At 38.2% G+C, this 144,179-nt stretch overlaps 6 protein-coding genes and 2 long non-coding RNA genes across 12 annotated transcripts; 3 read left to right on the plus strand and 5 right to left on the minus strand.

Annotated features, from left to right (window-relative positions):
• Positions 1-15,657: 15,657 nt before the first annotated feature.
• On the plus strand, positions 15,658-24,413 carry LOC119083653 (SET and MYND domain-containing protein 4-like). Its single transcript, XM_037193429.1, has 6 exons — positions 15,658-15,883; positions 15,965-16,199; positions 19,792-20,072; positions 20,143-20,779; positions 20,848-21,586; positions 23,875-24,413. Exons 1-6 carry the CDS (start codon positions 15,753-15,755, stop codon positions 24,258-24,260), a joined length of 2,409 nt encoding a protein of 802 aa, XP_037049324.1. The 5' UTR covers positions 15,658-15,752; the 3' UTR covers positions 24,261-24,413.
• Positions 24,414-27,748: 3,335 nt separating this feature from the next.
• On the minus strand, positions 27,749-93,043 carry LOC119083657 (chondroitin sulfate N-acetylgalactosaminyltransferase 1). 2 transcript variants are annotated; one of them, XM_037193432.1, is made up of 8 exons: positions 92,469-93,043; positions 67,789-67,826; positions 40,321-40,510; positions 34,165-34,356; positions 31,960-32,781; positions 31,394-31,539; positions 31,174-31,325; positions 27,749-30,762 (listed from the first exon to the last, which is right to left on the minus strand). In XM_037193432.1, the coding sequence occupies exons 3-8, from the start codon at positions 40,451-40,453 to the stop codon at positions 30,336-30,338; spliced, it is 1,872 nt and encodes a 623-aa protein (XP_037049327.1). In that variant the 5' UTR covers positions 40,454-40,510; positions 67,789-67,826; positions 92,469-93,043; the 3' UTR covers positions 27,749-30,335. The 2 variants fall into 2 exon arrangements, with proteins under 2 accessions (XP_037049327.1, XP_037049328.1); XM_037193433.1 differs by lacking the exons at positions 67,789-67,826; positions 92,469-93,043 and adding an exon at positions 41,570-41,788.
• LOC119083756 lies at positions 36,040-36,525 on the plus strand. Its single transcript, XR_005088933.1, has 2 exons — positions 36,040-36,231; positions 36,494-36,525. It is a non-coding gene; the product is annotated as an uncharacterized LOC119083756 (long non-coding RNA).
• Positions 41,300-63,325, plus strand: LOC119083732 (synaptobrevin). Of its 4 annotated transcripts, none has more exons than XM_037193534.1 (4): positions 41,300-41,472; positions 47,726-47,763; positions 50,778-51,049; positions 58,638-59,045. In XM_037193534.1, exons 2-4 carry the CDS (start codon positions 47,729-47,731, stop codon positions 58,655-58,657), a joined length of 327 nt encoding a protein of 108 aa, XP_037049429.1. In that variant the 5' UTR covers positions 41,300-41,472; positions 47,726-47,728; the 3' UTR covers positions 58,658-59,045. The 4 variants fall into 4 exon arrangements, with proteins under 4 accessions (XP_037049429.1, XP_037049426.1, XP_037049428.1 ...); XM_037193531.1 differs by lacking the exon at positions 58,638-59,045 and adding an exon at positions 62,498-63,325 and having other exon boundaries at positions 41,315-41,472; positions 50,751-51,049; XM_037193533.1 differs by having other exon boundaries at positions 41,315-41,472; positions 50,751-51,049; positions 58,638-58,708.
• Positions 52,619-53,453, minus strand: LOC119083717 (neural Wiskott-Aldrich syndrome protein). The gene is made up of 2 exons (XM_037193514.1): positions 53,319-53,453; positions 52,619-53,259 (listed from the first exon to the last, which is right to left on the minus strand). Exons 1-2 carry the CDS (start codon positions 53,367-53,369, stop codon positions 52,624-52,626), a joined length of 687 nt encoding a protein of 228 aa, XP_037049409.1. The 5' UTR covers positions 53,370-53,453; the 3' UTR covers positions 52,619-52,623.
• A 6,480-nt stretch (positions 93,044-99,523) lies between the features above and the next one.
• Positions 99,524-103,214, minus strand: LOC119083674 (delta(24)-sterol reductase-like). The gene is made up of 5 exons (XM_037193457.1): positions 102,943-103,214; positions 101,599-102,249; positions 100,411-100,554; positions 99,903-100,296; positions 99,524-99,723 (listed from the first exon to the last, which is right to left on the minus strand). Exons 1-5 carry the CDS (start codon positions 103,129-103,131, stop codon positions 99,590-99,592), a joined length of 1,512 nt encoding a protein of 503 aa, XP_037049352.1. The 5' UTR covers positions 103,132-103,214; the 3' UTR covers positions 99,524-99,589.
• Positions 103,215-132,977: 29,763 nt separating this feature from the next.
• On the minus strand, positions 132,978-139,751 carry LOC119083704 (syntenin-1-like). Its single transcript, XM_037193492.1, has 5 exons — positions 139,549-139,751; positions 134,097-134,381; positions 133,810-134,037; positions 133,377-133,747; positions 132,978-133,303 (listed from the first exon to the last, which is right to left on the minus strand). Exons 2-5 carry the CDS (start codon positions 134,367-134,369, stop codon positions 133,249-133,251), a joined length of 927 nt encoding a protein of 308 aa, XP_037049387.1. The 5' UTR covers positions 134,370-134,381; positions 139,549-139,751; the 3' UTR covers positions 132,978-133,248.
• Positions 139,752-142,062: 2,311 nt separating this feature from the next.
• Positions 142,063-143,713, minus strand: LOC119083750. The gene is made up of 4 exons (XR_005088928.1): positions 143,627-143,713; positions 143,415-143,561; positions 142,935-143,115; positions 142,063-142,354 (listed from the first exon to the last, which is right to left on the minus strand). It is a non-coding gene; the product is annotated as an uncharacterized LOC119083750 (long non-coding RNA).
• Between the last annotated feature and the right edge of the window lie 466 nt (positions 143,714-144,179).

Raw genomic sequence — 144,179 nt, forward strand, 5'->3', positions numbered from 1 at the left:
AGCAGAGTGACCATAAGGAATCCGTTGTAGGTCAATTTGTGTTTCAATTAGAAGAGGTGGTTTTATTTCTCTCAAATCATGTCCGGAGTGATAGCGGAGGACTTGACGCAGTCTAACTTCCAAAAAAAGAACGAAGAAATTTTTTTGAGACGCGGCAACTATATATAGGCGAGAATTTAAGTTTCTTTCCTTTGGCCTGTATCACCACAAATCCTATTCTATCTTATTCGCGCTTCAAATACGAGCAAAACGAGCTATCACTCGACTATGTAACTTTAAAATTGCCGGAGAAACATCGTTTTGAAATTGGTCACTTTTCATAGAAAATACACCAAATTGACTTTTCCCAAACAATCAAAATCTTTCAACTTACTCTGTATGTTTCTATCTGTCTATCTGCCTATCTATCTATCGACGGTCGATCTCGGAAACTAGTCAGCCAATCTCCATGAAATTTTGCAGGAACCTCAGGGTGGGCATAAAAATGAAAATGTGATACGCCATTACCCCAGGAAAAACCAGAATTTTGTTTTATTGGCCTCGAAGTGGTTTCTGAGTGTGGTTTTCGAGGGTCGGGAACGCGTTTTCGGCTGTAGCTTAGCTGTATTGATACCTACAGAGGCGTGCGACCCATCAAATGAAAGGTATTCGTAACACGATTCGAACAAAAAAATAATTAAAAAAATCGGGGCAGATTCGTTTGAGCTAGAGTGATTAGAGTGACCAAATTTTGAGCTACTCGAGCGTAGGTTGAAAGGACTAATATTTTTTTGGGTTATGAGAGATAGAGAATTACTTTCTTCGGCAAAGTCTCAGAGTTTTACGAGTAGAACAGAGGGGCATATGTGAAAAATGTCGAAAGTTGGAAATGGGTGGGTCAATTGGGGCTTTAGAGATATTTCTTGAATGGTAACAGATAGAGAATTACTTTCTTCGTCTTTCGAATTTCGTCAAATTTTCGAATTTCGTCAAATTTTCGATTTTCGTCAAATTTTCGATTTTCGTCAAATTTTCGAATTTAGTCAAATTTTCGAATTTCGTCAAATTTTCGATTTTCGTGAAATTTTCGAATTTCGTCAAATTTCGTCAAATTTTCGAATTTCGTCAAATTTCGTCAAATTTTCGAATTTCGTCAAATTTCGTCAAATTTTCGAATTTTGTCAAATTTTCGAATTTCGTCAAATTTTCGAATTTCGTTAAATTTTCGAATTACGTCAAATTTTCAAATTTCGTCAAATTTTCGAATTTCGTCAAATTTTCGAACTTCGTCAAATTTCGTCAAATTTTCGAATTTCGTTAAATTTCGTCGCAGACTTTTTTGGTAAAATTTTGGTTGTTTCCAGTCAAAAAATTTTTTTGTAAAAATTATTTGGCAGATGATGAGAAAACCTAAGCCAGCTTGTTTGAACTAATTGGGTGTAAAATTTAATTTTTGCGTAACGAAGCTGAAAGCGTCAACTCTAGCGATATCATTCATTTTAGAAATTGTATTTCAAAGACTGCGTCACACTTTTCTCGAAGAGATTTTTGTTGGGATCAATCTTTGGAGGTTTCTTAAGAAACCCAGCTCAACGATCCTTTCTTCCATACTACTTTCTGATCTTACGCATTACAACAAAAATGGTGCTTTTTGATGGAAATTTGTCATAGGCGAAGTACATGATTAGATGATTATGATTTAATAAAAAAATTGACATTCTTACAAGTAAAATATTTCGTTTAAATTTTTAGACGGCGGAAGCGTACCCAAGATTGATGCAACGTTTCCTCGTTGAAGGTAGCTCGTTGCCCGTTTCTCTTTCGTTCTTCTGTGATTTTGCTACCGATTTGCTTCAATAATTTATGTCCAATTTTTCCGTAAACTCCAGTCATTTCGGATGGCGCCGGTACAAAAATGAACTGATCTCTTAAATGGTCGTATTTTTCCAGTTTTTTTATCCTCTGCTTGTTTTGCGACATAACCAATTTCGCGTGACGATCTATTAACATATGATTGGGCGAAAGTGTCTGAACAGGTGTAATCCCAGAGCAGAGATTTGCCCCTCGTCCAAGGAACACGACTGAGACCATCAGGTTTCTTGCTATCGGGTGCAGAACAACCAGGTGGCTCACGTGTGGATGGTACTTCGGCCGATTTAAGCCCACGTTGCATTATATTGTTAAACGTTTCGTAAAATAAGCAGTTACAGTTGTTGGTCCATACAAATGTGAGATAAAGTCTTTCAACCACGATGCAATTCATTCTTTACTTCAACTTTGTTAGGAAATATCTATACGAGTGGACACAAATTTGTTGCTCTCAGTAGGGGTAGACCATTATGGTTCGTAAAGTTCGTAAGTTTAACAATTTTTTAAACATTTCCCCCATACATTAAATGTCAAAAGTTTACGAAAATTACTTTCAAACTTTACGAACCAGCAGATTCTTATCATAGGTTCGTTGCAGTAACAGTAGCTTTTATGACTGAAACTCATGACATTCGCAAATGTTAGCGATTCTTCATATCAAGGCTACACATGTGCACCAACATACTCATACCTTTCTCAAACGAGGTTGGGAAGACGTTGTGTTCAATAATATACCAGCATACGAATCGTGTTTTGCATAAAAAGTTTTTAAATCATAGAAATCTCGAAGATAATTGTGTCACTAAAATGTGGCTTTTATCACACTAGTGCAATAAAATACGTTCATACGACATTTCACACTGGCAGCGTAAGTTATAAGTTTCATCATTATTAAAATAGTTATTTGCATCACTTGGATTGAAACCACGAAATTACAGTATACGTGTGAATCGTTAACCGAGACTTCGTCTCGACGAAACATACATACTTATGCAAAAATTATTCTCGTGGCATACGTATTGCACACAATTTTACACTCGTCACACCATGAAATACACAAACAACAAAACCAAATATATTGCACATCGTTCAAGGTTGAACTTGAATGTATAGAAGAAGAATGAGAATAAAAACGAAACCGAAAATCCGCGATATAAAGCCGAACGAGTTGATCGTTCGATGTGCATCACACTACTCGTTGATACGGAGAGTAAGCTCCACCTTCGTATCAAATTTCTCTCTTTGACGAATAACCTAAACAAACTCCACCATTAAGGAAAACATCGCCTGGATCCCTAGACCTGTTTGCAAGGTCTGCTGAGATAGAACTAAAAAAGTGTGGTTTCCGATAACTTTTGACGCGTTCAGTGTTTTCGTGGTTTGGCGAGTGTAAAAATATTTACCAGAAAGTAGGGTTCCGCTGGTTTTTGCTGATTTACATTGCCTTAAGTTGTTTACTTTGTGGACCAAACTGTAAAGGTTCAGGAAGCGGTTTCATAATTGAATCTCGACCTGTCACATAGTTTATTACGGATTTCGTAATTTTCGTAATTTTGGAATCGTAATCAAAATTTAGTTACGACTTCATTTTCGTAGTGCTTCAGTTCCACTCACCGAAAAATTTCTCCGTGTGAGTGACAAAATTGAAATTTTGCTTTGTTTACTTGACAGGTCGATCTCTCAGGTAGTAGGTTTTGTTGAATGGAAACCATACTTAGCCCAGATTTTCACTTACGAAAAAAACAATCAGTTTTCTCTCCGTTTACTCTTTAAATAGTAGAAAAGAAGCGCGGTTTAACTAAACGGAGTGGTTTTTGTAAGTGGAAACCATTCTTTAAGTATGGTTTCCACTCAACAAAAAGTACTTCGTGAGAGGATCGCGAGAAACAAAGCAAAAATTGAAAAAAAATCAATTTTATCTCTCACACTGAGTACTCTTTTAGTAAGTGGAAAACAATCATTAAGCGAAATTACGAAATTCGTAATAAACTATGTGACAGTGAATGGAGATTCAACTGTGAAATCTCTCTCTCTCTCTCTCTCTTTTTTCTCGCTCCGTGCTTCCTATATACCTCGAATACTTTTGCCTACAATCCTCTCTGAAAGCTTTATGGTAGCGTGACTCTGAAGCGGAAGAAATCTTTTATCTTAAAGTTACACAACAAAAGAAAATTGCAAATTATTTTAAGCGAAACTGATACGAGAGCCATTGACCTTTTTTGAGACATGTAAAAAATTTGCAATTTACGTTCAGGTTCAGTGCAAACATAAACTGAACACCTCGATGAGTTTAAGAAAAAATTCCTTTTGTTCTTCGCAAAATATGACACGCTATCCAACTTAAAGCAAACTACACTCCGTTCGCTGTTGTTGTTGTTGTTATTATTGTTAATGTCAGCATAATTAAGGAAAATTGTTTTATTCGATGTCACCAAATGTTTCGGTTCGGCATCACGTTGGAACATATTATACACATTTTAATCAAATTAACATCACAACAAGCATATCATGCCATTCTACATTAAGACAATAATATGTTCTTTGGCAATTATATCACTGCCGCTCCGGGGGGAATATTATAACATACGAAAACATGCTTGACGTATCCACACCATACATTAGGACGTGTGTGCTAGCGTTATCAACATAGGTGTGTTTATGCTTTAATGTATAGGTAACGAATGAACCATAACTCTCGTTGCATACATATTTCATCATTCCACACAAAACTTAAACATTTACTTCGAATGGGGAAAATTTATACACTTAACACCTCTACCAAGTACATTTTATAGTCAAGAGAATTATGATCCCAAATCACGTTCAATTTTATGTGGTTCATATAAACATAAAACCGCGCGCCATACATAACATCAGCTTAAATACATTTTGAAACATTGGAAAATTTCTAGCCAAAAGATAAACTTTATCCGTGTAACCCTATTTGAGCAGAGCAGAGCAGAAAGGAGGAAGAAAAAAAAGGAACTATATTTATGCAGAATAATGTTATTAGCATAACATAAATAGTCGGAGAGTGTATCCATTGAATAAGACTAGCAAAATGTTGTTATGCTGGATAAATTTCATAAGCTTGCTGGATGGGGGTGTGTCGGTGTCACTATTTTTTTTTCCACTCAGCAAAACTAAATCTCTGTTGAAGTCTTAGACTAATCATTTTCGACCAATGATTTTGTCGTTTGCTGCTGTGCTTCACTCGCTGTTGATCGCTTTAGCAGTCATCATAGTTTTGCTTATACTGTTACTTCACTCGCAATTGTAATTTCGTAGATTCAGTTACGGTTTATGACTTCAAAGACTGGATTTAGTCTCTTTTCTGATGTTTCCATTGTAAAGCCGACTAAAGTCGATCTTTGCAGATCGAGTGCTATAGCGAGTCATTCCCTGCAAATTGAGTTTCAACGTTTGTGTTTTGAAGGCGAATGGTTGATCTTTACAGATTGAGTGCTGGCGAGTCATTCTCTGTAAATAGAGTTTCGTCATCCGGAATTTTGGGCCAATTAGTGTAGCTTGAGGCCATACTTCACTCACTACGAGATTTTCTTCTACTGATTTTGTTCAGTATTGTTGCTGCACAGAAGGCTAAGAAGGCATTTTCAGTCAAATTATTTCAGTCAAATTATTTCAGTCAAATTGACTTCAATCGAAGTTTTTCGCGAGATTTTCGCATTGTTTTTCCGTTTTTCCATTTCGTTGTTTCGTTGTCGTTGTTGCTGTTTTGCCGGTGATTGTGCAATTTTCGCTGGATGGATGAATGGTGAAAATGAGCGGATCAGACGGTTGGTGACGTGAGTACGGCGCATGAGAATTTTTATTTTTTGCTTTTGAAGCTCAGGCTCAGTTCTTTTGTTTGCTTTGCAGCATTTTTTGGTGATTTCTTAGCAGCTTTCCGCTATTTCCCCAAATTTTCCATCAGCAGATGGCAATTTCTCAATGCAAACTATCTTACACTTGTTCATGGAACGTTTTGCTGCTGTCTTGTGTAAGAGGCTAGCGGAAGCAACTGAAGATGGTCAGTCCACTCTGACCAGTGACCGCCGTTAGTTCTCGAGGTCGAAACAGCTTTTCTTTCTTCTTTTTTGTCACCTTACGTGATGTGTGGGCAAGGAAAGAGCTATAGCTCTGTTTGTCGTTCCGAAGGATAGTTTCTTTGTGATTTAGTGAATGTGAAAAGGAGTCCTGTTTTGGTTTGTGTGCAGATGTCCGGTTCTTGCAATTTGCGCCTCTGAGCTTTTCGTCTCAGGTTAAGCAAAATTGGTATGTGCGAAGTGGTATAATTACTCTAAGGTTGAAGTTCACAAGATCTTGCAAAATGGACGCGAATTAGCGTTGTAGCTGCACAAATTGTAGCGCAAAAAATTGTGTGAATATTTCCCGTGATGTGGCAAACACACGAGCAATGTTGTATTGAACTTCTTCGACAGTTATACTGCACTTTGCAATGTAATGCAATTTGTAACATACGTTAAGCAACGGAAAACTCAACATAATAGCACATGAAGGTGTGATATTCGTGTGACAAAAAAAAATTGTTTTGCTTAACACTGATTTTGAGTTATATGTCAAAACTGTGTGGACGATGATGCAGCTTATTGTCTCATCCAATTTTGTCATCTAACTAGTTCAAAATCAGTGTTACCAACACATAGCTCTCATTCATACGATAATAACCTAGCCGGTACCCTCTCTAGCAATTTACATGTAAAATAAGAAATTAGTCAACAGTGTATGATTCTTAGAATCATTGATTCTACCAACGAAGTAGTGAGTTGGCATTTTGACAGCGACAAAACGAAGTTTGTTTGCTAGAGAGTGTATTGGCTATGCTAATCAAATTTAACTAATGATGCCACATTAAAGGATCTCAATAGGTTTCTTACGAACAACTTTAAACAAGACTTTTCACTGGCCAAACGAACACGATTATATCCATTGTTATCAGTCTTTCAGATAAATATCTCGAAGGGTTGCTCACTTTGATTTACCAAAAATTAAGACGGTAATTTACCGTGATCCCTCGAGCTAAACGAGTATATTTCATTGAGCTATCACGATTTCTAGCTAAGCTACGACGTTTGACTTGGTTAATCAATCAATTTTTTATCACTTGTAAAGCAGGTCAATCAAAACGAGTGAACAGCCCCTCGATAAAATATTGATGAGGTTATGGCTCTATGGATGACATTTGACAGTACATATAGTGGTGACGTTACCACTATTATATTTTATCGGAAACGTGCACACATTCAAATTAAACCATTTCCTCCAAAAATAAATTCTGATTTTATGTATACAATGCCCTCTCTAGCAACCCAACGTCGTTTTAACACTGTCAAAATGCCATCTTATTACTTTGTTTGTAGTTTCTAATTTTAAGTGTGAAATTCAAAGGTTACGTTGCATTTCTTAGGTTGCTACGGAGGGTTTTGATGTGTCTCTTAACAACGAACCTGTTGAGAATATTTGTTTACTTGGAATGCTTTCTTCAAAGGAGAAATACCTCAAATATGACACAAATATGTTTAAAATTAAAAATTTACTGTGGCGATTTGACAAAACAAAATTCCGGTAAGCCGGGCGAACAATAGATCAAGTCAAAGGCTCTTCGAAATGTCAAAAATCATCCACAGAAAGCCTATTCTGAAAATATGAGCCGTAGCAATGATCACTTTGTTCACGTTTAAAAATGGAAATAATTGTTTGAATGATAACCGTTTTTGTTGCTCCGGACAAAACACAAAATTAAACGGCAGCTCAATAATTTCAATTTTTTCACAGAGTTGAGGGTAGGGTTCTCCATAGCTCTCAGTATTCGGGTTGTCGATCTCAACAACACAAAATAGTTCGTGTGTTTTCGGCTTTAGGCAGCACGGTCTTCTGGGAAAAGTATTTGAACTAATAAACGCCTTCGAAAAGATTCAATATTGTCGGAGAAATACTTTGAACGTTTTGTACTCCTCCTACTCTGTGTGCTCACTGTGGAAAAACTACAAGAGTTTCCTCTGTGTCCCAACAGCTTAAGATAAATTCTAGAAGCAAAAAGAACCAACGACAAAAAGAGATTCAACTTCGATGTTCCCTTCCATCTACCTGGTTAAAACCATCAACATTCGCATCAAATAGACAAAATAGTTGTGTACCCAAACCCACATTACATGCTCTGCAAACATACATTCGATTTTCAAACAGAAAACCAAAGTGGAGGTAAACATTTTGCTGAAATAAAATATTGGAAGACTTCCCAGTTTCGCATGGAACGGCAAAAACTAACAACTTACGACATATAGGTTGAAAGTTTTACATTTAACTTGGTGTACTTGATGAATACAAAAAGATTAAAAGCAACGGCTGAAGGGAAAACGGGATGAAATTGTGTGGCTTTGTAAGTGGATTGAAGGGAAACTACTGGATTTGAAAATATTAACTGAACGAGGTAATGTTGCAGGAGATTACGTTTTTCATATTTCCAACGGGTGTAAATATTTGCTTTTGCATTAAATTGATGTGTACGTTGGAATACGTTTTATGGATTAGTAACGGAGGCGGGGACAGCTAGACAAAATCATGTTTCGCATGATTTCATTTACTTCTATTTCTACGTGTCAAATTAGTCATCGAACGGCATACAATAGACTATGCCAATCATATTTAACCAATGATGCCATTTTAAAGGTCATCAATAGTGGTGACTTTATCACTATTTTATTTTACCGGAATCATGCACACATTCAAATAAAAGCATTTCCGCCAAAAAAATCATTTTTTAAATTAACGGACAAAAAAAATTCAGTTTTGTGGTGTCACTTACGACTATCTTCACAACAGACATGTCAAGAATTTTGTTTACCTGAATGGAAACATATTTTTGTATGTTTTCTTCACATTTTACCGACTGAATTAGCACGAAACGCATTGCAGGCAATTTCTAGGCACATAAAATTAAGGAATTGAACACTGAATGGCACAATTCACACCAAATTACTTTTAAAAATGAGATTTTCACAACACCCACAATGTTTGACCAAATTAATTTGTCTTTAAAATTATTTCGGAGAATTTGTCCTAAATTCTGTTTAAGACACTAGCATGAGCACACTCGGAACTATTTTCTGTGCGAAATTTAAACTGTATCACTTTGTTTTACGCGAAATACTACAAATTTTCGACACAAACTTGTTTGAGATTTAAAATTTACTGTCCCGATTTGACATTTCATCAAAACAAAATTCAGTGAATCAGTCAAAACTGGATGAACTGAGTGAACAATACTACTCATACTACTGTAATTGCAAAGTGGCAAACTTAAGACCTTATGTGGAATTTGGGTGGAAAATGGCGCAAATCACATATTTCAGGAATTTATAAAGTGAAAAATCTTTCCGGTTTCAAGTTTTTTCGTCAAAAGACGAGACACGGGTATCTTTATTTTCAATTTTTAGCTGCTTTATGTAAAAAAAATGAGAAAAAAAATCATTTTGGCGTAGTCTATTCGACGTTATTCACAGAAACAAACATAACCTCAACGTAAGCCAATTTCCCAAGGTTGTGTATGAGGAGGTTACGCCAGTCGACATTTTTTCGCTGAAAAAACAAAAAAAAAACGTGGCTGCTATCGGTAACTCTAACTGCATTTCAGTACGAAATTTCAACTGAACTGAAATCGCGCTACAATTTTGCATGAAAATTACAGCAAAGTTCAGTGGATTTTTGGGATAAGTGTCCAGTGATCAGAGCAATCTTCTCATGGAAAGCCTTGAAATTTCCTTCGTTTCAATTTTTCAAAGTTTTCTTGTGAGGCTTTCAATGTTCATGTTGGCTTCTGTGGATGTCTTTTGACATTTCGTATTGATCATGGAAGAGACCCATAACTTTTACTTCACTTTTACTACACACAGGTGACGGGAAAAATCTCCGAGTATATTATCGTTGCAGCGGCGATAATATCGTTTCATGGACTATCGTTGCTAGGACGATATTATTGTTTCAGAAAACGATATTATCGTCCGGAAAACGATATTATTGTCGTCAAATACGATATTATCGTCGCTCGGACGATAATATCGTTTCATGAGCGATAATATCGTTGCACGGACGATAATATTGTTACAGAAAACGATAATATCGTCACAGCGACGATATTATCGTTTCAAAAACGATATTATCGTCCCCGACGATAATACACTCGGAGATTTTTCCCTAGCCCACATTAGGACTGCTTTACCCAAGGTTGTGTGTGAGGAGCCGATCAGGCTCGTTATCGCAAAAATCCACTGAACTTTGCTGTAATTTGCACACAAAATTGTAGCGCGATTTCAGTTCAGTTGATATTTTGTACTGAAATGCAGTTAGGGTTACCGATAGCCGCCATGATCTTTTGCAATACGGCCACAGCGAACAAGGCCCATCGGCATAACCTTCTCATAAACAACCTTGGGTTCGGCGTTCCACTTGTCTCCGACCAACATTGTAAAATGCTTTAAGTGTTATTAAAACCAGAACTCTTCGCTTAAGCTTTAGTCATTGGCTATATCGATGACAGAGATGAGATAGTTGTTTACATAAGCGAATAATCAAAATTACGTCATCCGTTACCATAAACTACGACAAATTAAATGAGATGAATTTGAATGAATCCGAAATATATTTTTCTCAACGGATGATGGCAATAATGTCTTTGCGCTTTTGCTGCTGGCTCCAACACGTCTCTCAGATAGAACACATAAAATATTCATTGGTAATGTAGCTATATGACAAACAAAACGACCCAATAACAGAACTCTTAAATAAAAATTTATTCAAATTGAGACAGCATCAACCATCACTAATTTCTTGTATTTTACGATTCGGATTTGGATCTACCTTTTGTCGCATTTATGTCACCTGAATTGGAATTCATTTGAATAAATAAGAAGTGTGGCGACTTTGATGTTACTTTGCGGCAGAACAAAAAATCGAACCGTCGCTGATAAAATGTGTTTAAGAATATCTTGATTAATATTCACGCTAAAAATATTAATGTGCCACATTCAAAATCCAATCGATATATCCATATGGTGCGCAGCGTACATGATATTAGGGTGTACTTAGAAAACTAGAATTTGAAGTTTTTTAGTTTGGGATTTCAATCTCGAAATTTGGCCTAGTTGAGGTTTTACTGAACTTGAGCTGAATTCGGCTGAAGCCGGAATACACTAGTCAGGTAACGTGATTGTCAAATATGTGTAAATTTCGTTGACAAATGATATTCCATAAGCAAACCATCTGAGGATTTTCAATGATTTCCTGAGAATTTTAATGAGAATTTTCTATGCTGCTTTTGCTGTGCTTTCTTTCTGAGTTTTAGAATTCCGAGGGTTTTCAGTTTCCCGGGGATTTTTTTGAGGATTTTCTGATAAAAGAATTTTCTGGTTTTCAATCATTATCAAATGATTTTCTCTAGAATTATTTTGGTTGACAGAGGATTTTCTAGATTATCATTTCCTCGATGTAACACCTGACCTAGCAGGTTTGACTTGTCTGCTCTTCGGAAGCATGTCAATGTTATTTAAGAGCAATGAACCCTTTGCAAATTTATAGACTTTATTTAGGCGGAAAAGTATTCGTTTTTTGATGATTTCTCTGAACCAAAATCCTTTTTTTTTTAAGACCATTAAAGTACGCAAAAATGTGTTACTTTCAAAAGGAAAAATTTGTTTTGTGAGTGACAACTTATCGCACTTGGAGAAATCTGTGCAGATTTCATAAATTTACACAATCTGCACAGATTTCTCCAAGTGGGATAAGTTGTCACTCACAAACCAATTATTCCTTTTGAATGTAACACATTTCTGCGTGCTTCAATGGTCTTAAAAAAAAGGATTTTGTTTCAGAGAAATCATCAAAAAACGAATATTTTCCCGCCTAAATGTAGGCTACAAATTTGCAAAGGGTCAATTGTTCTTATAGCTAGACACATTTTAAATGAATTGTTAGGGGACTTCATTATTCCAATATTTCGAGGTCTCGTTTTCGTTTGCACAATAAAACGGGCGGCACATGTGTGATGGGAACAATGTAAGCTTGCCCAAGGTAGATAGAATGGAGAGGTAGTGTCATCTATATTTACATCGAAGTAGTATGTGACTATTTTAAAATAAGGTGTCATTAGTATCGAACTAATGTGCTAGGCCGCTCATCTGAATGGGCATTACCTCCGTAAAACAATATCTACCTTGATATGGAATTATGTGGAGACAATAAAACGAAGAACAAAGTTTCGGAAAGTCTTCGATTTCGTCATAGCTTATCATTGTGTGTTTATTCTATTGATTAGCACTTTGCGCTTTACGCTCCTAAAATTATTTGTCTTGAACTTTCATATCAAATTAACTATTCACGCCGTAAGTGTGCCTAAAATTTGAATTTTAAGTGAACGAATTAATGAAAAAGTGAACCGAAAAATACATTTCAACGGTTCCTTGTATGAAAATGACGCTACGTTAGAAAGAATTTCGCACTTTCCATTTTGAATTTCGACCGCACTTACGAAGTGAATTGACATGACTTTGACATTTGACTTCTCGTTCGACCTACAGTGGCTAACATTTCAAAAACAGCATTCAAATGGTAAGAAATTTAAAATAATCTTATACCACATACATTCCAATGATTGTGGTATGCGTGGTACCAGTGGAATGTATGTGGAATACATACATTCCAATTATGGTTGAGAATACCTAATACCAATGCGGTTCGATACAATGATAGTAGCGTCATTCGACGACAAAATTAATTTCATTCAAATTTCTCCCAATCTATGTGTGTCTGATCGAAAAATCTAGTTAAGTCCAACTCCTTCATTCGAATACATTCCAATGATTGGTACCATGTGTGGTACCAGGGGAATGTATGTGGAATAAGATTTATTCAAGTTTATTTATTCAAACATTTGCCGGTTTTTAAGTGTTCACCGAGCTTTACTCTAATCCGATTCGAATTAATCGGGAGTATTATATTTGGATCTTTGATACCGAAATTGATGGACAGCATTTGCTGATGACTTTCCTCGATAATGTATTTAGTTGCTGTTGAATTGTTGTGACCTTAGACATTAAATTTATGACGACCGAAGTTCCGACCTTGCACAATAGTTCAATTCATGTGTACACATCGCATCGTGTAGCGGCTAATAAATAAATTGGATGAACTGACCGTCTAACAGTTTGAATATTTTTCATTCTGGGCTCATTACAAATTTTTTATTTTTGTTTGCATTTTTACCCAGCGAGTCAAAACAATAATCATTAGTCACAGTCACCTTTTTACCTTTTCCAAACAGAAACCGATAAATCTCAACGAAACAAATTGAGATTTTATTTCGCTATTGTTTACAAACCTAATACCAACAACAACGAACCGAGATCCACAACCGAATATCCGATTCGCCAGAAGTAATAAGAAACCATTACAATAATGTCAAGGTCGTAGCATTAGATCAGAAAGAAATTTAACCGAAAAACTAATTAAAACACTCCATTCACACTCGAATTTTGTTATTGCCTGCATTACAAAACATTCATTAAAAAATCAAAACGAATTCAACGAAAACAAAAGTATCTTCATTTAGCGATGGTTCGTTATGTATACGGATGATGTATGTATGACACGGTGTATAATCATTCATAATCTTCAAAGGTGAGAGGATACACACAAAATTTGAATTTATGCAACGAACCGTTACACACCAGTCCGTTGTGCTGTTGTTTTATTTGGCAGTGAGATATAATGGCGTTGTGATTACTGTGTAAGATATCTGTTGGCAAAGCGAGACATTATCTACTACTGTGATTCGGATCAAGTGAGATAGGATAAGATAAGATGGGCAGTACTAAAGCTGATGATTTCTGAGCACCTAAGCTGGTGTGCATATCGATATTCTAGAGTAATTTTACTATTATCAATAGTAAATCGTATGATTGATCTATTAGAGCGTAGGTGTCGCTAGTAGTTGGTATTTCAGAATCACGATTGTGACTTATGTATATGGCGACTGGAAAACGTGTTCAAAATCTTGGTTTTTCTTAGAGACCTATTATGACTAGCGCTAATAGCAGGGACTAATCATTTACTGCAGGCGACGGCTTTGAAATAAGTGACACATTTTGTCTCAGATGCTATTCAGCTGATCCACTCACACGAACAAAATTCCTTATACTTGTTACTACGGGTGAAAGGCGTAGTGGTAAGACAGTTTAAAGACGTCAAACACATTTGTGTGTATGAGTGGATCAGCTGAAACACAGCTGAACCAAAGTGCGTCACTTATTGCAAAGTCTTGATACGGTCGAGTAAAGTGTGTCAAAGGTACCGAAGCTCCACACCATCTAAACTTCGGACAACGTAATTTGAAAAGTTCGAAAAGTATGTCAGGCTTTTCAGATTTCTTTGAAGAACACACTTCAAAAAAGAGACTGTCACCCATGCACAGATATTTACTCATACATTTAAAGGCCTTGTTCGTTTGATAGGCGAATCAAAGAAAAATCCATTCTTTTCGTTTTACTTTCGAAAGAAAAAACTCGACGGAAGCAAGATCCTTATATGAAAACCGGTTGGCAAACACTTCCTCCCAACCTTGTCATTTAAATCCATCTAATGCATATAACGACTCGTTTCCCAAGCTAACGCTGTAATCACGACCGAGTAAAGTTTATTTTACTCTGCCGTGCTGTAATGTACATCCATAGGCAAGTGAACTCTCATTATACGGTTTCTCTGTCTAACAGCGAAAAGAATAGGTTTGTGCGATAAATGAACCCACAAAAGTTTGGTCGAGGTGAGTGAGCGAATTTTTGGCGCTCTGTGTTCATGAAGCGTACCGATCAAGTTCATCGATTGCTAAGTTGAACGAATTGTTTAACGTTTCGAGATATTTGTAATGAATGAGGAGGAGATGATCCAGCAGTTGATGACGACAAAAGCAAACGTTACGTGAAAGCAAAATGTATGTTAAAACTAATGAAGTAAAAGATTCGATGATTGTATTGGTGCTATACTGACAGTCTGTAAAGGCTATAAAGCATCGGATGTAAACGATTCCTCTGCAATCATCCATAAATTATGTTCCATTGAAGAGGTAGATCTGACTCTACTTACAGAATTCTTACAAAATCTTACAAAAATGAGGAAACGCAGATCTTTCTAGAATTAGTCCAAGGAGGTGCGGGAAAACAGGAAAAGTAGGAAAATATGCAGTTTTGCTTGCTTTCTCGTCACTACATAATAAGACAAAACAAAAACACTTTTCGCACTTTTCTGGCAACTTGCCTCCAAACTTGCCGTTGAGTTGCGACAACGTTTTTTCGCTAGAAAGTTAGGTGGGCACCCAAAGCAGGGGGTAAACTACGTAAAACTCATAAATGTTATTGATAATTGGTCTCAAAACAGTCGGCGTATTTGCCTGTTTCCGAACTGGTTTGTATAACAGTGGCTATTGGCGAGAAAACAAGCAAAACTGCATATTTTCCTACATTTCATGTGTTCCCGCACCTCCCAATTGTGCGCCATATTTTGGTTTTATCTCGTTTGAGTATGGTTTCCCCTTAACAAAAAGAACTTCGTGTAGTACGTTTTTGGTAAGTGAAAATCAAGTCTAACACATACTATCCCATAATATAAGGTTGGAAAATCGTCGACAACCTACCTACCTATTAGCTCTATCAGCGAATATTCGAAATGTTCGCGCCAAATATGTTCGTGTATCATAGTGACTAGTACAAAATTGATCGTCGCTGGTCCCTTCTAACACGGCCAACAGACAGTTTCTTTAGTGGGAAATCAGTGTGTTGACAGAAAGTTTCATTTTTTCGACGTTGCCTCATACGAATTACGATAAAATCTAAAGAAAAATGTCCCACAGAGGCGATGGTCAGTGGTCCATTTTAACCAATGTGTTGGTTGATAAACATTTCGATGTAGCCGCGTGCAATTTCACCAACGAGGTGTCGGTGATAGAATTATGCCAAGATCCAACGTTATTGTGAGACTCCTTTTTTTGCCGTTATTTTCCAATATATTTATCGTCGATAATTTGCTGACTGTGTTTCTCGTTATACCTCAGGGAATACATGGACAAATGGCTGTCCAAACTGAATCAGAAGCGGCAACGAACATCGAAAGTGGCTAATGAATATATTGCCCAAGGCGATAAAGCTGCCTCTAATGAAATGCAGTACGACCTTGCGGCTGATTACTACACGAAGGCCATTTTCAGTGCTCCGAAGAACAGTGCTGAATTGGCAATAGCTCATGCAAGCCGGGCTGGCTGTTTAGTTACCAGTGAAAGATTTTATGAGGTAAGGACTTTTCAAGTTTTGTAAGCTAGCGGTGGATGGGTGGTCAGCGAAAGAAATGGATCTCGAAATTTGTTTAACCTTGAAAGCGGCGTTCGATGTTTTCATCGAAATTTTGAGCAAATGAAATCCGACATTTTAGCGATACAACCTCGTTCAGCGATGAATTTTGATTTTTTTGTTTCATTTTCTTACGGTTTCCCGCTGACTAAAGGTTACGGTCACTAAAGGGAATTCTGTCATCAAGTTGTTGTGCTGGCCAGTGAAAATTCTAAAATTCATTGCCACTGCGTAATGAAATTGTGAAGGTCCAGCTGCCGTTAGAATTTTTGAAACTAAGACTGAGTTGGAAGTGCTATTCGATCTCCTCAACGTCATGGGACAAGTTGAAACCAAATATGTTGCTGATCTTTTGACGTAAGGTTCGGAACAGGTCAGATTTGACGACTTGGCCTCTGAATTTTCAATTTCAAGTTTAACGTAAACCTGATAAGGATCTGAACCTGAATTGGCTCGACCCAAATATGTCTTGCGCCTGAAATTTCATTTCGGGTTTGAACCGAACCTAAAGACTTTAGGTCAAGCCAGGTCAGGTCAAATTTGTGCAAAACATTTCGGGTTTCTCGAACCAGACATGACTTGACCTGAAGTTTACCGGTTCAGGTCAGGTCGGGCTGAACCCAAAAACGAAATTTCAAGTTTATGTTCGTCACGCTAGAAAACAGGTTCAGATGAAATTCAGGTTAAACAACTTCGGGTACAGGTCAGTCAGAGCCTAATATTTGGGAATTAATTCCCAAAAATTCCAAAAAATTCCCTGAAATTCCCAAAAATTCACAAAAATTCCCAAAAAAATCCCTAAAATTCCCTAAAATTCCCTAAAATTCCCAAAAATTCCCTAAAAATCCCTAAAATTCCCAAAAATTCCCTAAAATTCCCAAAAATTCCCTAAAATTCCCTAAAATTACCAAAAATTCTCAAAATTCCCAAAAATTCTCAAAATTCCCAAAAATTCCCAAAAATTCTCAAAAACGATTCCCAAATATTAGGGAAAGTCAGGTTCATAGTCAAGAACGGGTTCGGGTTAATCCAAAACAAAACAGGTCAATCTGATGCTCATCGGAGACCCTAATATCTTTCCTGTGGTCATGTGTAAACTGACAGTCGAACATCACGCTTACACTATCTCAGGTGAAAATGGTTTTTTCTAGTGGTTCTGTTGTTGAGCACGAGGGGAGACCTAAAAGGTCCCAGTATCAGTCAGTTTACTTGGTAGAGAAACGAAATTGATGTCAAAATGTAGGTACCGGTGCTGCATGGAGAAAAATTCTTGAAAATTTACTGGTCAGGCACTACTGGAGTATCCAACAAACCCTTTAAAATTTCAGTATTCTCGTATCACCAACACCTTCATTTCGACGCCAACTCGTTTTCTCCACAAAGTCAGCTGATTGACACATATACAGGCGATAAGCCTCATGTCCTGCCATCAGTGCTCATTAGTCAATAGTGTCACAATAAAATGAAATTGAATAAATTCCGAATTTCGAGCGATTAATGTGTGTGCGCGCGTTCCGATTTCTAGTGAATGTTGTGGCAAAGCATAGCACTCTTCTGGAGCAGTGCTGTTGGTAAAGACATTTTTTTACCAGTGTACAGGCAATGCAAACATTTCGTTGCTACTATCCAATGAAACAGTGAAGGTCCGGCTGCCTTCATCTTCCAGAGATAACAGTTAAGAAATTTTAACCTTGAGAGGTTGAGATGGCAATCTGAACTCAGTTGTCCGTTCTGCTATCAGACTGGAACGTTCATTTTAGAGAATTTCGTGCGTTTTAGGGTATTTTGGGAGTGCCACCTGTAAAGCTAATAAGAGATGACAGATCATTGAACAAAAAAAAATCTCAACTTCGCAGCTTCAATGGACAGTAGCAATGAAATGGAACAGCAGCAGCAGCACTTTTTCATTTCCGTCGTTTGTGCTTTCTTTGATCCACGAATTTTTCAAGTTTTCAATTTTAAATTACGTCCGCAGCTAGGTCAGTTTTAGGAGAGTAAGGAAGAAAGGATTTTTGATCTGGGTTCCTGCTTCTCCATGGAGCCTACCAAAACTCTAATCCATCTAAGTCATTTAACCATTTTTATCGGCAAGTGGTAGCCTACAGGCTGATACTATGTACGTACATCTACGAGCGAAGCGACCGAGTGTGAGCGTCCTGTCACTTATTCTCTTTAACGCACTGGATCAGCGAAAAAAGAAATTTTGTTGGAAAACTTTGCTTATCTCGTCAGGTGTAACGTCGCAGTACCGTCTCAGCGCAAGAGGCTACCACATTTCTATCAGTTAAGAGAAAAATTTGTTTCCGTTGACTGGGCTTCTAACTGTGTTACAAGGAACGGACTCATTATATACAGAAGCTATGTGCGGAAGGTTTTGTTCCGTTTAGAAATTCGCCCATTCCAATACAGAAACATTCGCTTGACAGTGATCCAAATTGTGTCCGTTCCGGGATCAGAAATTCACCTGACACCAGACATGAGCGTCGCCGAAAATAAGCCGCCGATCAAGCCGCCGCCGGCCATTTTTGAGCAAGCCGCGCCGCAGCCGAGCCGGTGCCAAAAACACGGCTCAAGCCGGCTTGAAACGGCTGGAAAATGAAATAAAGATTTCGAAAGGTGGGGTGAAATAATTTTGAAAACCGAGATTCCTGTTGATCCTAAGCAGCTCAAGTACTTTTTGAATTTTCTTGAATTTTCATGAATTTTCCAGAATGGTATATTACGTCCTCGCTTCTAAGTTTGTTGTTTTGGCAAGTATGACCTTTGCGGAACGAGCCGAAGGCGCACAATCAGTTAATTCACAAATTTGAGAAAACTGTATCGATCTTTGCGAATTTTCTCGATTTTTTTTTCTTTTCAGTTTTTACTTGATTTTTGTGAGCTTTCGATTTCTTATCGAAAACCATTTTCTTAATGAGTTAAATGAGTGTACCGGAGCATGATTTTCCATTTAGTTCAAGTTTTGAGGCAATAAAACTTGACGCGTTAGTGAACCTTAGACTTAGAGACTTGCTTGTAACAAGACCAGTTCCACTTGCACTTTGAACAACCTAATCTACCTACATTTTCGCTTTCCGTACAATTTCATTTTCATGCTTACTAGTTCATTTTCCATGAATTTATCTAAACGTTTTTATTTTGAAAAAAAAAGTTAAAAGGAACCTCCAGCCGAGCCGTTTTAAGCCGGCTCAAGCCGATTTTTTCGCCGCCGCCGAGAAATTTTTTTCGGCTAGCCGCCGCCGAGGTTTCTCCGTCGGCGCTCATGCCTGCCTGACACACGTTTCGCCATCCAGACAGGAGAGGCGACATCTCTACACACGGACAATATTCTGGACGATATTATCGCTCAAGAGTTTGCATTGCAGACGATACTATCGTCCAGAATACGATACCATCGTCCACAGAACATTTTTTGAACGATAATATCGTTCCGGTCGATATTGACCGTGTAGTAATCTCGCGCCACCGTGTCATCCAGTTAAAATGCATTATGCGCGAATGTCGCTTGTGACCAACGAAACTTTGATCTTTGCAGGAAGGATATTCCGACTGCAAGGCAGCTATGCTATTATACCGGTTTCCGTTAGAAAGGCTGTCGTTACTGTTCGCGAACAAGCTTCATTTAGCATATCTAACCGAGAAGGAGGAATACATTGCCGAAACACGGGTGGAAATGAACCGATTCCACATTAAAATCGACTCATCGAAAGATGCGTTTTTCAAGCGGTACGTTGCGCAAGGGAAAAAATTTGAACGTTCCGACGACCAACGGAATGTCGAACCAAAGGCACCGATCCGAAACAAAGAGATAATCGAGTAAGTCCCAGCCGCATTGTTGTCGTAAAATGATCGCCGTGTGATTGACCGCGGTTTTTCATTGTTGCAGAGACAGAAATGCAACGGTGGGACGGTTTTTGGTAACGAAAGAAGCGATTAAACAGGACGAACCAGTCTATTTCGAAAAGGCGTTCTCGTTCGTCCCCTACTACAATTACAACGTAACCGATGAAATTGCATACACTTGCCAGCACTGTGGCAAAGTTAATTGTCTACCGTTCCCTTGCTACGATTGTGCACGAGCATCGTATTGTTCGCCGGCGTGCCGGACCCATCATGAACCGATCCACAAGTATGAGTGTGTTGGCCATCAGAAGAATTTATGGAGCAAACTGGGCATTGGCTATTTGTCATTTCGAACGTTTTTGGTTGGCTTCAAGGACATCGTCGGAATTCTCGAGAAAACCGAAGGGTTAACGGTCGACGAGGTCTGGTCGATTTTGGCGTTAGATTGGCACAACAGCTTTTCGTATGGCAACGTACTGCGATTGTTAACAGCCATTGATAAAGTGGATGTCAAACTGGTTCTGCGGTTTGCATTGACCGCACAAATGTTGACCATCTATCTGGCCGACTATACGAACTTCTTCAAAGACTTGCCGCCCATCTGCTTAGAAATAATGGCAAGTGTTGATGGCTGGAAGAGAGTGATCTCGGCACTGCTGCTGAAACACTTACTACAGATTGTAAGTTTATCGTCCTTCTTTTGCTGTCCGACTTTCTCTAACCGCCAGCCTTTGCTTTTCGTTTGCAGAATATCAACGGTAATCTGGGAACGCAACTGCAACTGATGACACCAACGGGGTATCGAAAGTCATACGGCTATGGTTCGTACAACATTCACCTGGACGATCTCCATTTGGTCGTGACACACTCGGTACTCTTTGCGGCTATTTTTCCCACCCTATGCATGGCCAACCATTCATGCGATCCAAACATCCGGTGCATCGTCAGCGGAATGCACATGACCGCATATGCAACTCGGAATATCGGTCAAAATGAAGAGCTGCTCATCAGCTACGGACCAACCTACCAGACATCATCCACCGATGAGCGACAGATGCAGTTGAAAACGGACTTTTTCTTCGAATGTAAATGCAATCGTTGCGTGTCGAACGATGAGACATGGATGCAGTACTTCGAGTATTACTGTACCGACCTGGAGTGCAATGTGTTCGTTGAATTGGATTCGATCATCGATACGCGCTGGTGGTATTACATGGATGAACCGGCATATTGTGACGAGATCGGTGACAGATTCATTTGCGCAGAATGCGGCGACTTGTTGCCCATTAATCCGGAAATGATGAAAAAATTCGAACGGGCGGCACTCGGGAATATCGAGAAGAGGGGATACTCGTTCCACAGCACCGACAACTACATTGTGACCAAAAATTTGCTGGACTTGTACTTCAAAGCAACAAAATGTCTGGGAAAGTACCACGAATTGAAGGCGAGACTGTCGCACATGGTTCTGGGATATTGCATTTTGGGTAAATATTTCATTGTTTTCGTGAGCGTATGTCGACTCTTTTCCGTTTTTTTATGCGTGGTGAGGTAACGCGCCTCAGCAAAGTTTAGAAAAATGGAGAAAAAAACGCCAGCCTTATTCAACTGACTGAACCGTGCACCAACGTCATCGTTTCGTTGAACAGTAGCAATGAAATGGAATAGACGAGGCACAGATAACGTCTTATCGTTGTAGTCTGGGCTGCTAGGTCAGAAAAAGTCGTCTCGCTCGCTGGGTTTTTTTTTAAAATTTATTTTGACGATTTGTTTGAACTAAAATTTTGGTTGGTCTCATGAACCGGTAATAGGGCGTATCGAATTTTGAGAATTTTAAGGGTCGCGATAGCCTGTGTGCGGAAAACGTAGATCATTGAAAACTAATTCCAGGCATATGGTTGATGGATCCGAAGGTGCCCGGGAAGAAGTCCCCCCGGACGACTTTAACTTTCAAATGGTCATAACTCGGAAAGTTGAGAGTATGTCTGAAAACAATGTTCTAGCGGGACAATGCCTAGTGTACTGGTAGTACTCGACCTCCTCTACAACCTCATGCCAAAAGCTAAACTTAATAATTGGTCTCTCAGGAAATAAAAGTCAAAAACGAAAATGTCGAACTTTCGATGTTAGAAAACCTCGACAGACACACCTTTTGGACCATCGGTTTCTTTAGCAGTTTTGTAGAGTTTTTAACGCTCTACATCCTGCTAGAACATCGTTTTCAAAAATACTCTCAACTTTCCGAGTTATGACCATTTGAAAGTTAAAGTCGTCCGGGGGGACATCTTCCCGGGCACCTTCGGATCCATCAACCATATGCCTGGAATTAGTTTTCAATGATCTACGTTTTCCGCACACAGGCTATCGCAGCCCTTAAAATTCTAAAAATTCGATACGCCCTAAGCGGTATTCACCGATAAAAACCGGGTTTTCTCTAAAATTTAACTCCAAAACTAGAATATCCTTTAAATTTGAATATTTTTGATGATCTCAACGGATTCTGAAAGACTGATTCAATTCCTAAAACTCATAGAACAACTTATTTTTGTGAAGGGTCTGGAACAGCGCGGGCTGTGGAGGCATCCCGAAAATGTGTCCCAAAAAACCCGCTAACTTTGAGATCGATTTCCCTGAAAATTTCTTTATTAATTGTGTTGTGTGGAGAGGCGTTTTAGAAAACAGATCTCAAACCTTATCAACAATAGCTGAGCTATGACATGTCAACGGATCGGAAGCCTCAGCTCTACGAAGCATCTGTTCTTTTCTCAAACATTGTTTAGTTGGGAAAATGTGAGAATTGACTAACGCTTCGAAGGACTTCAACTATTTTTACTCTAAAAATAACCAGAAATGATCTGCTACACATAACACTATTCCTAAGTCTTCCCACTAGCATCCCGAAGCTAGAGCTCAAGGATAACAAGTATTTCCAACAGTTTCTTTGAAGTCTCTTCTGGACTTGGAGAAGGATTGGAGTATCTAGTGGTCAGTTCCCACAATTCCATCACTCCAGAAGGTCCACCTTCTTCCTAGTTCTAGAACTCAAGGATATCAAGGATTTCCATAATTTTTCTTAAATTCTCTTCTGTACTTGGGAAGATTAGGGTGACTAAAGATCAGTTCCCAGAATTCCATCACTCCACAAGGTCTAACTTTTTTCTCGTTCTAGAACTCAGGGATGACAGGTTATCAGTTATTTTGAACTCTCTGCTGGATTTAAGAAATGTTCGAGGTCTCTAGAGGCTAGTTCCTAGAGTTCCATCATTCTTAAGGGTCCATATTCTTCCCGGCTCTAGAACTCAAGGACGACAAACATTTCCATCGGTTTTTTAACTCTTTTCTGGAGTTTTAGTCATTGAACCAACATTTCAGACAGAATCGGTTGAGATCATTAAAAAATGTTCAGATTTGACGGACTTTCAAGTTTTTGAGAAGAACCGCTTATTGCCGGTTCATGATATCTTGCTGGAGCTGTTGAAGCACGCAGATATTAAAAGTCGTGAGAACGAACATTTCGCACCTGCGAACAAATTAACACGGAAAAGCTGAAAGGGCTCCCGGCACATGACTTCTTCGTCGTTTGGTCCATGCAGTGCCGAGATTTTCGTGATGCCTTTCTAGACTGAGGTCAATTTCGATAAAACTTTTAAGTCTCACACAGAACGAAAACCAGAAGCAAACGTTTCATCGCTAGTAAAGCTCTGTCCTTTGCCACTACTTCTACCCCAACCACGAAATCCCAATTACCACCAGAACATTTCGGTTTTTCTTCCAGACTCGGATGTCAAACTCTTTCCCCGCTTGGCCTACGTTACCATGGAAAGTTTGGTGAATCGAGAGGAACGCTACGGCACCCTCTCATTGGAATTCATACTGGCGTCGACGTATGCCTTGAGCATATTGAAAATGGCATCGAGAATCGAAAAGACGAATACACTGCAGCCGATGGCACGCGACATTACCAAAATTCGACGCATACTGAACTTGTCCCAGATCGAAAAATCGATATGCATTTTACCGGAGTCGCTGCAAACAGTTTTCCGTAACATCATTCGGGATATTAGGCGCGACATGGGTCCGTCGGCCATCGGCAATCAGTTTAATGTTAGTAGCAGTTATAATGGCGGCAACGGGTGCCAGTCGGAAAAATCGGTTGGGTGAACAGGTCGAAGCAATTCGTTTTTAGGCTAAAGTTGGAACTGAATTTGAAACTATTTTTGTAGAGACACACAGCGGTCGATTAATCAATGTAATTGTTCGTCTGGATTTCTGTTTGTTTTGTGTTTGTTCTAGCAGCCAATTGATTTTAAATAAATTGAAAAAATAATTCCACAAACATTTGAGTCTGAGTCTTAGTCTGGCCTGGAGTTACTATTCGCTGAAAAGAAAACAAAACAAATGGACTTTCTGATAAGGAACCACACACGACTTTTCACCCCACTCTTTTATCATCTGCTTCTTGAAGACTCACGTAGGCGCTCATCTAGAATCTCGCTCTAATCCCTACCTCTTCGCCACCACAGGACCTATCTTGGGAAATTTTGATTCTGAAAAATTCTGACAAACGACAAATCCCAAATATTTCGGAAACAATTCCTAAAAATTCAGAATTTTTTCGGATTGTTTCAGAATCAAAATTCTTCAAAACAGGCCATGCGCATGACCAAAGCACTACAACCAAGCAAAATAGTAGAGCTTTAAAGATACATTTTTGAGAATTGACGTTTTTATTTACGTGAAAGCGCTCGACGAAAGAGACAAACCAAACATTTCTTCGAATAAGTCCGGGAGCCGATTCTCGTAAATTTAAGAATTCGTCACTTGACAGTTGTCATCTTAATGATAAGAGTGCTCCATACGATTCGTATCAGTTGTGTCAAGTTACGAATTCTTAAATTTACGAGAATTGATGTCCTCTTCGACAGTTCTCATGGGATTTTATCAGATAGATGCTAAGACGCGTCCCAGCCGTCATATTTGCATCTCTCTGGATTTTATGCACGCAACTTTCAAGTTGCGAATATTTGGAGTTACGAATGGTACAAGAATCTAAGCCCTGCGTTGTAAACAAGCTTTGAAACTCCTGATCCTGATTTAAATAGAAAAGTGAGTGTAAATTCACAGTCATCCGTTTTCATTCCGTTTCGCCTCCGTGTGTACATGACAGTTGTTATTTCGTACAATAGAGCATATTGTTTGAAATGACAACTGTCACGTACACGGAGACAAAATGGAAAGAAAACGGATGACTGTGTGGCCACCTTAAAGTATGGTTTCCACTTTATCAGAGCACTACGTTTAGCCTCCGTTTACATGACAGTTGTAAAATAGAACAAAAGAACTATCACACATACGGAGTGGAAATTGAATTTATTTCAATTTCCACTCCGTTTGCGTGACAGTTCTTTTGTTCTATTTTACAACTGTCATGTAAACGGAGGCTAAACGGAGTGCTCTGATTAAGTGGAAACTATACTTAAGAGCCAAACCACATCGAAACTTTCTGTCGTGAAGTGACAGTTTTTACATTGATATTTTCGACGTTGTCATTACAGTCCTCGACATTTCAAATGTCTCACTGTCAAATTTTTCTGAGAATTTCATTGTGTCATGGCGAATTTACAATGACATTCTTTGAAAAAATGACAGTGAGACATTTGAAATGTCGAGGACTGTATTGACATCTGAAAATTTTTTGTCATAACCTCGAATTGAAAACGTGAACTGTACACAAAACTTGTCTTTAAACAATTAATTTTGAATAATATTACAGTGTTATCGTATCCTTATTGTAGTATTTAATTAATAGTAGTAATATTATTCAAAATTAATTGTTTTAAGACAAGTTTAGTCTACAGTTCACGTTTTAAATTGAGGTTATGACGAAATTTTTCAGATGTCAAAAATGACAACGTCAAAAATGTCAATGTCAAAACTGTCACTTCACGACAGAAAATTTCGATGTGGTTTGACTCTAAAGCTAACGAAAAATGTCTATTGTTCTCTTTTCGCATTGTCATAAAATGTCAAACTTTCATTTGCTACTCTTGTTCTCTGATTGCTTCATTTGACCAACGCATTTCAAGCATGAGTGATAATGTATCATACAAACGTAAAACATTATTCAATCATTTTCGTGTAAAATAGAGTACTTTCTGCAGGTGACCATTATGATCACTCAAGCTTGAAGTGCGTTGATTTGACGCAACAATGTCGTCTTATAGGGTAAACAGGCTAGTTACCAGTAGTGCCGTCGCTAGACCTCTTTGAGTGAAATCAATACTTTCTCTAGCAAACAAACTCTCAGCTCTCTGTGTCAAATTCACACCTGATTTCTTTGTATTCTACAAAAACTATTCTACATTTTGACTGACTACGGTGTAATGTACATGTAAATTCCAAAGGCTACTTGATTCTTTCCCCACTTTAATAAAAGTAGTTTAGTTGCTAGAAAGGGTATTGGTAAAATAATATTGAATTCACGCCGTATGTGCTGTCGAAATTCAAAATCTTTCTAACGTAACGTCATTTTCATCCAAGGAAGCGTGGAAATGTACTTTTCAGTTCACTTTTTAAACCGTTCGTAACATATTTTCGTTAGAAAATTTTCGATGTTGTTTCGGGAAATTCGAACCTTGCAGCCTTGTTTAGTTATGTCAAATCTGTTACTTCTTTTGAACTTAAGTTTTTTTTCAAACGATGAAAAAGCGCTTACCTTAATTGTTTTACCCAAGGAGAGATGACAGTAAAAGCAAACTTTCGTGCCACTGCACATCTGATTCGGTTATGTATGACATTACCTCTGCCCATTTATTTACCTTGATTTTACCATCCATCTTACTTATAGATCACTTCACATTTGGTTTTATTCTAAGAAAAATCTAGCTTGACGAAGCTTTTCTGTTTTTGGCAAGTTAGATTTTCTTGTAAAAAAAAACCAAGTGTCGCAGAAGTTCAAAAATAGAAACACAAAGCGCCGATGAATAATTTTTATTCGTATTTTCCTTTATTTACTTTATCTTTGTCGTTTTGTTTGTACAAATTTCTTTCTAATTCCTTTAAATTTTACATAATTCAACCTTATTTCTCTTCAATAGAACATTGTAAATTGGAACCTTATGAAGGCTAGCAGATAATTGTTTCACTATAAATATTATACCGTTCAAAACTTCGTAATTCTACTTCTCATTTCAGTTTATTAGGAGCGACTATTTAACCCCGGGTGTGAATAGTACATCAATCCACGTCTGGGAAACGAATAGTGTCCATTGAACTCTTCGTTATCGGATAAAAACGTTACTGTTGAGATCAAAGGTCGGTTTCTTCCATCTGTCAAAGTGACGTTTAAAACGTCAAACAGTAATAAATTAGGTAATCAGTCACAAAAGCGTCCATTTTTGCTCAATCTATTGCAGAAGTATAATTAAAGAAGGATACACGGCGATGTAACCATTTCACATATTTATCACATACGCGCGGTGTTCGGATGTCAAAATTACTTACCTAGAAGTTTAATTCAAAAATTACACTTCAGGTCTATGTTGTTGTCTCGTTTTCGCTTACGTGATAAAATAGAGTACACACTTGTCACTATCAGTCTCGGCAAGCCTCGACTTCTTCGTGACAAGTGTGAAATATATATTATTTCCGTTTGACGTTTTAAACGTTACTCTGACAGATGGAAGAGACCGACCTTTGATCTCAACCGTCCCTCGCCTGTCAACGGGTCATGTATGACTAGACAGAGAGTTTAGCGATTGAACATTAAATACGTTATCTGCACCCTGCTATAACACAGTCATGTCCAATGGAAGTTTTGCCTGATCGAAGCGTTGAGAATATTCGGAAGTTTTTGGAACGTATATGTCGAATGGAAATTAGTGGGACATATTTGTGGCCAGTTGTGTCCTCTCCACACCTAGTGGTATTATTGACTTGAATTTATTTTTTCTGCGCACCAAACATCCCGAGCTATATCAATTTATCAATGACCTACGGAAAGAGTTCAGAAAGACAATATTTTCCTTTAAAAATGACGTTCCGATCTAGCTCCAAGTGCGAATAGTGATGACATCGTTCACAACCGTAGGGCGAATAGCATTCGTTCCAAAACAAAAGAATTTTTCATTTAAAAAAAATTTTTCATCCGAAATGACTCAGTCGAAATCCAGATGCAGTTGGTTGAATATACAATAAATTTCTCGTCATAAACTTAAACACTTAGCATATTAAGTAACAAAACACATTAACTTAGGACTTGAGCATTTTTAGCCTGAGCTAATGGATTCTTAAAATGTAACAAAGGAAAAATTCTACAGTTCTGAACATCATGCTCCTTCGAGCGTTGCATTCACGAAACAAATTTTTATTTTTATTTTTTAATCAAATCATCGAATCACTCAACAATTTTGCATACAAAATTAATCGCATCTTTCAACCGTAATATATGACTAAAGTATATGACGATCTTTTGGGTGAAGAGTGGTTGCATACACGTTTTCGTTAGGATTGGGTTGCGCTGCTTGTCCGCTAGTTTGATAATGTCGTAGCGCGCTAGTTTCCACACAAAATGATTAGCGCAGCTCAATCATAGTTTCCGTTCCTACTATCCTTTCCTTACAGATATCCGGTGCATTTTTAGTTACATTCCGTTTATGAGTATCCCAAGTGTCCCGTGACAACATGTGAACTTCAAAATTCATATGAATCGTTGACGAAGTGAATGTATCAACCTTCAATCTTTTTGATGGTTTAGGCCGTAAACACACTGTCAATTTCGAATTGATAAAGCCGACAATTAAGCTGCGTTTCGAAGTTTGCAGGCTTGAAAACCTCATTCAAATGGATGAATGATTCGTTAAAAGTGTTTCGTTTTTTCATTGAACGAACGAAACATTTTTAACGAAACTAAAGTAAGATTACGAAGGATGATTGTCGCTACCATCATCGCAAAATGGCTCGTGTGTTTTCGCAATCGACTTCGTTCCGACAACCCAACACCTCGCATTTATTACATTTTAAGTTTACTTGAAATCTACTACTGGCTACTTTATCGACGCTCTACTGTACCTCTACGGGAATATTATTTACATACGGTTCGGTTAAAAGTTCAATTTTTTGTCGAATCGTTTTCTGAACTCTCGTTTATCGTGTGACCGTTTTGATTCAATTAATTTCGTTTCGGTTTTAACGGTAATGGTCGCTCGTGCTACAAAATTAAAATTGGGGGCAACTTCTTTGAGAAGACATTTAACAGCTCGTTCAGAACTAAAAATTTGTTACCCAAAGTGAAGATTTTGACATATTTTATATGAAAGAAGTGTCAAAATCGTCACAAGTGAAACTTAACGAAGAGTTTCTGAACGAGCTCTAAAAAATTCAAACCAATTCACGGCGAATGCCTGATTTTCTCTTACGCCGTTTACGCTCCGTTTAGCTAAACCACGCCTCTTTTTTATTGTTTAAATAGTAAACGAAGCGTAAACGGCGTAAGACGAAATCAGGCATAAAGTGCGCCAAAAATTAAAATATTTTCGACTGCTTGTGGGGACGTATATTACGCAGTCATGTCATTAAGGTGCTCTAAGGCTGCGAGCGCACTTACGCCGTTTAGCACTCCGTTTAAGAGTGAACAATGGAAGCTCCTCCCACTTTCCATTGTTAAAACGTAAACGGAGAGCTAAACGGTGTAAGTGCGCTCGCAGCTTAAGAGTCGTCCGTTTTCGTTCCGTTTTGTCTCCGTTTTTCCTCCGTGTACGTTGATGTGACAGTTGTAATTTCAAACAATATGCTCGAATGTATGAAATGCCAACTGTCATATACACGGAGGCAAAACGGAATGAAAACGAATACAACGAACGAATGACTGTGAGTTCAGACCAATGCAACAAACAGTACGTTGAAGCCATTTAATCACACCGTTCCTAACCGTTTTGCTACATGAACGCATCCGCCGTTGTCTTGGACTGCGCATTTATCAAATGAATTCAAAAGAAACTCTTCGACTTTCTCAATTCTTAGTAGGGTAGAAGCACCAGCATCCGGCCACGCATCTCAATCCGGCCGTTATTTTGTATTCTATTCTTCAAGCAATAGATGTCCAGATTTAGATGCATAACCGGATACTGGTGCCTTTACCCTACCGCGTTAGGAAACATTGGTGTAGAGTGTTCAAACGGAAAAATCCGAATTTTAAAATTCCATTTTCCAAATGCTTTCCGCTTGAGGCACATACGATCAAGTATTCTTCTTACTTGGATCAGTCGCCTGCGTATGCCTATTGCCTTTCTCAATTTTACCCGATCGTTTCGTCACATCCGCCGAACTATTCTTTGAGCCAGCACTCTTCAAACCGCTCAAATTCACACTGTTGTCCTGATAGTGTGCGGCAATGTCGTCACGAAAAGCCAAAAATCCTAACTGCGCATGCGAAGCCTCGTTCAATGCTCGCGACCGAATGCAGGCTCGATACTGATCGGCTGTTAGTCGTTGGCCAGTTGACACGCCAGTGCACACCTTCGGATGCCAAATGTGAAAGATGCCGGGATCGGTGGCACGGATTACTTTTATGTTGGATCGAACGTATTTTCGGTAGAGCATTACGTCTTCGCCGCCCCAGCCGACAATTTCTTCGTCGAAACCGCGCACTTTGAGGAAGTCAGATCTGTTGAGTAGATTTAGAGACAGAAAAATGTCAGTTAATACCGGGCACCCTACGAATCCAATATATGTTCTACAGAGGCGGAAACTTTATTTAAACGACGGGATAATGGGACAATTGAATCAGTCGAAAAGTGGTGATATTCACGCCGTAAGTGCGGTCGAAATTCAAAATGAAGAGTGCGGAGGTCTTTTTAACGTAGCGTCACTTTCATACAGGGAAGCGTTGAAATGTACTTTTCGGTTCACTTTTTCATCGAATCGTTCACTTAAAATTTAAATTTTAGGCACACAGGCACACTTACGGCGTGAATTGTGGGAAATCTTAAGAATTTTGGTGAGTTTGTATAGGACCTTGATGTCAACTCTAACTTAAACTAAATTTCAGACAATTAAAAAAAACCTTCAAATTTACCTGTACTGACACGTCATCCCATAACCAAAGTCTCTCCAAAATCCTGTATCCCTCGATATGACCAGCTGATCGGTTTCTGGTGGAACTTCCTTCCCTTGTAACGTATATACAACATGTGGATTATAAAGACTAAAAACAACCGGATAATACACCTATGGTGGGAATAGACAGAGAGGTAAGGTAAACCGGCCGATTTCTGTGCATTTTTCGAATGTCTCACTTTTTTGCCAGGTTTAGCATTCCATCGGCATCGCTCTAAAAATTTAGCGCTAAATACTACGTCAACATCACACATAAACAGCAGGACGTCCTTTTCCTTATCACTTCTATCCCACACTCGTTCCGCACCCACACGTAAACCTTTGGCTGTGTGCGAGAAAGAAAGACGAATTCAAAGAAAAGTCATAAAGATGATAATATGGCGACTGGGCAGTGACGACCCAGTCGCCACATTATCAGTCCATAATGAAAATTCAGTGTCAATCAGAGAAATGATAAGCACGGCGCCTCACGGCTCGGATAGAACACGCCTGACGGTTTTTTTCTGAAAAAAATTGAAGACGATGCGACCAGAACGTCAATCATATAATCAAGCTATAAATGTCGTGAACGAAAACAATATATATCGTCATTAAAACCAAACTGTCAAAATTTTATATAAAATGTAAAAAAGTTTGACACTTCAACCGTTTTATGAAAAAAGCAGTCAGGCGTGTTCTATCCCAGCCGTGAGGGGCCGCGCTTATCATTTCTCCGCATGTACATTGTTACCACTGTTTGACCTACCTCGTGAAAACGTTTCGTTCAACGCTAACAATTTCAAATTCGATAAATTGCCGCCACTATTCTTAATGCCAAGCACCCGACTCATTATTGATCTGGCTTCCTGCAAACCCTCGTCGCCAAAATACACAACCGTCAAATGTACTCGCCTGTCGTTTTTCAGTGCAATTTTCACAAATTTATCCATAAAACTTTGGAATGTGGTCGTTCTGCCGCTCAGCGGCAGTATCATGTGTATCAGCTCCTTTTCCTTATTTTTCGGGAACGATTCCGTCTGTACGGTTTGCATGGGAGCAAATGGACGAATTACCAAAACTTTTGTCATGGCGTGATTTAGGTGCTCGTGGTGCTGTTGTTGTTGTTGCTGCTGTTGTGTTTTATTTCCATCTTTCGTGCGGAAATACATTTCGTATTGGGTGCCGGTGGTTGGATCATTGCGGTAAATACCTTCGCTAAAGTCGTCCAACGTATACTTTCCGCTTGCAATTGTAACATTTCTGTTCAGACTATCCAGGGCTTTGTTCAATGCGTCGAGCAAATCTTTTCGCTTGTAACCGATTGGTTTCTCAACGACTCGTTTACCCAAACCCAATTCGATGGGATAGACTCGACTGAATGTGAAATGGTTGAACGGAATCAGTTCGTATTCGTTATTCAGTGGCAAACCGTGGAATATTTCTGCGGTGCTAACTTGTTTACGAATGAAACTGCTGCAATCGGTTATCGTATGGAATTGCGGTTGATTTGTGGTGGACGAATTCGATGAGGGAATGGTTAATGAAAATGTTTCGGGAGAATTTGATTGTGGTGCGACTTGCTGAGTGTCTGTGAAATGGAGAGTTTTGCAAAATGTTATTCCCCGACACTATCATGGTGCATCTTGTGTACATTGTAGAAGTTATGGTATTTAACAAAGCACTTGTGCGCTGCCTTTAATGGTAATACAGACTGGTAAACTGATAAGCGTTTCATTGGGGGTCATTGACAACCTAAACCTGAACAGTTCGAACACTAGCATCACTTTACACCGATCGCGAACAGAGTTCTACCTACAACTTCTAACTGGAATGTAAGCGATTTATTCAATTTAGCCAACACAGGTTTTGTGCACAGTGCGTTGGACAGGTGCCCTGAGTACGAAACACACATCCACTAGTTCCAATGGTTCCGCTCCAAAGCGACAAAAAAGTTTTTAAAACATTAATGGGAACGGGACAGTTATTGGTGCAGCATGTATCAAGGGTGGAGTTAGTCGAAATAATGACCTCAAAGGTCTCCACTACATATCGTTAGTACAATATCGATGGGAAACAAAAATTACTCATATATATGACTGGCAACGATAAGTAGTGGAGACTTATCAAGTGCTCTTTTGACCTCACGACACCCTAAGCTTTTGCGACACTTGCGACACTTGCTGCACCAATAAGTGTTCCGTTCTCATTAATGTTTATGTGAAGCGGCTGCAGTGGAACCACAGACGTCATCTGGACCAACGGATGCTTGTTTCGTAGTCATGCCACTGAAAAGGCTTTTTTAGCGAATGAGAGTATGCCACACGAGCCGGAAAGGAGTTTTGATATCGAATTCGCTAAAAAAAGTCTGTTAGCATATAAGTTACGAGCAACGTGTTACCTAAGCGACGTCGAACGAACATTCGGAATACGCGTATGGTGAAGACCCAGGTGTAGGTTTTCTTTTGATCTCTTTTTTGAAAATTATTTGTTTTAGTAAGAAAGCTTTTGAAACGACAATTCGTCAGCCCAACTGCTAAGGGATCTTATTAAGGCTGACTGTAGCTACATACAGCGACGCTAAAGAGAACTAATTCAAGTTTTTCTTTTGTTCAACTGTCAAACTTGACAGAAGAACAAAGGAATAATTTGAATTAGGTCTCAAAAAGCAAAACTACGGCTGGAAGACAATTTTGTCCTAAGCTAACTTCTGTTCTCTAACTCTTAGTGTCGCTAATTTACAATACTGCCAAATGAAATCAGTTCAGAAGAAACCAAAATAAATTTCACGAATTTTACCGTTGCCATTCCCAAAATCGATTTTATAACGCGAGACTGACACAAAAAAGAAAATAATTTTCCCCATTAAACCAAAAGTATTTTCATGTCCCCCATTGTTAACAATCGGCTCAGTTCCGAAAATAACCAGCCAATGTGCAGCCAAAATTAATGATAAGTGGCGTGAGTGACATACTTCTCAATTGGATTAATTGAACTTTCAGTGCTCGTATTTCCGATGTCAATTTCGCCACTTCCTGTCGATTTTCTTCCTCACGTTGTTGCAACAGTTGCAGGTAATTGTTGTTGTTGTTGTTGTTGCGATTATGATCATCATTTGTTTGCTGGTTCGCTGATGCCGCCGGTACAATTGAAATTTTATTCGCATCTGAAATGGAATCGAAAAACATCAAAACTTCGAATGTTTTTTGGTTGCCTTTGCTCATGGTCAGGTCTACCAAAGAAGCACTACTAAGTTATGCAACCAAAGTTTCAGCAGTGCAAGAACTTTATGTGCTTTTGGGGCCCATATGCAGAGAACAACCAATCGAACTTAAATGTTTCATTGGAACGAGTTTGTGATTTGTAGAAGTTGTGGACTCTGCGATAAAATCTAATTTTTTGGTTATGAATGCGTGAGCTGCCGTTTTCATTGATCTGGACAGTAAAACGAGACATTTTGTGTCGATAAGGCTTGATTACCACTTATCAAAAAAGTACTCAGTGCTTTGTTCACTGTCTCACGGCTCTCACCACGCACTCCAAAAAAATCTGTTCTTGTGCCTGTTATTGGAGTGCGTTGCTCTCACAGGGACAACTTTTTGTTGAGTGGAACCATGCTTAACACGTAGGGGATAATGCTCGAGCTCGACCGGAAAGTGCTAAGGGAATTTGACTTTAGATTTTTAGAAATTTATTTGGAAGTAATCCTCGACTCCCTTAGCACTTTCCGGTGTGCCTAAAGTTGACAAGTCACAATAACCGGCAACGTGTTAAGATCTGTCGTCTTGTCACAGAGAACAAGTTAATTTATCTTTGATCTTTGCGGACAAAAAAAACGGGAAAGTTTTCCCGGCATCCTACCGATTAGTAATTTCTTCATACAAATTCTTCTGATGGTCCTCACTACCTTCAAAATATAATCTTTTATCGGGCTCCACATCCACACAACTTCATATAATGTTCGGACACACTTCGCTCCAATAATAACGTTATTATGTCGGCCACAAAAGCATATTTTATCGGTTTCGGAATAATAATCGAATCGCAAAATATTCAAATTCCATATTGTGTGGCACCCCAGCATACGGCTATAGAATTTTGCAACTATGCCATATATGGCTATGCAGAGAATGTGTTGCAGTGCAACATAATGAATGCATTTCAAATAAGTATTCAAATCCGTGCCATTCCTTTTACGAAGCATTTACGATAAATAAATTCCATGTTGTCACACAATGCCACATCTTTAAAATATTATGCTGCCAACTCCGCACATTCCATTGACATAATTCGCAGAAAATATAACTTTAGGAGACTTTTAAGTGAATCTCATCTGAATTTCATACGATGTTTAAAAAGTACATTAGACCTCGACCAGTAGGGATGGGAGACGTTCAAAATTATCGATAATATCAATCGAAAGAAATTATCGATAATCGATTAATCATATCGTTATCGATTATTTGATAATTATCAAAATATCAAAATTCGATAATTATCAAAATATCGATATTTATCTGAAAATTCATGATAATATACCGATATATCGGAATATATCGATAACTAGTATATTTTAGCTGCACCCAATGCCTACAATTGAATGCGAGAAGGCAGCATAGCTGCCTTAACCATCACTCTAGGTTTCATTTAGTAATTCCGTTTGTTACATTTGTTAAATTTTGTGGTCAAATTTGCCGTAGAATTTCTCGTTAAAGACATGTAGACAAAAGGGTCATTCAAGAAATGCACGCACAAAAAAGTATGATTATCAGACCCTTTCCCACTGTGTACAGCAAAATGTATGAAGTATACGCTTTTGTTAAATTCCTGCTAACCTATAGAGATTGAGCATACATTTCGTAAAAGGGAAAATCCGGTGAGGTTGAGCTATTTTAGAGTTTCCGCTACATTTTGTTAAAGGACAAATCCAATGAGCTGGAGCTATTACCGTTCCCGCTACATTTTGTAAAAGGGAAAATCCGGTGAAGTCGATCTATTTTAGCGTTCCCGCTACATTTTGTAAAAGAACAAATCCGGTAAGGTCGGTCTATTAGAGCCTTCGCTTTAATTTTGTTAAAGGACAAATCCAATGAGGTGGAGCTATATAAGCGTTCCCGCTGCATTTTTAAAGGGATCCCGTGAGGTCGAGCTATTTTAGAGATCCCACTAAATTTTGTTAAAGGATAAATCCGGTAAGGTCGATCTATTAGAGCCTTCGTTACATTTAGTTAAAGGACAAATCCAATGAGGTCGATCGATTTTTGCGTTCCCGGTACATTTCGTTTAAGGGCAAATCCAATGAGGTCGGGCTATTTTAGCATTCCCGTTACACTTTGTTAAAGAACAAATCCGGCGAGGTAGTTCTATTAGTACCTTCGCTACATTTCATAAAAGGACAAAATCTATGAGGTTGATATATTAGCGTCTTTAATACATTTTGTAAAATAGCAAATCCGGCGAGGTCGATCTATTTTAGCGATTTTGCCTCATTTCGTTAAAAGAAAAATCCTGTGAGGTCGATCTATTGGAGTCTTCACTACATTTTTTCAAAGGGCAGATCCCATGAGGTTCCATTAGCAACTTTAATTCATTTCGTTAAAAGGACATCGCTACATTTTGTAAAAGGAAAAGTCCCGTGAGGTCGTTCTATTAGAGATTTCGCTAAAAGCCAAATCTGGTGAGATCGATCTATTAGAGTTTAGAGTCTTCATTACATTTTGTAGAAGGAAAAATACGGTAATATCGATCTATAAACGCCTTCGCGATCTGTAAAACGTCAAATCCGGTGAGTTTGTTCTATGAGTGCTTCTGCTAAATTTTTTAAAAGGACAAATCTTGTCAGGTCGATCTATTACGGCCGAATTAAATTGCACAACTATTTCTTAATTATTAATTAATTTGACCAACATTTCGTTTGCACCCGACTCCACCCAACGCTGATTTCGGGTGAATCAGTGGATGAACAAATGAATTGAAAAATAAATTTCAACGCACTCTGATATGAAAATATCGTGAATCATTCATATACGACATTTGAATTGTAGTTGCCACTTAAAGTTTTGAATTTTCAGCGGACTTATGGCGTGAATAAGTTCACCTGTACATTTGCTAACTGGCGCTATTTTATATTCAATAATGTGAGACTTGTTTCTATGAGTAAGTCAAAAAAATTATAATATTGCTCGAGTTTGTGCAATCAACATAATACAAAAATTATTTAGACCCACCCGCAACGCACTTTTGCAACCGAATAGTTGATGAGTTTTAAACTGCCGACTGCTAATACATTTAATTTGCAAAGACAGACTGTAACGCACATTACTAAATTTAGAACGATCACAAGCGATAATATGTTATTATTACACCTTTCGAATATTTTCGCGCTAACAAAAATACGCTCAAAATTGAAGCACTTAGTACATTTATCTCGAGCATTGGTTTTTGTTTAAATTTTCGCGCCTACAAAAGCGTACAAACGATGACACAGTTTGATCTAGTACCTTTAGCACTGCCGTTTGACGTCTTAAAACGAAAAACATTTTGTTGTTGTTTGCAAAAATAATAATAAAATGTCGCTTTGGAATGAAAAATGAATGAATGCAACAAAAAGTGTTGTGATTTATGGCAAAATGTTGTGCAATCGATAGGCTCTATCAAATTTCAGGTAATTCAATTCATTAAAAGATGCAAAACAAATAATTTATTGTGGAAATCTTTTAGCAAAATATGACCCTAAGAGCACATAATCGCTACAGACAGAGGCTTCGGATGTTGGATGTTTTGCCCCAATCACTGCTGTGGCGCTCACACTCTAATTATTAGTGCGCCCTAAAGTGCTGGAACTTCTTACGTTGCAATATCTAAGTTTGTACAACGAAAATTTTTTTCATTTAAGAAGCAGTGCGCCATATACTGAAGAATGTCACAAAATTTTCGTTTACAAATCTTTTCATATCTCGGTCCAGTGACTTCGATTTGAATCCGTTTGTTCTGTGACCTATCTCAACTTTATATTTAGAAAAAAATTGCCGAAGTAACCTATAGCCTTAGACGCCATCTTGTGGACGTACTGAGATCAAAGTTGGGCCTCTGTTTCGACATTTAAACCTCAATTGCTCGGAAACGGCACCAAGGATTTTCTTGATATGGGGCTCATTTGAAAGGTCTTTTAGAGTACTTTTCATTAATAATAGCCGTTTTCAATAAAGTGGAAAATGTTGAATGGGATACGAAAAAAACGATTTTTTGTACCCAAAAAAACAGATTTTTTCGCATTTTGCGGCACTTCTTCCACCGTGAGGTGCCGTAAAAACTTGATTTTCAGAATCTACACCCTCGATTACCCCTTAGTAGGCACAAACCGCGCAGAAATCGATCAACCACAGCCCGTAATACGCAATTGAAAAGTGCAAAATTTTGCACTTCGGCGGCCATTTTGACAGGCAAAACGACATAATTTTTTTTTTCTCCACCACCATCGTGTTCAGCGCATTGAATACTACCAAAATCAACGAAAAAATCGTTAGGTCCGTGTCGAAGTGCCGGACCTAAGGTAGGGCCCTACTATCAAAAATCGATTCTAACGCCTATTTAGAGTCATCCTGTGAAGTTTCAGATTTTTAGAACCACGCAAACGCCTTTTACAGGGCAAAAGCTAAAAACGGCGCTTGTGTAATAAGAGGGGTTGAATATCGGAATTTTGGACCGATATATCGATATATCGAATTATCGATATCTTGATAATTATCAAAATATCAATAAATGTCGATTATCGATATTTTCTTGATAATTTTTGATAAAAAAGTCGATAATTATCGATTATCGATAATCGATAATTATCGATAATCATTATCATTATCGCCCATGCCTACTCGACCAGGCTTGAAATTAGTTGGTCGGTTGAAAGGCAAGGACTATCAAATTATCAAATTTGGCTTTGTAGTCTGGGCTGCTATGTCAGAGAAAATCGTCGCTCGCTAGTGAGTTTTAATGTATTTTGACGATAAGATGGGATTGAGGGGTCAGAGTTTCCGGCTAGTTCCTAGAACTCCATAATTTCAAAAAGTCCATCTTCTTCCCTGCTCCAGAAATCAAGGACAACAACCATTTCCATCTGTTTTTTAGCTCTTGTCTGGAAAATTTCCTGAATCCAGAGGAGAGTTTAAAAAAAACTTATGTTTGCTATCCTTGAGTTCCACAGCTGGGAAGAAGGTGGACCTTCTGGAGTGATGGAATTCTAGGAACTCAGACACCTCAATCTTTTGATACTACAGAAAGATGATGTAAATGCTTTGACTTCTAGCTTCGCGATGCGTGTGGGAAGGCTCAGTGATAGTGATATAGTTGCAGATCATTCAAAGGCATCATGGCCCCGTAATTTTTAGAGTAAAAATAGTCGAAATCATTTGAAGCGTTAGTCAATTCTGACATTTTCCTAACTAAAAAATGTTTGAGAAAAGAAGAGATGCTGTGACTCTGTGGCTTTGACATGTCATAGCTCGGCCAGATATCGTTGATAGGGTTTCAGCTTTCCAAAACGTGGTCGTCAAATTTAATTCAGATATCAGTCTCAAAGGTAACGTTTGTTTGGGACACTTTTTCTGGAATACTCCATAGCAAGGACTGTTCCGGAATTCGTTGAGACCATCAAATTCAGATTTGACAGATATACCTAAGTTTTAAGTTTTAGAGAAAAACCGCTTTTTACCGGTTTATTATACATAGCAGCCCGGACTATGGGTCCATGGAAGTTTCTTCACTTTCATGCCTCGCTCTGTCTAAAATATATCAAAATATCTGATGACAGATAGCGTTTGCGGGGGTAGGAATGCCATCTATTATCACTATAATTTCAATTCATATTTTTGCTCGAAACTGATCTGTGATTTTCGAGCACAAACGTGTCATACGTAACGGTAGTGAATAAATAGTACATTTCGTACCACGGACTAAAAGTCTTTTTTAGCGTGTGAGAAGTTTCCAGACAGAGCCGAAGGCGAGGTCTGGAATCGAATACGCTAAAAAATACTTTTAGTCCGTGGTACTAATAGTATTTTTCATATTGGACGGAGAGTCCTACAGGTATGAAAAAATGCATTCTTCAGGTTACATATCTACCATATCTACTTACCATCATCTAAAATATTGCTGTCGGCTAGTCCACCTAAGCCACATCTCGTCAATGCCAATAAAGAAATTAACGTTACCGACGAAATCAATAGCAGCAATCTGGCAAGCACTTTGGAGCCAGCCATTCGGACCATATTTCGACATTTGTGATAGGTTTAGTTTAATGTTATTGGTGACATTCGATTAGATATCTGAAAATGAAAAAAGATGAGGTAAAGCAGACGTAACACCAAACCTTAAATTTTTTTCTTTTGTCCTAATGTCAAAGAACAAAATAAATATTTCGTATCTGTCACTTTCGCGTCGTTGTGTGAAGGCACAGTTAGTCGTAAAAATAAAGCTATTTGATAGTCGACCATTACGAAAATGCTTACGTCCGATCATTTATAAAGTGATATTTTGAGGTTATGACCACAACGTTGCTCCAGAGAAAAGATAACAGAGAGCGTTGCTGCCGCCTACGCATTCTATCCTGCTGGGCCGGCGACATCTGTTATCATTTCTCTGCATTTGTCCTAACATTAACACAGAAAATATTGGGAGGCTGACAGTATCAGAATAGGCTTTGCATTTTTTTCTTCTTGGAATTATGCTTCCTTGGTGTGAGTTACAAACACTAAATACATGCAAGTAAATACATACGCTACGCATGCAAATCGGAAAGTTTTTAAAAAATAATTCTCGTAAAATACGCAAGAACGCGAGAGATACGAAGACCCATTGTGGTATTCGTACGATAAATGAGTGGACACTTGTGAAGTCTACCACCTCCATAAAATGTCTTTAACCGTGAACTAAACAAAGTCACCTTTAATAACGTGAGCGTACTACCCGAATAAGACACATCGCCTATTCTAACGCATTCTATCAATTCTAACCAACATAATGTCATGAAAAAAGACCTACACGGCTTCCAACACACAAACGGCTCTGTTTCGAACATCGCAACACCGAAAACTTTTCACAATAAAATTTGATGATGAATCAATGACGTCACCAATTCGGAACTGTCAAACTTCAACAAGCAAGAAAAATATTCCTAAATGACTGGCGGTGTCACTGTTGTTATTCATCCGTAATTTTGTTCTTTATTCGAGTTTAATTTGATTTTCATTTGCAAATTTCGTTTAAACTACCAACAACCTCATCAACTGTAAGTACTGCATTAGTTTGGTGTAATTGTTTGGTGAATTATCTGTCGAAAGTGAACAACGAAATAATGTCTTATTGTACATACGTACGGTACGTACCGACGATTTTGCGAGCAACAAGTTATTTCGCTTTCGTTCTTTAACCCACAAAACAATCGTTTTTGTTTCGATGGTTCATGGACATTTTTAAAAGACTAGGTGTACCATTCAATGAAAGCAATTAATAATCCGCATCATATAATCCACCATCGATATCGTTCAATTCGATTTGTTCAGCTGTCACCAAAGTGTAATTATTGTTCCATCCTGTTGTCTGTTAACAATAGAGGATGGAGATGTGTATTTCATTTGTTTGCAGGAGGAGTCTCTCTGCAACATTCTTCACTTGTTCCTTTCATTGATAAAAAAAAAATTGCGCATATGGTATAATGACTTTAAGAATTCACGGTCCAAATCGCTAGAGTCCTTCAGATGATGACTAATCAAATTGAGTACATAAACCATTCGGTATTATACCAATGTCGATTGAATATAACAATCAAAACGAGAATTTTATCGATTTTCTTCCCATTTCATTATTTTCTATACATATACATATACATCCAATGCGTCGACGTTGGTCTTATCAATCACACGACACTAATAAATTTCTAAAAAAAAAATTTTTTCGGTTGAATATGAAATTGGTTCATGTAAAACAGCTGCTTTCGTCATCCATCATGCTACTGCTGTACTGACTTTTGTTTTGTATAATTGCAAGCAAATTGTTGGTAAAGAAAATGCAAATTAATTGGATGTTTCAATATGTCGCGGGACAAAAGGGCACACATTTACTTTGTTTACATTATCTATTGAACAACGTTCTGGTGTGCAACATCGAGCGTTGATGTTGACTTAACAGATGGTTTTCAGAAAAAATAACCGCTTAGTACACAGGGTGTCTGTATCTGTAAGTTTTGCCGGCCTGTACCGGATCCGAATCGTTGTTTTTTCAAAAGCCCAGGTGCAAAGAAACCCCGATCTGACTTAATCGAGCCATAATGATTAGTTTTTGAGTGTTTCAAAATTTGAACCTGCTGCGCCTGGACCTCGCATTTGAATTTAAATGTGAACGGGTTTTAAGTCCGTGTAAACGTTTAGAATTTTCCATCAGCGATTCAATCGACTCACAATGTTTATCTACTTGTGCCACTTTTTTTTGAATGTGCAAAGTTGTTTGCACAACGCCAATTAATTTTGTTGATTCACCGGTGACGAGGTGTGATTGGCGCTAAGATAACAGCATGACTCGTTCACTATCTGCAATCGATGACGGCGTCGAAAGAGTAAAATAATATCTCGTCCCGAAACACCTTTAAATGGATGCTATTAATATTCGCAAAGGATCAGGGTTCCGATTCTCGAAACATTCGTAACTTTAAGAAGTCGTAATTTGACAGTTCTTATGGGATTTTATGCATGCAGCTGTCAAATTACCAAATTCTTAGTGTTACGATTGCTACGAGAATCTACCCCCAAATCTATTCCTGGAATTGGTAATTAATTGGACCGCGACTGTAAAGCTAGAAAGGACGAAATTCGTACTAGATTATAACAAATTGTGATTCTATGGAAAAATGGGAAGAAGAACCGTTACTCAAGCGACTATTTTTTCAGAATATTTTCATAAAAATAATAAAACAAGGCATCAGAACAGTCGGAGCGTTTGCTACGACTTAGCCCCGTACGACCCGTAATCCTATTTCGTCCGTAACTATAATACGTCCGTAGCCGTAATACGCCCGGAACCCTAATACGTCTACAACCCTCTAATGCGTCTGTTACCAAAATGCAAGTCAAGTTGGGCATTGTCAAATTTACTGAAACTGTTCATTTTTTAAATTGCGCATAGCGCAATTACGAAAGCCCGTACGAAGTACCTCTCAAATAAAACCAACAATTTACGACATTATTTTAGAAAACCAAAATTTTTTGCCAACTTTCCATTGGGTATTCAATTACCTCTCAAATGAAACAAAAACTATCAAAATCGGTTGAGATTTACTCGATTTATGTGGAAAAAACACTTAGGGCCGAGTAACGACCTTTGAGCCCTCCCAACAAGCTCGCGTTACATCTTACCCAAAAACGATGTTCAGCAACTTTGTTCTACTCGTCAATACCTTTCATTTGATATATCACAAGCAGCTATTGCGTGCGTATCGTCGAAAGACTGAAAAACACATATAGGGCCCTAGCTCTGGAAGGGCCGACCCTACCATGCCCATTTTCGAACTTGACCTTACTTTTGTCGATACCAATCGGGGAAAAAAAGAATTTTCAAAAAAGGTTGTGATTTGCTCAAGCTAGAGGGGTCACGGACGGACGGACGGACGGACATTTTTTTTATTGCGGATTCGTCATCTATGAACATAACCAAATGCTTTGCCCTTACTGTCTGCTTCCAATTCGACGTGGTACAAACGGCATATTAATTTTATAAGCCCCCAGTACTTCGTACGGGGCTAAAAACGTTTCTTGTCGTCAGCAAAATTTGGTAACAATACAGCTTTCTTGTGTCATTGTAGCATCGAAATGGGGTACAGAACTAGTTCTGATATGGGGTAGTTCTTGACATTAGTGCGCAGAAAAACACTTCTTTCGCCTGGAGCGAATAAGAATGCCATTTCCCTGAACTTTGCACTTTATAGAACTTTGCACACCAATCATTTCGTACTGCACATTGTGTGTGTGTGTTGGTAGCCCTGATTGCATCAATCACCTTACCAGCGCTGACAGAACAAAAATAAAAATTGAATTTCTGATAAGATTTTTGACTCATTAATGTGTATATAAATCACTGATAACATTCTACAATATTGCGTCGCCTTTCGTTTAGTCTTTGTTGCAAAAGATATTTTTGTTTGTTACCTGTAAGCAGGTCTGTGTCTGTGAGTTTGCAATTAACTCACACTAGACTTCGAACAAAGCGAACTTTGTGCACTCATAAAAGTGCTTGCAAATTCTGAATTTCGTCCCACTGACTGGGAGAGCTAAGTAGAGAATGTAGTCAGTAGACATTTGAAATATCTCTAAGAATGGTCCGACTATCGTAGACAAGGAGAGCACTCCCCTTCCAATATCTTATGACATTTCCAACATTTTACTGAATCGATGACAATTTTTCACTCCATGTCCGGACTGGGTTTTAGTAAATGTGTCCGCGTATAGCGATTGTTTTAAGATCTCCGCTGTCTCATTAGAAAATATTAGGAACATAGGACATAGGTGACATCTATTGGGGCTACACGATGTTAGGCATTTTGACCGATTTTTCTCCTTGGTCGCATCTTTTCGGTAATTTCAATGCTACGAAGAATCTGTACTAATATGTATACTATCTGGAAGAATCAGATAGACAATTGTTAAATGTCTTAACTAGACTTCGATCTCGGCAGGTAATTTTGGAGGAATGAAGCGATTGCATGATCGCTTCAATGTCTTTTTTGTGACGACTGGGCAAAGTTTTGTTTTTAAGCTTGGGAGAGATGCGGGAAAACAGGAAAAGTATACTCTTCAAAAACCTTTAAACACTCAAATTGTGACAACAACAACAACTTTCACATCGTTGACTATTTACAACAATTATTTCATCTGAAGAAAATTATCCGAAAAAAGGAGATCCGCTGTTTTCCTGACTCCTGGATATGGATCCACGAATCCAATTTTCAAGGACAAAACCGGCTGTCCGGGCACAATTAGAATGGCTATTGATTTACGAGCCTGATATACAACACATTTACATTGTCCCTCCTTCATTTGACATATAACACACGATTTTTGAGCGTAAACATCCAGATATGCTTGAAAAGGTAGTGAAAAACAGGCAAAGCCGAATCACTGTTCCTGGAACTAGACTCCAAGCTTCTGTTCATGTTTCGGAACACTTCCCGTTGAGTTTCGATAACGTTGTTATGGCAGAAAGTTAGATAGGAGCCCAAAAGCAGAGGTAACGGTAAAACTCTTACATTTTTTATGGAGTGTCTTAAAACAGTCAGCTGTTTTTCGAGTGACAGTGGAATAATTTGAATTTTCTTTTGTATGAATGTGCTCTGAGATCCTAATCAAAATAAAAGTCTTTGAAAGGTAAATTTTCCCGCAACTCCAGTGAAAATGCCGCACCGTTTAATTGACTGTTCAGTTTATTCACATCGGCACCGGAACATTGTCTTACCCTTTCTTGCTCTGTTAGAAATGTAGACAGACCCCAAATCATTTTTTTCCCTCTCTGGATTGACACGTAGACTAGTGCAGCGTTTTTTAAATCTTGGCAACTGTTTCCTTAATTACGTTGACATCATGCACACACACAAAAAAAACCAGCAGCAGCACCAGGAAGATAAATGGACCATTTTCCTACGTTTAATTAAATGATTCAACAAAAAAAGCTTCGCATCGCCTGTTATTGCAGGCACACTACATATACGTCGACCGTATCGAAAAGGACATAAATTTCCTAATTGTTCACATTTCAAAATGCAAAACTGGAAAAATGTTTTCACAGAGAGGGAGAGAGAGAGAGAGAGAGAGAGAGAGCAACGGGAACAAACAAAAACGTTTGCAGAAAAATCTTTGCATTCAGTGGCGCATTCTTTATTTGTGTGTTTCGTTTTGTTTTTTTTTTTTTTTGTTCATTTCGTTGCCATTCTTGTGACATGGCTTCGTTGTGTACGGAACATGATGTAAATTATAATAATTTTTGCCTGAGACTTGCATTACATGGCAGGAAATACAGTACAAAAAATAAGCATCAAAAAGTGCACGGCACAACCGGTATAATGCAATGCTATGTGCATTACACATGCCGCCGGTGATGGTGGAAAAACATCCAGGAAAATATTTGGTTTTACATTTAGGTGCACACGATTTATTTGTTTGCATTGTTCTGGAGGTAGACGTTTTGCATTCGTTCTAGATATGGTTTCCTATCCATGAATGCAGAATGGGGTTGAATTGAAAATGGATTTATGTGTAGGGCTTTAGTGTATGGCAATGCAATGGTTTCAAATGGATATCTTTAACTTTTCTCCATTTTCAACTCTCGGCCAAGTATCGTTAAATCAACGGTGGTTCAATGTAGCGTGCATTATGCATATCCGGTTTTTCTTTGCCCCTTCGGCGATAGTTTGAAATTTCATTCGTCTTACACCGATTTGGAATTCATCAAAGCTTAAAGTGTCTTCCTTCCCGCTTTATCTTTTGCATACGAGACTATTGTACACCAAAATTCACGTCTTCGTCGCAACTTCCAGTCTTTTTGATTATCGAGCCAAGACATTTGAAGCTGGTGCATGTAGGCATAACATTTCCTTTAATCATTATGTCAATGTCTGGCGATTAGGTTTGTGGGTCACTGAATGGTGGGGACATCTACTTCAGTCTTTGATTCACTAACTCTCAGCCCATGGTCTTCAAGGACATTCTTCCACTTGTCAAATACTTCCAGAAGCTTTGCTACTCTCTCACTTGCAAGGCCAACGTCGTCAGCGAATAGTACGCTGATCTTGAAGTCAAATTTTAATTTTACAAGAAATAGACTGAGATTACGTCAGATCTATGTAAGGATACGGTTTGAGACCAATGTCTTAATGTTGCACTTATTGCCCCAACAAGGATACGTTTGGTGCATTTCGTACGTATAATGAACGTACGTAATTACGTAATTACGTAATTACGTAAATACGAAATGCCCAATTACTCACCTAATTCACCACTGTGTGTCCTGATAGAAAATTTGAAAATTTGTTTCTCATGCTTCGAGGCCGAAAGTGAGGGAATTCTTATCGTGACTACGTCCTTTGCACCAAAAGTTCTATAAGTATCTGGCTTGGTTGGTCGATTGATCTTGGGCAAAAAATTAGTCGAAAGTAACTGCAAGCAGATGGTATCATTCAGCTGCATATCACAGAAAGGGCGATTTTTCCAATTTTTGTTTCCTGTTGGAGGTCTTCGCCATGCCATAATACTGAATTTTGCTGAGTGCACTACATGCGTTGCATTACTTACACGACTGAAATCGGAAACTTGATACAATGCCCAGGAATCTGTTATAAAACGCCCAACGGTTCCATTTCCGCTATGTAAATGCCTTCCTCTTCCAACCAACATATACAGACTCGGAGAGTAAATTCATTACTGACAGCCCACCCTAGAGCAGATGATAATCAAACCCGTAAAATTTAACTAAAAAAAATTAAAAATTAATTTCTGTTTCAGACAATGGACAACCAAGACGCAGCATCGAGCTCAAACAAGTAAGTCTAATCATGAGCAATGCGGGCCCATTTATTATTTTTTCGACCTTTTTCCGGTCTTTCCATTTCTTATCGTCCATAAAAAATTCACGTAAATTGTGCAAACACTTCGTTTTGGATGAACTGCCTGTTTTCGCATACACAAGATACACCGGCATGGTAAATGTAACGTTAATTAAACATGACGTTGTTGATAAGTAGCATTCATCATAAACAGATAAAACAAACCCGCTCCCCTGCCATTCGCCCCCGTAAAGTTGATGATTTATTGTAATCGTTTGAAAGAAAAAGGTGAACGAAAAATTCTTAATTCGAAAGTCGACCATGTTCACGGTATGCCCGAGCCAGCCTTTTTGGCGATACACCCACAATATCATTAAAGAAATGTAAATCTTTACCCTGCTAATTTGAGGTGATGTGGCTCGGCTTTTTCTATTTTCTTTTTGAAACGGGTGAAACGGATGTACGTTGTGTAGATCAGGCATGAGCGCCGACGGAGAAACCTCGGCGGCGGCTAGCCGAAAAAAATTTCTCGGCGGCGGCGAAAAAGTCGGCTTGAGCCGGCTTAAAACGGCTCGGCTGGAGGTTCCTTTTAACTTTTTTTTTTTAAATAAAAACGTTTAGATAAATTCATGGAAAATGAACTAGTAAGCATGAAAATGAAATTGTACGGAAAGCGAAAATGTAGGTAGATTAGGTTGTTCAAAGTGCAAGTGGAACTGGTCTTGTTACAAGCAAGTCTCTAAGTCTAAGGTTCACTAACACGTCAAGTTTTATTGCCTCAAAACTTGAACTAAATGGAAAATCATGCTCCGGTACATTCATTTAACTCATTGAGAAAATGGTTTTCGAGAAGAAATCGAAAGCTCACGATCAAGTAAAAATTGAAAAGAAAAAAAAATCGAGAAAATTCGCAAAGATCGATAAAGTTTTCTCAAATTTGTGAATTAACTGATTGTGCGCCTTCGGCTCGTTCCGCAAAGGTCATACTTGCCAAAACAACAAACTTAGAAGCGAGGACGTAATGTACCATTCTGGAAAATTCATGAAAATTCAAGAAAATTTTCAAAATTTTCTTAATTTTGTAAAAAAAATTCAAAATGTACTTGAGCTGCTTAGGATCAACAGGAATCTCGGTTTTCAAAATTATTTCACCCATTCACCTTTCGAAATCTTTATTTCATTTTCCAGCCGTTTCAAGCCGGCTTGAGCCGTGTTTTTGGCACCGGCGCGGCTGCGGCGCGGCTTGCTCAAAAATGGCCGGCGGCGGCTTGATCGGCGGCTTATTTTTGGGCGGCGCTCATGCCTGGTGTAGATGGACCTTTTCATTGAAGAATGCAAATTTTGTGAAATTAGGCGAGATATTTAAACGCAGACGGGAATTTCTACAGAAAATTTCCAATTAAACGGATCATGAAACTCTAACGGCGTATTTATCAGATAATCGGTCGGATAGACGTAAATTTTGGGTGATAAAAGATTTTACAGAATGTCAGACGAGGATTTCTTTGTCAAGGTCTTCAGGAGTTTCCCCAATTTTCGGTGGCTTTTACTGGGAGTGGGGCTTTTGAACTTTCCATTTCTTGCATAGCCTTTTCTGCGTTAGTTCGCCCCTTGGTAATTATCCTGATTTGTTAAGCCGAAACACCTTATCGCATTATTTGTATACTTCAGAGAGCTTTCGAAAGCTTTGAGCTTATTTTGGATTCCATTGGAAAAATGGAATGTTTCAGTGAAAGAAGCTTAAAAAGCTCTCCAAATCTCTTGAAAAGCAACGACACGAATGCTGTACGGTGTTTTGGCTTAACACGGCACCAACTTGACATGAAATGGACCGATAATTATACGCGTTCACATTAGTTCACCCAGAAGAATGAGTTCGAGACAGTCATGCTGTCACCTAAGACAACACAACCAATGACCAGGACCACTTATATTCGATCTGTTTTCCAACGAAAGGTTTTTTACAACAAGCCACCGTATATGAATAGTTAAATGCAGAAAGCGGACGCGTGACATTAGCGAATTATAACAAAAACGAAATTTTGTTGATTTAGCTCCGTTCCGAATAGGCTGACGAGAATTTTTTGCTTGAAGGGCAGGTTAATGCGTTGTACATTGCAAACGTTTACATTGCGTGTAAGGCGCCTTAACCATGACCTTAAAGCAAAAAATCCTAGTCAGTCTATTCGGAACGGAGCTAAATCAACAAAATTTCGTTTTTCTTATAATTCGCTATTGTGTCCCGTTTCTGCGTTCATACCTCAGTTAGGTTACTGTGTGTGTTGATACGAAATTTTCCTCAGTGTAAAACGTTTCCTTCAGTCGCTTTGACTTTGAATTTAGCTGTCTAATACTTCAGTTGGTTCAATTCATGGAACGTTTTCCCGAAACATGTCAAGCAATTCATTTCCCTCGCATCAATCATTATACTGATTGAATGCCGGTCTATGCTCATTACAAGCTCGTGTTCAATTATAAAGGTGTCGTATGCACTATGCATGAATAGACGCCAAGCCGTATAACTTTAACAAACTTCCCGTTGTTCGTGCTTCCATAGAGAAATGTGTGCGAAACGATCATTACCAAGTGGGGTAAATATATGGCAACAAGCACATGTTACTGTAACGTGCAATGCCGGAAGACTTTTAAAGCGGAGTAGAAAGTATCCACACGAATTGTCAGTTTTCCTTTGGCATCAATTCAAACCGTTTTTCAGGCTAAAATAAACCAAACGACAAAGGATATTCCGCAGAATTTTCTTATGTTCTTTCGCTGCTGTGTGTGTGTGTGTGTGTCTACCGTTGTTGGTGTATCATTCCGAAAAAGTGTTTGCAAGCAATTTGTCGTTTCTTTGACTTTCTCTCTTCTTACCACCCACACCCCGCACCCCATTCATCAACCACAATGTTTTCTATCCTCAAAACGTTTGGTTTTGATCGAGGTGATAGCACCGATTGCAGCAGTTTAAGTTAATTAAAATTAAGTTTTCCTGTTTTACCGCCACCACCAAGTTCGGCTCAACAAAGTGCCGCACAAAAACGACTACAGCAAACACAAGCAAAAGTTGACGAAGTGGTTGGCATAATGCGGGTCAATGTGGAAAAAGTGCTGGAACGTGACCAGAAATTGGGTGAACTGGACCAACGTGCTGATGCTTTACAGCATGGTGCATCGCAGTTCGAACAGCAGGCCGGCAAATTGAAACGGAAACATTGGTGGGCCAACATCAAAATGATGATTATAATGGGCGTGATTGGCGTGGTTCTACTAATCATCATCATTGGTGAGTACGATTATATCGACTGTGTGTAATGCGTTGTCAATGCAAATGTTCCGAGCTCTCTGTATGGGAAGTTTGGTGAACAAGAGTTTTATGTTCAGTGTCTCAATATTTAGCTGTGAGTGTCGATTTTGGGGGGAAAAGTCAGAAGGAAGTGAAGAATCAATTGACTTGAGAGAACCGCCGGCCGAAGTCAAAATTTGCTTTTGTCACGCATTCAATTTGTAGCTGGAATATCAACAGTTTCAAATTGAGAAATGTTGCTCAAAATTGCTTTAAAGTGGAGAGCGTACAAACGAGGTAGCGAGATATGTGGAATGTTTCTCTCCGAGAGAACCCATATGTCACGGTCAAAAGCCTGTCTTAACCACGTCACAGCATCTAGTGTATTCACTATGTAGTGGTTGTAACTCGTTCGTAGGTACAGTGCTGGTGACTTAGCATTTTGCCTTGTCAAAATTATTTCTTTTTAATGTTCAAGAGATTATTACTCGAGCATAGTCACCAAAAAGCCCGTCGGACGGTGTGTGTAAAAAGTTTGAAGACTTTGCAGTAAGTCCGGTATTCATCACAACTTCCTTTGCCAATCGGTGCACCGACAAAAAATAGTTGAGAATCTTACCTGTTGCAGGTAACTTCTGCTCCAGGTAACCTATAATAGCTGCCGCAGCTGTAGCTCTCCTATATATGGCTGTGTCAGATAACATATATTACCTGAAGACAAAGTTACCTGCAACAGGTAAGATTTTCAACTCTTTTTTTGTCAGTGTTTTACGTGAATGCGAAGAACTCGTGAACACAGCCTGTTGCTAGAAATTCGATCGATTGCATAACGTGGAATGCATCGAAAAACGTTCGCAATAAATTTTTAAATTAACAAACGGGGACAGACGGGGACGTCGAAGCTTTACTTCGATCATTAATCGGATTATTGCACTAGGTTCATACGAACACAACTTGAGGCTTAGTGTTTTTGTTATTCCCTTTTCTGCTGTTCCATAATACTGCCTGCATACATACATCCTTCAGCAGCAATGTTACGGCAAGAAAACTTGAACGAGACAGATTCATTATTTATGCAGAGACATTGAAGCTCGATATGAAAGGGAGCCACGTCTAGGAAATTTCATTCGTTCGCAACAGATTGATAGCTTAGGCGTGATCCATAAAGAGTGTAACCCAAAGGGGTCATTAATAGGTCAATGTGTGCAGGTTTGAATTGTGGGTATGAGTTAACAGGTTGAGGTTAAGATTTGGCCGAGAATGTGAATTTCAAAGATTGCCAAAAATGGGGGGGGGGTACAAGTGCGAGCTTCTTTGGGAAGTTTCCACACAAATTCAGATTAAAAAGCTAGTACAAGCGATGTCTCATTTTTCTTGTGTTTTACTCGATGTATCGTGATGACGCACATCCACGTTCTGCAAGACGTCGCGAATAAAAGAAACTTTCAAATTTGAATTGTTTTTTATTGTGAATCTGCTCTGCATTGAGTCTACTCCTGCAGGCTACATGTCAACAGTAATTTTTGAAAATTTCTGTCAACCTATTTGTACAGAGTCTTGTTGATTCAATCATTTTAAAAGAATGGATGAGTGCTGACCACAGGTCCCGGCAAATTGATGGTATCTTGAAGCACGTCCCAATGTTCGTGAATAATGCCACATTCAAATCGGAAAATGTCCACAATGGCGAAAACACTGCCCAATCTGGTGATTGGGAATTTGCTGTGGACCCAAACAAAGTCTCCTGCCGAAATCATTCGTTGAATTTCCACATTCACCGGTGGCCCGCCCAAAGTGCCAGTTGTTACAAGCTCTACAACTTGGTCACGACCGTCTCTATCGAATGGATTGTGTTCAATGTGATTGAGAGCGTAGTACTTGTCGATGTTGCTAACATTTTTCTGGCTGAACACTTCGCTGTATACTTTACGGAGAAGTGCTTCGTTGGCGGCAGGGTTCGGTATGCAACCACCAGCATCTAAAACTGGTGGCGGTCCAGTTGGAGGACTTGGTGGTGATGGTCGTGTTGGAGGACTTGGTGGTGATGGAGGAAGTGGACTAAAATGTAATGATGGTCCTGGAGCTCCGAATGGTGGTGGTGGTGGTGCGAATCCTCGTGGAGCTCCGAATGGTGGTGGTGGTGGTCCGAATCCTCGTGGAGCTCCGAATGGCGGTGGACCCCAGTTTTGTGCTTCAGGCGAAGCATAAACCTGAGCATTTAAATTATTTAGAAAATTGAAAGAATCAATCATCTGACGGCAGAAATTACCTGACAAACTACAACAGCAGCAAATAGAGCAATTGATATTTTCGACATCATAGCTTCAATTGATGTGAAAGACAAATTCGTTCGTCTTTTTATAATACGCCAAACTTAATTCTAATTAATTTAGATTAATTCGAATCGAGTGTTAACAGTATTACATCTGCCGAAAAGCAAACATTCCGACAATAAATATTCATACAGTCCAGAGTGACGTCATAGATTATAGTACGGTCCTAGGTTCAAAGCGATTTTCGAAGATTTTGTGCGAGTCGAATTTTCGAAAATAAATTTTTTGGAAGGACTGAGACAGCGATGCACTATTCAACGTATTAATATTCCTTTCGCCCATTGACTGTCATTCTACTATTGACAGTACAGTACCATAAATTTGCAATAATTTGACGTCATTGTCATAAATAGATCGAAGCACTCGACCTTACAACTTTAACTGTGAGATATGCGCAAAATGGATTGATCTTAGCGAAGCGAAGCGTTTAGGAATCGTCTTTGACGAAAAGGCATGTCGTCCTTAATGATTGGACTACAACACCTAAATAATACCTACCCTTAAGCCGTACGTACTTTATGGATGACACCTAACCGTACCATGTTGCATAAATTTGATCAAGCTTCAGCAATTTTTTGAATTTTAAATTTCAATTTCAACAAGTGTGGTCTTAATGCTTATTCTTTCATCAATATTTAACTTAACTTTTACGTCATAGATTGATATTGAAAATACGTTAGGTACGAATCTATGACGACAAATGATTCTATTTTTAAACTTTGAACATTGTCCGTATTTTCTCGATAAACACTCAATTCAATGTTCAATTGTATGACTTTTTGGTCGGAAGTTCCGACTGGGAACATTACAGTTTCTCTATGGGATTCGCGGGAATAGTTATTTGTTTACCGAGGAGTGAAAGCAGGAAATTCCACCAAGATTGACGTTTTTCATTCGTGCACGGCATGAATAACCGTTTTTATCCACGCAATAGGACATCAATTTCTTTCACCATTTTTCAAAACCAAGTGACAGTCGTAAAGAGAAAAAAAAACTCTCAAGCGGTGAGAAAATAACAAATTTCTCGCCTGAACTGTCATCAGATGGAGAGAGCGTCAAGAAAGCGCTATTTTCTGACTGCATTTGAGTTGAGAAAATAAGGTTATTCACGACGCACGGTTGAAAATGCACTTTACCAAACGCCATCAGAGATAAATTTGTTTTTCTTAATTTCTAATTCATTTGCAACCTGATTGCTGAATTACTGAAAAATTCGAAAAGAAATGGCATTTTCAACTTTGTTTTACTTGACGCTAAAAAAATCCATTTAAAGAATCCGCTGCATAGATCTGTTCCAATGTTATTTCAGCTGTCAAAATGTCATCCATATAGACCTAACCCAAATGTTGACGAAATGTTTGCAAAATCGTTATAAGGATCTGTGGATGCTCTCCTTTGTTTTCAGTTTTCAGTTTTCGGTTGAAACAAGCCTACACTGAGAATAAGTATTTGTAAAGAAAAGACTTTTTACAACTCAGGCGAGAAAATAGTCATTTTCTCCCCTCACTGATATTTTGCAAGTCTTTGTTGTGAAAAACGATGTGCTTTCATCCGGAAAAAAGTTGGAAATTGCATTTTCTCAAACAACATACTCGAAATTAAATTTCCAACTTTTTTCCCCTTGGTGAACAAATAAATAACTATTTCACAATGCAAGCGACAAAATAGTCATTTTCTCACCTCAGCTGAAACTTGTGGATGAAATGAAATTTCTAGGACGAGCCTCTTTATCTTTGCATATCTAACTTCCATGTCTCTACATGAATAAATCAAATAGATACTTCGGCTCCGAATTTCATGAATTGTCAAGAATCAATGTGAGCAATGCCTAACGTCAGAAATTTCTCGAACAATCAGTCGGCAACAAGCTACTGAATTAGAAGTGCCACAAATCCGATTCGTTCAACTTAACTACCTCTGAACATCTCCCTAAACTTTTAGCACACCACGTCCATTCGTTCCCTGTCAGTTTCGTGTCATTTGCTGATCGGACATGAGTCAAACAAATTATGAAAATGCCGTGAAATAAAAATGAAATTTAAAGAAATGAAGTCGGTGTCGGAACGACCCTTTTTATTCCCTCCGTGTCGACCTTCCATGTGTCACTGCATAAATAAATCAAATGCTTTGCGGTGAATTTTGTTATTTTCCATGGCTGCTTGTTTGTGTGCAAATAAATTGAAGAACTCCGTACCCGAGGAGGTAGAAAGATAGACAACTTGAAATCCGCAAAAATGGTTTTCCCGTTGCTTGTTTGATCGAAGCCAAGTCTCAGAAACAATTAATTTGAGAATTAAATTATCTCCGAAATGTTCGTGCCATTTTCGGCATGACAGTAACTTCATTTTTTATTTTCTTTCTCGACGACAATCATCCTATCCGTATTCACTTGACATAGAACAACCGAAATGAAATAATTATTTGAATAAGTTATCGTCCGGCAGAAGAAGAGAAAGAAAAACCGATTTGCCATTTAGTCCTTCATCTGTTTGTCCTATCCGTATCGGCAGAAAAACGGGAAAGAAACAATTTTTATACTGAAAACGTTCCCATTCCTCCCATTAAACCGTTTCTCTCATCCTCAAAATTACATTTTAATCTCGGATTAGCATTAAAACCCTTTTAATCAGAGACAAACAAAACCATTCATTTGAACTTTCTCCCATTGTAATGGCACTGTATTATTAGGAGCTTTTTCGTTTTGTATTTATGTAACACAGAAATATTGTGTGAGCGTTTCTCTGTTATAGAACCCCATCCACCATCCACCATTCCTTGTCGCTTATTCAATATTGTTTTGTAAACAATCGACAGGGAAGCGAGTTTAGAGATTTCGCTTTATTGAAAGCCTTTTTTTCTGTGTGGAGAATATTCGATGGGAGGAGTGATGGTAGCTGGGATGTTTCGTTTAAAAAGAAAGGATTAATGGCCTTACGTTGAGCTGGTCGATTTTTTTTTTGGATGCAACAAAACACATTTATGATTCGAAATACATGGGAAACTGGCCCGTCCGTGGTTCGTTCGTTTCGAGAAGAGTTTTTGGATTATCGAATTCGATTTCTAATTGTGGGAGGTTCGTTTTGTTGACTAGTTTCACAACACAATGGATCCAAAATCAAAATCTATTTCCATCGTGCCTGACTTTGTTTGTTAAAATTATATCTTTAGCAAAAGCGCGTACTTTCGCTTGCTTCTTCAGCGAATTAGCTCACTTGGGAGCTCTTAAGGGAGTTCTTAAAAAATCGTATTTTTTAGCGTGCGTGCTATTTCTACGGATCCTCTGAGTTAAATGGCCACCACATGTGAAATGCAAGGTTTTTTGTCGTACACGCTCCATGCTGTAACGTCACTTGACGTCACGTCATATTATTGTGACTGAATTTGCCCAACAACACAAAGTTTACGTCGATAGTGTTTACATCGAATACTTGTTGTGCTGAATACAGTGTTTAAGGAGAGCGAAAACCAGTTAAATTTAATTGGTCTCGGGGTCAGCTGTCAAATATTCATCAATGAAATAGAAATTGAGAGTTGAGCCCAGTTTAAATTTGTATGTGATTCCTCTCATTTTGACGTGTGACTCCGAGACCAGTTTAAACAAAGTGGTCAAAAATCGCTCTCCTTAAACACTGTATTGATGTACTGTAAAGTCACTGCGAAAGGGACAGCTCATATCTGATTTTATGAATGAAAATTAGAGTTGTCATTAAACAATAAAAATTTGACGTTTGGTGTTGTTGTGGCGAACATTTTCGCATTGTTTGTAGTTTAAAAGTATAGACTGTTATGATCAGAGCGAGAAAACCGAAGACGAGATATTAAAACTTGGCTTGGGGTACTTGTCAAAGTATTTGCTTCTCTTTCAACGTGGTACGTTGAAGGGCGAGAGGACCGAAAACCAGTTTATTATAACTTGCCTAGGGGTACTTGTCAAAATATCTCTTTCACTTTCATCATAACAGTCTATGAATAATCCCAAAATGCCAAATTTTTCTGTTATGACAACTCTAAATTTCATTCATAAAATGAGATGAACTGTCAATTTCACGTGAGCAAAGTGGAATTTCTCCAGTGACCTTCCAATATAGTAATTCAGCACATCAAGTTTTCGATGTAAACTAATACTCTTTCTAGCATCCAAACTCTCTAAAAAAATCGATTTAGGGGGGAAAATAAGTTTGAGAAACTCTGATTTTTAATATGGCTTAAAAACAACAACAACAACAACAACACGAGCGAACAAAGTAGCAGTGATTCATAAACGTATTTACCACCTTAATAATTGTAGTTTGGTTGCTAGAGAGAGTATTGTGTAAACACTATCGACGCAATGTGTAAACTTTGTGTTGAAGCGCAAATTCAGTGTACGGGTAACCCCTCATACGTCGTTGTTTCAAGTTACAATTACACCTCGACATATTCAATCTTCTAAGTATTGTAAGCATTTTCTGAAGGTATAGTTCTCACGACTATAGTTTCGCCCACTACTTCTTACAATCCCACACACTAGTTAGGACCAAAGGTCCTAAAGGTCCTAAAACTGTAAACACAGTTACGCCGTTTAGCTCTCCGTTTATGCTTTAACCACTAGAAGTGGGAGGGGTAGTTTCTATTGTTCGTTCGTTCTAAACGGAGAGGTAAACGGCGTAAGATCGCAGATCAAATGTTACAGCAAGATTTCACAATCTTCAGTCTTGCTGGGCTTCTTGGTTTGGAGTAGAGTAGATTATGAATGCTTAGCCCGCTTAGCCTTATTGAAACGGAAAGCGAATTATTAAATCTGTCTCGTCTTTGCTTAAAGTGTCGCCAAGTGTTTAACATAAATTCTTGTACGTCTATGTTAGACCACCTTAACTGGAAAGTCATCGATTGTCTTTGAGCGATGATTTGGCTAATTTTTGAAGGGTTAAAAGGTATCTATCCTCTTGTGCTGTCTGGCAACTCCAAGGGAAGTTAATGAATGGCCACCGGCAACGGCATATTTCTTCATAATATACAAAGAGTCATAAAGCCGCAAAATTGGCGTGAGAAAAATGACCATCTTGATGGCCAATTATTTTCGTTCGTTTGGAATTTGCCTGCGATTCGTGTGTCTTGCGTGCGTGTTAGAGTTCATTCGCTTCGACCGAACCAATTAAATGTTTATGGCGAAAACAAAAATTGTTTGTGCTCAATGTCTCTGCTCAATCCACCGGACTGAGTGTTTCTACTTTACTCATCGTTTTTTGATTCGATTTGTTTCTTTTTCTTTCCAGTATGGATCGTATATGGTTGATTATTTTGCCCATTTACGAACGCTTTGTCTAATGCACCATCATCGCCAAAATCATACTTAGTACTAAACTCGTCATTTTTATCAACATCAAATTTTGATCGATCAACACCACACAAAGCAGATAACATACACAACCACCCACAAAAAGAATACAATGAAGGGAGATGGTAGAGAGAGAGAGAAACGTGTGTGTGTGTGTGTGGTACACAATACATTCCATATTGATACATCCACTACCTAGATACATTTCGTCGATAATTTATTTTTTAATTGGAAATTTATTCATTTTTCATATTTCAATGTTCATTTCATACCAAAACATACAATTCCGACATGAGTATTTTCACAAAATCCATGCTTTTTCAAATGGAGGGGGAATCCACTATCCGAAAAACGCTGTCCCACAAATTCCACTAAATGAAATTCCGAAAATTTCCACCTAACTCCTGTTAAAGTCAACCAAATTCCGACCTTCTTTTTTACGCTGCCATGTCCGATTTATCACCGGTGGTTTCCCCCTCAGCATTTTCATTCGACGTGAACATGAATTCACCCCCCACCCATTCGATTTGGAATTACATAATTTTATGTTTTTATCGTGTTCTATTGAATGGCCGTTTACAATTTCGATTGGATGGAAATGAAAAGCAATTTCATTATTTTCTCTTTGATAAAAAAAAGTAAACTTTTGCCGATAACATAATAAAATTCATGAATTCAATTTGGTGCAGATTTGAACGAAATAAACTATTCGGCCATCATAAAGGCAAAAACTTCTCATTTTGTTTGTTAATTTTGGTTTCAGTTTTCATTTTTATTCCACATTTTGTTTAACTGATTCACTAAACTAGTTCTGCTTCGCCTAAACATACGTCAACTCACTGATATCACCTGTTCTCTTAGCAAAATTGTCATAAAATATCTGGAAAATTTGCATGTAACTCAACGACATATTGTCTTGGATTGTAAGTCGTTGAAAAAAGATTCAGAGCTTGGTTTAACGATGAGCGATTTGCAACGAATTGATCGATTTTGAATTATAATAGGCCTGGGCGCCAATTCTCATGAATCAAAGAATTTGTAAGTTGACAGCTGTCACCTTAAACCTAAAAGTGGTCCATACGATTCGTAACTTTAAGGTGACAACTGTAAACTTACAAATTCTTTGATTCATAAGAATAGGTTTGTTCCAATGTCGTACAAAGTGTCAAATTTCTGTCAAATTTGATCCAGATGGACATAACCTCATCAACATTTGTATATAATATATATGAAAAATCGTGCAGGTTACGATCTGGATCAAGTTGAACTGTCAAATTTTTGGTTTACAGTTACTTGGAACAAACCTATTGGCGCCCCGAATATTGTTGGAAATTCTGAGTGAATTTTCACATTTTACGTCGACCTATAAGCCAAAATGTAGGCTAGACGCTTTGTTACAACAACCGATATTATGTTAGAAACTCTGGTTTCCTTCACTTAGATACCACAATATTGCCACACCACTGCCGCATAGAAATATTGTTAGAGATTTCGTACGTACATGTCACGCATACATTGACTCGTGTAACAGGCGAGACGTAACAGAAGGTGCCGTTACCGTGCGTTGCAATCTAATATTAGATGGATTGTATTTGTGGGTTGACAAAATTTCTAAGTAATTTTTTTTTTTTTTTTTTTTTTTTATTAAGGGTAGTGTTGTTCTGCTCATTTCTGTGCAGAACGCGCACGGAGGCCTCCGTTGGGCCTATTGTGCTCACTATTTTTTGGTTAGACATTTGCAGTTTTTTGGGATCATCCAAGCTAGCTAAGTAGTTTGGAATTTCCTCCGGTTGCAAAGATCTGTTTCTCCAGACCGCACCTGAGAAAGCATTCGGTTTTGTCAACATATTTTTTCATATTATTAGTAATGAAAGCGTGACAATAAAAACGAAGTCATTGTGTTCCCGAACACTAAAAACAACAATGACACATACATACATACACACAGCATAAATGTAATTTAAGCTGCATTGTTTTTCATGTAGAAGAGACAAATAAATGAATGTCCAAATCTGTAAAACAAAAGAAAAGTTCACATTCGAACCGAAAGCCCAAAGGCCAAAAAGTTCCTAGGAACATTAAAGTCGGACTTTATGAGAGACCAACCATTACGCCTTCCGGCAAAAGTTCTTTCGAACCAATTGCATCACTCATCGCATTATGATGGCATTTAGCGATCCAATTCGAAACACTGATTTTTACTCACTCGAAGCACATGTCCGCAAACAATTAAAATATTACAAAGGTCACACACAAAAGACCAAATTCATACACAATTGTATAGCGAGTTGAAAAATTAAAAGAAATAAATTTTGATTTTGTCAAAAATCTATAAAATTGCAAGGTGGAATCACTGTTCACTATTAATCACGGATGTAAAATTATTAAAATTAAGAAAATTGTCACAGAATAAATGAAGTTGCACAAGAAATAATTTGTTTATGAGAGCTGTGATGAAACACGTCCGCTCTCCATGACGCCTTTTACGTTTAAGTAATTTTGGTTGAGTGTGGATTGGATTGGATTGGATTGGATGGGAAGGGGGTTAGCCCAGCACCTAAGCCTCTAGTGGGCCTTTTGTGCTATTGCACAAGTCACTTGATCATATGAATTGTGATTTTTCATCATATCTCTCCGGACTCAGATAGTTCACAAATCGACCGTGTAAACGTCCCATACGTTGTGAATTCTCTAAGCCACGAGTGGTATGCGAAGACCACAACCATCACTAATGACTCATGCATTTTCCCAATGAGCGACTAGTCGATCATAGATGGCGCTTATCCTACAGTCTGTTGTATATTGTGAATTGCGTCATTGACATTATTTGAAATTTCTTTGAAATTTGCGACTTTGTTACGGTCGTACAGCCATTAGATAACTAATAGCGAGTGCTTAATCACCAAGTGATTAGAATAAAACCAGGCAAGCATTTTTGCACCGGGAGTCGAACCCGGGACCTCTTGGGTATGAGTCCTATGCTCTACCGATTGAGCTACCTGGATTGGTTGAGTGTAGGGGATTTCTTTACATTGATGTTGTAATGATTGTTCTTAGTAGAAAATCGGCAAAAAAATTTAACCTTAACGCGATGTTCTTCGGAAAAGCGTGTTAATAGCATGACAATGATTCGATGTGTTATTGACTGTATCTAACATCATTGGATCGCTCAATATTTAATTGCGTACCAGCGTTACGGTTGTACTGCTACCTGCAGCAGGCATTAATTTCATGTTGGTATAGGAAGAGAAAGCGATTTTAGAGTTTCCATCCCGTTTTTATAACTGCTCTGTTATAAACAAGAAGTGTATCTCTAGACAAAGTTAACGATGAGCTCGAAGGTTGGATTAACCGAATTCACCTCTTCTGACAGGTAATTACACCCAGAGTACCCAATTTGCTGATTCTACTGGACTCGGACAGCTTTTGAGAACAATCATTAGCGCGACATATTTTCCATTGAAGCATGAAGACTTACGGCAGACATTGGAATAAATGGACCAACTAATTCTAAGGCCAATTTGAAATGTATTCTCTAGGCCATCCCTTGATCTATATATTCGATATTCCATACCACTGTCAACCGTAGGTCCTCGATCTTCCATGGAACCAATGTGACGTTGACGGTAACTCTCAAAAACCTCCGACAGAACGGGTAAAATGTGTGAATCAGCGTCTCGACATTTTTTCGCTTTTATTGAGACCATGGAAGGCACACTCTAAAGCCTGCAGGGAAAATTTCTTTTCCAATTTTTCAATTTATTTTCTTTTCTAAATTTTATTGTAAAATATTTTCAGCATCATTATGGCCAGAAGGAAGTTCATCGGCTGTCGCGGCACCAACGGAAGCACCTCCAAAAACTCCCTAATTCCTAGATTTTTCTTCTTTCGTCTAATTTTTGTATGTGGTGTCGACACACAATTTATTTAAAACAACAACAACAACAACAAACAAATGATAATCAAGTTATATGTGGTAGGTAAAAATACTATTGTGTTAGCAAATGCTTTAAAAAAACGAGAGATAATTTTGTATTAACAATCAAGGCTTATTTCTATTATAATAATATGCGGGGAATGGAAACAATAATTTCATTCGAAATGTTAAGTTGTATTTATATGTAATCGTTCAATCGAAGCTCCGAAAATAATTTTCATTTTTCTTTCGGTGGTATACCAATGTGTCCACCTATTCCCAATTCCTACACAATTTCCTATACATTTGCGAAACGAGACTTTGTTTTCTGGTGACAAATTCCTATCGCAAGAATGTGTTTTCTTTCTTTTTTTTGTCGGTCGTTGTCGATGTGGCGTTCTATTTATTTGAAAATGTGCCTTTCCCTCACTCGATGTAATATTTAAACATCTAAACGAATTCGACAAATTGAAAATTTGTTTTCCTGAATTTAAATATCGCGCACACAGTCGTTACGCCAAAAATATTCGAAAATTGAATTGTATAAAACAGCAACGAAGAATTTTTTAATTTGCCTGGAATAATCTGGGATGGAAATACCAATTTTCGTATAAAATGAAAATTTTGATGGAAAAAAAGGAAACTTTACAATACGGCAAAATGGAAAATGTATTTTTTTTGTATCTTTACTCTGTAACACATTTAAAAAAGTAAAATAAAATTTATAAATGGAAAGTTGGTGCGTTCGGTGTGTTCCTTTATTATTGCCATTTCATTGCAAAATTTTACTTTAGTGATCTCTCAGCTTCACAATACAATTGACAACTAAAAGTGAACGCAGTCGCTCAATTGGTACTGTGCAGATTATGTGCGTCAGTGTTTTGTGATATCGCTCTTTCACTTTTGAGATTTTCGGAATACCATCGTCCCACTTGGCTATTTAAATCGGAGGGTGCGACGCATACCGGAAAATAGTTGTACGAGTCAACGTGCCAAGTCTAACATAGAAAGTAACGCCGATTGGATATCTTCAAAACCGCTAGCACATTTGACAATTAGAAGTGAACGTGTTCATTCACTTTATATTGCGGAGTCGATTATAAAGTTAGGCTGAACTCACAGTCACTTTATCTTGCCTCCGTTAATGTAAACCACGCCTCTTTCCTATAATTCAAACACATCTGTCAAGCAATTCAAAGAAGGCAGCGCGGAGTGAGTGTGAATTCAGCCTTAAGACAGCCACGAACTTACACTATTTAACTATCCGTTTACGTGACAGCTCGCTTAAACAATCGAAAAGAGGCGAAGTTTTCATTATTTTAAACCAACTGTCAGGTAAATGGTGAAGTTCGATTACAGCTTTCGTCTGCCATGGAACTTCACCATTTAGCACTCCTTCTACATGACAGTTGGTCAGGCCCGGACTGGCTCAAAAAAGCCCTTCGGGGAAAACGTCAAAAGGCCCTTCCGTTCGGGCGACTTTTTCCAATTAGGCCCTCGATTCTTATGATTGAAAATTTTGTGTAATTTCCACAGTGTAAGTGAATCACACAGTTCCGCCACATCACACGAACAATTGGGACATTTGCCTAGGGCGCAGCGATTTAACGGTGCAAAATTTTAAAAGAAAAAAAAGATTGTGGAAATAGCTCAAAGAAACATTTTCGAGGGGAATTTAAAAAGTTTTTTTATTTTTAAAAGCGAAAAAAAAGGCTGCAATTTAAAAATGTACAACCAACGAAAAATTTATTTAAAAAATTTCGCTTTGTGTTATTTTTCTTTGAATTCCAATCGAAATTTTCCTACTGAGACCTTTCTCTCAATTTTTTCTTCGATTTCCAATCGACATTTTTCTACTGAAGCCTTTCTGTTGACTTTTCTTCGAATTCCAAACAAAATTTTCCTACTGAGGCCTTTCTCTCAATTTTTTCTTTGATTTCCTAGTGACGCCTTTCTCTCAATTTTTTCTTCGATTTCCAAACTATATTTTCCTACTGAGGCCTTTCTCTCAATGTTTTCTTCGATTTCCTACTGAGGCATTTCTCTCAATTTTTTCTTCGATTTCCTACTGAGGCCTTTCTCTCAATTTTTTCTTCGATTTCCTACTGAGGCCTTTCTGTTAATTTTTCTTCGATTTCCAAACAAAATTTTCTTACTGAGGCCTTTCTCTCAATTTTTTCTTCGATTTCCTACTGAGGCCTTTCTCTCAATTTTTTCTTCGATTTCTTACTGAGGCCTTACTCTCAATTTTTTCTTCGATTTCCTACTGAGGCCTTTCTGTTAATTTTTCTTCGATTTCCAAACAAAATTTTCCTACTGAGACCTTTCTCTCAATTTTTTCTTCGATTTCCTACTGAGGCCTTTCTGTTAATTTTTTCTTCGATTTCCTACTGAGGCCTTTCTCTCAATTTTTTCTTCGATTTCTTACTGAGGCCTTACTCTCAATTTTTTCTTCGATTTCCTACTGAGGCCTTTCTCTCAATTTTTTCTTCGATTTCCTACTGAGGCCTTTCTCTCAATTTTTTCTTCGATTTCTTACTGAGGCCTTACTCTCAATTTTTTCTTCGATTTCCTACTGAGGCCTTTCTGTTAATTTTTCTTCGATTTCCAAACAAAATTTTCCTACTGAGACCTTTCTCTCAATTTTTTCTTCGATTTCCTACTGAGGCCTTACTCTCAATTTTTTCTTCGATTTCCTACTGAGGCCTTTCTCTCAATTTTTTCTTCGATTTCTTACTGAGGCCTTACTCTCAATTTTTTCTTCGATTTCCTACTGAGGCCTTTCTCTCAATTTTTTCTTCGATTTCTTACTGAGGCCTTACTCTCAATTTTTTCTTCGATTTCCTACTGAGGCCTTTCTGTTAATTTTTCTTCGATTTCCAAACAAAATTTTCCTACTGAGACCTTTCTCTCAATTTTTTCTTCGATTTCCTACTGAGGCCTTACTCTCAATTTTTTCTTCGATTTCCTACTGAGGCCTTTCTCTCAATTTTTTCTTCGATTTCTTACTGAGGCCTTACTCTCAATTTTTTCTTCGATTTCCTACTGAGGCCTTTCTCTCAATTTTTTCTTCGATTTCCTACTGAGGCCTTTCTCTCAATTTTTTCTTCGATTTCTTACTGAGGCCTTACTCTCAATTTTTTCTTCGATTTCCTACTGAGGCCTTTCTGTTAATTTTTCTTCGATTTCCAAACAAAATTTTCCTACTGAGACCTTTCTCTCAATTTTTTCTTCGATTTCCTACTGAGGCCTTTCTCTCAATTTTTTCTTCGATTTCTTACTGAGGCCTTACTCTCAATTTTTTCTTCGATTTCCTACTGAGGCCTTTCTCTCAATTTTTTCTTCGATTTCTTACTGAGGCCTTACTCTCAATTTTTTCTTCGATTTCCTACTGAGGCCTTTCTCTCAATTTTTTCTTCGATTTCCTACTGAGGCCTTTCTGTTAATTTTTTCTTCGATTTCCTACTGAGGCCTTTCTCTCAATTTTTTCTTCGATTTCTTACTGAGGCCTTACTCTCAATTTTTTCTTCGATTTCCTACTGAGGCCTTTCTCTCAATTTTTTCTTCGATTTCCTACTGAGGCCTTTCTGTTAATTTTTTCTTCGATTTCCTACTGAGGCCTTTCTCTCAATTTTTTCTTCGATTTCTTACTGAGGCCTTACTCTCAATTTTTTCTTCGATTTCCTACTGAGGCCTTTCTCTCAATTTTTTCTTCGATTTCCTACTGAGGCCTTTCTCTCAATTTTTTCTTCGATTTCTTACTGAGGCCTTACTCTCAATTTTTTCTTCGATTTCCTACTGAGGCCTTTCTGTTAATTTTTCTTCGATTTCCAAACAAAATTTTCCTACTGAGACCTTTCTCTCAATTTTTTCTTCGATTTCTTACTGAGGCCTTACTCTCAATTTTTTCTTCGATTTCCTACTGAGGCCTTTCTCTCAATTTTTTCTTCGATTTCTTACTGAGGCCTTACTCTCAATTTTTTCTTCGATTTCCTACTGAGGCCTTTCTGTTAATTTTTCTTCGATTTCCAAACAAAATTTTCCTACTGAGGCCTTACTCTCAATTTTTTCTTCGATTTCCTACTGAGGCCTTTCTGTTAATTTTTTCTTCGATTTACAATCGAAATTTTCCTACTGAGGCATTTCTGGAAAACAAACAGAAAGGCCTCAGTGGAAAAATTTCGATTGGGAAACATAGAAAAAATTGAAAGAAAGGCCTCAGTAGGAAATCGAAGAAAAAATTGATGGAAATGCCTCAGTAGGAAAATTTTGATTGGAAATCGAAGAAAGAATTAACGGAAAGGCCTCAGTAAAAAAATTTCGAAAGGAAATTAAAGATTTTGTCTATGTTCGCTAAAATGGACTTCATTTGTTTGAACAATAAATGGCTGAAATTCAAAAAAGGCCTCGTCGGGACTTCGCCCGACTAAGGCAAAAGGCCCTTCGGGAATCGCCCGAACGCCCAGTATGGCCAGTCCGGGCCTGCAGTTGGTTCAAGACAATGAAAACTCCGGCTCTTTTCAATAGATCAGTGTCAAAAAGCGGTTTCTTATCGCAAAAAGTGTCAAATGAGTTGTCAATTTCACAAAGCTAACCTCAAAAGATGTTTAGTTCACGGAGCCGCCCCTTGAAAATTTGTGTGGCATCTCACCATCCAATACTTTTTTTGGTCGATTTGAGGTTGGCTTTGTGAAAATGACAACTAATTTGACAGCTCAAACGACATTGACAATGATCTATTGTTTAAGCGAGCTGTCATGTAAACGAATAGCTTAACGGCATAAGTGTGTGGCTACATTTAGGCATATAGTAAAGAAGGGTGGAAGGACCGCAATAAACAAATGCAGAGTTTTTGGTGGAACGTACCGTTTGCAGCGCTTTCATATGCCTAGTCACCTAGTTCTAAATCAGTTTTTTTTAGCAAAATAAGTCAAATTAGTACGAAGGGCTTTAGCTTTGTACAAACGGCAAACGAATGGATACGAACTCACTTCATTTGTGTAAATCTTCTAATCTATTACTTCAATATGTTTATCACACATTTCGCTATAAAATAAGAAAACGCAAGCCAAATATCGTCACTTATCGTTGTCATCGTTATCGATACTAGATGACTAGCCGTTTCTTAAAGCTGTCCACCCTAATAAAAAGCTCATAAAACTCGTGTACAAACCTGGATGTTTCTGGATGAGTTCATTCGTTTAATCTCACCTGTAAGAGAAGTAAAATTTTTGGCATAAATTGAAGGTCATTTGTCTGTGTGTAAAGTCAATTGAATGGCTTCATAATTAAGTCGTTTTGGTGGAGGATTAATTACAATCGAAGCGAAATTAAACCGGTAATATCAACGGTCGACTGAACGACCTGCTATTTGAGAATTTGGTGTCAATTTGTAGGTGAGATTCAGGTAAGAAAAACTAGTAAAAGGACGTGGAGAAAACGATGCAATAAGTACGATACAGTTAGCTCGACCTGATAATTCAGGCTAGAGCCTTCGCCACGGCGGATCGGTTGGTGCAAAATGGCTTGTGGACTTCTAACTTCCGGGCAGGGCATGGGAAAATATGTGGCGTGGTAGAAAGCCCAGTTTTCGGTATGCCCAGAGACCGGATGACACCGGTGATTGACTTCACGAAGCGATTCGACGCTACCTTCTTAGGCAGAGCAGACTGGCTTAACGGCTGGCCTACTGGCCTATCAAGGGGAAGTAAAGTCAGATTCACTGACGGTTCGAAAACTCCAAATGGAACAGGAGCTGGAGTGTATGCCCCCGAAACGGGGCTAGGCAATTCCTTCCACCTGGGAGAGATCGCCAGCGTACCTCAGGCGGAGCTTTATGCGGCACTCATGGGAGCACATGAAACTCTGCCTATAGGGACGCAAGGCGAAGAGGTCCTTATATGTCTTGACAATATAGGAATGATCAAGGCACTCGTATCGCCCGTAGTCACCTCCAAGCTGGTGAAGGAATGTAAGGAATACCTGAACCTTCTTGGTCTGAGCAATCGGATCAATTTGGTCTGGGTACCAGGACATTCCGGCGTGGAGGGAAATGAGGAAGCAGATAAGCTGGCCAAAGAAGGCTCGGCGACTCAGGCAAACGGGCCAGAACCGTACCTTCCGATTCCCCAGTCAGAGTGTAAAAGAGCACTGGAAGACTGGGTTAAGCGTAAACACGCAGAACGCTGGGAAGCGTATAACGGAGGCGTTCACACGAAATGCTTCTTCCCTAAGCCTAAAAAAAAATGGGCCAAAGATTTGCTCAAAATGGACCGAAATCGCATTAGAAGAGTAGTAGGAGCGATTACGGGACATTGCGGGCTGAATCGGCACATGAATAAGTTGAGGCTTTCGGACACTCCGAGATGTTCCTGCGACCTAGAAGAAGAAACGGGTGCACACTTGATATGTGACTGCCCCACATTTCTTCAACTAAGACGCAGGATGCTCGGAGACTACGAGATGGTTCCTTCGGAAATTGCTGCAATAGGACCTGACATCTTAGACAGGTTCCTATCGGCAACAGGAAGGCTACCATGATTTACATGATGACCGGGAATGGAAACAAAGGATCAACAGATCTGTGTTTCGAGATCTTAAATGATCGTCCCAAACTGATAAATCTAGCTATAACTAATGACGCACGCAAAAAGGCTAGTAGTCCAACTGAACGCAAATATTTACAAAAGCTTAAAGCGCGTCAAAATAACTCAAGTTGAAATCTTAGATTGTGGACGCGTTTCACATTGACTAACAGATTGAAACGAAGTCAAACCTCACACGGAGTGAAAAGAGTGACCGCGATTCTATGATTTAGTTGTGTGACAAGGGGAGAGGTATCTGAAAACAGGCTAATTTTTGGGTGAATGGAGCCCTTTCTACTAGCCAAGACTACGATGTGCGTGAATGCGAATTCACAAAGGTAAAACGAGAAAGGAAAAATAACGAATTCTAATTGCCCTGACGAATTTTCCCCTCATCAATTAAAAGGTAAATTGCAAAAATCTTCCAACCCAGCTTGTTTCGTAGAACAGACACGCGCTTGTCATAACTCTCGCCCCAACATTTCCATCAATTTTTCGTGTGTTAAAATTTATAATTTTTGTAAATTCAATTGGCTTAATTTCATTCGACTCGATTAATTTGAAATTCTCTGCCAAAGTTAATTACAATATTTGTTCGGTAATAACAGTTTAAGCTAACTTATTTGTTGTTTAATTTTAATGTGCCCCGGCTCTAATTGCTTCACAAGAATGAAGAGAAAAAAAAATGAAGAAAAGATATACACGCCGCCACAACACAAAGCTCCGCGTTGTAAAGTATATCTTCAGCCATTATTTAGCTGGTACAAAATGGGAAAATGATTTGCATAATATAAAGCACCCAGAGAAACAGTTATTTTCGGAAAATTTCCGGTTTTTTTTTCTTTCTACTTGTGGTGGGGGTGGGACTGTATTGTATATACACCGCCAATTGTTTACGAAACGGGAAAAAAATGTATTTTCATCAACCGAGAGTTGGATTGAACATTGAATAGAGTCGGTTCGTTTATATAACATAGACAATCTGCAAATCGCCATGTCTTACCATCTCGTTCTGCCTGATTTGTTTTCTTAATTGAATGCTTTCGAAATTGAAATTGAAATTTCACCGACAACTTTGCAAATAAATTTTTTCTTCTTTTATGATCAGCGAGCAATTGCCAAACCGCAAGAAAATTGGGGGGACGATTGGTTATCTGTTTACCAAGTGGAGAAAATAGGATATTCCAACAAGAGCGAAACATTGTGGCAAGAGCGAAATGAGGGCCGCAATTCGCTCGAGCTGGAATTTCCCATTTTCTCTACGAGGTGAACTCATTATTTTGCATACGTCCGTTCCGTGAATAATCGTTCTTATCCACCAAACAAAAGTATTAAAATTTGCAAAATTAAAACAAAGTGACAGTTGCAACGAGAAAAAACTCTTACGCCAACAAGAGTTGAGAAAATAGACATTTTCTCACCTGAACTGTCATCAAAGAGAACGTCAACGAAACACCATCTTCTCACCGTATTTGAGTGGAGAAATTGAGATTATTCACCGCGCACGTAGAAAAATCTTTTGATTGCAATTGGGGGAGACAAAAATCTGCTCTGAAAATAACTTCAGTGAATCACGACATAATATTCATTACGTTACAATGGTCGTGACAGCCAATTGTTACGTTGTAGTATGTTACGTCAATGTTTGTAAATATTTGTTAAGGGAAGTGTGAGGTTTGCGGAACAAGCCGAAGGCGAGTGGAGTAATCACACGTGCCTAAACAAGCATTTACAAGCAGTGACGTAACACATTTTACATGTTTGTGGACGGTAAGTGCATTTTCCCTGTCACAAACAGTGATGTAAAGTGCACTTTACCGTACATAAGCATGTAAAATGATATTTATTTGTATCGCAGAGATTTCTAGTGATTTTTCAGCTTTTTCATAATGGAAGTTCACGCGAGATAGTGTGGATGGAGACGACTATTCATCTGTTATCGATAACGACGACAAAAATAATGACAAGCTCTTGATAATATGGTCCTTTTATAGTAAAATGCGTGTTAAACAAATCGATGTACAAGATTTGAAATCGTCGTTTATACAGTAAAATGAATGTTAAACAAATTGATGTACAAGATTTGAAATCAACCGATTAAAAACACTTTATCGATGAAAGTAATAGACCCGGTAATGATACTGGTCATGTGCTTGCCGTCTGTAACAAATTAAGTTATTTCTGACAAGAAACTCTATTGTTAGGCCAGCGCGTGCAGGCAAAATTGAACTGTTGCAAGCAGGGGCTATTTAGTTGAATTAATTTGCAGAAATTCGCCAAAATTCGCCAAAATTCGTCGAAATTCGCCGAAATTCTCCCAAATTAAAAAATTCAAATTTTGAAAATTTTCTTCCAAATTTATGTTTTTTGAAATATTTTGCTAGTTTTGTGATATAGCATAACAAAAATATGCAAGAATCTACCAAATTCACAAATATATGTAAAATTCACAAAATTAGGACATTTTTCAAAGTTTTTCCAAAAAAAAGCCATCATGGCTTCCCGGTTAAAAATAGATTTCTAGAATGTCTTGGCCAAAAATATGTAACTAAGTTCTACGATTCTTTGAAATTTCTTAAAATCATGTATAAATTCACAAAGAATCGAGAAAATTCGTCAAAATTCGCCAAAATTCGTCAAAATTCGCCAAAATTCGTCAAATTCTCCAAATTCGCCAAAATTCGCTGAAAATTCAACTAAATAGCCCCTGGTTGCAAGGCAAATATGGGTGCAAATAGAGTTTCATAGACTATTTGCACTCGGGTGTAACCCTTTTAATGTCTTTCATTCTTCAATGGAAGAGGTGAATTTTGGCAAATGATAAATCCCAACAAAAATCTCTTCGAGAAAAGTGTGACGCAGTCTTTGAAGTACAATTTCTAAAATGAATGATATCGCTAGAGTTGACGCTTTCAGCTTCGTTACGCAAAAATTAGATTTTACACCCAATTTTAGTTCAAACAAGCTGGCTTAGATTTTCTCATCATCTGCCAAATAATTTTTACAAAAAAAAAATTGACTGGAAACGACCAAAATTTTACCAAAAAAATCTGCGTCGCATGTGGCAGATAAATTTTCTTGCTGTTCCTGAACATCTGCCACTTTGCGACGCAGACTTTTTTGGTAAAATTTTGGTTGTTTCCAGTCAAAATTTTTTTTTTGTAAAAATTATTTGGCAGATGATGAGAAAAACTAAGCCAGCTTGTTTGAACTAAAATTGGGTGTAAAATTTAATTTTTACGTAACGAAGCTGAAAGCGTCAACTCTAGCGATATCATTCATTTTAGAAATTGTACTTCAAAGACTGCGTCATACTTTTCTCGAAGAGATTTTTGTTGGGATATCAGTCGTTTTAGAAGTTTTAGAACACTGCTTTTTATTACAGTTTATAACAGAAATTCGGAAATTTGGCAAAATTTGAAAATTTGACGAGATTCGAAAATTTGACGAAAATCGAAAATTTGACGAAATTCGAAAATTTGACGAAATTCGAAAATTTGACGAAGAAAGTAATTCTTTATCTGCCACCAATCAAGAAATATCCTTAAAACCCCAATTGACCCACCCATTTCCAACTTTCGACATTTTTCGCATATGTCCCTCTGTTCTACTCGTAAAACTCTGAGACTTTGCCGAAGAAAGTAACTCTCTATCTTTCATAACCCAAAAAAATATTAGTCCTTTCATCCTACGCTCGAGTAGCTCAAAATTTGGTCACTCTAATCACTCTAGCTCAAACGAATCTGCCCCGATTTTTTAAATTAGTTTTTTGTTCGAATCGTGTTACGAATACCTTTCTTTTGATGGGTCGCACGCCTCTGTAGGTTTCAATACAGCTAACCTACAGCCGAAAACACGTTCCCGACCCTCGAAAACCACACTCAGAAACCACTTCGAGGCCAATAAAACCAAATTCTGGTTTTTCCTGGGGTAATGGCGTATCACATTTTCATTTTTATGCCCACCCTGAGGTTCCTGCAAAATTTCATGGAGATTGGCTGACTAGTTTCCGAGATCGACCGTCGATAGATAGACAGATAGACAGATAGATAGAAACATGCAGAGTAAGTTGAAAGATTTTGATTGTTTGGGAAAAGTCAATTTGGTGTATTTTCTATGAAAAGTGCCAATTTCAAAACGATGTATCTCCGGCAATTTTAAGCCTACATAGTCGAGTGATAGCTCGTTTTGCTCGTATTTGAAGCGAGAATATGATAGAATAGGTTTTGTGGTGATATAGACGACCAAAGGACAGAAACTGAAATGTTCGGCTATACATAGTTGCCGCGTCTCAAAAAATTTTCTTCGTTCTTTTTTTGGAAGTTAGACTGCGTCAAGTCCTCTGCTATCGCTCCGGACATGATTGAAATTGAGTTGAATCATAAAAGTGAGTTTGAACCAGGATAAATCGTGACTTGATGGAGGCTCATTAGAAGGTAAGCTGACATAAACTAAAAGCATAAACATAAGACGTATGGTGCACGGTATCAATAACTGAAATCTATTGAAATGAACCCAAAACTTTTAGATTGTCACACATCGCCGAAATATTTTCTTACAACCCTTCCTAGTGCATAATACATTCGAGCATCAGATTACCGTTGACTGACACAAATCACGATAAATAATAGTACATTTTCTACCTTGGTGTATATTTCGAGAATAACTTCGTATGTACAATTGTATATAACGAGCGCCAGCGAGTGTATATACAATTGTACATAAGAAGTGATTCGAGAAATATACACCAAGGTAGAACAATGTTTTATCTCCTGCAAGCTGATATTTCATACATTAGCGAAATAACCACAAAAATTTGGATTTAAAATTAATTAATTAAGCATGTTGTTTTAAAACGCATTCACAACAAAAAAAACATCATACAGAGAATCCTTTATTTACTTACTCACACACATATACTATCCACCTCAACATTTCGTTCAAATCACATCATTCCGACTACTCTGATTATTTGATCGATGTAGAAGTGACTAACGAACCACTACCGACACCAATTGCATCTCGTTATGTGATTTGTTGGCGTAGTGGTCAGCATGTTTGGTTGGTATGCTGCTGGTCCCGTGTTCGCTTCCGCCGTTCGGCGATTTTTTTTTTTTTCAAATATGTAGATGGAAAGTAAATTTACCCTAGGTGGGTTATGTGTGAATTATCCAATCGTATAGGCTGTGGTTATGTATGTGTTTGTGTTTATATGCAGAAACGCGTAATGTATGAAATATCAGCTTGCAGGAGATAAATGCTATTAACCGTTGCCAACAAAGCACGCAATAAATGGAAGAGAGAGGCAACAATATCACGTTGCCGCGGAAGTTTACATTCGCTTACCTTACCCAAACAATAGCAAAACCTATCAGAAACCGTTTCCATCAATCATCATATGACTGAAGTTGAAACAACTTTCGTATTTCGATAATAATGATGCTCTTGCAGATGCTTAGCGTTTTTCGTCTTCTCATGGTAATCGAATACCTTTCGTTGACGATAACATCTTAAGGCTCAGCAACCAGCACATTATGACATTGGCAACGTAAGTGACTAATTGTCGTGTAAGACTATAACTCCAAGAATCGGTGGGAAGGACGATATGAAAGACTGACTGAAATGCCTGCAAATCGCAGATAGATTATCGTCACGGAGAAGTCGTATGATCCGTACGGTATTTTTCAAAAATTCTAGGAGTGTTTTGGAAAATGTTTTGTTTTGCCTGGATTTTTACCGACTTCCATCAAATTTCTTTTTAAGTTTTTGAGTCATTCCAAGGACTTTTTAGACCCGTACGAAGTACTGGGGTCTTATGCGTTTACGCATACGTCCGTAACACGTCGAATTGGACTCCCTGAGTAAGGGGAAACCTATTGTGGTTGTCTAGAGATGCCAAATCAGTGAAAAAAAAGTCCGTCGGTCCGTCTGTCCGTCTGCACGATAACTTGAGTAAAACGCATCCGATTTTGAAAATTCTTTTTTTCCCGTTTGGTAATGTCAAAAGACAGGCTAAGTTCGAAGATGAGTGATTTTGGATCGACCCCTCCCGAGCTGGGGCCCAATAAGTGCTTTACGGTTTTTCGAAGATATCTCCGGACATTTAAACGTTAAACTTGTAAGTGATACGTCAAATAAAAGGTATTTACAATACCGATCGACAAAAAAAAGTTTATGGAAATCGGATGACCGACTCGTGAGTTAGACCCCTTGGTGTGGAACAGGGCGGCAAGCAGTTTTTGCTTGTAGGTCGGCCACATTTGAACATATTTCGTCTGTTTTAGCTTTATTAGATAGGTATTGACCGTACCAATCAGGGAAGAAAAAGTTTTTGAAATTATGTTCTCCGGAGCGTGAGCTTGGTCTCTTGGAGTGAGCTCTTATCTGGCTACTCGGCCGTACAGTGAACGTGGAGTATTTTGTCAAATTTTGACCGAATTTCATGAATTTTTTTTGTTTGAAAGGTATTAACGAATGTAAAGCGTCGGCAAAATTTCCGGTCTCCTAACAAAATGGCTGCCGGTGGCCATATTGGATTTTAATAAAAGTGATATATATTGGGAGAAATGGTACTTAGAGAGTTTCTGTTAACATGGAAATAATTTGTTATGTGTGTGGGGTGTTTCAGGCATTCCATATATGGACATCTATAGATATCTATATACAGCTATATTGAGCTATATACAGCTATATTGAGCTATATACAGGCATATAGAGCTATATAATAGCATATATTTATCTGTGAAATGTTTATTTACATTGAAATATAGGTAAATACAGCGGTATATAGCTGTTTAAATAGGAATTTATGAAATTTGACTTCGTACGGGGCTGTCTATATTGCCTCCGGCAATTTATTTGTATATGCTAACAAGGCAAAGAGTGGATAATGTAAGTGATTTAAAAGGAAGAATAGTTTTTCAGTAGAGAATGAGGTAAAAGAAATGAAGAGTTTCACATTAAAGGCTTTTGATACGAATAGGTGTTTCGTACGGGTCGGCGTTAGCTATGTTTTTTTTTATTTTTCTTCGATTTGGAGATTTTTCTGATGAAAGGATTTTCTAATTTTTGTTTTCGGTTGACTGAGAATGGCTGAAAATGGTTTCATAACACCTTCCTCTATTGACAGATTTACAATCTAACTAAATCTAAACAACACGTATTGTAAGTGCAACACTTAGGCCTACCAATAAAAATTGCCAAAAGTTTCCATTCCTCACAACCGAACCGTTACAACTAAATTCCCAAGACAATAAGTAACTCTAAATCGATTTTTCGTGACTGAACGTTAGATGCGATGGGTGTATGCCTGCCTTTTCTTCAATCCTTCCCCCCTATTGTATTGCAACATTATTTTTTTGAGCTCTTTCTATGTTCAAGCCATTATAATGAAACGTAGAGCCACGCTTCACATATTTATGCGTACGTTTTCCACACTTTTATTGCATATTAAGCTCATCATAAACGTATAGTAGTTCTTTGGGTAGCGTACATCCAACACATTATTTATAGACGTTACATAGACCCATCATATATATGTTCTGCAATGAAAATTGAATCAATTCGATTGGTTTTTATACTGAGAATTAAAGACTTCCAGCGCCGTTTTGCTTACTTTTTCGTTTTCTGAAATAACGGACGAAAAATACACAAGAATGCGAAACGAATGTCTCCCAATCGCAGTCAAATTTTCTCCTGGAGGGGGACTACGGCATCAATTGTCTTTCCTCTATTTTATGTTCAGTCTTCCGATAGAGTATGATTCGACAGTTCACTGAAAGATGTCGCTGCAACAAAGCCAATACCAACAGAAAAACAACTAATTTTTCACGCGCGCGTTGTGTTTTGCCTTATTTTCTGCCCTCAATTTGCCTTGAGAAAATTGTGTTTTCTTGAGGACTGGTCGAATGACACTTCTAGTGAGAGAAGTGGAGCACGTTCTTTCTCGAAGTCAGAAAATAGAACTTTTCCAGCGCACTGTCTAGCACCGAAGCTGACTTTGACGTCACTCAAATAGAGAACTAAACCGATCAAAGTTGGCTATTTTTTTTTCTTTTTTGAAAAGTAGTCAACAGGTGTGTGTTTTGCCTTCTAATTGAGTGATGTCAAAGTCAGCTTCGGTGCTTGACAGTGCGTTGACTTTTCGCATTCGAACTGTCAATTTGTTTATGTTTTCGAAAATTACTAATTGAAGTTTTCTTTTCTTGGAGAAAAATGGTAAATCACACCTCGCACATATGAAAAGTGTTCTGCTCACCTCTTGTTGACTTGCTGCGAATTTGTGCGGTGATGTTTTCAAAGCAGCCATCCCTTTGATCCGAATTTCCATTTTTAATGGCAACTTTTTCAAAACAAAATCGTCAACAACTTGTTCAACGTTTTTCTTGTGTTCATCTAGCAATTTATCTGTAGGCATCTCAGCTGGGGGTAATTTCGGTAATCCCAAACGTCCTAGTTAAGGACGCAACGTTTGATCTACACGCGATCTTCAATCAACAATAAAGACTAAATCGATTTTGTTTTAATTGCTCAGCTGTTGCCCAAAATTAATGTTTGAAAAGGAGTTTTTGATGATTTATTCGTAGTTGTTCTCGTCCCCGAGCGTTATGTATGTATCCTCAGCCCGTTGCCAAATCGTAACGCTAACAAAGCCTCTGAATTTGTTTCAGTTTCACTATGGAGAAACGGGAAATTTCAGCAAGAGCGATGTTTGCGCTCAGAGCGATGTTTGCGGTCAGAGCGATGTTTGCGGTCAGAGCGATGTTTGCGGTCAGAGCGATGTTTGCGGTCAGAGCGATGTTTGCGGTCAGAGCGAAGCTAGTAATTTTATACCCTCGGTAAACAAATAACTATTTTAAAACGGCGTCCCAGCCGTCATATTAGCATCTCTTTGGTCGTATAGCACACGACCTCTCGACACCGGAACATAATTGAGTAGGCCCACTACAACGCGTGTGTTTCAACCGTATAAACAATTTTGATTTTCACTGCCTCCGACTGCAAATGGAAGACCGAGTCCAAAGAATGCAGTTAGGTCGGAGTAAAAAATTGAATGAAAGTTCCCGTCGTTTTGGACAGGCACACTTTTCAATCGTCATACTCGAGTGGCTATGTCAGCTGACTGACTAAGTCCTTAGTAGAGATCAGAAATGAAAGGGTCGATCCAGGCCCTAAGATTGGGGAATTCATTTGGGAATTTTGGGAATTTTTGGTAATTTTGGGAACTTTGGGAATTTTTGGGAATTTTTGGTAATTTTTGGGAACTTTGGGAATTTTGGGAATTAATTCCTCAATCTTGGGCCCTAAGACTGGAGAATTCATTTGGGAATTTTGGAAATTTTGGGAAACTTTGGGAATTTTTGGGAACTTTGGGAATTTTGTGAATTAATTCCCCAATCTTAGGACCTAAGATTGGGGAATTCATTTGGTAATTTTGGGAATTTTTGGAAACTTTGGGAATTAATTCACCAATCTTAGGCCCTAAGATTGGGAAATTCATTTGGTAATTTTGGGAATTTTGGGAATTTTTGGAAATTTTTGGAAACTTTGGGAATTTTGGGAATTAATTCCTCAATCTTGGGCCCTAAGACTGGAGAATTCATTTGGGAATTTTGGAAATTTTGGGATTTTTGGGAACTTTGGGAATTTTGTGAATTAATTCCCCAATCTTAGGCCCTATGGGGAATTCATTTGGTAATTTTGGGAATTTTGGGGAATTCTTGGGAATTTTTGGAAACTTTGGGAATTTTTGGGAACTTTGGGAATTAATTCCCCAATCTTAGGGCCTAGTCGATACAAATACTCTTCTTAGGTGGATCTACGATGTCGATTTGAATCAGTTGCCTTATGAGGTACTGACACAAATGTGGGCTCTTGACACAATAACACAATTCTTATATTCCGTTCGGTCGTATAACTTAACTTAATCGAACATGAAACGGAAAAGCAGAAAGATAAATTTTTGCCCAGAAAAAAACCGACGTGATTAATAGAACTTTTACCACTTCACTGCGGTAAGCGATTTCGTACAATATGAGTGATAGTCATATAGAGACAACAAGCAAACCCTTTTAGTGAGCAAAAAAAAACCAAACCAAAACTCGCTATTTTTCATGCTGATACAGAAGGTTGTGTTTCACACCTTTTGTTTAAATCTACAAAAATGGGAATTGGATGTGCGGAGATGTCGAGGTTTTCTTCTCTTTTTTTCATTTTTATATTTTGATAAATGAACTCCTATCAAGGAATCTGAGAGAGTGATGATAAAGATTAGATCGTTGAAAATCTCAATGACATTCGTTTTGGCATTTTATATGCTAGCGAGCGCGAGAGCATACTTTGGCCCCCGCAACGTTAACTGGTCAGAGCGTGTGTCCCTACAAGCGGACAAGATTTGATGTTGTATTCAAATTGGTCCGGAAGCCATTGGCAAAATACGAAAGGAAAAATTGGTCACTGACAGAGTTGGTTATTGATTAAGAATATGGCAGCATGAGCAGCATGGATAAGATGACTACATAGTTCGTGACAAATAGCATACAGTCCACTGAGAAATGTATGGAATTACGGTCCATACCCACCAATTTATATTTTATGCAATAGATCATTGTCAATGTCGTTTGAGATGTCAAATGAGCTGTCATTTTCACAAAGCTAACAATGTTACGAAAATTTATATGGAGCTGTCATTGTTTGGGGTTAGCTTTGTGAAATTGACAACTCATTTGACACTATTTTGAGAGAAGAAACCGTTATTTGACACTGATCTATTCAGTGATGATATTGGTAACTTACGATGCCAACGTATAAAAGTATAAAAGACTTTGTATACTAACGTCACACGGCGTTTATTCCATTTTCTTCTCACATACGCTGAGACATCTAGTGCGATAATAAATCTCCATCTCCACATATGGAGCGATTCTAGTTACATAAATAACTATTGGTAATTATACCACTGAAGTATAAATTGGTAAGTGTGGAGGAGTGTTAAGGAATCTCGCGCCGCGTCATTCACAATAATTCACAAAGTGACATCTTCCTTATACAAAATGTGTCAAACTGTTAATTATTGTGAATGACACGGTGCGGGATTCCTAGCAACCTCTGTCTTCGAGTTTCGAGCTGGTTGTTCTCCTAGTGCCACAACAACACTCTCTCCAACAAGATTTCATAAAACAAATTGTGATCGTTTTTGGGGTAACTTTGACTTGTTTCGTAACATGCCTCTACATCTGGCAACGGAACCATCGTCTTATAATATGTAAATCTGGCATCAAATGTTATAAATCGAAAATTGTACGATCAATCTCCCTTAATGTGCCCAAACAAAAACCTCTTTATCAGGAGAGGCAACAACAACAAAAAATCGCTTTTATTTTCCATGTTCAAAGGCATAGGCAGGCATTAGAGCATTGCGAAATGTGAATGAATAACCATACCACACAGAGTGAAATTGATTGATATAAAAATGTCAAGACGACTGGTGAAATTCTATTTTGCTGAAAACATCGACAATAATATCTCATAGGCCGGTTGTGTATGAATAGATGACGATAGATTGGGGATGGGGGTGGATATATGAACAAGCCACTAAATCTGGACTCATTGAACGTTTTGTGTTCTGGCTTGCAACCGTCGAGGCAACCGTTGAACTCGAAATTAATTTTCTTTTTAATAGAAAAAAAATCGAATTTTAGTTCTTTCTCGTGGCAAATGAGCCGTTGCGATAACACAGCAGGAAATTTGGCACATTTTACAGTTACCGTCAAGATGAAACTTTTTTCTTAAGATTTCCAATAGCGGCTCCATCACCTGTGGTACTACGTTTGGTGTGATATATTTTGTTGTCGACGTCGAGGTCATGAAGTAAGGGTCTGCCAAAAGGGGCCCAAAACCGTTTTATCGCGATTAGGCGAGTAAAACCATTTTGGGAAAAAAACTTTTTTAGCTAGCCTTGTAGGTCTTGAAGAGACGCACATTTTGAGTATACACACCACCAGGTCCATGTTGACCTGTTGGTGATATCAATCATTTTGGGTGAAAAAATAGGTGATTTTCCCAAGTCCCTGACCGGCTGCAGTGACATAAGTCCGAGACATGGTATGTATGGTGAGAGAGCCCAGCCTCTGTAGTACCATAACATGTAAAAACATTCTTGGATAAGTTTCACTGCAAAGAGTTGGAGCGACTTTAGCGGAAGTCCACCACAAGTCGACGAAATTTTATCCCTTTCTTTCGACTGTTTTTCGCTCGCAACAGTTCAACGAATCGAATGAGCTATAAGTCAATAATATCTGTGACCCCTTGCCCCAAAATGTCTGATTTTGTTCGATGTTTTTGCGATATCACTCTTAAGGGCGGACGTGGAGGTGCGAACAATAATTGTAAAAGTGATTCTGATTTTTATGCCAAGAGCGAGTTGGTTATCCCAAAATAATCACTGGAACTGGCAAAACTATCGAATTAGTGTACTAACCTCGGTACTAACTGGACCTGGATATATCTGAAAGGAATGTTATAAAGTGGCCCCGTACATCAACTCGAACATCGGGAAATTGTTCCTTTTTACGCCATTAGCTGTTTCCATTTATCTTAATTAAAAATCACCCTTTCAACGAGCATCTTGAATCGATGTGAACCCGCCGAAAATCACTTCTTTCTACCCCGTCTACCCCGCGCAGAATATTATACAAGTCAATTTCAGAAATTCCCATCCGCACCGTAAATATCATGTTGTTTTAATAAATAATTATAAGACGTTCCCATCAATCCGTATCGCGACGCCATCGTTGTATAAGAAAAAATGTTCATTTAATTAAATAGCGAAGATTTCCCTGAACATGTTTTTCGTCGTTCGGGGTAAAAGTTTTCCGAAATTTACTAAGCGAAAACCTTAAATTGTTGTTGGGGTAAGAGATTTAAAACCATTTAAATGGCAAGTTGTACAATATGTATGTATGTTGTGTTGTCGGAACGAATGTGTTTGTTTTTGCCATATATTTAGATTCATACCACCGGAAACACACACTGAGCCGACAGACGATAACTTTCACTTTAACTTTGAGTTAAAAACAATCCTTATGCGAATCAATTACAAGTTCCCATTCCCATTATTTGGTTGGACATTTAAATGATGTTGTAAATTATGATAGAATGATAGACTGCGAAACAGGGGGAAACGTAGATTCGAGAAACGAATTTTGAACAGTAACTGTGCCTTTACACAAAGATGTATGCGAGGTTTCCAGTGCTCGTTCACATAATTAGATGAGCTGTGACTTTCGCATCGGCAAAAATGGAATTTTTCAATTTTGCCCAACGTTCTAATCCCACAAAAACCTCAAAGAGGAAAAGGTGACGCTAGTGTAGTAAAAATTAAACTTCCAAAACATTTGATATCAGTTTTGGTGACGCATTCTGCGCCTCAACGTAATCAATTTTCACCAAGAAAATTTTAACAAGAAAATATGTCAACGAGAAGTTTACCGATGAGATTTTACAACGAAAGTTTTACAAAAAAATGCGTCACAAAGTGGCAGATGATTATTGTCGTATGAGGGGTTTCCTCAGCATCTGCCACTTGTGACGCATTTTTTTTGTAAAACTTTCGTTGTAAAATCTCATCGGTAAACTTCTAGTCGACATATTTTCTTGTTAAAATTTTCTTGGTGAAAATTGATTACGTTGAGGCGCAGAATGCGTCACCAAAACCGATATCAAACGTTTTGGAAGTTTAATTTTTACTACACTAGCGTCACCTTTTCCTCTTTGAGGTTTTTGTGGGATATCAGTTGTTTTGGAAGTTTTGGGTAATACATAGAGTTAAGCAAGCTCTACAAGTGACAATTTATCCCAAGTCTACATACCGTACAATTACTGTGGGCTTTTTTTTGATTCGGAACATTTTGAGACATTTTCGAATTTTAACAGTCATCGATGTTCCCAGTCAATTAAGTTGTTTCCACTTATGATATTTTGCGCCAAGTTATCAAACACTGGAAATCACTTAATGCACTGGGTGCGTCGATGGACATTAAAACTCTGATAAATGATCTAAAATTGTGTTTCCTTCAGTTGAACATGCAGTATCGCCGAAAATATTTCAAAAATATAAAATTTCAAGATAACCGCCGTATTCTTGAAATGTCGATAAAAGTTTACCTTCAACGAAACTGTACAAACGATACTTTATCCCAACTCTCTACATACCGTATAGCCGAAAATATCTCAAAAATACGAAATTTCAAGATGGCCGCCATTTTCTGGAAATATCGATAAAAGTTTTCCACCAACGAAACTGTAGAAACGATACTTTATCCCAACTCTCTACATGCCGTACAGCCGGAAATATCTCAAAAATACGAAATTTCAAGATGGCCGCCATTTTCTTGAAATATCGAAAAAAGTTTTCCACCAACGAAACTGTACAAGCGACACTTTATCCTAACTCTCTACATGCCGTACAGCTGGAAATATCTCAAAAATACGATGGCCGCCATGATTTTGAAATATCGAAAAAAGTCTTCCGTCAACGAAACTGTACAAGCGATACTTTTCCCAACTCTCTATAGCCGAAAATATCTAAAAAAAATACGAAATTTCAAGATGGCCGCTATTTTCTTGAAATGCCGGAAAAAGTTATCCGTGAACGAAACTCTATGATTATCAATTTACTGCAACGGTGTATGTGTCATATAGGCCTAAATACAATAAATACAAAAAATTCAAAGAATTTCCAAGATGGCTGCTTTCCACCATTTTGTTGGACATTCTAACCCTAAAACAAATTCCACATTGAAACCTGAAACCTGAAATTCCAAAATGATCCAAAAATTTTGCGAACAAACAAATTTTTCAAATTCATAATTTCGCGCACATTTTATATGAAGCACGGCAACACTGATCTACTACACAATCATTATAATAGAGATGCAGCTGTGATATTTTTGTCATATGAATGAAATAATGGCTTTCATATAAGTGTGTTTTTTTTTTGTAAATGTGCATGAAAATGTTTTAATTAAATTTACAGAAATTAAGTAAAAAACTTCAATAAAATTTATTGATTTGCCGATGAAAAAGTGTTAAGATTCAATGTAGTGGTTCGATACGTATATCAAACCCACATGAACCATTTCTATTAACTCGAATATGGAGAATGTGCTGAAAATGTGTGAAGATGCTTCATTTCAAGTGGTTTTCAAGTGGTGTTTTCTCCGGATGTGGACCACCGTTTTTAATGATCTATAGCTCGTTGAACTCGTATTGACGAGCACTTTCGTTTGAACATAATTTTTTTTTGATTTGGTTCAGTATGGAAAAGTTAAAATGTTCGCCTATATATAGGTTCCTTAGTCTCCCGTTGGTTGTTTTCTTTTCTTAGGGAGTCGACTAGCGTCACGAACCTCCGCTATCGCTTCGGTTCATGATACAGCAAATCAGCACAACAAGTATGTGAGGTAAACACTATCTCTGTAGCGTAAATTCAATAATGAACAATTTTAAAATCTCGCGTCATAATTCAAGGAGAGGCCCTAAAGCTTGATTTCCACTTGACAGCTCGCTCTCTCACGGAGTACTTTTTGCTGAGTGGAAACCATACTCAACTGTGCCTTTACATAACGACGTATGCCAGTTTTCCGGTGCTGAATTGCGAAGAGTGATTTTAAAGATTTTCAACTATAAATCTTACCGATGAACTTAATTTGCGCTACAACACAAAATTTACGCTACGTCGATAGTGTTTTCATCTAATAGATCATTTTCATGACCTTGTAAACGTCAGACACGATCCCAGCTGTCAGACATGTTGAAAAATATCGAATGAATAGAACGAACGATTTTCATATAAAAACCAGTAAATTGAACGCAGTTAACGTCAATTAATTGAGGTTAAGGACTACTGGACGAAACATTTAGTGGGGTTACGTTGACAAGTAGCGTATAATGAAAATGATCTATTCTTGATATGCTGAAGTGATTTATTGGAAAGTCACTGGAAAGATACGTTGGCGATGCGAAGGTGACAGGTCATATGATTTTATGAATGAAATTTGGAGTTGCCATAACGGAAAAATTTGGCATTTGGCATCCTAAGTGAATAAAGGGACTTGCGTCACACTTCCACTGTAAGATCGAAGTAGCATGTACGCTTCCAGGCTGACCTAATTTGAAGGTAATATCAGGTCAGGCCAAAATATTCAGGTCTGTTTTCAGAGAACTTTATACTTTAAGCTGAAGGTCTTTTTGGCAGACGAGGCGTTCAGATGAACATATTTTGCAAGCATTTGGCTATCCTAATACCTAGTCGAACTACTACGCAATATGAGAATGATAAACGTCACTAGCAGCCTTACCACAATCCCCCTCTCTTCTGAATTTTACAGCCGTAGACACCTCGAACACACCTTTCCTTTTTCGAACCCTTTCTGTGTTGCTGAAAACTCATTTTTCACCGAATTTCCAATTTCCACATTGTTGAATTTTGCAGTAGTCTTTTCCTCTCACCACACTTTTCGCAACACACGTGATTCCCAGCATTAATGGCACACTGGCATTGACAGAGGAAAATGTTTTGAGGCGTGCAGTTCCGCTGAAAGTTTTGTAAACTTGACAACAACAAAAATCGTTTTTTCATCTCGAATTCGGTTTGAATCCAGCAGAGTGTTGTTGTGTCCATATCGCAGGTAAATTGGCAGGTATTATTATAATCCGGAGGCGAAATGGAAACTTTTGTTTTTGTCAGTTTTTTTGTTCTTTTTACCATGATTTTCCGCTTCATGGCCAGTCAAATACTCGAATTATTTCCCGTTCGTTGGGAACACATTATACTGTGCTCGTAAATGCATCCACACGAAAAACCTCTCAATTTCAGAATAAAAGTTCCAGTTTCCAATTGTTCGGAATTAAAACAAAATTTTCAGTCGCATAACAAAGTTGCGAAACTCTTCTTCCCTTTCCAACACCCATAGTCACTGCTAACATTCCTAAACAACATGTCCAGTCCATACAAGCAATGCTTTTCATGCTTTTCATCTTTCTTCCGAACATAACGAACTCTGTGCACTTGCTTCATTCCAGTTGTATAGCATCATCACGGCCCAAAGGACTTTTTATAAATTAATTTATGTTCGGTCTCTGATTATTTTCGGTCGGTGACTTCATCATCCCTTATTGGTTGTTTTTCAGTTGGCAAATTGAGATTTGTTTTGAATTGATTGATTAAGTACCCAAAACATTTCGATACATGTGTCCAAAGTTAGGGCACTTTGGTATACCAAAAGTGATGACTACGATCCAGATAGATGTCTTGTTTTCGTTGTGCAATAAATTAAGATTGGCTCACCTAGTTTGTGTATATTACGTAGGTGGAAGCACGGGGTTTCAGGGGGTTTCGAACATTTAGTTTTTTCATGTTGCAGATATTGCAGTGTCAAATTCTGTCCAAGATGTGACATATTTGCAAGGTATTGGCCTTTTTCACAAAGTATAATCAGCGTAACCTTCGTAAAAAGAATCTTGAATCTGACAAGAGCACGTGTGCCAACGTGTAAAAAAAAAACAAATGTTCAAAACCCCCTGCTGAACCGTGGCGATCCTCTTGTCAAACGGACAGTACATAAACAAATTCCATCATTTATTGACGCCGTAAGTGCACCTTCAATTTCAAAATATACAGCATAGCAGGTCATTATAACGTTTAGTTTTTGACATTTAAGTATAGTTTTCACTAAAAAAGAGCACTCCGTTCAGCCTCCGTTTACATGACATTTGTAAAATAGAACAAAGGAACTGTCACGCAAACGGAGTGGAAATTCAATTTATTTCAATTTTTTACTCCGGTTTACGTGACAGTTCCTTTGTTCTATTTTACAACTGTCATGTAAACGGAGGCTAAACGGAGTGCTCTTTTTAAGTGGAAACTATGCTTACGACAACTCTGAGTTGATCACGAAGGCGGTGACACACAATTGCGTCAATGGCTGCGAAGTTTATATGTAAATTGGAACTTAACAAAAATAAAATTCTGAATTTTCCAGAAAAATATTTTCTTTAAGTTGACTTCTCGTACTGTCTGTTTATAAAATTTGATGTCACCCGCCTTCGCGGTTGTCTTAACCTGTTCTTTCAGAACTTTGATAAATTCAATTTCCATTCCGTTTGCGTGACAGTTCTTTTGTTCTATTTTACAACTGTCATGTAGACAGAGGCTAAACGGAGTGCTCTTTTTAAGTGAAAACTATACTTTATTATATGACGTCAGCGTTATTTTGTCTAAATGTCAGTTGTAAATATTTAAAATTTTAGTGGACTTATAGCGTGAATACTCTCTCTGGCAGGCAAACTTCGTTTTGGCGCTGTCAACATACCAACTTATTTCTTCGTTTGCGTCCCAATGTGAACAAGTTTCGCATGTTTGAGGAGGGCGTCCGTTGTAGCTTAGGAGTTTTGGTTTCTTCTTCTGAGCATTTTGTCCTAGAAGTGAACCAAGGAAAAACTCTTCACTTTACTCGGCGGATAAAGAAGGGGACGAAGCGAAGCTGTTCAATTCACTCCTTTCTCCTTTGGTAGAGATCTACTCACCATTTTGTCTCTCGCAAGTAAAATTCATGTTTACGTCACAGTTAAGAGACAGCGGCGCTTTGCTGAAAAGCATACATTTGGGCGTTTTTTCGTACATTTTCTTAAAAGTATTCTGATGAAACATCAAAAATGAAGACACACAAATGTAGGCTACAATTTTAGCTAAGTACCGATGCCTCTTCACGAATTTTCAGGCATTTCGTCGAGATATTTCCGGAATTTTCACCGTCATATTCCTCTCCGCCTCGTCAGACGAAAAAATACCGACAACATTCTATACATTATCTCCATCACAATTTTGTGAATAATAGCATATGGTGCTGGTGCATGGCGTTGCCACTAAAGAGTTGAAACTTGTAGTTTGGCTTGACATAGAAGCAGAGTCCAGCTAAAGACTTTCTCGTATCATACACCAACACACCAATTAAAACTGTGTGCAATAACGGCATATCAAATGAAAATGATCCAACGGATTCAACAGAACCCAAATAATAACAAAATAATGTTCTAATCCCTCCAAAGCCATCATTCTCCGAGTGGTTTTATTACAAAACTACTAAGAGGAGATAACCCACTTATCATTCATCTCTTTGTCGTCCTATGTTTTTATGATGAGGATTTTCCACTTCTACAGAGGGAAAAAACGGTCTCAACTAAAATAAGAAAAACACATCGATTTTGCTGACGATGCCGAACGACGTTTGTAACATTTTTATTCATCACCATCAGTATTGAAACGACATAACTTGTGCTATTTACTGTGATGGGGCTGTGCGCGAATATTCCCATTCGTTTACATAATGTGGAGAGGAAATAAATTCAGTCGACGAAAGCATGAAAATTTTGTGTGCCTGTCGATGCTGTCTACTCCGGTATAATTTCCATAATATTTTCATGGACAAAATCTATAATTATCGATATGCTTTCACAGTTCACTGAATATGGATTTCTTTTGAGAATTAATTCATCCAGCTGCTTCAGCGCGTAATATTGATTGTGAAGCCCATCGAACAATATTTTATTGTGTGGAAAAGTGAATGGCCACTTCTTGAACGGAAACTGGATTTTGTCTACTTGTCCTATGTTCATAATTGATATAGGGAGCCGCTAACAAGTTTGAAAAAGTATTTTTGACAACTTTAGTTAAAATTATCGGGGTGTGTGAAGTTCGAAGGCCCAATGAAGCAGTTTTTCGGCGAGGCGACTTTTCTGCACGGTCAATATCGTCAGGAACGATATTATCGTTCAAAAAACGATAATATCGTCATGTGGACGATAACATCGTTTTCTGGACGATAATATCGTTCTTTCGGCTACATTCCAGATAAATGCTAATATAACGACTGGGTCTGTATTGAATTCTATCATAAAAAGCCAGCTGTCATTGAAAATATCCCTTTCTATCAGTCGAACTGTTGACGGAGAGGTTGCTGGATGTGTGGCAGGGCAGGTGGGATGTCTCGGAAAAGGAACGCCTCACTCATGAGTTTATTTCGAGTGTCCGATTTGTTCGTGAGAATGAGTGGATGGCCTTTGGACTGTGTCTTGGTTATGTATTAACGGGACACGGTAGCATGAATGGTTTTCTGCACAAACGTGGTATGTCTGTCAAATACGCCGGTATGCATGTGTGGAGCACCTAACGAGGACGTCAAGCACCTACTCGGGGAGTGCCCGCTCTACGAGGATCTTCGTGATCTGAATGGTTGTGGGTTACTCATTCGTAACGGATCGCTTGACGTTAGCGGGGCACTCAGCGAGATTGGAGCGTTTGAAAAGTTGAATCAGTTTGCGGTATCGCTATTCGGCAGGAGGTCGAGGTTGATGAGAGGGGACGAGGATCCGTGAATTGTCTTGAATGTGGTTGATTGTGGGGTGAATGACCGGCGCAGGATGAGTTCAGCTGGTTGAACGGCTAAGGCCAATTCCAGACTGTCTCTCGGAGAGTGGCGACTCCGCGCAATTCGAGCTAGTCGATCGGAGCTGGAAGTTCATGCTTCCATCCGAAGTGGTCTTCGATACCACCTACCCTACCCGAGGGTTAAATCGGTACCACGGGTGTTGGGAGCCCACCAGGATTGCACTATCCTCCTGGTCCCAACTATGGTTGAGGAGCCTATCCTTGGCTGAAACGTGGTGGCTGTGGTTCAAGTGCGTTTAATACGCTGGGGTACTGCTCCCGGGTGAATTGCAGTAAGGGTTGTGATAGGCCCTTGCCCCACCTTTGGCTATGCTGGTGCATGAAACACCGGCATATAAAGGTAGTCATTTGACGCGCTGATTGAGCGTATCTCAATCTACTCCTCTTAGAGAGGACGAGATGTTATGCCTTCGGGTGGGTAATCTCGTTAATCTAAAGATATTATTCTATCAGTCGAAACGACGTCCCAGTCGTCATACATTCTAAATGTGGATCGAAATGACAACGTGTCCATATCCGGGCCACCATCAATCGTTAAAAAAACCAATTTCAATTTACTGTCAGTTAAACGAACGGCCTCCAATGACTTACTACAACTCTAGTCGCGTCCAACCATTCATTGTTATCGATTGAGAAAATTGTGCCGACTTTTTCTGGTTCGCATTTGCATTTAGTGATTTTGATAAATTGCCCACCTTTTTCCCAACACGTTCGCTTTCCATCCATAATGTTTCCGTTTACTTTGGAAAATTCTCTCTTGTGTTGGAACATTGTTTTGACATTAAATTGTTTATGGGGAGTTCTTGTTATTGCTTGCCACATTTTACAATTAATCATCAAAACAGACAATTATAGTCAACTCAGTCGGTCGCTATTCATTTTTCAAATGGAAATTCATTTTAATGAAATGTATAGGATCAGCGCACTACTAGTGAGGCACTAATTGTAGATGATAGATTAAGGTTAGCTCGTTCGGTCAATGAAAGTCTTGAACAGGTATGGTCGATCGCCGAATTCGTCTTAAACGCAGTCACATTTTATGTCAAAATAATATGAAAATGAGTGCGTTTAAGTACGAAAATCAAATTTTTATGTCCTCCGGGCGGACAATAGACCATACCTGTTTTACACTTTCATTGCGTTCGGTACGTGTTTTTTATGCAGGAGGAAGCATGGGTGTTTCGGTGGTGTTTGAAATTTAGTTTCGCTATGTTGCACGTATTGTAATGTCAAGTATTTATGTGTCCAAGATCTTTAATTCGTGCTAGGTTAAGGTCTTTGCAACAAAGCACGGCAGTGTAAAGTTAACGAGGCAAGAGCAGTCGATTTGACGAGGGACCTGAATGCATGTGTAGGCCTTTGATTTTGGTGCAAAAGGCTTACTAATACAAATTCCATGAAATCTGCAGGTCAGTCTCTCATCAGGCCACAGTGAGATGCGGGAAAGTAGGAGAAGTAGGAAAATATGCAGTTTTGCTTGATACTGTTCATACTTTCATTTGACTCATTTGACATGACGGAAACCAGGCAAATACGCCGACTGTTTAGAGACCAGACATTAAATACAATTTATGACTTTTACGTTGTTTACCTCTGTTTTGCGTATGCCCACCTAAGATTTTTCTAGCGGAAAAATGTTGTCTTGACTCAACGGGAAGTCCTTCAATACAACCACGGAAGTTTGGGGTCAAGTTCCCGGAGCAGTGTTTTTGTTTTGTTTTTCCTGTTTTTCTCTAGTTCGTCAAGCATATCTCTGGATGTTTTCGCTCAAAAATCGTGTGTCATATGTCAAACGAAAAGTATTAACGATAGGAATCCCAAAAACTTAATTTTTAAGAGAATCAGGGTTGTGCAACAGTAGCAAGCAAAACTGCAAATTTTTCTACTTTTCCTGTTTCCTCGCATCTACTGTTAAGCCTGAGCCATATTCGTAGATAAATCGAATTAGTTTTCGAGACGAGTAGTTGTCACGCGTGACGAGTAGTTGACAGTCGTGAAGAGTCGTTGACACGCGTGACGAGTATTAACTATAGGACAATTTCAGGATCGGGAAACTCTCGGGGAAACCTCATCAGGCTGTCTTCAAACTTTCGATTTTTTTTTGTTTCATTTAATCCTCAAACTAGAAGCCGTGTAATCATCGAGGGGTAAATTGACTTCCAAAGAAGCTTGACGGTCCCTTCAAAAGGTCTTGGCCTCATAAGAATTGATATGCCTCGTACTTATATGTGTAGATGACTATTCCAATCTACTCAAGGCCGTATCACCTATTCCCAGTCCAACCCCCGGTATGGCTAGTGTCGTTTCTATTTTAAGACATAACGCATCAAATTTGGATTCGAACGTCCACCAAATGGTCAGGTGTCAGTTCTGGCTTTGCAGAGACACAGTTACAATTATCTTCCCTATTCCCTACACCATCTATTGGCTTTAGGTATTCGGTAAGTAGGGGTGGACCCTAAATGAATAGCGGCATTTAAAAAATGAAGAATAGCATGGATAGTGTCAGGCCCGTCAGGTAAGTATCGCATTCAAAGCTTCTTACATTGTGCTAATTATGCCTCAGCAAACATTACTAACTGAATTATGAAAATTGCCAGGCTTGAGAACGTTCCTCGTTCGTCTTTTCTAGGACGATGTCATGGTGTAATTGTGTTGTACAGAAGGACCAGAAAACATTTTCTCCCCAAACTCGTTTGAACAATTCCGTCAAGTGAATTTAAGCGGAGAAGTGATTAGAGTGACAATCAAAACTGAACTTACGACTTTCTCGAACAAAAATCCATTTGTCATTGGAATGAAACCCGTGCTCAGTTAATTTCGATTAAGTTTGTGGCACATTCACAGTAGCTCTCATTCCACTTAATTTTTAGCACCCATTGACCTTGTAAAATCGTGTTATGCGAACCACAAACGGCACAATCACATTTTCCAATTTTCTATTTTCTGTGTCACACATTCAATGATTTTCTCTTCCTTGCAAAACACTCGCTCCGAACACGAAACAATCACAAAATAAAATCGCCAGATAAACAACGAAACTTTACTTGCAAATCGGATGAGACGAACATTCACCACACCAATCTCGATTTCCGTAATTATGTAACACACAACACCTCAGCATAAATTTAAAAGTTCAAAAAGTTTTTGTGCTTACGCTGCACCATTTTTTCTTGACACTTGAAAACGACTACAAACTTCCCTGGAACCGTCCGCACACGCAACGTCTTCGTAGCTTCGTAACTCTCAAGTAACTGACTGCATTATAGCATTTGGCAACGGTTAATATACAGAAAATATCGCGACACTCGATGCACACACAAAGCTATGCTTCCGAACATCAGATGCATTGTAGAGACGAGGAAATCGTTGAGAGTTCATGTTTCCATTCAAGCGAAGCAAAGCGCATGTCCTGTTCCTTGAAAGCTCCGAAAAAGCTCTGATGAAATGTGGTGCAAAGAGTGCGAGAGAATTTTTTTTGCCGTTTGTCTGTTGCGCAGGTGTCGCATTGGCATGTGTTCTAAAATCAAAACTTTCATTCAAGATTGCAGATTTGTTTTGCGTAACTCTTTCCTGTACATGTATATATGTACACTCTCGCGTTGCAATTATATACCAGACACGTGTCGAAATGCATTTTGTATTCGCTGCGATATTTACGTAAATAACGACACAGGGGTGTAACTTAGAACAATTTTTATTGTCGCTGCTTAGAACATTTTTTATTTTTGTACCAGCCCTGTTGAATGTCGTTCAAAAACATTGAATCGTTTTTAGCCCCGTACGAAGTACAAAGGGGCTTATAGGATTACGATGCCGTGTGTAATTGATGGAATTCGAAGCAGACGGTAAGATGACGAATCCGCAATAAAAATTTGGGCCGTCTGTCCGTCTGTCCGTCACGTCGATATCTTGAGTAAATCAAATCCGATTTCAAAAAAAAAATTTCCTGAAAGATAGTCAAAATAGTGAGGCTAAGTTCGAAGATGGGCATATTCGGGTCGGCCCTTCGTGAGTTAGGGCCACCTAAGTGATTTAAGGTCTGATATTTATGGCAAAATAAACGATGGAAATGTAAATGACACGGCAAATGATAGGTATTGTCAATACCAATCCAGGAAAAAATAGTATGTTACATACCAAGGATCAAAAAGGTGTGTTTTAGACCCAGGTGGTGAAAACGTCCAGTGATGGAGCGACGCGAAGCGGAGCGGAGACTAAGGACGTTTTCACCACCTGGGTCTAAAACACACCTTTTTGATCCTTGGTATGTATACTATTTTTCTTCCTGGAGTACCAAAGTCACATTCCGAACAAAACATAACAACAAAACTGAACAACATACCGGTGCAAAAGCATTCCATATTGATGCCGATAATCCATATGAATGCCTAAAGAAGTCCGTTCCGTGTGCATGTATTCTCACAAATGTCGAAAAATAAGCAATCTGTAGGAATGCCGAAAGACATCCGAATGAATGCCGAAAGCAGTCCGTATGAATGCTGAAAGCAATCCTTATGAATGCATTGTCACAAAACACTAAAAACATTACATTCGCGTACATACAACAACTTGACACATTTGGGAAAGAATAAAGATAGGATCGAAAATGACATAAGCGGGAATGAAAATTGAGAGAAAATAGTAAGGGAGAATGTTGCTCTTTCGGTACTAAATTTGGTGAGTGAATGTGACGGTTTTGGTACTACAGGAAGAAAAAGTTTTTTAAAATTTGGTGAGTGGACCGTGAGTTAGGGCCTTAGAAGTGAAAAGCTACTAGGGCCCTATGTGTATTTTACATAGAACTCGAGTAAATTTCATTCGTTTTTCGTAATTTTTGTGTCATTTGGAAGGTAATCAAAGGCCAAATAGAATGTTGTTGAAAAAAAATTAAATTTGGGTCCTCGGACTAAGGCCGCTACTAGGGCCCTATGCGTATTTTACATACAACTCGAGCAAATTTCATCCGTTTTTCGTAATTTTTGTTTCATTTGGAAGGTAATCGAACGCCGAATAGAAAGTTGTTGAAAAAAATTAAATTTGGGTCCTTGGACTAAGGCCACTACTAGGGCCCTATGTGTATTTCACATATAACTCGAGTAAATTTCATCCGTTTTTCGTAATTTTTGTTTCATTTGGAAGGTAATCAAAGGCCGAATAGAAAGTTGTTGAAAAAAAATTAAATTTGGGTCCTTGGACTAAGGCCGATACTAGGGCCATATGTGTATTTTACATATAACTCGAGTAAATTTCATCCGTTTTTCGTAATTTTTGTTTCATTTGGAAGGTAATCAAAGGCCGAATAGAATATTGTTGAAAAAAATTTTAAATTTGGGTACTCGGACTGAGGCCGATATTAGGCCCTTCAAAAAAATAAAATTTTTAGGGCGATTTGAAATTTTTGTTTCATTTGAAAGGAACGTCGTACGGGGTTTCGTAATTGCGCTATGCGCAATTTCTAAGATGTACACATTACATAATAATTTTACTTTAACTACTTTAACCGGCGCATAGGCTTACGGGCAAAGTAGGGTGACAGACGCACTAGGGTTACGTACGCAATAGATATACGGGTTTGTACGGGGCTCAGTCGCAGCAAACGCTCCGACTGTTCTGATGGCTCGTTTAATTTTCTGAATGTTATAGTTTTCGGCAACAACGATTTTCTGTTATAGTAACTTTTAATCAGTTAAAAAACCCTTAAAGGGTAAATGTGACGCAAGTTCTCGTGTCTACTTACAAAATGGCTGGTATCGCTGAGGGTGACGCATTCTCCGCCTGTACGCATAAGTTTTATGAACAAAAAATTTACCCAAAAAATTTGTGAAAGAAAATTTTACAAAAAAATGCGTCACAAAGTGGCAGATGTTTCGGTTTTCTACCGTTTTAATTACTTACTTTAAGGACGTACTCTCCCTATTTTAACCATTTTTCCAACATTTGTTTCCTCAACATCTGCCACTTTGTGACGCATTTTTTTGTAAAATTTTCATTCTAAAATTTTTTTGGGTACATTTTTTGTTTATAAAAGATATGTGTACAGGCGCAGAATGCGTCACCCTCAGAGATATCAGCCATTTTGTAAGTAGACACGAGGACTTGCGTCACGTTTACCATTTAAGGATTTTTTGAAACTGATATCAGATATTTTGTAAGTTTTAAAACCAATATTCCATCTTCCTTAGTTCCAAAAATAATTCCAAAAACATAATTGAAACAGTAAAATCCAACTAACCGATATTTTTCATAAAATCAACATATGCGATCCATCAGAACCATTGCAACACACCACATCCATCCATTGCAACCGTCATCACCAAACACACATCATTTTGTATGTTCACACACACACACATACACTCACACAAAACATGCTGTTGTATGGCATTTGTATGGAAACTTCCGGGAGCCCTAGCTTCCAAGATATGAGTTTTTTCCAACTTTTGAAAATTCCATTCTTATTTTTGGGCCATTATTAGCCTATAACCAAAATTTCAGGAAAATCTATAGAAACGTTTAGGAGTTTCTGGATCCTGTAACTAACTAACTAACATAGGCGATTTCAATTATCTGAAAAAACGAAATTTTGCATTTTTATCATGCCCGCACGTTAGTTAGCGGGCGTGATGCAAGTCCACTACCAAAAATGTTTTAACAAAATTTTTTTGAGGACGGCGGAGCATATTTACAACAACTTTTTTACTTCTCCCCCTTAACTCCAACCCCCAAACTTAGATATTTGGAATCTGGGCATCAATACGAGTTCAACGAGCTATCACACGTTACTACAGCTTCAAAATTGGCCGACATATTGAACTTCGAAATATTGATGTTTGTATGAAAATAAGCAAAATTTCGAATTTTCAGATAACTGAAATCGCCTACGTTAGTTAGTTAGTTAGTTAGTTCCAGGATCCAGGAACTCCTAAACGTTTCTATAGATTTTCCTGAAATTTTGGTTATAGGCTAATAATGGCCCAAAAATAAGAATGGAATTTTCAAAAGTTGGAAAAAACCCATATCTTGGGAGCTGGAGCTCCCCAAAGTCTCCATACAAATGCCATATAAAAGCCAATTTGTATATGTGTGTGTGTGTTTTGTATATTTTGGCACATGAAATTGATGGCCATGTGTGTTGTTTTGGGATGTGTTTCTTGTTGGAAATTGTGTGGTATGGTTGGGCAGCTGGAAAAATTTAGTCAATTTCGGTGTATGTTGGGCAGCGGGAAAAATTTGGTCACTTTTGGTGTATGTTGCGCAGCGGGAAAAATTTGGTCACTTTCGGTGAATGTTGGGCAGCGGGAAAAATTTGGTTACTTTTGGTGTATGTTGGGCAGCGGGAAAAATTTGATCACTTTTGGTGTATGTTGGGCAACGTGACGTATATACAGTTATATTTACCTATATATAGCTATATTTACCTATATTTACCTATATATAGCTATGTTGACCTATATATAGCTATATTGACCTATATATAGTTAGTATATAGCTATATTGACCTACATATAGTTAGTATATAGCTATATTGACCTATATATAGCTATATTGACCTATACATAGTTAGTATATAGCTATATTGACCTATATATAGCTATATTGACATATATATAGCTATATTGACCTATATATAGCTATATTTACCTATATATAACTATATTGACCTATATATAGCTATATTTACCTATATATAACTATATTGACCTATATATAGCTATATTGACCTGTATATAGCTATATTGACCTATATATAGCTATACTGACCTATATATAGCTATATTTACCTATATATAACTATATTGACCTATACATAGCTATATTGACCTATATAGTTAGTATATAGTTATATTGACCTATATATAGCTATATTGACCTATATATAGTTAGTATATAGCTATTTTGACCTATATATAGTTACTATATAGCAATATTGACCTATATATGGTTAGTATATGACTATGTTGACCTATATATAGATATGTTGACTTATATATAGTTAGTATATAGCTACATTGACCTATATATAGTTAGTATATAGCTATATTGACATATATAGTTACATTGACCTATATATAGTTAGTATATAGCTATATTGACCTATATATAGTTAGTATATAGATATATTGACCTATATATAGTTAGTAGATGACTATATTGACCTATATATAGCTATATTGACCTACATATAGTTAGTATATAGCTATATTGACCTATATATAGCTATATTGACCTATATAGTTAGTATATAGCTAAAATTTTAATTTTTTTTTAAATTTTGAAAATTTTTAAAAATTTAAAAATTTTTCAAAAATTTTCAAAATTTTCAAAAATTTTCAAAATTTTCAAAAATTTTCAAAAATTTTCAAAATTTTAAAAACTTTTCAAAAAATTTCAAAAATTTTCAAAATTTTTTAAATTTATCAAATTTTTCAAATTTTTTAAATTTTTTGAAAAGTTTTTAAAATTTTGAAAATTTTTGAAAATTTTTTAAATTTTTCAAATTTTTCACATTTTTCAAATTTTTTCAAATTTTTAAATTTTTTTAAATTTTTTAAATTTTTTAAATTTTTTAAATTTTTTAAATTTTTTAAATATACTAATTCTTCCAAAAGAACTGATATCAGTCAAAAACACTCAAAAGAGTAAAAGTGACGCAAGTCCCTGTGCATACTTCCAAAACAACTGATATCGCTGGAGGTGACGCATTCTCCGCTTGTACGCAAAAACTGTAACAGCAAAAATTTGACCAAAGAAATTCTAGAAACAAAATTTTACCAAAAAAAATTTTGCGTCACAAGTGGCAGAGTTGAGGAAAGTACTTTTAAGAATTTTTTTTTAAAAAGGCAAGAATACGTCCTAATACGTCCGAATCATCTGCCACTTTGTGACGCAAAATTTTTTTTGGTAAAATTTTGTTTCTAGAATTTCTTTGGTCAAATTTTTGCTGTTACAGTTTTTGCGTACAAGCGGAGAATGCGTCACCTCCAGCGATATCAGTTGTTTTGGAAGTATGCACAGGGACCTGCGTCACTTTTACTCTTTTGATTGTTTTTGACTGATATGGAAGAACCAGAATTTCTAAATTCAATATCTCGGCCAATTTTGAAGCTCGTTGAACTCGTATGGACGCCTAGATTTTGAACATCTAAGTTTGGGAGCCATTGGAGCCAAGGGGGAGTCAAAAAAATGCTAAAAATGTGCTCCGCCGTCCTCAAAAAAAAATTAAACTTTTTTGGTAGTGGACTTGCGTCACGCCCGCTTACTAACGTGCGGGCATGATTGTCTTCGGCAATTGCCTAAAATCGATGGTATTTTACGACAATTTTTATGGTAAAGTGGTGTACACCCATGATAACGACTCTCACAGAGGCGAGAAAAATTTGGGGTGATTTAGTTTACACAATTTTATAAGCAGTGCACATAAATGATTGGCTCGTATTTCATTTACGGCTTCGGCCTAAGAGACCGTTATATTGAATATTTTTACATGCTTCAGTTGTAACCTTGTTCTGTCATAGTTATTTATGAAACAAGAATGATTTGGAGGTATTTTATCGAACTAGATGCCGATTGTTATGGCTGACGATGTGTTTTTTTTTCATGAAAATAATGAATCTCTTGACTAGAATTGGGTTAATTTGTGGTGATTTTGACATTACAGTAGATAAAGTCTTGCTGCTAACAACTTAGTCATTTAAAACGTCAGTTGCGATAGTTAATTAGGATTTGAAAATTGCAAGAGATTTTGAAAAACATTTCCACTGTATGGAAAAAGATGGCGCCCCACTCATTCCTGAAATATTCCATGGATGGCATTTGCTTCGAATTATTTTTTATTTCATTGACAAATCGATTAATCGACAAATTACAATCACGCCGTTAACTTAGTCTCGAACATTTTTATTCACTTTGCCAAACACTTCGGGAAAGGCCGATTTACAGTCATATTTTGTGCGCATTTTATCGTACAGGCTGTGATCAAACATTTGCCGAAATTCGTCTTCCGTTCTGTACGTATCTGAAACGAAATATCACCGCTAGGTCAGACATCATCGGTCAACAAATAATTTTGACTTTCTATTCCATCGAATGAACGTTCCGAGGCTATGAGGCCATATTCTAGGGGTATACAGTCCTCGGATAGTGCCATACTCTGTTCTGCCATGACCTTATCAAGAAGAGGTTTTTATCACTCACCTGCATACAACATTTGAAAACCATCACAATCCGCCACTAGACTCTCAATCCGGCGCGTAACTGGCTTAGCATCAAATCTACGTTGCGGGACACCGTAGATGCCAATGTCCACATACATTTGCGAAGTCTCAGTTTTCGGATGCACCATACCCGGATCGTTGGGTAAGTGGAACGGACACAGCCAGATCGGGTACACTTGAACGGCATCATCGATATCGCGCAGACATTGTTCCATTTTACTGATCGGCACGAGCATATCTTGAATTATGTGATTCTCTTCGTACAGTTTCTTGATCGCAGCGGTTTGAGTTATCTTCAGCAGGGAAACTTTAACGGGCATCAACCATCCGAATAGGTAACGGAACAAAATGTTGTTACCGAAGGGAACGATGTCCTTGAAATCAAATTGAATCGTTAAATGGATGAGATGTAAAAATGTTTGAGTTTTCATGCGTTTATTGACCTCGGCATTGCCTCGGATTAACAAAATTCACACAAAAATAATCACCTGCAACTCCCAAAATATCGACCGGGAGTGTCTGTGGAAATAGTCTTTTAGCGGGATGTATTCAACTATTTGCTTGTTCGATTTCATCATGTTGCGTACGTGAACAAAGAACCATGGCTTGTACCACTTGCCTATTTCGTTTATCTTTAAAAATAAAATGTCAATGAATGGCACTAGAAGGGCGAATGATGCGTCCCATCTGTCAAAATTGGAGGCAATGAATATCGAACGGACTTAAAACGGAGATTTCCATTTTAAGTGTTCGCGTTCCTGACGCAATGTTCTAAGTGTTCGCGTGACATAAAGTATCTACTCATTCTAAAGTAAGTTAGCAAAGGTAGTAAGTAAGTTAGGCATTGTCAAGTAATGGCGCTTGGTCAACATCACTGCTTCTAGCCTCGAAATTTGACAATTGTCAATTTAGTGTCCACGCTAGGAGCAGTGCTGCGTCAAGATATGGCGTCAATTATAGGATTAGCCATTGATTGGGTTGAGTATACTGGTATTCACCAGCGACGCGACAGAATACTCTTTGGATGACCTCCAGTGCAGCTTCTTCATACTTTACTTGGTGTAGCCACAATCATTTCAGTAGAATTGATGAATTGTGTTGAATGAAATGTTGGAAAAATCCAGTTCATTCAACACTGCGGAAAATCTTTTGAAATTGAAGGTGCTGCACTGAAGCAACATTGCGCTGCACTCGGATACACCCGATAATGTATTATCTGCTATCTGTTTTGAATACGTTGCATTTTCGTACTTACGTCGTCCTTGTTGTAATTGACCAAGGTTTTATATGAAGAGGTTACACCAATCGATGGGGCCGTCATCGCAAAAATACACCCAACTTTGCTGTAATTTTCATACAAAATTGTAGCACAATTTCAGTTCAGTTGAAGTTGAAGAGTACTGAAATGCAGTTAGTTACCGATAGCCGCCATGTTCTTTTTTACGATGCGGCCCCAGTGAAAAATGGCGATCGGCGTAACCTCCCCATATAAAACCTTGTTATTCACCATGTCGCAAAGTCAATGATTCAGTAATTACTACGTAAAGTCAACCAGTCGGTGAAATGAAACTGATACAAAATGTATGAGCCATCTGTCAAAATTTTCAGCCCATGTGAAAAAGTGGATGAGAAATGCATTTCACCGACTGGTCATCTAACTTCAATAAAAGAAAAACCTTTTCATAATCCACTTCGTTATCGTTAACTTTTACTCCTGTCATGACCACAGCCTCGTCTAATCCAAACTGCAGCGCCTCAACGAAGCAATTGCTTTTGTTTTTGGACGCTTCGTCAAATTTTCGACATAAATTTCGTATCCCTCGCACGGGCTCATACTTTAGTCGAATGTATTTAGTCGCTGGAATAATTTTGATTTCCACAGCCGTTAAGAATCCAAGCGTTCCGTAACTCCAAGGTACCGCATAAAATAGATCCGAATTTTCGTGTTTCGAACAAGTAATCAAACTGCCGTCGGCCAGCACCAACTCATACGACTCGCAAATATGTTGAAACAAACCGTAAATGTGCGACGATGATTCGATTCCCGTTCCCATCACTAGTCCACCGACAGTAAGATCATCCAGTTCCGGCACAATTGCAATAGTCCAACCTAATTTCGCTAACGTTGCCGATATTTGACCCATATTCACCAAGGGTTCGACACGAATGACACCGCGCTTTAGGTCCACCTCCAAAATGTCGATGAGATTACAGTCGATTTGGGTAAAGTGTCGTTTGTACAAAGGTCGGCGAAAGCTCATCGTTTGCCAACCGGGACGAGCTGTACACATTTTGGTTTTCATGCCAGACTTCCGCCAGTCGTTTACCTGCCAAAAACAAGTTTGTCAAAAGCAATATATGGTTGGTTGGTACAGACGGTAGTCATGTTCTTGACAAGTCGAATGATGTTATGAATGACAAGAGTCATATACAAAGGACGTCCTTAATTCTCAAGTGCTGCCACCTTATTTAGCTCAGCTGAATACGGACAAAGGCAGAAGTTTTTGGCGAGAAAAGCTTTAAGTTTCGCATGTGTGACATATAGTGGTGAAATAGCAGTGCTGCTTTTAGCTTTTGGGCGCCATAGGGCAATTGGAAAAATAGGGGCCAATTTAGTAAAGCTAAATTTTTTTAAGGACCTCGGGCGCCATTTTCATTCGCTCCACTTCGGGCGCCACGGGCATTTGCCCATTTGGCCCATATGGAAAAGGCCGCACTGTAAGAAAGAGGAATCAGATGACTCGCATATCTATTTTGTCACATAGGCCTAATGAATACGTCCTTAAGTATGGTTTCCACTCAAAAAAAGTTCTCCGTTTTGCCAAAATTTAATTATTTTTGTTCCGTTTACTTGACAGAAATCAAGTGTTTCGGACACTCTCCAAAATGATGACTTGAATGGCCCTACACGTATCATCCACACTGATATAAAATTATCAATTGTTGCCAGACAAAGTACAAAACAAAATAATTTCTATTTCCACTTATCACTCCAATCAAAATCAGTTTAATCGCCTCACCTGGCTCTGAATCTTTTTCACTTTGCTATCATGTTTCTTTGGAGCGGTGTTCAACCGAAAAACGATTACATTACGGACATAGTAGAATAGATTGTACACAAATGATATCGGTAGCAGGAAGAAACAGACGAACACCCAACGATAATCGATTAAAATTATTTCCAGCAAAGACCGGCTTTTTGTCGACATTTTTTTAAATGAAATTTATTTCAGTCGCTCTATCATCCGATGTTTACAGAGCGAATGTACCAACAGCACTGACCGGCTGACCAGCTGATGACCGTGTATGGCACAGCTGACGATAACGTGTCTGCATACCCATACACTGCACTGATGGTCTTATAGCGTTATCGTTTTATTGTAACCTAATGAATTTCCACCCAGAATAAGTTAGGATCCTAATAGCAAACAGATTTCGCCATGGACAATTTCACTTTTTCAAACCTCACAGCTCCACCTTCATTCCATATACATTTTCCCTCATTTTCAGTAATGGAACGCACTCAGCCATTGCTAACAGATTTCTGTCGTTTCGCCCGTAATGTTACACGACGTCAACGCCACCATGACAACTCTCGAGTTCATCTTAGGGGCCATACATAAAGTACGTACTCACTTAGGGGGGAGGGGGGTGTCTAAAATTTGACCGTTTTATATGGAAAAAAGCGTACGAAACGGGGAAAAGGGGGTCAAAAAACTCCTGTACACCGCGTACGTACTTTATGTACGGCCCCTTAGTAAGGTGTATACTTTCATTGATTTGTAGAGAGGGATTCTTTTGAAAAACAGCCTACCGAAATCGGACGCATTTTCCAGTGGACTTTTTTATATGTGCCTAGAAAGGACTTCGACCCTAGAACCCAAAACCACTTTCAAAAAAATTCTTCGAAGCTTTTGTGACTGGTGAAAGGTGATCAAAAACCGAAAACTTGCACTTTTCTTACCAAAATTTCTCCGGGTACACGAGCCGTACATGGTCTTGTGTGGTGTCATTAGGAAGGTAATCACATGTACTATTGAGCCGAATAGAGACTCATTGGTTTTAAAATTAATCCACACTGAAATATGTGCAGTTGAAGTTTTCAACCGAAAACTTGCACTTTTCTTACCAATATTTCTCCAGTTACACGAGCCGTACATGGTGGTGTGGGGTATCATTTGAAAGGTAATTTTGTGTGCTTTTGGGCCAAATAGGGTCTTATGGGGTTTGGATGCATATGCGATGAAATATGAGAAGTTGAAATGTTTAAGTGCCCATATATCATCGTATATGCATCCAAACCCCATAAGACCCTATTTGGCCCAAAAGCACATAAAATTACCTTTCAAATGATACCCCACACCACCATGTACGGTTCGTGTAACTGGAGAAATATTGGTAAGAAAAGTGCAAGTTTTCTGTTGAAAACTTCAACTGCACATATTTCAGTGTGGATTAATTTTAAAACCAATGAGTCTCTATTCGGCTCAATAGTACATGTGATTACCTTTCTAATGACACCACACAAGACCATGTACGGCTCGTGTACCCGGAGAAATTTTGGTAAGAAAAGTGCAAGTTTTCGGTTTTTGATCATCTTTCACCAGTCACAAAAGCTTCGAAGAATTTTTTTGAAAGTGGTTTTGGGTTCTAGGGTCGAAGTCCTTTCTAGGCACATATAAAAAAGTCCACTGGAAAATGCGTCCGATTTCGGTAGGCTGTTTTTCAAAAGAATCCCTCAGAAGAACTCTGAGGATGAGTGGAACGTTTTTAAATGCACTCAGTTTCACCTCTATATTGAGGGAAGAATGTTTAGCAACAAGCAAGACAAAATTTGGAAATATTATCGTAGACGTCTGATAGGCATCCCCGGTAGTTAGTAGTTAGATCCGGAAACTACTTATGTAACCTTATGTTACCTTATGTTTTGCTGATCAACGAAGAAGATAACAAAATCGGACATCAGACATATCATGGTTCGTGCGGGCTTTCTGCTTTCGCCACTAATACCAACAATCGGTTCGTTTTATAGATATATATGGCCCATACACACACTGATCGAGCATACTATGTCGTTATATATCTCTCCGTTGTAGTTGATACGTCCGTATCTTCTATGGGAGTAATAGTTTGTGGAAGAAAACGGTTACAAAGAAAATGATGGAGTACTTGTTGTTTTGGGGGGGGGATATGATTTAAAGAGATCAAACTTGAATCATTCACAACTTCACGTTGGCGTAATATATTTTATTTCACCACTGTTGACGCCTGGTAACTACTAATTCTTTTTAGCCTCACAGGCTTCATTTCCACTTACCAAAAAAATACTCCGTGTGATAGACAAAATTGATTTTTTTCAATTTTTCTTTTTTTGATATCTTTAGATTCATCAGTTAGGGTGATCATTTCTGATCAATGCACACAGATCATGGGATCCTTTGGCTACCCTGTCATCATTAAATCTTGACGGCCTTCATCTTCTTCTCAACCTATTGCCTTACGCTCTACACGGACCACTCCAGGCGAGCAAACTGATCCCTATGATTAGTTACCACAGCTGTCACTTTGTTTCACTGGTATGCGTACGCTACGCAGTGTGAGGTTATGACGAGCACCGTATCATTAGCCGCTCGAAAACGTTGGTTTATTGGGTTTATTGCGAGAACTTTACCGGCGACCGTGGCACTTCATAACTCAGATTTAGTCAACAGAAACGTTTTTCTGGTCAGTTCTGACTACAAAAAGTGTAATTAATTTCAGACACAGAAACAAAACTCTTGTTGACGTTTGCAGTGTTGCCAGCCTTGATATCTTGCTTTCTCATGGCTCAAACATGGAGCACTTTTTGTTAAGTGGAGACCGTACTTTAAGGTGGTCTGACAGTCATCCGTCTTCATTACGTTTTGCCTCCGCATTCGTGACAGTTCAAACAGTAGGACTAACTTGTGGTGCGTTGTTTGAAATGTCAACTGACGGAGGCGAAACGAAGTGTAAACAGATGACTGTGAATTCAACTTTACTGTTTATGAGCAACATGGTATTTGATGGTGCGATGGTGAATCATTGTTGAATTGCATACGCTACTCTGATGCCATTGCCATATTTTGTGAAACTTGTGACCGTTCCAATAAAAATTCTTGATGCCGCACAGAACCGGCACTAGCAGGATCCACAACTTTGTAGATACACAGATATTGGCAACTCAATTATATGATTTTGCGGATATGGTCGAAGATGCGATATTCCTTGTCCCCGACTAGGGCTTTACACGGCGAGACACTCAAAATGCCACAAAACTTTTATTTTTATTGTGTGAAGTAGAGAAATGATAACAGATGGCGCTGTTGCCGCCCTACGCCATCTGTTATCATTTCTCTGGTGTGAAGTGGAGGGTTACACATCTACTTTGCATTTCAGCTGATATAAGTCTGAAAAGGCGTCTAGTCCAAGGTTTGTAAAACGTTGAACAACGTGTAGGCCCCTTTAATTATCTGAAATATTTTTGTTTAAAAAAAAAGATTTCTTTGCTTCTCTGCTACACCAACCATAGTAAATGTGGTCAAATTCATGGGATATATGAAAATAACCAGCTGGTGCGGCTTCTTCAAAACTTCGCCGACAATGATCACATATTTGTTGTATACTGTTGGTTGATCCATCCAGTTCGACTCAAACAAACAATACGACAGTCGATTGCTTGCGATTTTAATTTCGTTTCCCAAGTACATTACCACGAAAATGTCGAAGAAGGCGTACAGCATAACCATCACATAAATTGCCGTTTGGAAAAAATTGTTCTCAGAATTCTGTAAGAAGAACGAATGGTAGCACACGGTGCGGTTGAATGAATTTTAACTGATTATTTCGATGCACTTTTGATATTTTTGGATATTATTAGTCAGGTTGGAGCCCTGAACAAGGTTCCACAAAAATTTTTGATTTTCATCCGTACCGTCGGTGACAGTGGTGCATAGCCCATCCTGTCTACAGAGAGAGAGTGGTGGAAAACTGGTTATGGTTGCAATCGGTAGTGCCTGAAATTCTAATAACAATTGTACAAAAAAAATTTTACCATTAGTGCAAGGGAAGCCGGCAAAGACACGCTAAAGTTGAAAAATCGTGATTTTCAAACAGTCATACAGGCGTGGATACTTGAGGGATGAAGCTAATAAATAGTTCTCGCAGTAGAGCAACATCTCCTCTACCAATTACCAAAAAATTATTTTTGGAGACAGTCTACGCAGAGGCCGACAGTAGCTCAAAGTTTTTCCCTCATATTTGGTAAAATTTGCAAGTTTCAGAGGCACCTGAAACCTACTCTTTCAAATTTTTTGTTTTTAAAATGGGTAATTCTGAAATGCTGGAAGTCTCAGCTGTCCATCGACACCACACTTGCAATGACTCATGTCAACAGTGCCGACATGTTGCGTGAATAAGTGAAATTTGTCCTTCCACGACGAAATTTTGTGCTTGAATTGTAAAATCTTTGAAAACACCGCTGGGATGATTTGTTTGATTAACAAAGTTATAGAGACAACAGAAAAACCAAACAACATCGATATTTTGCTCTTCATATAGATATTTCAAATCATGCACAAAATTTCGTCGTAGAAGGACACATTTCACTTATTCACGCAACATGTCGGCACTGTTGACATGAGTCATTGCAAGTGTGGTGTCGATGGACAGCTGAGATTTCCAGCATTTCAGAATTACCCATTTTAATAACAAAAAATTTGAAAGAGTAGGTTTCAGGTGCCTCTGAAACTTGCAAATTTTACCAAATATGAGGGAAAAACTTTGAGCTACTGCCGGCCTCTGCGTAGACTGTCTCCAAAAATAATTTTTTGGTAATTGGTAGAGGAGATGTTGCTCTACTGCGAGAACTATTTATTAGCTTCATCCCTCAAGTATCCACGCCTGTATGACTGTTTGAAAATCACGATTTTTCAACTTTAGCGTGTCTTTGCCGGCTTCCCTTGCACTAATGGTAAAATTTTTTTTGTACAATTGTTATTAGAATTTCAGGCACTACCGATTGCAACCATAACCAGTTTTCCACCACTCTCTCTCTGTAGACAGGATGGGCTATGCACCACTGTCACCGACGGTACGGATGAAAATCAAAAATTTTTGTGGAACCTTGTTCAGGGCTCCGAGCTGACTAATAATATCCAAAAATATCAAAAGTGCATCGAAATAATCAGTTAAAATTCATTCAACCGCACCGTGAGCAATGACATAAGAATAGTGAATAGCATCAAATTGCCAGGGCTTTTTAGCCATTTACTGGGCCGAAATGTACATTCTGCGCGCTTGCCCGAAGTGGCTATGTGGAAAACACGGCATCGGATATTACAATTTTAGTACTTACGAATGCCAAGTTGTACGTTGATACGCAAATTGATGTACCACTCGTAGTTATCTGACTTGCAAACAGTATAAAGAAGCAAGACCTAAATTTTGCGATAGTCCTGGAGAGGAAAGAGATTACGTACAGACGCTGCCGTCGCTACAACTGCCGTAATTCGCATAAAATGTTTTCGAAAAATAAAGCAAAAGGAATTCGTTTGCTCTAATTTCCGAAATAGTTTTTTATGCAAATTACGGCAGACCCAGACAATGCAAATACTTGAATAAATTCCGATGAGCTTTGACCAAACCAATCAGATCTTCAACAAATTTCTTATTCCTCGTTGATCTTAAGTGGACTCGTTTCACGTGATGGGTTCCCAATTTCTTCAACTTATCGCCCAAGATTTCGTACTCAACAACAAAGTTCAGCATTAGGTACCAAATGATGGACGTGGTCAAATTGGAGATGTTGAAATAAACAATGCCTGTTCCAACGAACACATAGCACAGCCAATAGATGATTTCCCAATGTTTGCCGTTCCAGGTGAAACGAATGAAAAATGGCAACTTTCTGTCCCTGGTGAGCCACGGCAGACAGGAAGTGTTGTAGAAAATGGCCGCAACAATTAGCATGAAAATGTAGCCGTTAACAAATTTCAAAAAGAAATTCACTCGCTTAACATGCTCCTCATTCATGTCGTCGCGATGTTCTGTGGTCATGTGCAAAAAGGTTAAAATCTCGTCTTTCTTCAACACAAGATAAACGAGTTTGATTCCAATGACGCCGACGATGACCACAATTAGTGACAAGAATGTAAACCCATTCTTGTCTTCAGATATGAAGGCACATGTCGCCAGGAAGATTTCAAGCAGTAGAAACATGAGAATGTACGTCCCTTTTATGGCAATTTTGCGCAATGCATTTCCTTCCCAATCTCGCCATATACCAACGCGGTAGAGTATCTTTATGATCCAGTTAAATGTGTGGTTCACATCAATTTGAAACATTTTTGTTTGCTTTGGCGGCGATGCAATCGTTTCGAAGCCTTTGTTGAAACTGATGACAGGTCAGAAACAACAGGAGACTAACAAACACTTACATAGTTGCATCAAAGTCACATGTGAACGCAGAGACGGAATGACACAAAGAATGCCGTAAAAAGGCGTAGAGGACGAAGAGGCAGAAATTTCCTGGGATGGGTGTGAAATTCGGCCTCCAGGAGACTTATTTGAAAGATCACGAAAAAAAGTGAAAGTCCGCTACAAAGCACATTTCTGGATGTGCAGTTTGAATGTCCTCATGGTCTTTTCTCCTGAGTGAACCCGGTTCTCATTTCATGTATTATGGACGATGAAGCATTATACGGTTGCTGATTTGATTCCAGCTCAATCTGGCACTGATGAGTGAAAATACAGAAACTTATTCGTCCCATTTCCATGCCGTATGATGTAACTTACGTACATGCTCCCGTTAATATCTTTTAAATTTACTTTTAATGACCCGGACCTATAAATTTCGCTTCAATTTGATTGACATTATTACATAATAAAAAGGGATCTAACGATGCTAACCCAAGGTAGATAGATATAAGTGGGCAGGTAATGACATTCACTCACGTGGCTTCTTATCACATTAGTTCGATGTTCGATTTTAAAGTGGTTGACTATGATTTACATGTGTTAGCAAAATATTGCGGCCATCTTAACGCAGATTGCCCAAATGGCTTTGCAATTTTTTGTGTTGAACATTCGTACCACCGCACATAAGATTCTGTTATATATGACCTTCCCTCTATCTACCTTGTGCAGTTATTTAATAGACATCATAATTAAACGGGCGACCTGTTTTCACAGCGGAAAATTTCGGATTAGAGGCAAAAAGACATAATAATGACACAGACAGAAGCGGTTCATTGGGCAACAGTCAAATTGGGGACGTGAAAAGGAGAAGTCGACTTTATAGAAACGCTGTTTGGAAACTGAAGCTCAAATGTAACAGATTTTTGCGTTTCGTCATAAAATTACCAGCCCACCGTTTTTTGTGAGGCAACTTCATTCATGACATTTCACTGTGACATTTCATGGATTTTTACCAGAATGAAGGTACATTCAAGGTTGATGGGAAGGTTATGATTTAAAGTCTAGCGACAAACCACAAACTGCTAAACGATAGCGTATAAATGCCGCTACTCTAGTAGGATCGACAGTCAATAAAAAAATGTTCAACCTATACGTGAAAATCCAAGTCAAGTCTTTCCGATCAATGCAAACAGGAGACGGTTAGCATGTCGTCGACGAGAACATGGTCCTTAGCATTTTGTTTTAGTCTTTAATTGAGTACAATGGCCACACAATTCCATGTCGTTGTGTTTGTGATGGCTAGTGAAAACCAGTTCTTTCAAAATCTTAAAATCCTGAGATAATTTACCGCCCTGAAGTTTGCCATTTAGAACAAGGCACGCGGAACAAAAACAAAAATACTTAAAAGTATTCAGCCATTTTTCTCTCATTTTTTCCAAGGTAAATATGTGGGCGGAGGTAATGTCATTATATAACTGAATCAGATAGTGATGTTCTATACAAACGCCATCTCTTGTTTTCATTAACAACAAAAAATTGCACAGACATGGCCCATGCGCTGTTTTGAGACTGTGAAAAAATGGTAGTCAACCATTTTAAGAAAAGGTGTCATTAGCATCGAACTTATGTGCTATGCTGCGCGCCTGATTGGCATTACCTCCAGACTATACGTAACTTGGATTTTTCCCTGTAGTTTTGACATAATCTTGTCTTTGCTAATAGTGTTGTCAGCTTACACCTAAAGTGCCACTGGACAATTATCCATTTCTCCAGCCGACTCATATTTTTCTTAAGAGGCATCGATGCTTTGCTGAAAAGCATACATTTGGGCGATTTTAAAATAAGAGATTTTAGTTTACTTTTGATGATATTTTTCCACAACGGTCGTACTTTTTTCAAAGAGGATTCTGATGAAAAGATATCATCAAAAAGGAAATACGATACACGCAATCTTAGATAAGCACCGATGCCTCTTAAATGTCGCGTATATGATGTGTCGAGTCTGCAGTGCCCAGCAACACAAACTTTTCCAAAAAGAAAAAAATTATAATCCGAGATTTTTTATCTCTGTCGTTAGACAATCATTAACTTAAAATTATTACCTTTTTACATAACGAATAGAAAAAAAGATACTTAGCTGTGCTCTAGACACGTTTAATGAGTCAATCAATTGATTGACAGTTGGACAAATGCCAAAACAGTACGTTAAAATGTCCCGATATGCGTTATGTTTTGAAGAAGTGGAAGGCGCACTTACGGCGTGAATTAAGGATGATGAACAGCGTTTTTCAACATTTGTGGTAATATTCATTTATTTACATCGAATTCTTCACACTTTTTAAATTTATTTCAATTTTTTACTCTGTTTACGTGACAGTTCCTTTGTTCTATTTTACAACTGTCATGTAGACGGAGGCTAAACGGAGTGCTCTTTTTAAGTGGAAACTATACTTAAGACAAGAAACTGATGAATTTGAAATAAAATAATTTTTCGTACGGCGTGAATAACCTCTATTTCTCCACTCAGATGGGGTGATAAGATGGCGTTTTGTTGACCGCTCTCTGATGACAGTTCAGGTGATTTTTTTTTTTACTTTTGTTGTTCGTATGTGGCGAACAAGAGTTTTTTTTCCTTTGCAACTGTCACTCTGTTTTTGGAAAATGGTTAAACAAATTGATATTTTTGTTTTGTGGATGAAAACGGTTATTCGCACCATGCACTGATTAAAACTTATGTGTTCACCTCGCGAAGAAATAAAAGATTCCAACTCGAGCGAATTTAGGGTCATCGCTTCGCTCAGGTCGCAAACTTTCGTTCTTGTTGGAAATTACTATTATCTTCCATTGGGAAACAAATAAGCATTCTGTTTTGTGGAGCCTTCTGCAGTAGTTGCAAAAAATTCTAAAGAAAATTTTTTCTTTAATAAATTTTGCTACTAAAGGCAGGGTAAATTGAAATGATCGATTATGGAGATTTTTAGCGTATCGTGAGTTGAGAACGAGTATAGAACTAAATAACAAGCTTTCGTACGATTTGTATAACATTCACAATGTTTTTTCGGTGTATTGAGCTTGCGCGCGCACGTTTATATTTCCAAGTCGAGCTGATACGTATGCATTGGAACTGTTTTCAGATAATAAACCTAACAAATGCAATATAAACAGTTCGAATGGGCGGTATGTACGACTATACTGGCTTTCAAATCTGGATGCACTCAGAGTCGATCATTTTAATAGACTATGCTAATCATATTTAACCGATGATGCCATTTTAAAGGTCATCAATAGTGGTGACTTTATCACTATTTTATTTTACCGGAAACATGCACACATTCAAATAAAAGCATTTCCGCCAAAAAAATCATTTTTTAAATTAACGGACAAAAAAATTTCAGTTCTGTGGTGTCACTTACGACTAACTTCACAACAGACATGTCAAGAATTTTGTTTACCTGAATGGCAACATATTTTTGTATGTTTTCTTCACATTTTACCGACTGAATTAGCACGAAACGTATTGCAGGCAATTTCTAGGCACATAAAATTAAGGAATTGAACACTGAATGGCACAATTCACACCAAATTACTTTTAAAAATGAGATTTTCACAACACCCACAATGTTTGACCAAATTAATTTGTCTTTAAAATTATTTCAGAGAATTTGTCCTAAATTCTGTTTAAGACACTAGCATGAGCACACTCGGAACTATTTTCTGTGCGAAATTTAAACTGAATCACTTTGTTTTACGCGAAATACTACAAATTTTCGACACAAACTTGTTTGAGATTTAAAATTTACTGTCCCGATTTGACATTTCATCAAAACAAAATTCAGTGAATCAGTCAAAACTGGATGAACTGAGTGAACAATACTACTCATACTACTGTAATTGCAAAGTGGCAAACTTAAGACCTTATGTGGAATTTGGGTGGAAAATGGCGCAAATCACATATTTCAGGAATTTATAAAGTGAAAAATCTTTCCGGTTTCAAGTTTTTTCGTGAAAAGACGAGACACGGGTATCTTTATTTTCAATTTTTAGCTGCTTTATGTAAAAAAATTGAGAAAAAAAATCATTTTGGCGTAGTCTATTTGCTTCCACTTTACTCAGGGCGGGTCTTTTATATAAATTAATATTTCTTAGATTAATTTTCGCTTGTCTCTAGTCGAAATTTTGCAGGACGTTGAACATTGTGTAGGCTCCTTTGATAATCTGCAACAATTCCCTTTCATTTAACTTTCTTGTCGGGTTTCTTTGTGGGTGAATACTAACCATAGTTAATGTCATAAAATCCATGGGATATATAAGAACTACCAGTTGGTGTGGCTGCTTTAAAATCTCGCCAATAATGATCACACACTTCTTAACTGCTGTTGATTGTTGCGTCCAGTCAGACTCAAATAAACAGTACGATAGCCGATTGCTGGCCATTTTGATTTCGTTGCCAAAATACATCACCATGAATATATCGAAGAATGCGTACAGCATGACTGCGATGTAAATTGCGGTTTGGAAAAAGTTGTTCTGAGAATTCTGTAACGAACGGATTGTTGTTAAGACTCCTGAAGTCCTACAGTCAGAGACAGTGAGCATGATTTGGTTCAGCTGTTTTACATCTGATCCAAACATTCAATCAACACTGTTTGAACCGTATAAACAGTTTTGATTGTTTATGTCGATCAGCTGAAATTTTACTGCCTGCAACTGTAATTTAAGAAAGAAAGTTGAAAATCGATTGTCCATGTGGCAATTTTACACAGATCTGAATCCGTGAACCGATAAGGTCCGGAAAGGATGCTCGATCGTAGATGTGAGAGTTGGTGTGTGGATAGGAAAGTTATACGAACTCAGGACGACCAGAATTTTTTTTTGGCACACTACTGCCTGCGAGGTGTTGACATCGAAACTTCTGGTAATATTCTTTTTCCTCAGCAAAAGGATGTTTGTGGAAGAATTGTATTTTCACAATACAGAGGAGAAACTAGGAAAGCCATTCTCTCACTGCAGACAAAACTTTGGGATCCTTTGCTGGGAATAGTTATGCGTTTGACTCAGGAATAAAATGAGCAAAAAACATCTCCGAAAAGCAAGTTTCCACTTTTCGCTATTTGTTAACAAATAACTCTTTCATTCCTCTTATGATTCGCCAGATGTGTTCATGCAAAGTCGTATGACATCGCATAGTAAGTCGATGAAATTTTCTCTAAAAGACATTGAGCCTTCGTTCAAGATAGAGTCTACCAACAAGCAAATCTGTTCTTTGGATAGAGACGAGGATACAGCATCGAATCCTCTTGTAAAATTATACTATATAAGCGGTGTGGTCAGGTGCGAATAAAAAATTTGAACGCTCACAAATGCTAAGTTGTATGTCGATACGCAAACTGAAGTTCCACTTGTAATTATTTGTATAAAAAACAGTGTCAAGAAGCACGACCTGAACTGTTCGACATTCCTGTAAGAGAACAGTGTTGAGAAAAAAGAACTTTTCTTTGGCGCAATGCAAATACTTGAACAAATTCCGATGGGCTTTGACCAGGTCAATTAATTTGTGGAAAAATTTGTCGTCATTCGTTGATATTGACGGGACTGGTGTCATTTGCTGAGGACCCAGTACACTCAATTTGTTACCCAAGATTTCGTACTCAACAACAAAGTTCAGCATTAGGTACCAAATGATGGACGTGGTCAAATTGGAGATGTTGAAATAAACAATGCCTGTTCCAACGAACACATAGCACAGCCAATAGATGATTTCCCAATGTTTGCCATTCCAGGTGAACGGAATGAAAAATGGCAACTTCCTGTCCCTGGTGATCCATGGCAGGCATGATGCGTTGTAGAAAACAGCAGCAACCATTAACATGCAAATGTAGCCGTTGATAAATTTCAACAGGAAATTCTCTCGCTTAACATGCTCCTCATTCATGTCGTCGCGATGTTCGGTCGTGTTTTGCAAAAATGCTAAAATCTCCTCTTTCTTCAACAGCAGATAAACGAGTTTGATCCCGATGACGCCGACGATGACCACAATTAGGGACAAGAATGTAAACTGATTCCTGTCTTCAGATATGTAGGCACATGTCGCCAGGAAGATTTCGAGCAGTAGATAGGCAAACATGTAAATGGCCTTTATGGTCCTTCTGCGCTCTGCAGATCCTTCCCATTCTCGCCATATGCCAACTCGGTAGAGTATCTTTCCGACCAGGTTAAGTGTTGGATTTATATCAACTTTGTTCATTTTATTCATTGTGTCCGGTTCGAAGGCTGCTTTGACACTGATATCGTCGAATCAAGAAACACGAGACTTGACAAATTTATTTAAATTTAGTTCGGCCAGTGGTGGAATCAGGTACACATAAAGGGCGGAACTACGAGAAAACTGTTTGCATTTCTACTTTGTGCTTTCCTTTGTGTACGTGTTGCAGGTCTATAAAATATTCCTATGTCTTCATTGACCTTATAAAACAAAGATTTTGTAAACAATTCTGCACAATTCTGCACGGATGATGAAATTCAATGTCTTCTGAATCTTTTGAATATTGAGTAGCCTTTTAGGCCATCAAAATTACAAATATTTGTATCTTCTACCTTGTCGATAATATTCGGCCAAGTGGGGGCATATTGTTAAAATGTTGAAAGAAAGGAGTGAGCGAAGCGGAACGAGTGAAATATTTTTTTTAGATAGGTGCCCACCTTCAAACAAGTGTCATTGACTCACTTAACAAGCTATTAAGATATTGAATTGTACAGAGGGTAAAGTGTCGATTGTAGCCCTTGATTTGCTCACATTTTCAGTCCTCACTTAATTCCAACTCCAACAATTTTCTGAACTTTCCGAGCATTCATTAGTGACTATTAACGTAATACACCACACACCGTGAACTTTTCGTCTATTTGCCCTAAACGACGATACTACAAAATGGAAAATGATTTTCGTTCACAACACAGAAAAAAAGTTCAGATTGGCCAGCCGCCATGTAATCATAGTCTTTATGTCACTCCTTCCAGACATAATTCTTTTCAATGTCGAGGCAAAATTCGGTTTTTAAGTAATACCTTTGCGGTAAACACACCGTTGTTATACAACATTCGTAACAATCAAATGGAATTCGTAAAAAGTTTTTGAAAACAATTGGAAACTTCTTGGACATAATTACTATGTAAAGGGATGAAGTGTAATATAAAGTCGAACGGTAAAGCGGGTTCAAACCATTTTGTGATGGACAAAGTGAACTCATCTATTATGAACTCCTGGCACCGTCCAATCGACAATTACTTCTAAAGCGAGAAACTCTTTTAAAGAAAGAATTTTTTGCTCATTTGGTTTACGAATCAAGTGCCAACTCTTCCACCGAGGCAAGCATTAGTTATTTGTTTACCAATGGGAGAGAATAGGAAATTCCTACATGAGCGATGTTTCCGTTCGCTCGAGTCGGAAGTTCCTATTTCTTCCATTTTGAAAATCTAAGGTATTGAAACTCCGGGAATTAACTTGTGACTAAATATATTTTATTTAACACGTTGCTGGTTATTGTGACTTGTCAACTTTAGGCACACCGGAAAGTGCTAAGGGAGTCGGGGAATACCTCCAAATAAATGTCTAAAAATCAAAAATTTGACTTTTGATTTTTAGAAATTTATTTGGAGGTATTCCTCGACCCCCTTAGCACTTTCCCGCGTGCCTAAAGTGCCTGCTCGAGCATTATCCCCTACGTGTTAATAATGAACGAATAAACCTTTATGTCAAAAATATTATGGAGAGTGATTTCACTCAAGTCAAAACAGTAGGAAAAAGTCATCAAAGTATTCCTTTAAATTAAAATTGGTCACATAAGCCTTGAAATCAGTATAAATACCAGGTTTTGTATGGAAGAAGGATCAGAATAAACACAACTACTGAACGGGCAACATGCCCTAAGTAACGAGTTTTTCTCATAGTAGTTGTACTGGCACATGCGTGTTGGGGACAATATCCATCCAGTACAAGTAGAAACAGTGGAACCATCGATGCAGCGGCCGACGAACAAAGAAGAATTTGTTAAAATTCTTGACATGGCGCCCAACGTGTGTGGAAGGTTCGTGACATTGGTGGTCCCGTAGCAGCAGCAGCACCAAGAGCTACTCAAGGCGTAACATTGGTCGTGGTGTTACACGCTGGTTGGTCGAGTCGTCAATTGAATCAGATTGGTGGTCGTCGTAACGCCCAGCAACGAAGGTCAATTGGCAGGCGTCATTGACAACGAGACGGCAGTCGCAAGACGTAAGTCCAACAGTAACAAGCGTAACATTGGTCGTGGTGTTACATGCTGGTTGGTCGAGTCAATTTGGTGGAAGAATCGGATTGATGGTCGTCGTAATACCCAGCAAAGGACGTCAATTGGCAGCAGCAAGAAGAAAAGGTCATAGTGAATTGGCATGCGTCATTTGAGAAGAAGAAGAAGAAGGAGAAGTTAACAAACAATTGGTCAATTGGCAAACGACATTGGCAACAGCAAAGAGAAGCAGTTCGAAACAAATTGGTCAATTGGCAAGCGTCATTAGCAACAACAAGAAGAAGAAGTAAACAAAGATTGGTCAATTGGTTGGTCGAATCGATTTAAAAACAGTCGAATTGAAAAGACCGGACGTAGAGGTTGCATATTTTTGGTTGGAGTTTCCTCGTTACCTACGGAAACTGGTGGGAGTGTCAAAAATATTATGGAGAGTGATTTCACTTGACTAAAGTAGGAAAAAGTCATCAAAGTATTCCTTTAAATTAAAATTGGTCACATAAGCCTTGAAATCAGTATAAATACAAGGTTTTGTATGGAAGAAGGATCAGAATAAACACAACTACTGAACGGGCAACATGCCCTAAGTAACGAGTTTTTCTCATAGTAGATTTACTGGCACATGCGTGTTGGGGACAATATCCCTCCAGTACAAGTAGAAACAGTGGAACCATCGATGCAGCGGCCGACGAACAAAGAAGAATTTGTTAAAATTCTTGAAACTTTAAGTGTAACACGATACATACTTTGTGTAGTCTACACACAAACATAGGAATTTGCGCATTTCCTTTCAAGCACTGTTCTTCATACAAACCAATATGCATACAATGCAAATCACATATTTCATATTCCAACATTCCAGAGGTGACCACAACGTTTTTCAGACGTGCATGTTGTGTTTTTTGCCGTTTTTCTGCACAAATCGAAAACATCGATTCGCCATACCATTTTCGAAAACATAAACAAAGTGACAGTTCGAATGAGAAAAGTCCTATTTTCTCCCCACGGGAGAGAAAGTGCTGCACTTTTCTCACTAGAAGCCATTTTTATTTTTATTTATTTATTCTTACGTCAACCACAATAAGCTACATGACTACAATTTTTTCTCGTTTAAAAACAATCAACCATTCCAAGCATGAAACAATACAATAAAATAATTCCAAAATGAAAATTAAATTAAAACGAAAACACTTCAAGAAGTTAACGACATCAACCCTGATCGAGCGATGAGGCAAGTGAGTGGAGATTGAATTGATCCAGCAGCACAGATGGTAGCATCGCTGATCTAACACAGTTCCGAAATATGTCCCTTGACATCGAACGATTGTACGTCTGGGAGAAGCAGTTGAACATCCTCACAATACTGTTTATAGGCTCATGTTGACCATAATCCGTTCGGTGGTACTCAACAATTCCGTTCGGTGGTACGCAACAATAAGGAACTCATGCCTCCGAAAAGTCCTGTTCGGATGATTAATTCTCAATTTCGAAGCTAATGACGGCGCACGTAAACGGCCGCTCAGCAGATCAAAAACGAATAGAACGTTCTGTCGGGTGAATAACTCTAGAGTAGGCGTATTGCATGTTTTCCGTCTTGCCTTACCTTTATGTGACACCATCATGATAGGTAAATCTAATTATTCCTTCAACTAACACAATACTAACCTCGCTGCTGCAGTAAGTTTGTGATGCAGCGATGCAGCGGCCGACGCTTTTTTTAAATTCAAAATTTTACCGAAAACTGACAATAGTTGGCATAGGTCTCCAGAACCCGATATTGAATTTTTTGTTAAATTTTTTTCCTCGCTCTTATCTGAACGAAGTCAAATTCAACAAAAAATGTTTTCGTTTTCTAAACATAAGCAAATGGAATTAGAAACAGTAGTTGATCATTCGTCGTCAGTCTGTGAATGATGAATTACTTATTAAAGTTTATTGCGGCCTGCATTGCGCTACAAATATTACTGACCGTTGAGTGTTGCCGTATCAAAAGAGAGGTCAACGAACATGGCCTTTTCGTTCCCAAATTAGAACGGATAACCATACCACCCGGGAAGCTAATCGATCCAACCGTTCCATTTCATCAAACGGTACCACAAACTGTTCACGCCCAAGAGATACCGATGTACAACATTCTAACGAACGTCCTTGACCAAATTCCAGTTGTAACCTACATCGACCCACAGTTCAATTTTCACGGTAAATTCAAGGAGAAATACAATTTTCGCCTAAATAGATTTTCGCCGGCGCACAGCCGGCAAATTCTTTATGCATTGGAGCTTCAAAGTGATGCAAGTACGTCGCACCAGTCACATTTAGACACGCATGCATATTGGTGTCCCCAGGGTAAATTCATTGACATTCCAATTCATCCAGTCAAGACTGGTGATGCGAAATACCTCTTCACACCGACGTTCAGTGGCTGCGCCTTGGTGGTCGATCTAATTGAAAAAACGGTCAATGGAAAAAAGGTAAAAATGTATCGTGTCTATCATGTCCAGGGCGGCAAAGAAGATGCTGAGTACAATCGTTTGACCTATCACGGATATGGAATGGTCACATCGATGGAATACATACACTATGGCTACTTCCGGCCAGACATATCAAATCAAAATTTGCACATAAACAATGTGATCGGGTCAGCATTTATGGCATACAATGACGACCAGAAAAAATGGATTCTGTTCCACCAGAGTCAATTCGGTCCGCATGGGTATTTGGTGGTTTCGAAAATATTTCATGCAAACCATCTGAAACAAATCACTGCAGCAATACCGGAGGGTACGATAGTCGCTAAATCGAATCTACTGTCGGTAAGATCGGCCTTAGGCGAAACTGCGGACTGTGGAATCGAACCACATCATGGAGCAGCTGTGCGAAAGGAAATGCATGATGTAGTGGCACTGAGCGATTTCGTTTGTAACATTGAAAAGGAAATCAGTGACGGGAAGATAGTTGTGTATTTTAGGTGCAGAAGGTTTATCTGAAAGGGCGGGACATTCGAAGAATTTCTGATTTCTGATCATGACAATCGATTTCTTAGAAATATCAGATTTCTCTCTCAGGCTAAGTGCTGCAAATAAAATGGAAAAGAGAAATTTGTTCGGGAAATAAAATCCAATTTGAAGAAGAATTAGAAAATGCGTTTTGTTTCTACTTTTTCTTTTTAAGGACAAATTGGTGTGGCGAGCTGGGCGTGCTTCAGAAAACGGTTGGTAAGTTATACAATTTAAAAAAATAAATATTTTCTTGAGTCAGGGTCTTACGACACATAGGGAACAACAGCCGGACATTCGATATTTTTAACGTTGCGAATGGGCTCGAATATCTACGAGTAAGTGTCACGTGGAAAGCGAATGAAGGATATATCATTTGAATACTTCGTCTTTTACTTGCTACTTGCGTGTTATGGTCTAAGAATATAGTTTCTTTTGGCCATAAACACATAGTGAACAAGAACACTTATTTGAGAGTTAGAAACTTGATTTCACCACGCGTGGTTCAACTTCGTTCCAGATTCACGTGCCGTTGAATCTCTACAAGATAAAATGCCACCAAAAGAGAATTGGTTCTGTCCTTATACAGGATTTTGTTGACAGTATCTCGTTCTAAGTTTCGAATTATTGATTGAAGAATCCCGTGTAGATTCAAGTCGTTGCGTTCTTGACCAGAACGTTTTTGCAAACGTGAATCACAATGGTTGCCCAATACTCATGGATTAACATATTAGAAACCCACCACCAACTAAAGAGATGGCGAAGGCAAGGGTGCCAGAGGTGCCAGAGCACCGCATGACGTTTCAGTCAATCAATAAACATTCAATATTCCGAAGGTACAAAACTTTATTTTACCTGGAAAACACACTAATTCCAGGGGTGGTGTTATCTAATACGCAGAAAAAATCAAATTCAAACGAAAACACCAGAACAAACAAACAGAGCATAATTGCTCTTCCCTTTCCCATGGGTCGCGTGAAGCGAAAGTGGAGATGAAATGCTGTTTCGACCTCCGGATACAGTGGCGGGCAGAGGTTAGCGTGGTCTAACCATCTTCAGTCGTTTCCACTGGTCCGTTACACGAGACAGCAGTAAATGTTTTGATTGAACTAGTAATTTGAAAATTTACAATAAAAGTTCTGTCACCTTTCGATGGAAATTTTGAAACTTAGTGAGAAGCTACTACGAAAACGTACCCACAAAACGTAGCACAACAAAGAGAAAATTCATTTCAATCTAAAAACAAAGACGGAACAAAAACCTAATGGAAAAACAAACTAAAACTGACTCACCCACCAGCTCACGCACGGATCATCTTACTCGCTTCCACAGAAAATTCATTCGCCTTCACACGTAAACCACTCAAATTTCACACAGTCATTCAAGTTTACGATATTTTTAACGTTGCTGATTGGCAACGGGCCACTTAAACAGCTAAAGAGATCTAACAAACAACGACAAGACAACTGGTTACAACACAAAACCAATCATTGAAAAAACAAACAGAGTTTCAATACTCTTCCCTTGCCCATGGTTCACGTTAAGTGAATTAGCTGGGGAAAAAAGCTGTTTCGACCTCGAAAACTAGCGGCGGTCCAAAAGTCAGAGTGGGCTGACTATCTTCAGTTGTTTCCGCTAGCCTCTTACACAAGACAGCAGCAAAGCTTTCCATGAACTAATGTAGGATAATTTGCATTGAGACATTGCCATCTGCTGATGGAAACTTGGGAAATTGTGGAAAGCTGCTTAGGAATTACAATAAAAACGCAGCAAAAAAACATAAAAGAATTGAGCCTGAGCTCCAAAAACAAAAGTGAAAACTGTTCACGTACTCACGATTCTCACGCAACTCATCCAATCATCAACTTTCTGCATTCCGATCCCAATGAATTCGTCATTAAAAAACTGCCAAAAGAACCAGACAACGGAAAGAAACAGTCAACGCGCACTCGATCAACTTCGTCTGATTACAGATTGCATATGCAACGGGCAAATCCACGACTGATTATAGGTTGCAAATGCAACGGGCAAATCCAACGGACTTTAGGTTGCATACGCAACGGAAAAATCGTTGACGGTACGATCACAGCATCGCAGGACATCATTGCAGAAAAGCGAAAGCAAGAAACAAGAAAAACTCAACATCTCCTCTGTACTTACTTTGCAATTCAGCCGTCATTCCGCAATTCAGCCGTCATTCCAACATTCACTCTGTTATTCGTTCGCCATTCCATTATTCCAACATCCATTATGTAATTCGTTCGCCAATTCCACCAGCAATAATCCATTTTCACCAATTTTAACGGTAAATTTGAATTTAGGAGAAACAATGACTGAGAGAAAAACCTCCGGTAACGTGAAAACTCAATTTCCACAGGCAACTGCAACAACTTCGAATTGGGTTTTCACATTCAGTTCGGGGTCATTCAAGTTTACGATATTTTTAACGTTGCTGATTGGCAACGGGCCACTTAAACAGCTAAAGAGATCTAACAAACAACGACAAGACAACTGGTTACAACACAAAACCAATCATTGAAAAAACAAACAGAGTTTCAATACTCTTCCCTTGCCCATGGTTCACGTTAAGTGAATTAGCTGGGGAAAAAAGCTGTTTCGACCTCGAAAACTAGCGGCGGTCCAAAAGTCAGAGTGGGCTGACTATCTTCAGTTGTTTCCGCTAGCCTCTTACACAAGACAGCAGCAAAGCTTTCCATGAACTAATGTAGGATAATTTGCATTGAGACATTGCCATCTGCTGATGGAAACTTGGGAAATTGTGGAAAGCTGCTTAGGAATTACAATAAAAACGCAGCAAAAAAACATAAAAGAATTGAGCCTGAGCTCCAAAAACAAAAGTGAAAACTGTTCACGTACTCACGATTCTCACGCAACTCATCCAATCATCAACTTTCTGCATTCCGATCCCAATGACCGCCGCTAGTTTTCGAGGTCGAAACAGCTTTTTTCCCCAGCTAATTCACTTAACGTGAACCATGGGCAAGGGAAGAGTATTGAAACTCTGTTTGTTTTTTCAATGATTGGTTTTGTGTTGTAACCAGTTGTCTTGTCGTTGTTTGTTAGATCTCTTTAGCTGTTTAAGTGGCCCGTTGCCAATCAGCAACGTTAAAAATATCGTAAACTTGAAGAAACCAGAAACCGTAAAAACCATCGATATAATAAACGGTAGATAAGTAATGTCAAACTAACATTATGCGGAAAGATCACAGGGATGTATGTGTAACGTAACTTACGTTTTGAGAAAGCGCGCGAAATAATGTCATGCAAATATTTGAAAATAATTGAAACTCTGCATTTTTCAATTTCCTTTTTCTCTCGTTTTGTGTTGTGATTCGTATTTTTTGCACTTGTATGTGTGCTATATTTCCGAAATTTCGTTCTTCGTGACTCATTATCTACATTATATTATATCAATGGTAAAAACACACAAACTCAAAACATTTGTAAAATTGTAGTCAGGCATGAGCGCCGCCGAAAATAAGCCGCCGATCAAGCCGCCGCCGGCCATTTTTGAGCAAGCCGCGCCGCAGCCGAGCCGGTGCCAAAAACACGGCTCAAGCCGGCTTGAAACGGCTGGAAAATGAAATAAAGATTTCGAAAGGTGAATGGGTGAAATAATTTTGAAAACCGAGATTCCTGTTGATCCTAAGCAGCTAAGCACTTTTCGAATTTTTTTTACAAAATTAAGAAAATTTTGAAAATTTTCTTGAATTTTCATGAATTTTCCAGAATGGTATATTACGTTTTCGCTTCTAAGTTTGTTGTTTTGGCAAGTATGACCTTTGCGGAACGAGCCGAAGGCGCACAATCAGTTAATTCACAAATTTGAGAAAACTTTATCGATCTTTGCGAATTTTCTCGATTTTTTTTTCTTTTCAATTTTTACTTGATTTTCGTGAGCTTTCGATTTCTTATCGAAAACCATTTTCTTAATGAGTTAAATGAGTGTACCGGAGCATGATTTTCCATTTAGTTCAAGTTTTGAGGCAATAAAACTTGACGTGTTAGTGAACCTTAGACTTAGAGACTTGCTTGTAACAAGACCAGTTCCACTTGCACTTTGAACAACCTAATCTACCTACATTTTCGCTTTCCGTACAATTTCATTTTCATGCTTACTAGTTCATTTTCCATGAATTTATCGAAACGTTTTTATTTTGAAAAAAAGTTAAAAGAAACCTCCAGCCGAGCCGTTTTAAGCCGGCTCAAGCCGACTTTTTCGCCGCCGCCGAGAAATTTTTTTCGGCTAGCCGCCGCCGAGGTTTCTCCGTCGGCGCTCATGCCTGATTGTAGTTGCAAAATTAGTTGTAAACGTAGTTTTCCAGGATAAAGGATCCAAAATTTCATGATTTCTCAATAATCTCTGACACCCTAGTTTATTATCCTGATCCTGAACAGGGTTGGAAGTGGCACAGGTTTTTGGTTTCTCAGCGATTTCATGAAGGAACTGCATTTGTCAAGTAAAAAAGGAAGAATTACAGAGCAGTATAGTCCTGGCTTCTTTCTTCCGCTCCCAATTCTAGAACTCAAAGATTTTTTTTTGATTTTGATTTTTTTTCTAGAACTGTGGGATTGTGAGGGACAACTCAGTTTTTTTGGATTCTCTTCTGGACTATAGGTACGATTAGTATAGTAGTTGGTTGGTTCCTAAAATTCGATCATTAGGCTTTTGAGATCCTGGAAAATCCTGAAGTTCTTGATCCGGGAGATACTGAGCCATGGGGAATTTGTCTCATTTCGGATAAAATTTTGGGTTCCGTATCGTATTAGACTGTGGACGTGCATATGTCACGGTTCCCCTCAACCGAAATAAAGTTTTATTTTTGGGTACCCAAAAAATGAGTGTTGATATGGATGAAGGGACCCCTAAGGACTATAAAACAGGTTTCCTTCACTCCAGGTCTGCTGATCTCCCCATAGTAAAATTTTCAAAATTCGTTTTTTTGAGGCATCTGTGGTAGGTTTTCAATCTTTTTTAGCTTATATTAAGATCCCTGACCTCAGAAACAGCTCAGTGAGTCCGTCAATGAATTTTATGGAAGAGACTTTTTTTTTAAATAATTTATTCAAAGCCGCAACACTATTTTTTTTTAAATTTCGTCGATTCCGTTCTGCGACTCATAAATCGACTGCAAACCATTGACTAACATCTACAAACAAGTTCGGAATGTGGCTTAAACTAATCTACAGATATCTAAACTTAAATACAAAGAAAGAAAATTTGCCAAAAAAATGTTTTGTGGTCGTTGCAGTATGTCAAACTTCGCCAATGCTGATTTTTCTTACTTTTTTCTCAAGAAAAGAACCTTCGAAAGTAAATAAAATGTTATCGGAGTGTTTTAAAAGTCGCAATTTGACGTTTGAAGTAAATACAAACGAACACAAACGCTCACACAATTAAATAAATTATATTAAACTTTCCTAAATTGTATTTACTCTTTAGTATGCCGAACTTCGAAACTTAAAATGGAAGGAAATTCGGTAACTTTTATTAAAATTCAAATTAAATATGTTGCTTCGAACCAATAAAACTGAAAAAACCTTGTAAACCTTTGACAAATTTACTTAATTACCTCTAGAGTGTAATATTAGTATACCGGGAAGTACTCTCACTCCATCTTTTTGATTTTTATGTTAAGCCAAATTCAAATGAGTCCCTTTAATATGTGGTAACTCCAGGAATATTTTACTAACCGTTTTTTGAATAATCCGAGATAATTTCACTCTTTGCTGGATGATTTGAAATTTACATGAAAATGTAATTTCTTTGTTTAATTGATTAAACTTAGAAATGTGATCTTTAGACTCGTATTCTGTTTCTTGTTTTAGTGTCCATGATCCATTCAGCTTATTTAAACACTCCCATAACATTTTATTTACTTTCGAAGGTTCTTTTCTTGGGAAAAAAGTAAGAAAAATCAGCATCGGCGAAGTTTGACATACTGCAACGACCACAAAACATTTTTTTGGCAAATTTTCTTTCTTTGTATTTAAGTTTAGACATCTGTAGATTAGTTTAAGCCACATTCCGAACTTGTTTGTAGATGTTAGTCAATGGTTTGCAGTCGATTTATGAGTCGCAGAACGGAATCGACGAAATTTAAAAAAAAAAGTGTTGCGGCTATGAATGCATTATTTTTCTCTTCCATAAAATTCATTGACGGACTCACTGAGCTGTTTCTGAGCTCAGGGATCTTAATATAAGCTAAAAAAGATTGAAAACCTACCACAGATGCCTCAAAAAAACGAATTTTGAAAATTTTACTATGGGGAGATCAGCAGACCTGGAGTGAAGGAAACCTGTTTTATAGTCCTTAGGGGTCCCTTCATCCATATCAAGACTCATTTTTTGGGTACCCAAAAATAAAACTTTATTTCGGTTGAGGGGAACCGTGATGTACCGATGGTAAAACTTTCAGACCTTGTCGCAAAATGCGCGATTAATATTTTTGATGCGACTGGCATTTCCTCTTTGGATGGCTAAACAAATCCGCTGAATTAATTTTTTCTGGTTTTTTTAGAATGTCATATTTTGATACGTTGTTGCAGAAACAGTACGAAGTAGTGGCTATCACAGTAGACATTTAAAGAAAAAAGTCAATTCCAAAATCAGTCGTCTCCAAATTAAATCGTTTCTAAATCAATTATCGGTTTTTTTTATCATAAAGAAAATATGGACAGAAGAACCCCACCAAAACGAAAAGCAGAAGAAGAAGGAAGCGGTACCGAAGCTAAAAGAAGACGTACATTTTCTCCTCCAGCAACACATGAATTACCGTCAATACAACCACAAGACTCGTCGAGTTCTTCGTCAATTTCAACTGCAACTCATGGCATGCGTGCTGCTAGCTCTGACATCATCACACTGAGTTCTGACGATTCAGATACAGAATCACCGTCAATACAACCACAAGACTCGTCTAGTTCTTCGTCACTATCAACTGTACACAGAACAACTCATGGCATTCGTGCTGCTAGCTCTGACATCATCGTACTAAGTTCTGGAGACGATTCAGAATCAGACTCAAACGACGGTTGCATTGATTTAACAAACGATCCGCCACCAAGTGAATATTTCATTGGGGTAGTAAATGGCATAAATACTCTCCTAAATTATCACAAAGCTTTGGACAATGGATGTGTGATATGCTTGAGCCCCTTGGAACCAGGAGAAATGATAATGCTTCAGTGCGGTCATGCTTTTCATAAAAAATGCCTCACAAAATCAATCAGAAGTGTTGTTGGTTTTTCATGTCCAATGTGCAGAGAAGAAATAATCGAATTTGCAATTAATATCAAATCGACCACGATATTTAAAAGACGATCGGTTGAACAAATTATATATTACTTGCCCGGCATATTACTCAATGATTTTAATAACTATCCATCGACTCCATAATCTATTCAATTGTGACAATTTAACGATGCAATGAAATAAAATTTGAATTAATCCAACGCATGTCAAGCATGAGTGGTACTCTAGAATAGGGTACTGAAACTTGACGGTGTGTCACACAGCCATCAAACACTGTAAAAAAACCATTTCATACAAACTAGTACTCTATTTGACAGCCTTCGGCCTTGATCACTTTTGCCTTTTGCGTGAAGTGCGCTGATTAATTCAATCACAAGGGGAAAACCAAAGTAAATATAGTTGTGATAAAGTGTCACTTGCACGGTTTCGATGGCGGATAACTTTTTTCGTCATTTCAAGAAAATGGCGGCCATCCTGAAATTTCCTATTTTTGATATGTTTGAGATATGTTCCAAGTGCAACGCTTTTCCAAACATTTTGTCAACATTTTGCTTGATTATGCTGTCTGTGGATGACGTTTGACATTTCGATGTTGCACTTGAAACAGTCCTATACCACATGTTGAGAGTAACTGTGCAGTTAAAAGCAACGTTTATGCAACGTATACTGTCAAAATCAAGGTTCTGAGAGAACAGGTTAAGACATTTTCTTGTTGATCACGAAGGTTGTGGAATCAAAATGTTCCACTAGCGTCAACTAGGTTTGGAAAGTTTTACATGACGGTTTCAAGTCAACAAAAAAAATTGTTTTCAATTTGTCTTTTCAAACAATATCGTCTAAATTGTCAAGATTTGTGTTTCACCTGGCTTCGTAAGTGTCAACCTTCGTCAAAAATAACATTAGAACAAAAGGATTCTGTCAATTTTGAGACCAACTGTCAATTTTGAGACGTCGCCCAACCTCAAAAGAGGAAAAGGTGACGCTAGTCCTGTAAAAATTAAACTTCCAAAACATTTGATATCGGTTTTGGTGACGCATTCTGCGCCTCATCAATTTTAACCAGTGTCTATTTTTCGTGAAATTTTAGTGAAATTTCGTTAAATTCGTGAAATTTCGTGAAAATCGTGAAATTTCGTGAAAATTCGTGAAATTGTGTAAATATGTAATAAATTAAGTTACACAAGTTGCTACTTAAAATACACAAAAAACAGCAATATCACAATAAATATTGGAAAAAACGAACTTATGGAATCTTTTTCGTCAACCAACCCACTATTTATCAGGCAGAAAATGTCTGAATACAAACTGAAACGTAAACCAAATTTTCTTTTGACCACACTACTCTTTCAAAGTCTTTTATTTGTGAGAGATTTGCCAGTAAAACTAATTATTATTACCAAGGTTCTGAAAGAACAGGTTAAGACACTTTTAGGTTGATCACTAAGGCGGTGTGATCAAAAATTTTCCTGTAGCGCCAACTAGGTTTGGAAAATTTTCAAACAATATACATGTCTGAATTGTCATGATTTGTGTTTCACCCGCCTTCGTAAGTGTCTTAACCTGTTCTTTCAGAACCTTGATTATTACACCAAACCCTGTATAGAATCAGTCAAAAAAAACCTTGAATAGTAGAGGTGACGCAAGTCTACAGTAATTCACGCCGTGCGGTCGAAATTCAATATCTTTCTAACGCAAGTCTTTTTAAAGCAGCGTCATTTTCATACAAAGATGCGTTGAAATGTATTTTTTGGTTCACTTTTTCATCGACTCGTTCACTTGAAATTCAAATTTTAGGCACACTTACGGCCAAAGTATATAACGTATATAAACACTGAAGGTAATGCAGACCCTCAACGGATCAGAGAAATTATGGATCCAAACTTTCAGGTGATTTCATTTTCGTAAAGTTGTCTAACTTGACTTGTGCAACATGACGGCCCTAAATACTTCCAATTCACCACTAGATGCAACTTGACGCAAACGAATTCAATACGTGTGTAACATGACGGAGCTAAAATTCATCTGAAAGTTTGGATCCGTGTGTAACTGCGGATTTGCATTACCTTCAGTGTTTATATACTTTGCTTACGGCATGAATAGAAAGTGGGTAAAGAAGTTTTTACTAAAAAAGTGTGCCACAAGTGACTTTGTCGGTTCGACTTTGATTGATCGAGAATGTGACGTTTCCATAACACAACTTCTAGCACGATCTTTGAGAAAAGTCCAATTTGGAGGCTTCTGTGATGAGAGCTACCACATAAGATTGTTTGTAGATGTCGTTCAGATGATTCAGATGCCATTAATTTGGGGTTCATTTGTTGCTTATGTGTTTATGCACGACAGAGTAAAGTTAACCAGGCAGTAGCGCTGATTTGACAAGGGACCTGAATAATCTAGTAGTCCAATATTTTCTGCGAAGAAAATGTTTCAATTTATGTCAGTGTTCATTTGAGTTCATTTTCACACAGTGTATTAGGTCCCTTATTTGACGTTTCGAAAATGAACCGCTCCTGCCTGGTTTATTTTACTCTGCCGTGGTTTATGATTACTCAATATTTCGATTTAATGTGAAGTGAGGCCCAATTCAAGTTTATAAGATTTATTGACACGACGTAGGCACAATGCTAGAATTCAAGATATTGTGAACGCCAAACGACGATTGTCTAACGACAAACAGTTACAAAAATATGCTGAACTATTTTCGTTATCTTTCATCATAATGCTACCTCATGTAATAAATTACAATATTGGTAAAATAAGAGAACATCCGACAACTAATCAATGTATGACAATTGAGTTTTCTAAATTTAAATATATTTTTCCTTTCTGAAGGTGATAACAACCTTGTTGTCGAAAGCTAGGCCTATAAAACAAAGATTAACCAGTCCACTTATCAGAATATCTTTTAAAATGGATACAGAACTTGGAAAATAAAGTTATCTACTATTAATGAAGCTAAACATAATATAAAAGAAATTCGTGAAATTTCCTGAAATTCGTGAAATTTCCTGAAATTCGTGAAATAAATTTTCAAAATCGGCACTGATTTTAACCAAGAAAATTTTGGCAAGAAAATATGTCGACGAGAAATTTACCGATGAGATTTTACAACGAAAATTTTGCAGAAACAATTGCGTCACAAAATTTTCTTGGTTAAAATTGATGAGGCGCAAAATGCGTCACCAAAACCGATATAATGTTTCGGAAGTTTTACTTTTACAGGACTTGCGTCACCTTTTCCTCTTTTGAGGTTTTTTGTGGGATTACTGAATGAATATTGATGCGGTGAAATTATGCTTTAAGAAACATTCACTTGCACCGAAGTAGTTCCGAAATAATCATCTCTCGATACTGCCTCTTGTCCCCTAATCATATCCGGAGCGTTAGCGGAGGACTTGACGCAGTCTAACTTCCAAAAAAAGAACGAAGAAAATTTTTTGAGACGCGGCAACTATGTTATATGTTCAGTCTCTACCCTTTGGTCTATATCATCACAAAACCTATTTCATAATATTCTCGCTTTAAATACGAACAAAACGAGCTATCACTCGACTATGTAGGTTTAAAATTGCCGGAGATACATCGTTTTGAAATTGGTCCTTTTTCATACTAAATACACCAAATTGACTTTTTCCAAACAATCAAAATACTTCAACTTACTCTGTATGTTTCTATCTATCTATCTATCTATCTATCTATCTATCTATCTATCTATCTATCTATCTATCTATCTATCTATCTATCTATCTATCTATCTATCTATCTATCTATCTATCTATCTATCTATCTATCTATCTATCTATCTATCTATCCACGGACGATCTCGGAAACTAGTCAGCCAATCTCCATGAAATTTTGCAGGAACCTATGGGTGGGCATAAAAATGAAATTGTGATACGCCATTACCCCAGGAAAAACCAGAATTTTGTTTTATTGGTCTCGAAGTGGTTTCTGAGTGTGGTTTTCGAGGGTCGGGAACGCGTTTTCGGCTGTAGCTTAGCTGTATTGAAACCTACAGAGGCGTGCGATCCATCAAATGAAAGGTATTCGTAACACGATTCGAACAAAAAAATTATTTAAAAAAACCAAATTTTGAGCTACTCGAGCGTAGGATGAAAGGACTAATATTTTTTTGGGTTATGAAAGATAGAGAGTTACTTTCTTCGGCAAAGTCTCAGAGTTTTGCGAGTAGAACAGACGGGCATATGTGAAAAATGTCGAAAGTTGGAAATGGGTGGGTCAATTGGGGTTTTAGAGGTATTTCTTGAATGGTGGCAGATAGAGAGTTACTTTCTTCGTCAAATTTTCGAATTTCGTCAAAATTTCGATTTTCGTCAAATTTTGATTTTCGTCAAATTTCGATTTTCGTCAAATTTCGATTTTCGTCAAATTTTCGATTTTCGTCAAATTTCGATTTTCGTCAAATTTTCGAATTTCGTCAAAATTTCGATTTTCGTCAAATTTCGATTTTCGTCAAATTTTCGATTTTCGTCAAATTTTCGATTTTCGTCAAATTTTCGAATTTCGTCAAATTTTCAAATTTTGCCAAATTTCCGAATTTCTGTTATAAACTGTTATAATAATGTTCAAAATGTTCAGGAACAGACCAGCAAGAAAATTTACCTGCCACTTTGCGACGCAGATTTTTTTGGTAAAATTTTGGTTGTTTCCAGTCAAATTTTTGTTTTGGTAAAAATAATTTGGCAGATGATGAGAAAAACTAAGCCAGCTTGTTTGAACTAAAATTGGGTGTAAAATTTAGTTTTTGCGTAACGAAGCTGAAAGCGTCAACTCTAGCGATATCATTCATTTTAGAAATTGTATTTCAAAGACTGCGTCACACTTTTCTCGAAAAGATTTTTGTTGGGATTGACTATATGAGATGATCCAATTGATGGTCCTTAGTCTTTTCCGATTTAGACCATCACCGTATTTACATTCGTGCCTCGTTCCGATAATTTCTAAACGATTCTGCAAACACTTATGTCGAACGACAACGGTCAAAAGAAAATGAAATGATTTGGTCGGTTCTGATCGCACACCCGTCCGTTCACGGAAATGCTTTGCTCATGTTCGTTAAGATAAATTCATTTATTTCATAGACGATATGGAGGTTAAAACAATCAAAAAAAGAATTATTTCCAATAGACGCGATAGCATTTTCAATGAAGCATACAGAGCTGGTATAAAAATAGAAATTTCACACATTGTCTCCACTTGACTCTCTTCTCTCTTACGCAATGGTTTTGCACTGAAGACGAGGAGAGCTGAGATGATCATTTTGTTGATAATTTGTTCAATATGGTAAAGGAGATATGGTTGGTTGCTTAACGTAGAGTTGATCTAAAAATCGGCAGCAGAATGGTCCATTATTCCACGGATGAACGACGACGACAATCTGTGAAAAAGCAATGTCGGACATGTAGCAAAACGCGCAATGCAAACCAATACACCGACAACACAACACTCACTTCTTCATCATATGATCGTAGATGTAGCTGGGAATGATGGTCAACGTAATGATTTGGCCGCCACCGTCGATGATTTGTGTCACATCTTTGTCCTTCATGCCGACAACATTTTGGCCATTGATTTCGAGGATATTGTGATCGATCAATAGGCCGTTCTTTGCGGCCGTCGAATCTTTGACGATGGACGTAATTTTGCCGCTGCTGAATTGGAATCCGACACGGCCCTTGGAGTCCTTATGCAAAGTGATGGCACGTTCGAATGGTCGATCGCGAACGATGATTGAAATATCGTTTTTCGGACTTTTCTTGAGGAGATCGTGAATCTTGTCCATTGAGTAGCCGGCGACAATTGTACCGTTGATTTGTAGAATCTGAAGGATGTGGAGTGGATGCGTTACAAAAAGGAATTCATTCACCGAAGAGTTTCCCCTACCTGATCTCCGAATCTTAAACCGGCTAATGCGGCTGGACTGTCCTTAACCACAATGGTGACAAACACACCATTACTGATGTCCTTCACTCGCAGACCGACTTTCTTATCGGCACCTTTGCACAGAACCAATTCCCGGATGCCGTTTGTCACTTGGCCCCGCTGTAGTCCAACGGAATTGCCGGACAATGGGGCCACCATTCCACTCAGCTGGGAAAGACCACGTCCAAACTGTAACACCAATTTGAAATCAGAAAATTTCGCGATAAATTAACGGTAAGAAAACGTACCGGCTGCACAGCGTTCTCTAAGTATTCGGGCATGTTTGTACGAATCGTGTCTTCAGACAGATCGAGGCCCATAAATTCGCCCAAATTTGGGTACATAACCAATGATGACGAGTTGTTGGCATTGTTGCTGCTGTTCAGCTCTGGATATGGATTTTGTGTGTAAGCAGGTAGACTGGGCTGCATGGCATGTGTCTGTGCAGCAGCTGCACGGTTTTGTGCTTGGATGATTTTGTCCACCTGCATATCTTCGAGTGATGGATATAGCGACGACATTTTCGAGTTTTGCTGTAAAGATACGAAAGTTGATCGATGTGATTGAGTGGGCCAACTGGCAGAAAGATTTGCGGGAAATTAGTTAGAAAATCTGTGGAAAAAGAGACAAGATCTACTGTCAAATGAACAACAGAATTCTGGTTCGCGTGTCATCAACACACCTCAAGCCTAAGTCGTACTCTAAAGCAGGCATGAGCGCCGCCGAAAAAAAGCCGCCGAAAAAAGCCGCCGCCGGCCATTTTTGAGCAAGCCGCGCCGCAGCCGAGCCGGTGCCAAAAACACGGCTCAAGCCGGCTTGAAACGGCTGGAAAATGAAATAAAGATTTCGAAAGGTGAATGGGTGAAATAATTTTGAAAACCGAGATTCCTGTTGATCCTAAGCAGCTCAAGTACTTTTTGATTTTTTTTTTACAAAATTAAGAAAATTTTGAAAATTTTCTTGAATTTTCATGAATTTTCCAGAATGGTATATTACGTCCTCGCTTCTAAGTTTGTTGTTTTGGCAAGTATGACCTTTGCGGCACGAGCCGAAGGCGCACAATCAGTTAATTCACAAATTTGAGAAAACTTTATCGATCTTTGCGAATTTTCTCGATTTTTTTTCTTTTCAATTTTTACTTACTTGATTTTCGTGAGCTTTCGATTTCTTCTCGAAAACCATTTTCTTAATGAGTTAAATGAGTGTGCCGGAGCATGATTTTCCATTTAGTTCAAGTTTTGAGGCAATAAAACTTGACGTGGTAGTGAACCTTAGACTGAGACTTGCTTGTAACAAGACCAGTTCCACTTGTACTTTGAACAACCTAATCTACCGACATTTTCGCTTTCCGTACAATTTCATTTTCATGCTTACTAGTTCATTTTCCATTTATCGAAACGTTTTTACTTTGAAAAAAAGTTAAAAGGAACCTCCAGCCGAGCCGTTTTAAGCCGGCTCAAGCCGACTTTTTCGCCGCCGCCGAGAAATTTTTTTCGGCTAGCCGCCGCCGAGATTTCTCCGTCGGCGCTCATGCCTGCTCTAAAGAAAGTATTGAAACCTGACCGTATACCATACACATTTTGCTAAACCAATTCATACAAAATGGTACCTCTGTTTGACAGCTGTCACTCGAAGCACTTTTGCTTGAAGTGCGTCGGGGTCAAGCAAAAACTCTGTCATCAACAGCCTTATTTGTGGATCAAGTAGGACATGCTTCGTGTCGTCGTGAAGCTTATATTAGGCTACAACATGAACCACACAAAAATTTCAAAATAAACTTATCGGTAAGGCACAGAAAGTTTCTTAAAATGTAACCGAAAAGACTACTTTAAAAATTGTTTTGTTGCGATTCGAAAAGGTACAGTAACTGCGTCTAGAATTACCATGAATATCAATTCCAATATGGTGAATTTTTGACTGCTATAACTCAGTGACTAGGTGGCCGAGAGTGATAACTTTGACACAGTAGATCTAAGAATTTGTCCATCTACCAAATCCAATGTCAACCGTGGGTCCTACTACGTCCAAAACGGCCGACTTAATCCCGAAAGGGAGTGTTATTTCGAACAGTCCTTCGCAAGAATATGTAAAAAAAACAGCAAGAGAGAGGTGGCGAGTGTCAGGTCTTCGTCTGGTGTAATTACTCCATAAACTGTTGCAACATTTTCACGATCAATTTCCTCTCGAAGAGAAAATAGGTAGGAGTTGGCCCGCGTGTAGAGATAATGTGTTTCCTCTGTATCCAGGACAACGGGAAAAATTCTTTAATGAAAAACCGGATACCAGGAAATCTACCCGGCTTAGCGAGGAGAAATAATGAAAAGAAGAAGAGAAACGGGAAAATTACCAGAAATATGGAAACGGAAAAGGGCTACTTGCAATCGCGATCGAGAATTGATTGAAAAACTAGAAAATCGTAACAATAGCGAAATGAGTGGGGAACGAACAGGAATCAGAAATTTAAATGATTAGATGATAACGGGTGAGTATACGACGGGAAGCGAATCGAGATCTCTTTTAGGAAAATTGAGAAAAAGCCTCGTCATCGAACTGTCATAGCGATCAAACGATCATTCAAATTACTCCAGCTGCACGTACAAATGACTAAACAGAAAGTTTATTCAAATACGAAGTAGTCATCGCGGTACCGTTGATGACCTTAGTGGAAAATCCAAAAACTTAAATGAATTGCAGAAATAACTGAGCGAGTTTTTGTTGAACCCAACCACTCAATGGATAAACAAAATCGTCACACAATTACCGTACCGTTCAGTATAGTGTGGTTCTGACTGTCGACTGAAATGGAGACCAAAGACCCCGCATAAAGTGGGCCACATTTTCACACATCTTTCGTGTGTTTAATGTTTAAGAAAATTGCACGAATGTCGTTCCGATGTTTGTTTGCATTTACTTTACGATCATAACACACGTGCGTGTGTTGGGCTACAATTCCGTTATAACCAAAAACGAAATATGATTATTTCCAAAAGCAAACAACAAAACCGCAAATTTAAATCCAAAATGAGTCATAGAAACCTGATCAATCTCAGCACATGGATTGTTCGATAGAAAAATAGGTAATTTGTTGTACGAGCGAAACATTTACAAATAGAAATCAACACAACCGACTTACTCACACCAGATTATGCGTATACAATTCAGCCAATGCATGGTGGCTTAACGCCGCGAGGTATATTACGCTCAATATTGTGCGATAAGATTAAATCCCCCATGACTCATACGCAATGTCATTCATTTAATGGTCCAATTCGCAAACAATCATAACTTTATCTCCTCTCGATTTGTTGTTTGCGAGGTTGTTTTTGTGACAAATTAAAACCGTTTTGTTGTTATGGTGAACCGAAACGGTATAGTTTCGAGCATAGAAATGCACTCCGCAATGGTCGTTCGAAACGGTTTTACATCAATGTCATTTGGTTACTACGCCTTAAGGCTTAATTTTCACTCATCAAAAAAGTACTTACTCCATCTGACAGACAAAATTGAATTTTTTCAATTTTTGCTTTGTTTACTTGACAGCTCGCTCTCACACGGAGTACACTTTTTGTTGAATGGAAACCATACTTAAGTTCAAAATAAACCCTGTTATAAAACCCGCTTCCCTTGCCCAGTCTATTATCATGTAGAGTGATAGCTGGCCTATCGGACAGAGAGCTGTTTCGGCATCAGAACTCGGTGGTGGCCCTAAGACAGTACAGAAATGTCCATCTTCAGTTGTTCCACCGGTCCCTTCACAAGACAGCAGACGGTAAACTCAAAAGCACGGTGAAAAAACAACTCAAAAGAGCAACCGGTCCAAAATTCCATTCACAATAAGCTCGTCCACCTTTACCTCCATTTTTCCTTTTTCAGTCAGCGTTCAAAATTACTTTCTTTACGGCAGCCAGAATCACAAACGAAAAAACTGATAACACCGAGACCATTGACAATTCTCAATTTCAAAGTCAAAAGTAAACCGATCAGTTTCACCTACACTTAAACTCCAAGGCCCTCTTCCCTACTTTAACAGATTTAAACTTCATTTTCACACATTTTCATTCATTAACATCATTCATCTCCATCCTCATTCATCCACCTTCATTTCCACTTCATTCATTCGTTCGTTCGTTCATTTATGTAAGCACGTTACAAACCTAACGTCTAATTAAAATTTTCGAAATTCCATCCTTTATGTGACACCAATGCGCTCAATTTGATACCAATTCGGTCTCACGTTTCAGGTAGTGTATTAGTAAACTGGTAGTGTTTTCACGGCCGTTTGACTAATATATTTGTACTAGAGTGTGTTATCAGCCCGTGACAATAAGACGAACAACATGTTCGTTTATGTTGTTTGACCCATGTGTGCAGTGCCGCTTTTAGCTTTTGGGCGCCATCGGGCAATTGGAAAAATGGGCGCCAATTTAGTAAAGCTAAATTTTTTTTAAGGACCTCGGGCACCATTTACTTCTGCTCCACTTCGGGCGCCACGGGCATTTGCCCATTTGGCCCATATGGAAAAGGCGGCACTGCATGTGTGTCATGTGTACTGACATGCACGTTTGTGTGGTGAATAAACATTGTAAAACCATTCGATTTTGAACAACGACGAAAGGTGGTAACGGCCACAACGTACACCGAATATTTTATCGGAGTCGACGGATTGAATACCGAAAGCGGACAGTGTACCACACAACCACAAACTGGTAGATTTGTTTAAAGTTGTCAAATGGTGCCGGTGTTTTTTAGTGCGTTGACCTCCCATTCTCATTTCACTTTGTTGTGTCCTCTACAGACATCCAGATATCAGAAGCGCAGATACAAACAACGAAAGTCTCAGACTATGCAACGACGCGAATTTGAGTCTGAAGCAAACGGAAGGGTATGTCATGTCAGTGACGAGACCGTTTATCAACATCATTACCGAGTTACAACAACAAAGCCTGAAGTATAAAACAGTTTATCAATGAGAACACAACGTGTCCGACTGCTGCCCACCCTATTTGGGTATAAAATGTCCTCCCCGCTTACTCACTGCGTTAGAATAAATTTAGTTTGATTTTCGCATGTTGAACCAGTCGGATTTCATGTTATGGTCTTCGGAGGCTCTAAAGAAAGTTAATTTCGTCCCACACAGTTGCGTAACTTAATTCCGCTACTTGAACACACTGTGCATAAAGTTCATGTAGAACAAAGAAATGGGTTTTCACCAAAGAGGCGTTGCATGTTGATAGCATGAGCCACAGCGTTAATTGCTTCATATACTGTCGGAGACACAACAGAAGGGATTTATAGAGAAACGGTGACATGGTACGGACGTGTAGATACCGATTAGGAATGTGTGAGTGAACCACCAATAAAGAAATGTTCGAACGACCAATTGATTGATTAAGCAATAAAATGAAACGAAATCAGAAATGACCTTTCCGTCTGTCATAAGGCGAATGTCTAAGAAATTCGACAGGGCAAAAAAAGTCTCTCCGATACCTTAAACTACTCCGTAAACGCAATAAAAAACCCAAACAATTCCAACGACGATGGAATTTCAATTTCACAACAATTTTCAGTTGCACTTGATCCGGTTAATATGGCTTCTTATGCGTCACACAAAATTCTCGATCAAAACATCAGCAACACACTTCACACAATTAAAAATGATTCTCCAGGTCGACGGAGTTGTTCTTGCAATCAAAATCTTACTTTTTTTTCACTGCAACCAATCGAAACTATTCAACAGAACATCAGCTCTTGTCAGCTGAAAACTAAATTGGAAAAAAACTTAACACAAATAATGCACTTGACTGTCGGAGAACATGAATTTTAATGTTATGGAATTTGTAGTATAGTTGGACAACGACTGACTTCACTTTATATTTATATTCATCAGTCTGTTATCTCTCGTTGATTCACTTTCGGTATTTTTTCGTGTTATGTTGTTGGGAATGGCAATTTTTGTTTATGCGACTGCTCCGAAACGTTGTGTGTGTGTGTAGGTGAATGGGAGTTGAGTGTGAGAGAAAATTGATAATAAAAGCGAAAATTTAGAGCGGCGCATGTGGGGACAGAGGGAAACATTGATATTGGTATCGTTTCCCTCTGTGGTGATATGTATCCAAGGCTGTATACTTTGGGGAGGTCACGCAGATACAGATACGCGGGCTACACACCAGAGTTGATGATAAAATAGCCGATTTCATACAAAAATTCACCTACTCTGATGATTCTCGTCGTCTTGATGATGTGGTGATTTTTTTGTATATGTAAAGTCATCAGAAGTGGTGTGTTCCCGCATAGTTGATATTGACAGATCAAAACAATTTTCGGGGTTTCTCAAAGCATTTTTTCATGTTTCGGGGCTGAAAATGAAGGCAATTTTGGATTTGTTTCTAGGATTTTCCGCCCTTGCATGAAAAATTACATGTCTTGGAAGATTAATTTATCAGGCGGGCGACACACCACGTTTCATACAAAAAATTCACCACCGCCATACAAATTCAATTTTGGTGAATTGGTTTGTATGGAAAAGGTGTGTTCCCGCGTATCTAGTAAAATGGCGATCTGTGTGACCTGCCCAAAGTTTACAGCTTTGCAATAGTCTAAGTCTAAGTCATATACGTAAATAACTAGTGTTCACTAGTGTGTTAAGGTTTGATTTCCACTCAACGGAATACTTTTTTTTGAGTGGAAACCATACTTTAGTCTTGATTTCCACTAACGAAAAAGTTCTCAGTTTACACTTTGAGCAATGGGAAAGAGAAGTGGCTAAACGGATGCATAACGGAGTGGTTTTTTGTAAGTGGAAATCAAGTCTTAAGCTAGGTTCTAGAGTAACAGGTCACACTGGAAAGTTATGTTGGCAAAATTGGAAAAAATCAATTTTTTATGCCAAATACTGCGAAAGTTTGTATTTTCGGTCCTCAAATGGTGACCGAAAGTAAAAAAAATGCAGGCCTTGGGCCGAAAGTAAATGTCACTGTCATCATTTTACTTTCGGTCCTCATATGTCTCGAAAACACATGTTCACTTGATTGAAAGTACGCATTGAGTGTAGTGTTGTGTTGACGATTATAGCCAAATATTTTGTGAGCAAGTGAATGTATGTTTACAGTAATTTCATTTGTTAAATTGTTTTTATTTTTATACCAGGGGGCTGCCGCCCCCTGGACCCCGCGCTTTTCGGCATTTTGGTGTTTTTACAGCAAATTTTGTTGATAACTCAACAGTTTAATTAAAATTATGTTTTGTTTCGGACCGAAAATACAAATCTTCCGCAGTATTTGGCATAAAAAATAGTATGCATCACTCGGGGCAAAAGTAAAAAAATTCAAATCGTGTGGTTGCCGCCCTTGCCAGCGGCGCGGGCTGCAAACTTCACACGTTTGAATTTTTTTACTTTCGCCCCTTGTTATGCAATAGTTATTTGTGTATCTGTTTTGGACGTTTGATTTTAGGCAATTTCGCGAGTTGTTACATGCGAAAGTGCCTAAAATCAAACGTCCAAAACAGATACTCAAAAAATTTTTCATGTAAGGGGTCGAAAACCCGAGAAAAATCTCGAAACTCCCTCATTTTCGGCCCCGACACATGAAAAATACTATTGTTTATGCGAATGTGACAGCTTATCTCAATTTGTGAACGGAATTTTGTGTTGACATAACCGAAAAATTGAGCATTTGGAGTTGTTGTGGCCAAGGCTGTAAACTTTGGGGGTGTGACCTTGGTTGTGGCAAATATTTATCATATGTCTAATATCTACAAAAAACGAGGGATTCTTTTGAAATTTGTCTTACCAAAATCGGCCGCATTTTACAGCAGACTCATTTTTATGTTAGTTTTGGCTAGCAAAATCGATCAGAAAAATTCACATAAAAAAACTATTTTTCCTAATCACTCCTCAGGGGCGCCGACTTCTAAGGAAAAGCGAGGCTCGGGCACCACTAGTCGAATGATGAGCACCACTACATCTTTCCAGTTTTACTTGAAAGAGCACCACTACTCCCAGATTCGCTTGTTGTATGAGCACCACTACTCCCAAACACAAGTCGGCGTCCCTGTCACTCCTAATCATTCCAATGACACCAAACATAGATGGCACGATGAATATACCTTTGAAGTGAAAAATTGATACTCTCACTTAATCTACTCGAATAATTCGGTGCCCTGGGTAAAAAGTGTTTTGTAAAAAAAAAAAAAAGTGTTTTACAGCAGCTGGCTTTCCCAAACAACCAAAACTAATAGATAGTAAAGAATTTCTGTGTCATACAGTAAGCATAATAGTGCATGTCACCACCACGAAACGTGTACGTATTTGGTGAATTTTGGCAAATAAATGATGGAAATGATGATTGACAAGTTTGTTCGTTGAAGTAACGACAAGTGAAATTTCCATTTGTCGTCGGCTCATACAGGCTTTTTGCATCATACCAAAAACGATAATTGCCTTGGCATTCACGAATTGTGTGTGTGGTTCCGCTGCATTCGTGGTACTTAGTGCCATCAGTAGGATCTTCATTTATGGAATCAAAATCATTTTTTTCTTTCTTAATTTATCCGAAGATGCGTACGCAGTTCTGTGAGAATTTCTCATGATTCGTTTCACAACTTGTTGACTACAATGGCATCGATTTCATGTAGGTGTAAGCTGGCAACACTATTAGCAAAGGTGGCAAAGATGCGTCAAAAAAAATGGAAAAATGAGAGGGAGAGAAATGAGAAATTGCTATTTCATCGCAAAGTGACGCTCAATTGCCAATATACTGTTGTGTAAGTAACGAGACTGAAGTAGTTCACATATGTCATCGCCAGGTGTTAAAAATCGATCTTAAATTCAATTAACACTTGAGGTACACTGTAGAGAACTTCACTTTTCTATGGAAAAGCAATGGTCACGAGCTGTCATCTAATTTCTCTCTCTCATTTTTTCATATATTTTTGACGTATCGCGATCTTTACTAATAGTGTTGCCAGCCTACACCTAAAGAGCCAATAATAACAAGTTGCGGAATGAATACAATCTTTCACAATTTTCCAATGTAATTTTCTAACGAAACTTTGTACTGACATTTCAAGTATTTCTGGGAAATTACCTGGAAAAACTCCATCTCCAGTACATTCGAAATTGTTGTAAGCATAATTGAAGCATTGTTGATTGCTTATTGGAAAATTGAGCGAACAATCATCTTGGTAACCCTTTTTGACACAATACATAGAATAATATTGTGAGTTGCATTTAGCACTGGATGTGACGATTCCGTTTTTGTCGCATGTCTACATAAGAAAAAGTATAAATAGCGATGCAGATAGTGTGAAAGATGTCTGTGGGCTTTGTGTTTCGTCTTATTTTCTCCCCTCAATAGGCCATGAGAAAATTGTGTTTTCTTGACGACTGGTCGAATGACAATTCTACAATTACATGGCCCTCGCTTCGCTCTAACCGCAAACATCGCTCTTGTTGAATTTTCTATTTTCTTCCTCGGTAAACAGACAGCTATTACGCATGTTAACATACGAAACTGTCTGACCAGGTAGAGCTCTAAATACATTTACTTTTACAATTAGAAAATTACCAACAATGATGTACAATCGTCGGAACATTCGGTTATATTTGCTCGGCTACATTTTCCCCCAATACCTGCTGCTCTGGATGTATGTGCAACAAATTTGCTTTCGTCAATGTAAAAGCCATCAGGCAAAGTCACTCCAATTGTATGACACTGAAACGTAACAACATTTTATGCATTAATACTGTCACAGTTACAGTCTCCAATCACCATTCTACCACTAAAGCGACGGCTACTACTAGTAATGTGCCAACACCTCTGACACTGAGCATTGCGACTGTTTTCAATAAAAATTTCAATTTCTACTAAGCGTTGGATGGGCAGGAACCCTCTTTTTATTGTAACAATGAAATGACGATGGCTTAATTTTACGCATCGCTTTTAACGATTTATTGTCGTCACTGCAGCTATTTTGTTGTTCTCGGAAAAATGTCTTAAACATTTTACAATCAAATTCTGTGAAAAACTAATATAATTTCAGGGCCGTAACTGGAAATGTTAGGCACTCCCAACATTCCAAAACGAAATGTCTGGCTCTCTCTCGGGAACCAAATGGCTGGTAACGTTATAGCATGCATATTTTGAGAGAAAAACATTTCTCTGCATATCAACTGCGCTATTATTATCTAAATTCTATTTCTATTTAAATTGAAAACGGTTGGACTAGAATGAGAATTAATTTTTTTCGCTATCGGAAACGCCTCGAGATCTTTGATGATGACATTTGGTTTGAACAGGGAACGTCAAAGAATAACAGTAAAAGTAACGCAG

This window comes from Bradysia coprophila, unplaced genomic scaffold (genome assembly GCF_014529535.1).
Source record: "Bradysia coprophila strain Holo2 unplaced genomic scaffold, BU_Bcop_v1 contig_70, whole genome shotgun sequence".
Taxonomy (NCBI): Eukaryota; Metazoa; Arthropoda; class Insecta; order Diptera; family Sciaridae; genus Bradysia; species Bradysia coprophila.

Coding starts and splice junctions, on each gene's coding strand:
- LOC119083653 (XM_037193429.1), top strand. CDS start 15,753: ATGTCCCACAGAGGCGATGGTCAGTGGTCCATTTTAACCAATGTGTTG. Junction 20,073..20,142: donor CGAAACAAAGAGATAATCGA/GTAAGTCCCAGC, acceptor TCATTGTTGCAG/AGACAGAAATGCAACGGTGG. Junction 21,587..23,874: donor TCTGGGATATTGCATTTTGG/GTAAATATTTCA, acceptor TTTTTCTTCCAG/ACTCGGATGTCAAACTCTTT.
- LOC119083657 (XM_037193432.1), bottom strand. CDS start 40,453: ATGGTCCGAATGGCTGGCTCCAAAGTGCTTGCCAGATTGCTGCTATTG. Junction 34,357..40,320: donor CAGCAATATTTTAGATGATG/GTAAGTAGATAT, acceptor ATTCCATTTCAG/ATGCGAATAAAATTTCAATT. Junction 30,763..31,173: donor GGGATGACGTGTCAGTACAG/GTAAATTTGAAG, acceptor TCTACTCAACAG/ATCTGACTTCCTCAAAGTGC.
- LOC119083732 (XM_037193531.1), top strand. CDS start 47,729: ATGGACAACCAAGACGCAGCATCGAGCTCAAACAA. Junction 47,764..50,750: donor GCAGCATCGAGCTCAAACAA/GTAAGTCTAATC, acceptor ATTAAAATTAAG/TTTTCCTGTTTTACCGCCAC. Junction 51,050..62,497: donor TCTACTAATCATCATCATTG/GTGAGTACGATT, acceptor AAATATTTTCAG/CATCATTATGGCCAGAAGGA.
- LOC119083717 (XM_037193514.1), bottom strand. CDS start 53,369: ATGATGTCGAAAATATCAATTGCTCTATTTGCTGCTGTTGTAGTTTGT. Junction 53,260..53,318: donor CTGCTGTTGTAGTTTGTCAG/GTAATTTCTGCC, acceptor TTAAATGCTCAG/GTTTATGCTTCGCCTGAAGC.
- LOC119083674 (XM_037193457.1), bottom strand. CDS start 103,131: ATGTCGACAAAAAGCCGGTCTTTGCTGGAAATAATTTTAATCGATTAT. Junction 102,250..102,942: donor TGAAAAAGATTCAGAGCCAG/GTGAGGCGATTA, acceptor TGTTTTTGGCAG/GTAAACGACTGGCGGAAGTC. Junction 100,297..100,410: donor CGATATTTTGGGAGTTGCAG/GTGATTATTTTT, acceptor TTTGATTTCAAG/GACATCGTTCCCTTCGGTAA.
- LOC119083704 (XM_037193492.1), bottom strand. CDS start 134,369: ATGTCGTCGCTATATCCATCACTCGAAGATATGCAGGTGGACAAAATC. Junction 134,038..134,096: donor TAGAGAACGCTGTGCAGCCG/GTACGTTTTCTT, acceptor TTGGTGTTACAG/TTTGGACGTGGTCTTTCCCA. Junction 133,304..133,376: donor TACGATCATATGATGAAGAA/GTGAGTGTTGTG, acceptor GCTTTTTCACAG/ATTGTCGTCGTCGTTCATCC.